Consider the following 121,896-nt stretch of genomic DNA (forward strand, 5'->3'; position numbering starts at 1 on the left):
GCATTGGCAGGCGGATTCTTAACCACTGCGTCACCAGGGAAGTCCTAATTGATGATAAGATTTTAATCAAGCTTTTTTCAGCTTTATTGAGGTATAATTGACAAATAAAAAGTGTAAGATACTTAAAGTGTACATCCAAGTTTTAAAATTTGAACATTTTTGTTTCATACTGTTCATGGGGCTATGCATACTTGGGCAATATTTTGTTGATTGCAGTGTAACATTAGGAGCCAAATCAATTAGAGCAATTGATTATGTGGTTCTAACTAGATACAAGTCATAAACAAGTAATGCTTTTGCAAAACTAGCTATACCGAAACATTATCAAAAGATAAATTACAACATTATAACACTGTTTAAACTGTAATTATCAAACTATAATTGCTGAATGGGAAGACAGTGAAACAACAATGCACTCAAAGAGAAATGAGTATAAGTAGTTGAAAACACTCTACAACTGATCTGTAACATCTTGGACCTCAGATGCGGAGATAATCTATGGCCATTATCATGCTTGTTCTGGGCAAAGCACTTTCTAGTTTGTTCTCTTTTTATGCTCATTCCCCAAAATCTATCTACCCCCATACACACACAGGCAAGTATTTAAATGAATTTATAATGTATCCTTTATGCACAGGGAGAGATATATAAACATACATTATACATAACATACATGTATAATGTGTGTATAACACATTCAAATGTGTTTAACATATACACATGTATAACATACATTTTGCATACATGTCTCGCAAAACATGTATTTATGTTTTGTGTATTTTTTTATTGAAGAATAGTTGATTTACAATATTGTGTTAGTTTCAGGTTTTGGCAGTGATTCAGTTATATATATTTTTTCAGATTGTTTTTCATTATAGGTTATTATAAGCTATTGATAGTTCCCTGAGCTATACAGAAAATATAGTTCCCTGTGCTATACAGAAATCTTTGTTTCTTATCTATTTTATGTAGAGTAGTCTGTATCTGTTAATCCCATATTCTTAATTTATTAAGAGTTTTTTAAATTATTATTTTGTTTTAGACCTCATTCTGTTTCTCATATTTTTGACCCAGCACTCTGTTATTAATATTATATTCGTGTTGCTTGGGCACATCCAGTCTCTTGCTTCTACATGCTACACTGGATGGGTATGTCCAGTGCATTTTACTTATCCAACTCCCCAGAAATCAACATTAGATTGCCTCCAAATCCCTGCAAAGAGCATTGAAATCTCCAGATCTGCCCCCCCACCTTATGAGTTTGTGTGAGAATTCTTTTGTGATATATATGCAGAGTAGGATTACTAAGCCACAGATTATATTATTACCCTCTAGAATGTCCTTATTAGCCTACACCAGGGGTCAGCAAACTAAAGTCCATGCTTCATATTTGTCCAGCACCATTTTTTTAATTTTTAAAATTTTTTCCCAACACCATTTTTTTTGTAAAAAAAAAAAAGTTACTGGAACACACCGACTCACTTATCTATGGCTATTTTTGTGCTACAACTGCAGAGTTGAGTAGTTAAGACCGATACCGTCTGGCCTGCAAAGACAAAAATATTTAGTACTATCTGGTCCTTTACAGAAAATAGTCTGTGTGATATTGATTCTATGGAATTTTTAAAGATTTACTTTGTTGTCTAGTATATAGTAAATTTTTATAAATATTACACATATACTAAAAAAGAATACATTCTCTGTTTAGTGTAGAGTTTGACATAAATTTATCAGCTAGATATTAATGATATTCAGATTTTCCATATCTCTAATTTTTTGCTTGCTGGTCTATCAACTTGTAGTTAAAATCTCTGATGATAATTGGTAATCTATTTCTCTCAGTGTTCTGTCAGTTGTTATTTTATATATTTTGAGGCTATGTTGCTGCATACATGTTCATGATGGCTATATGTCCTTGTCCTGTGGTTCCTTTTCCCAGCATACGATGATAATCTTTGTCTGTTATTATTATATTTGTCTAGGAATCCACTGATATTTCATGAGACACAAAGATTGCTACCCAACTTTCTTTTTGTTTATTCCTTTTAATGACGTCTATTTCTTTATTGATATTATTAAATAACCTCTTTTGGGGGCTTCCCTGGTGGCACAGTGGTTAAGAATCCGCCTGCCAATGCAGGGGACACGGGTTCGATCCGTGCTCCGGGAAGTTCCCACATGCCGTGGAGCAACTAAGCCTGTGCTCCACAACTACTGAGCCTGCACTCTAGAGCCCACGAGCCACAACTACTGGGCCCGCGTGCCACAACTACTGAAGCCCACACGCCTAGAGTCTGTGCTCCGCAGCAAGAGAAGCCACTGCAGTGAGAAGCCCACGCACCTCAAAGAAGAGTAGCCCTCGCTCACCGCAACTAGAGAAAGCCCGCGGGCAGCAATGAAGACCCAATGCAGTCAAAAAGAAAATAAATACAAATTTTAAAACAACCTCTTTTATTTTTCAGTCCTCTTTCCTCATTTCTTCTCTCTCTCTCCTTAAGAATAATAACTTGATTTTCATGTGACGTCACCACAACTTTTTAAATGCTGTAAGACAGTGAAGAATCAGGAAAACCTCAAGGAAAATAAACATGACATTTTACTCCAAGCCGAACTGTCATTCAAGTACATAGGTAACAGATAAACAGCTTCGAACATAAAAGAATTCTGAGAATTCCTATGAGTTCAAATGGAAGATTCTATTGGAGTATAAACTTGGGCCTACCAAGGGATGATGGAAAAGCTGCAACAAAAGAACTGGCAGAGAGCATTGGATGTATATTGCTATAGACCAAGACAAAACACATGCAGTGAATATGGCTGAAGAGCAGATGATCTAACTCACAAAAGTTCAGATGAAAAGGGGACACAAAGGTAGGATAAAGTATAAATACATTGCAGCATAAATGTGTTTCTTCATCTTTAATAGCTTGGGCTACAGAGCTGCCAAGTCAAGTGAGAGAATTATATTTAACAATACAAAATTTAACTCTATGAAAATAAAACTATCAATTAAAATTAGGAGGGGGGAGGAGAGTAGAGGAAATGGGAAGGAAGTAGAAATATGCTAATTTCACCATTGCTCATAGTGAGGAATTAATAGACTATTTAGAAAAATAGAAAATTAAGATAGTAATATAAATACAAAAAACACAAGAAATAAATGTTGGCAAGAATGTGCAGTAAACGGAATCCTTGGGCACCGTTGATGGGAATGTAAACTGGTGCAGCCACTATGGAAAACTGTATGGAGCTGGAGGTTCCTCAAAAAATTAAAAATAGAACTGCTGTATGATCCAGCAACTGCACTTCTGGGTATATATCTGAAGGAAATGAAATCACTATCTTGAAGAGTTATCTGCACCCCCATGTTCTACTGCAGCATTATTCACAATAGCCAAGACATGGAAACAACCTAAGTGTCATTGATGAATGAATGGATAAAGAAATGTTATATACATGTATACAAAAAATGATAATTATGTGAGGTGGTAAATATGTTAACTAACTTTATTGTGGTAATCATTTTTGCAGTATATACGTGTATCAAATCATCATGTCGTACACCTTAAACTTACACAGTGTTATATGTCAGTGATATTTCAATAAAGCTGGGGGGAAAAAAGAACCAAACCAACCAACAAAACCAACCAATGGTGAGCACCTAATATGGTAATATAACCTGATCAGACCAGCCAGCCATGTGGTGGCAGATTGATTTTACTGGATCTCTGCCAGGGTATTTATACTAGAATAGTCATTTATTCTAAACATGGATTTGCCTTTCTTACTTATCATGCTTCTGCTACAAACACCATCCTTGAAATTACTGGATGCCTTATTCCTGGTCATGGTATTCTGCACAACATTGTTTCTAGCTAGCAGAGAAGGCAATGGGCTAATACATACAGAAATTGGTGGTCTTGTCATGTGCCTCATCATCCAGAAATAACTGAACGTATAGAATGGTTAACTGTCCGATTAAAACTCAGTCAGTGAACTGGCTGGCAAAAAACTGGGGCAGTCAGGGGAAAGGGGTGGGTGCAATACATGCTCTGAACTAGTAACTAATATACAGTGCTCTTTCCCATACAGTCAGAATACATGGATCTGAGAGCCAAAGGGATGAAAGTGGCAGTGTTACTTTTCAATATTAAATCTAAATGTTTGCTTCTTGTTCCTTCAATTTTTGGTCCTATTCGTTAAGAGGTCTTTGTACCCAAGGAATTAGTGTTTCCACCATTGGACAAAACAAGGGTTCCACTGAACTGAAAGTTGAAACTGTCACCTGACCATTTTGTGCTCCTTATGCACCTGGATTAACAGGACAAAAAGGAGGTTACTGTTTGGCTGGGGATTACCAAAGGGAAATACTTTTATCAAAGAGAAATAGGAACACTGCCACAACATTGAGTGAGAGAAGAATATGTCTGGAACACAAATGATCCTCTGGAACACTTCCTAACAATGACATATGCTGTAATAAAAGTCAATGGAAGATTACAGCAACCCTATATGGGAACCCCTCATATAGAGTCCCTATATGAGGTCACCCTCATATAGGGTGACCCTATATGGGGTGACCCAAAAGGCAGTGAGATTTCAATTAATATTGGGGGAAAGGAAAGTAGTAGCTCATGGAACTCAGTGGAGAAACAGAAAATGTCTATGGGTAGTAGGTGCCTAGAATGCAGTCCAGAGCATGGGCACCTGAACAAAGTAGTCCTAGTGGCCGGGATGGATACTATGTATGAACTCAACAATATGGACTTCCCTTCACTAGATTTGATCTGATTTGAAGGAAATGAGATCACTATCGAAAAGATGTCTGCATCTCCATGTTCATTGCAGCATTATTCACAATAGCCAAGACATGCAAACAACCTAAGTGTCCATCAACAGATGAATGGATAAAGATACACACAATGGAAAGAAGAAATCCTGCCACTTGCTGCAACATGAATGGACCTTGAGGTCTTTATGTGAAATGAAATCAGACAGAGAGAAGGACAAATACTGTATGATCTCACTTATATGTGGAATCTAAAAAAACTGAATTTGGTAGTTCCCTGGTGGCCTAGTGGTTAGGATTCCAGGCTTTCACTGCTGTGGCCCAGGTTCAATCCCTGGTCAGAGAAATGAGATCCTGAAAGCTGTGCGGTGCAGCCAAAAAAATAAATTAATTGGGACTTCCCTGGTGGCGCAGTGGTTGGGAGTCCGCCTGCCAATGCGGGTTTGAGCTCTGGTCGGGGAAGATCCCACATGCCACGGAGCTACTGGGCCATGTGCCACAACTACTGAGCCTGCGCTCTAGAGCCTGCGAGCCACAACTACTGAGCCCGCAAGCCACAACTACTGAGGCCTGTGCGCCTAGAGCCCGTGTTCCGTAACAAGAGAAGCCACCGCAATGAGAGACCTGTGCACTGCAACGAGGAATGACCGCAGCTGGGGGAAGCCCTTGCACAGCAACGAAGACTCAAGGCAGCCAAAAATAAATAAATAAATTTATATTAAAAAAAAAGAGCCCTTTAAAAATAAAATAAAATAATTAATTTTAAAAAATAAAAATAAAGCAAATTTTTAAAAACTGAATTCATATTTACAGAGAAAAAATTGATGGTTGCCAGAGGCAGGTGTAGGGCTGTGGGATGGGTGAAGGTGGTCAAAAGGTATAAACTTCCAGTTACAAGTCATGGGGATGTAATGTAGAGCATGGTGACCACAGTTAACAACACTGTATTGTATGTATATTTGAAAGTTGCTAAGAGAATAGGTCTTAAAAGTTCTCATCTCAAGAAAAAAGTTTTGGACTTCCCTGGTGGCACAGTGGTTAAGAATCCGCCTGCCAATACAGGGTACACGGGTTCGAGCCCTGGTCTGGGAAGATCCCACATGCCGCGGAGCAACTAAGCCCGTGCGCCACAGCTACTGAGCCTGCGCTCTAGAGCCTGCAAGCCACAACTACTGAGCCCACGTGCCACAACTACTGAAGCCTGTGCGCCTAGAACCCATGCTCCGCAACAAAAGAAGCCACCACAATGAAGAGTAGCCCCCGCTCACTGCAACTAGAGGAAGCCTGCGCGCAGCAACGAAGACCCAACGCAGCCAAAAATAAATAAGTAAATAAATTAATTAATTAAAAAAAAAAAAAGAAAAAAGTTTTGTAACTGTGTGGGGTGATGGATGTTAACTAAATTTATTCTAATAATCATTTTGCAATATATACATATATCAAACCATTATGCTGTACACCTAAAACTCAGACAACATTACATGTCAATTAATATCAATTTTTAAAAGATAGTTACTTAAAATTACAAAGCTAAAAACTAGAATAAAAATGTTTAGTTTCCAAATTATTAGAAGGAACACACACTCAAACAACTGAGGAAAGCTGAATAAGATTGGTGGTTGTATCAGTGACAATATCCTGGTTGTGATATTGTACTAGAGTTTGGAGAACATTACCATTGAGGGAAACTGGATAAGGGGTACATGAGATTTCTCTGTATTATTTCAAGTGCATGTGAATCTACAATTATCTCAGTTAAAATTGCAATGAAAAAGAAAACAAAGCAAACAGAGCAAAATATTTTTAAAGCTAAAAAGCACTGAAGACTAAAATATTACAGAAACAAAGCAAAACACAACATATTAATTAACATAAATGAGCAAAATTTAGGTATTAAGACAAAAAGACTTTCAGGTTGGCTTACCAAGCAAAAGCCAACTGTATGCTATATTCTAGAGACACACCTAAAACAAATTAATATTTTTATACTTCTTCCCATTCCCTGACTTTTAGTACATGTTATTTTATTTTCCATTGTCAAGGTTTATAACGTATACATTTCATTTGGTAACCTTAGTTTTTTGTGTTTATTTCTATCTCTATGTTTAAATTAGTACTGCAAATAACACTTCCAAACATTTCTCTAGTTCTTATTTTGATTCTCTTCTTGATTCTATTTCTATCATTAGCATATTTTTTCAACAGCAGTATATAATAGCAACAACAACAACAACAATAGCAGTGCAAAACATTTTAACATTGGTTCAGCCCTCGCTTTGTGCTGAGAACTGTACCCAGACACTTTCTTTTTTAATTGGAGTATAGTTGCTTTACAATGCTGTGTTAGTTTCTTGCTGTACAGCAAAGTAAATCAGTCATACATACACATATATTCTCTCTTTTTATTATTTATTAATTTTTAATATTTATTTATTTATTTGGCTGCATCGGGTCTTAGTTGAGGCAAGTGGGATCTTCGTTGTGGCATGCAGGCTCTTCCTTGTGGTGCGTGGGCTTCTCTAGTTGTGGTGCGTGGGCTTCTCTATTTGCAGTGCGGGGGCTTCTCTCTAGTTGTGGTGCATGGGCCCTAGAGTGCGTGGGCTTAGTTGCCCTGCTGCATGTGGGATGTTATTTCCCCAACTAGGGATCAAACCTGCATCCCCTGCATTGGAGGCAGATTCTTAACAACTGGACCACCAGGGAAGTCCCTATCCACTCTTTTTTAGATTTCCTTCCCATTTAGGTCACCACAGAGCATTGAGTAGAGTTCCCTGTGCTATACAGTAGGTTTTCTTAGTTATCTATTTTATACATAGTAGTGTATATATGTCAGTCCCAATCTCCCAATTCATCCCCCCACCCTTGGTAACCATGTTTGTTCTCTACATCTGTGACTCTATTTCTGCTTTGCAAATAAGTTCATCTCTACCATTTTTCTAGATTCCACATATAAGCGATATTATTACCCAAACACTTTATATTATCTCATTTAGCCCTCAAAACAATCCTATGTCTTGAAATTATTATTTCTATTTTATAGTTCCTTATTCTGTAAACACAGTAATTTTTTTCTCTTCTAGCCTCTGTATCTAAAACTGCATATCTAGGACTTCCCTGTTGGTCCAGTGGTTAAGACTCTGTGCTTCCAATGCAGGGGACACCGGTTCAATTCCTGGTCGGGGAAGTTCTGCATGCCACGTGGCGTGGCCAAAAAAAAAAAACCAGAAAAAAAATAAAATTGCATACCTATACCCCTCCCAGCATTTACATTCTATCCTCAAGAATGTAGAAGTATATATGTATATTCTTATTATACTAAGGATGATGACTTCATTTGAACCTAGCAAACAAAAGACCCCATCATCTTTAGAGGGCAGTGGGGGATTAAAAAATAATAGGAAAATTTTGTTCTACCACATTTGAGAGTTCTACAAAATAAGCCTTGAAAATTTGACTTTGGGGACCCTCCATTTACTGAGGAGTGAAAGAAGAAGTTGAGGAGGTAGCTCAGGGCTGGGAGCAAAGTATGTTCTCACATGGGTAGAATGTTAAGTGCAGCCAAAGGAAGAATCACACCAGAGCTTTAAAGTACTCAAGGCTGTGTGAGACATGGACAAGAAGCACTGCTTTATCTGACGTTAGAATTCTGAAGGAAAATGCTGAAAAAATATTGTTTTAGAAGTTATAGGCTTTTGGATTCATCCTTAAATCCTGGAGGCTATATACTTCCCCAATTGTGGTAGTGAAGAAAAAGGGACAAATATGTGTAGATACCATATTCTTAATTAATTGCGTACTTATGTACTACTTCTTGAGTATTTGAAGATTGAATAATTACTTTCTCCTTTTCCTTTCCTTTAAAATATTATTTATGGCAAATTTCTTCCTCTTACTCATTCCTACCTCTCACTATTCTAAGTGGGTGCGTAGGCAGTAGTTAAATTTATCATTCATTTCATAGGTCAAAGAATCCTGGAATTATGATAGACTAGATGAGGAATGGGCATCACCTGGAAATTGCAATCTCCAAGATTAACTAGCAGCTCTGAAAATGAAAACAGTAGAACATGGTAGTTAAGAACAATGGACTTGGGAGCCACATGCTTGGGTTCAAATACTCGCTCTGCCATACGACATGTGTGCCCTGTGAGGACTACATGAATAAAATACTTAGAAAAATGCCTGACACACAATATGTGTTCGGGAAAAGAATTTAATAGTCCCATGCTTTCGTCTCAAGGTGTTGAATGTGATTTTGTATTGGTTCCTGGGGTGTATTTTGTGTTATCCAATTAGTAGTGTGGAGCAGAGAGTTAAAATATTATTATGCTGCTTCCAAAATTCAAGGCTGTCTTTGAAACATTGGTCTTCTTCTCAGTGATGAGGCACAAGGTGAAGCAACTTGTCTTTCATTTTGGACGGAATATCCCAAAATAACCCAGATTTCTGCACATTCCATCCAACCAAGAATTTCTCTAAAGTAAAAGACTTCTGTATTTTCACAGGATTTATCCCTTTGCTTTGCTCTCTTCACACAAATCTTACCAAAATACCCAGTGTACTTGTGGCTTCTAGTTCTCCAGAGCCTTTAGCATGACACCATCATTCTTGCAAAGCAGCATGCTGTCCTTTGGGATGGAGATGGAGTCAGGGACACTGCAGTGTTCCAGAGTCCCACTTGGTTGTGGGTTCTCCCAGACTCTGTTCCTGACTCATCAGCCACCTAACTCATCAGCCTCTGGTTTAATTTTTCTGTTCGTAAGATTGAGCAAAATTGGTATGGAGAAGGGGGACAAGAAAATGGATAGGGAAAGACCTGGAATGAGTGGAGAATCATACCATCTAGGATATCCAGTGGTGGCAAAGAATGACAAAAGTCTTGGATGACAGCTGCAGCACAAACAGAGTCCATCCTGTACTTAAAAACCGGTGTTCCCACCAGAATGAATCTGTTTTCATTCCATTTTAAAGAGTGGCAGTGGGGGTGGGGGTGGTAAGGAACAACCAGGCTAAAAAAGAAACCATCTTATTCCTTTTTTTATGCAGCTTCTGGAAGCCACTCAAGTGGTAAGACATCCTATTCCAAGGAAGAGAAATGCTTTTCATTACTTGGCAATAAGCTGGATTGGCAATTTATTAGCATCTATTTCAACATCCGAGGCATCTCATATATTGACAGGAGAGGCTGATCAACATTTAGGGGAAACATTTAAGAACTTACATAAATTTATGTTTCCTGTACAGAGCACTGACAATCCGGAGATGCAATGATGATTTTGAAATCTGGGTTTAGGAATTCCTTTGAAATTGGTCCAGGCTTGTCAGTGCCTTTGAAAAACATATGGCTAAAGGCAGCAATGATAATAAAAACCCAAGGAGGCACAACTCAATCACTCAGTTGCTTTTTTCCCCCTTGCTGCCTTTGCTATCCATCCATTATATGCTCTCTGGGTCATTGGCAGGAAATCTGTAAATGTCAATGTGAGGAGTTTCCAGTGCATTATTATAGCAGGCAACATTATTTTTTTTTTCTCCTTTCAAAAATATTTTGGCAAGATACCTGAGACTCTGGAATGGGCCGCCAAATCTCAGTAGGATTCCAGATGGTTGAGATTCCGGCTCCTGATGCCCTGATGTCTCCCCCTCCCTCCTCTCTTAGATATTTTCATTTGTGTTCTCCTCAAAGATAAATATTTTTATATCAACCAGCCTCAATAGTGGTCATTATTGAACATTTCTGGATTAACTTTGAGGTGAATGAGCTTAATGATATATACTTGTGAAGTTCAGCCTTCATATCACCCCTTTCCACTCCTCTTGCCCCTTTCAGCATCCTCCTCCCCTCCCTCTCCCACTGAGATATCCTGTGCACACCTGACCTACTAATGCTCCCTCTTTCTGCAATTTAACTGGCTGGTCCCTAATAGGTGCTCAAGTATTCACAGAGTGATGTGTGAGCTTCTCTGTGATCCTCCCCTGACCCCAGCAATCAGGGTGACTGCCTTTTCCTGGGCTCTTGTAGCACCCGTGTTGTCCTCTATTGTAGGAACATCATGTAGTGATTGCACACAGAGACTTTAATCAGAACTCAGTGTGACTCCAGGCTCTGCCTCATGCTATTTGCGTGGACTTGGGCAAGCTCTTAACCTCTTTAAGCCTCAGCTCCCTCATCTGAAAACTGGGAATACTAAAATTACCTTAGTGTGATTGTTGTGAAGACTAAACAAGATAAAACATGTAATGTGGTCAGCATAATACCTATACAGAGTAATTGTTCCATGGACATTTAGCTATTGTCATTGTTATTATTATAGAACTTTATTTCATTTAGGTGGGTGTCTGTCTCCCATTCTGGATTGTAAGCTCCTTGAGAGCAGGGACTACATCTTTGTCATCTCTGATTCCCAATCCCTAACACAGTAGGTGTTAATATATTCTGCTCAAAGGGTAATTTGTACATTTAAATGGGGCTGTTCTAAGGATTGTGCCCTAAATGAAGTGTCACTTTTGTTTCCCAAAAGGGGAAACTTCAGTTATATGTAAAACAAGGATATTTCTACTATTTTACTCCTATGTCCATTTTTGCCCTTAAGGGAGGGAATACCACATTATTAGTCATTTCTGAGGGAGGAGGAGTTGCCCAAAGCCCAGGGCATTCCTGAGCCATGTTTTACCGGTGGGCAGAGTGACTGCATTTTGTAACAGGTGCAAGTTTGGGCTCTACTCTTTCTTCCACTCCCTGCCTTCATGCAGTGAGAGAGCAGGTTTGGCTGTCCTTCTGGTCAACCATCCTGTTCTGTCTTGTCTGCCTGGATCTGTGGGAAGGAGGGGAGTGTGTAGGCTCTGCAGGTTCAATTTTTCTCAGTTTAGAAGAGAGGGCATAAGAAGCCCCTCCTAGGTTTTCAGAACTAAGCCCTGTTTCTTACAGGTGACATCTACTTGTGCACTATTACTCATGTGATTCTGTGTTTCCCACTTCCACGTGTAGCTGAGGGAATCCCAGGATGGATAAGGGACATGTGCTATGATCCGGACTCTAAAATCCCACCCCAAATTGAAGTAGGGAACATGTGGGATGAACCTCAATATTTTCACAAACATTTCAAGAGTCCATGACCCATGCCAGGGACCATGGAAAGGTGGCAACACTAATCCAGACACTCTTGAGACATTCTGAGAGGACTCTTGAGATGGATGAGAGCAGAAGAGTTTGACATATTACTTTCTATCCTTCTGTTCTAATGGAATCACTTATGATGAGCCCATATGGCTTCTATAGTAATAAAGAGGTGATTGAAAGAAAACAGAGGCATTAACCTGGCTCGACAGCAGGGAAGAGGAGCCAGGCAGGGAAACCCCTCCTCTTTTCTTCTCCTTTGAGCCATACTTCAACTCCTTCCTACTACATTTTGCTTCCCCTCATTGAGCCACTCTATTTCTCCCCAGAACCCTCTACATTTGTGAGTAAACAGCCTGTGGCTGGAAGTCAGGTGACCTGGATTCTCACCCAGTTCTGCCCCTAACTCACCAGCCTTGGGACTTTGAGTCCTTAACTCTTCCAAGAGTCAATTTCTCATCTGGAAAGTAGATATAAATACGTAGTTCTTAGCAGATTGTCTGGTCCTGGCCAGATAATATATTTAAAAGCTCTTTCCGAAGTACACAGTGCTAGGGACTTCCCTGGTCCTCCAGTGGTTAAGACTTTGCCTTCCAATGCTGGGGGCGCAGATTCGATTCCTGGTCAGAGAGCTAAGATCCCACATGCCTTGTGGACAAAAAACCAAAACATAAAATAGAAGCAATATTGTAACAAATCCAATAAAGACTGTAGAAATGGTCCACATCAAAAACAAAACAAAACACAAAGTATACAGTGTTATAAACAATGTCCCCACAGGTTTGGGAAGGTCTTGAAACACTTAGTCCAACCTCAAATCCCACATAGTCCCAAACCTACATAGCCCAACCCCAAAGAGTCAAGAGGAGAGCAGAGCTAAAGAGTCAAAGACAGTGAGCACATTCAAGTCTCAAGCAATAAAACTGGAATCCCAGATTGGGGGCAGGGAAAGGCAGGTTTAGTTCCCGATTTCTTCATGCTATGACCCCAAGTAAGTCTCAAAATCTTTAATTTCACAATTTAGAGTGAGAAGTCTTGAAGTTTATTTATTCCTGCCACCTCATTTTTGTTTTTGTTTTTATTTTATGTGCAGGTTAATATTTTATTTCTTCCTCTGGTTGCTGGTTACATTGTTGTACCACCTTGCTTTATAGAGGTAGAAATTAAGGCTCAGAAAGTCTAGCAACCTCTCCTGGTTCTCAGTCCAGTGCTCTTCACACTACACACACCTTTTTGTAAAATGAGCCTTCAATTCTCAGCACCTGTGATTTGATAAAATTGTGACTCAAAGAAACTACGTGAATTTCCCAGGGTTACATAACTTGGTAGCTGTAGACCAGAAGGAGTCTGATCTCTTGCTCTTGGTTCCCACTGGGACACAAATGGGAAATCCAAACTCTAGTCCCCACATCCTCAGCTGAGCCCAGGCTTACAGGGTGTTCAGACTTGATAGGGGCTGTTTTGCTAAAAGCTATGACTTTTGTGTTAAGTCATTTCTGTGGGGAGAATCCACCTACATATAATCCCTTAATTTCCATTTCCCTTTCAGCCCTTTCTTAGCCCCAGTTGCCTAGAAAACAACCCAGAGGCAAAGCTTATGTGCTAGTGTTTTACTGAGAGAGACAAGCCCAGGGCACCAAGAGTGAGGGAAAATGGGAAGCAAGGCAGGTAAGGAGGGGAGCAAACCCAAGCTGCTGCACTAGCAAGCTGGCCACAGCTTCACAGGAAACATGGCTGGTTGCTCAGCCATACAGGATATCTTCCAGGTAGGCCATGTGGAAAAATCCTGCCTCAGAGTATTCCTTTGTGGGAAAGAGAACAATGAAGTGTGTTTTAACAAGACCTTTGGGCGATTCTATCCACATTCAAGGTTGAGAACCACTGCTCCATTGAAACAGTCACTCAGCTACAGACAAAACCTCCATCAGTTACAGTCACTTTAAGAACTAAGTACCATATAGGCAGCTAAAAGCCTGTCACCTGGGTCATAAAATTAAAAAACGAGCTGCAGAAAAAGTCCTTCCTCCTTTAACAAACCTCCATAACTAGAGTACAAGAAAAACCACACATCTTGGCCCACCCAAACCTTTTCCATATGAATATTTTGTTCCTCCACATCCACTCTTAGGTTGTTTCTAAATGTTTCTGGCCAATGTATCAGATGCCCAAGTTTCTGAGATTGCACATTCCAAAACTGAAGGCTCATCCAGGGGCAAGGCCCATTCCCATATAACTTTTGTCATGAGAAATAGCATTGAAGAACACATGACCTTTCTGCTGGCAGCTGACTGCCATGAGGGGAAAAAGCTGGAGCAAAACAGGTACTCAGATTATTCTACCCAGCTTTATTGATCAGAGAAGTCATTTCATTTTCCTTGGTCAAAGGTTAGGAATTACACTAATGAATCCACACAAGTCCTGAGATCTGCCTCCAGACTTCTTGATATGTAAACGTTTGTTTGGGTTAAATTTTATATTCCAGAAAAAGATATGTTGGAGTCCTAACTCCCAATACCTCAGATTGTGACCTTCTTTGGGTCTTTACAGAGGTAATCAAGTTAAAATGAGGTCATCTGGGTGAGCCCTAATCCAATATGACAATTGTCCTTATAAAAAGGGAAAATTTGAACACAAAGACAGACACGCACAGAGGGAATACAATGTGAAGAGACACAAGGAGAAAACAGCCAACTACAAGCCAAGGGATGCCTGAGGCTATCAGAAGCCGGGAGAAAACCTGATCAAATCCTTACTTAGCTCCTTCAGAGGGAGGATAGCCCCACTGACACTTTGATTTTAGACTTCTGGCCTCCAGACTGGTGAGACAGCAACTTTATGTTGTTCTGAGCCACCCGGGTTGTGGGACATTATTAAGGCAGCTCTAGGAAACTCATACCTCTAAATGTCCTCAAGATTTACTGTGGTCAGGCATTCTGTTAATTGCTGCCAAAAACGTTCCTAGTTGATACATCTTAAATGTATATACATATGTACTTAGGTGTATAACAAATCACCCCAAAACTTAGCAGCTGGAAACAAACAACAAAAAACATTATCTCACACAGTTTCTATGGCTCAGGAGTTCAGGGGTAGCTTAAGTAGGTGGTTCTGGCTCTGGTGAAAGTCTCGGGCGGTTAAAGTCAAGATGTTGGCCTGGGGACTTCCCTGGTGGTCCAGTGGCTAAAAGACTCTGCGCTCCCAATGCAGGGGGCCCGGGTTCGATCCCTGGTCAGGGAAGTGGATCCCACATGCTGCAACTAAGAGTTCACATGCCGCAACTAAAAAGGACCCCGCACACTGCAAGTAAAAAAGATCCCACATGCCGCAATGAAGAACGTGCATGGGGCAACAAAGATCCCGCATGCGGCAACTAAGACCTGGCGCAGCTAAATAAATAAATAAAAAGATGTTGGCCTGAAAGCCTGACTGAGGCTGAAGGATCCATTTACCTCTAGAACATCACCACTGATGTGACTTGGCTCTAGGGACTCCCATTCCATGTGTCTCTCTGTTTCACGTTACAGATCCTATCAGAAGATAAGATACAATTGGCCCAACCTGGACCTGTTCTCCTCTGGGCCAATCACCTACGTCGGGGAAGATTTAAAGAACACAGATCTGGTTGCTGGGCCATGCTGCTATGATTTGGGGGCAGCTCTCAGACAAGGAGCAATTGTGGGCTGGGTACCACCTACAGAGCTCCCTACCACAGGGCCCATCGTAAGCCATATCCACTAGCACAACATCTTAGAAGAGCTCTGGCTTGCAGGAACCAACCCAAACCTTTGCCCATGCTTATGATCTTCCTTATGTCACCCTGTTCTTATGTCCTTCAATGTCTTGACCAGAAAGAAACAATCTTTCTTGTGGCCAGCCATGATGACACAAAGAACCCAGAGAATGACAAACATGTCCTTACTTTTTCCTTAATACAGCCCTTCAGTGCAGACTGAATCAGCCTTAGGTGGGAAGTCCCAAGGCCCTTCTTTCCCTGGCTCCCTCCCTCTTCTCTTTCTGCTCCTCTGTTCCCACCTATCCCACCCCACCCCCACCCTCACCCTACCCACAGGCTTCAGGCTCCAGTTCCACTCTGACAGAGCCCCTTGTGGTCAATGTCTTAGAGACTGCATTCTCTTGGTGGCAGATGGAGCCTCCTTATAGCACTTCAAGTCTAGATAACTTTAGGTCTTGCAGATTCTTCAGAGTAAAACATCTATAAGACAAACAGGGCTTTATCCTGCTAATTCAAATCATCTCCCAGAATTCATTTTTTTACTTGAGGTATAGTTGATTGACAATATTATATTAGTTTCAGGTGTACAACATAGTGATTCACAATTTTTAAATGTTATACTCCATTTACAGTTATTATAAAATATTGACTATATTCCCTGTGCTGTACAATATATCCTTGTAGCTTATTTATTTTACACATAGTAGTTTGTACCTCTTAATCCCCTGCTCCCATCTTGTCCCTCCCCCATTACCTCTCCCTACTGGTAACCATTAGTTTGTTTTCTATACCTCAGAATTCATTTTTCTTCTAAGAGACCCTCTCCCCAAGAAGGGTTCCACAACATGTATCATTCTTTTTATCCCCTCTTCAAGTCTGGGTGTGCGCCTTATGACTCCTACTTGGTGTCTGTACCTGTGAAACATGATACTAACTCAGTGCTGGGAGGAGTGACTAATGGCAGTATGTGTCACTCCATGCAGCAGCCTCTAAATTCTCTACATTATGAGCCTAGATGGAGACTGTCACTCAGGAGCCATTATGCCCCATGGCAGAGGCTGAGGGAAAAACACTAATCGGTATTGGAGAGGAGGTGGGCAGGGAGTGTGGGGTGGGGATCTCTTAGTCAGCGGTCCTGGTCCTATCCTAGAGAGAAGAATTTCTGGAATATGACAAAAGAAGTTATATCCAAATTAGTGGGTGATGGCTTCAAGATGAATAATATCTCAGCTATATTTGAGCTCCTGTTAAACATAGAAAATTATCCTACAAGAAGTAGCATTTAATCTGAGCTTTATTCTCTGCCAAGTGAGGCCATTTAAGGATATTTTAAAATGTTAAGCCTGCTAAAGTAGATTTGCCCTATTGGTGGCAATGGGAACAGATGAGAAAGTAATATGGCAAGGCAGGTCCCTGACTCCAAACCTGATCTGAGTGTAGCATGGAAAGTCACCTTGGGTGAGGGGAGGTGAAGGCATGGGATGGAGGACTGCACAGTCAGATGTGGAGTACTGCCAAGGGCCAGGTTTTGTTTTGAGTAGTGAGTTTATGGGTGCTTATTACATTATTAAAATTAACTAAATAAAAAATTAACTAAATTAAATATAAAGGAGGATGAGGGGTAGGGCGGAAGAGTCAGCCTTTAGCAACTCCATGTTCCTATCTTTTAAATGGGATTTTTTTTAATGTTTAGAAAATACTAGATTGATAAAAGAGTAAACATCTCTATAATCCTATTTTGTGTTGGATGTGAAAATTATAAACATTTCTCCCACCACCCCTCCAAATCCTGAAGGGGACCACAGTGGGGTTGGGGTGGGCATTTCCTAACTTAGAAAATGGCAATATAGTAGGCAGATCTTCTGCTTCATCAGCTCCCTCAGTCCATTTGGTTAAAATATCCCTTTAAATATCTTCAAAAGTGTTTCCACACAAATTGTTGCCATGATGTGAGTCTCAGTAATGAGCAAAGTGAGGTGAATGGACCCAGATCCTAGAACTCTCATGAGCTTGCTATTTAGGAATGATTAGGAAAGACTGGAACACCAGTTATTAAATGACTACATGAATGTAAAGAAGGGTGCTTTCACTCCATTCAAGCAAGAAAAAAGTAAAGGGCATTTGATGAGTGACAAGTAAACTGTGGGGCCAAGAATAACCTGCACCCCTCTGGCAAGTCACCTGGACAAACGTGCATTGCGTCTAAGGTGTGCCAGGCCCAGGCTGGGTGCTGAAAAGGTTGCAAACATGAATAAGGAGCGGTGCCTGCCCTCAAGGAGTTTGGAGTCTCACTGGGGAGATAGGTGTCTACACAGATAGCTGTTTTATACAAAAACACAGGAATTAAAAACTGGGGGGTGGGGGGGTGGGGAGAGGGGGGAGGACAATGAATGCACAGTGAGAAGGTGAAGGACTAGTTTGGAAATTTGAGTCACTTTATGCTGGGGCCCGGAGGAAAAGCCAGGGAGAGCCTCATTGGAGAAGTCCATGAGTGAGGGGCTTGGAGAAGAGAGACAGGGATACCATATGCTTGAAGGCTTAGAAAGGGTGGATGAGAAGCAACGAAAACAAGGGGCATGAGGAAGGGCAGCCTCTAAATCTGAATCACACTCTGGGCTTTCCAGAAGGCCCAAGGGTCCCTAAGAATGAAGCTAACATGGCCAAAATGATAGGAGGGTCGGGCATAGATGCTGGGAAAGACAAAAGGCTGCATCTGTCCTGGGACTCACCACCTGGGAGGCTGTCTGTGAAGGGGCAGCTCTGGTGCAGGGTAGGAGGCTCCCTGGTTGGAGAGGCAAATCGGGGTCTGGGTCAAGATACTGGTAGGAAGGTGCTGCTTGGGATGTGAGAAGTATAGTCATCAGACTGTAGTGGCCAGGGACATGGTCTGGAATCCAACTTCTGCATTTATGTCTCATATCTTCCACTTCCTAGCTCCTTAATCTTGGATTAAAATTTAAACTCTGTTCCTCAGATTTCTTTTCTGTAAAATGTGGACAATAATATCACCTACCTCTTAGAGCTGAGATGAGCAGGAAATGAGTTGACAAATACTAGCATACAGTTAGCCCTCATCAGTGTTAGCTAGGATTAGCCTCTAGGCATTCAGCCTCAGTGCCCCACACCTGCCCGTCATCTCTCTATCCCCACATTCCATTTAATCCAGGGACAATTCATTCAGTTGGTCAAAACGTGTACTACTGAGGCAGTGGGTTGGGGCTCTGTCTCTCTATGGGTCCACTAACACTTCTGGGTTCTACATCAGAGATGAAGCACACCTCCAGCACAGACCCCACCCTGGTGGGGAGCAGATAGCCACTGGAAAACAGGTTCCCTTGGTCTTGGGGGGGGGGGCCCTATAGGAAAGCAGCGGTGGGCAGGGGTCTCATCCCCCATTGAACCCCACCACCACACCCACCATTCTTTAATTTTCTAAAAGAAGGAGACAGTCTAAATATTTCCAATCACATTTTCAATATTTTCTTCTTCCCAATCAAGTAATTGATTTTTTATGGTCTCTGTGCAGTCAAACCTCTCTGCTAATGATAATCTGTATTTGCAGCCGCTCCCCATGCTAGCATCACTGCCTCAGCTCCACCTCAGATTATCAGGCATTAGATTCTCATAAGGAGTGCGCAACCTAGATCCCTCTCATGTGCAGTTCACAGTAGGGTTGGTGCTCCTATGAGAATCTAATGCCGTTGCTGATCTGACAGGAGGCGGCGCTCAGGCAGTAATGCGAGAAATGGGGAGCAGCTGTAAATATAGACAAAGCTTCACTCGCTTGCCCACTGCTCACCTCCTTCTGTGCGGCCTGGTTCCTAACAGGCCACGGACCAGTACCGGTCCATGGCCTGGGGGTTGGGGACTCCTGTTCTAATTCTACCTTCTCTTTGTTATTTTCCTTTACCTTCACATCCTATGCATTAAACTTTATTCTTTAGAAAACTATTTGCTTCTATACTTTAGGCTTTCTATTTAAAAAAATTAATCTTGTAAAAATCTACCCTTTCTTTTCTTTTCTTGTATATTCCTTTAAAATGTTACTTGTTTAGATATTTTCAGACTTAATACTTTCTGTTGAATTTAATTTTAGCTTAACCTTTTATTCTTAAGGATTAATAAGAAAAGCAACTTTGTTATTAACTGTATCAGTTATGTTTCAGAGCAGGAATGTGGCAGATTGTACTTCCTAAAAATGGCCACAATACTTCCATCCCACATGCTCTTCTAGAACTTTGCCACTCTTCCATCAAGAGGTTGTATCTAAGTCTCCTCCCCTTGAACCTGAGAGGGTTGAACCTGGGTGGATCTTTGTGACTGTCTTGACTACTACAGTATGGCAGAAGTGATGCTACAGACTTCTGAAGGTAAGTAATAAAGATGATCTCACACACACACACACTCATCCTTGGAACCCAACCACTGTGCTGTGAGGAGAGGCCCACGGGTATAGGAAGAGGCAACTCAGCTGACAGCCAGCACCAATTTGCCCTCTATATGAGTGAGCCCTCTTGAAAGTGCATAGTTAGCCTTCAGTAGAGCCCCTCCAATGAGCTTTCCTTGCCAAGCCCTGCCCAAATCACAGATTTGTGAGCAAAATAAATGATTGTTGCTGCTTTAACAATTTTTTAAAATATATTTATTTATTTATTTGGCTGTGTCGGGTCTTAGTTGCAGCATGCAGGATCTTCGTTGTGGCACACAGGATCTTTCACTGTGGTGAGCAGGATCTCTAGTTGTGGTGCATGGAGATGTAGAAGTGTAGCTGTTGAATCAAAGGAAATTCTTACTGTTTTTCTTGATTTTTAAAGCCATTTTTAATGTTTAAAAATTCAAACAAGGAGTTATATAAAGTAAAATGTAGAAATCCCTCCACAACACTTCCCCAGAGTTAAATACTCTTAACAGTTTGATGTGGGTCCTTCAAGGCCTTCCTGTATGAATATGCAAACACACACACCAGAAACACATACACATAAATTGTTTTTCAAAAATGGGATCATTTTATGTATATATTGTTCTGTGTTGCTTTTAAACTTAACAATATTTTAAAAACTTAAATGTATAATAATAAGCATTATCACAAATAACTCTCTCTGTTTAGATACACTTCATTTTTTTTTAATGCCAATGTGAATATTATTAACCTCTTAAGCTTTTGCTTGTCTGAAGGGTAAAAATCTTCATCTCTTACATCTCTGTTTGATTTTCATTTATCTTATTAACAATGAGGTTGAACATCTTTTATCTCTTTATCATTTGTATTTTTCCTTCTTTAAGTTGCCTGTCATATCCTCTGGCTATCTTTCTACGGGGTTGTCTTTTTAAATTTATTTGTAGGTATTAAGCCATGTCTATTAAATATATAGAGAGATTTTTTTTCTCCAAGACTGTCCTTTGTTTTAAATTTTATGAAGGCTATTGTCAAACATTTAAAATTTTCACATAGACAAACTTGCCAATTTTTTTCTTCCAAGTTTTATTTCATGCTTGCAAAGACCTTCCTCATGCCAAGATTATAAAAATATTCTCCCATACAATTTTCTTTTGCCATTTTATAGTTTTAGGTTTCTTATATTTTTTAATATGTCTGTAATTTACTTTGAATATCTTATAAAATATGTATTCTACTTTTTCCTCTACAGGTCTACCCTGTTCTCTCAATGCCATTTAGTCAATAATCAAATTTCTGTCATTACTGTGACAATTTGTCTTTTATCATATTCTAAATTCCATATATATGTGGGTTGGTTTCTTAACTATTCCACTGATTTATTTGGGTATCCCTTGTTCAAACACTACATTATTTTAATAGGTTTTGATATTTAATAGAGCATTAGTCATAATTTTTAAAATTCTCTTGATTATTCTCTCATTTTCTTCCAAACATACTTCAGAATTAATTTGTTAAATTGCACCCCAATTCCTAAAAAACCCCACACCTTATTGGCATTTTTTGTGTGTGTGTGTATTCATGGATACATTCCCCTACTACTTATGATAATACTACACCATTTACTCTAGATTTATAATATGTTCTGATATTAAGCAGCATGACCCACCCATCCTTATTCTTTTCAAAGAGCATCTTAACTGCTCTTGGTTCTTTGCATTTTCATAAATACCTCATGATCAACTTATCAAGAACTCAAAAAAACATTATTTTGTTTGTTTTCACTATCAATGAATTTGGGAAAGTCTGTTATCTTAAAATTTCTTAATTTTCAATACATGAAAATGATAGATTGCCCCGCTTAATTTAAGCTTTGTATAATGTCTCTCAATAAAATGTTAACAATTTCTTTATATTTTACTTTTTTGTTATATTTATACTTCAGTACTTCATATTTTTGTTTTTGGAAAATGATTCAATTTTTAAAATTCTGCTTTGTTTTCTTATCCTGTTACATTTCATTTTCTAACTCATTCTTGCTGATATATAGAAAAATAGATATTTATATGTTGACTTTGTAACAAGAAACTTATATAAAGTCTCATAATTTCTCATAATTCATCTGTTTATTCCTTTGGATTTTTTCCTGTACATAATCATGTCATCTTTGCATTTTTTATTGGAACTGCATTAAATTTACAGATTAATTTGGGGAGAACTAACTGTGGCAGCTATGGAGGTGTGCCCCTTAAGTTTTGCTTCAGGAAAGAACGTGCTGTACAGCTGCATGGAGTGCAGATATAGCTGAGCCTCCAGCCGTTAGCACCTTTAAGGTTCACCTCAGCTTTCAAGCCAAGGCCATGCCTTTTCCAGGAAGGCTCCCACCAGTGACTGAGTACAGAGGGGGTATCGGGGAACTGGCCACGTCTTCCCAGGGCAAGACTCTTGTAATGCGCATTTTTTCGCTCTGGAACTCATCACTGGGTTGACTGAAACCCTGTCAGATATGCATTGCAGGCTGAGGCTCTCCTGCCTCTCTTTTATCTGTCACATATGTTACTCCCAAATAAACCCTGTGTACTCCTAACTCCATCTCAATGTCTGCTTCACAGAGAACCCACTGACACTGACACATTGACATATTTATAATATTGAGTCTTTCCATCCAAAAAAACATATCTCCCCACTTATTCTATTTTTTAATGTCCTTTAGGAAATTTTTATAGTTTTCTTCATATTCATCTTACACATTCTTGAGTTTATTACTAAATTTTTACAAAATTTCTTTTTTTTTTTTTTTGCTGAAGTAAATGAGATCTTTTATTCATAGTTTTATTTATATATTTTGATGCTATATAGTAGAGCATAAGAGTTTATAACTGTTATATATATATATTTTTAATTTATTTTTGACTGCACTGGGTCTTTGTTGCTGTGCTCGGGCTTTCTCTAGTTGCAGCGAGCGGGGGCTACTCTTCATTGTGGTGCATGGGTTTCTCATTGCGGTGGCTTCCCTTGTTGCAGATCAGGGCCTCTAGGTGTGCGGGCTTCAGTAGTTGTGGCACACGGGCTCAGTAGTTGTGGCGCATGGCTTAGTTGCTCCAAGGCATGTGGGATCTTCCTGGATCAGGGCTTGAACCCGTGTCCCCTGTGTTGGTAGGCGGATTCTTAACCACTGTGTCACCAGGGAAGCCCCTGTTACATCTTTTCATTGTCATTCATTTCTAAATCATTTTCCTTTTGGATTCCTCAAAACAAACAAACATAAAAGCAAACAATAACAACAACAAAAACCTACTTCCATCAGTAGGAGAATGGATAAACAAACTGTGGTATGTTCAAACAATGGCATATTAGTCAGTGATTACCAAAAAAATGAATAAACTATTGAAACATGCAAAACATGGAGTGGATAACTTTAACAGACATTGTGTTGAGAAAAAGAAGTCAGACACAAAACAGTATTTACTGAATTATTCCATGTATACGAAGTTCAAGAGCAGGCAAAACTAATCTATTGGGATAGAATTGAGAAAAGTGGTTACCCTGATTGGAAAGGGGCACAAGGGAACTTTCTGGGGGATATAAATGTTCTATATCTTGATGTGGGTATAGAGTCATTAAACTGTACACTTAAGAGTTGCTCCTTTTACTGTATGTGAATTATAGCTCCATAAATAAAACACTTTTGTTTGGTTGGAGGACTCTGCTTTTCTTGCTGATTTTCCACCTAAATAAATGACTACCTCATTGTCAAACCCAGAACCCAAGAGTCAACCCTGATTCCTTCCTCTCCCTTCTGCCCCATGTGTAGCTAATCACCCACATATGTCCATTATAGACTAGCTCCTAAATGGCTGTTGATTCTGAAAGCTTCTCCTTTCCTGTTGCTACCAGGGTTCAGGCCTCATGCACTTCTCTCACCTGAATTACTACAGCAGCCTCCTTCCTAACTGACCTCCCCTCCAGGTCACCTTCCATACAGGAGGCAGATTGATTTTTCTAAAATAAAACCTGCATCTCCTACACAGCTTAAACCTCTTCAAAGGCATCTTATGGCCCTAGGGATAGAGTCCAGATGCTAAACATGCTTTAAAAGGTCCCCTAGAGAGAGATTGGTTCAAGATGGCGGAGTAGAAGGACGTGCTCTCACTCCCTCTTGCGAGAGCACTGGAGTCACAACTAACTGCTGAACAATCATTGACAGGAAGACACTGGAACTCACCAAAAAAGATACCCCACATCCAAAGACAAAGGAGAAGCCACAATGAGATGGTAGGAGGCACGCAGTCACAATAAACTCAAATCCCGTAACAGCTGGGTGGGTGACTCACAAACTGGAGAACACTTATACCACAGAAGTCCAGCCACTGGAGTGAAGGTTCTGAGCCCCACATCAGGCTTCCCAACCTGGGGGTCCGGCAACAGGAGGAGGAATTCCTAGAGAATCAGACTTTGAAGGCTAGCGGGATTTGATTGCAGGACTTCGACAGGACTGGGGGAAACACAGACTCCACCCTTGGAGGGCACACACAAAGTAGTGTGCGCACTGGGACCCAGGGGAAGGAGCAGTGACCCCATAGGAGACTGAACCAGACCTACCTGCTAGTGTTGGAGGGTCTCCTGCAGAGGCGGGGGGTGGCTGTGTCTCACCGTGAGGACAAGGACACTGGCAGCAGAAGTTATGGGAAGTATTCCTTGGTGTGAGCCCTCCCAGAGTCCGCCATTAGCCCCACCAAAGAGCCCAGGTAGGCTCCAGTGTTGGGTTGCCTCAGGCCAAACAACCAACAGGGAGGGAACCCAGCCCCACCCATCAGCAGACAAGCAGATTAAAGTTTTACTGAGCTCTGCCCACCAGAGCAACAGCCAGCTCTACCCACCACCAGTCCCTTCCATCAGGAAACTTGCACAAGCCTCTTAGAACTACAATCCTGCAGCCTGTGGAACAAAAACCACGTTCACAGAAAGATAGACAAGATGAAAAGGCAGAGGGCTATGTACCAGATGAAGGAACAAGATAAAACAACTAAATGAAGTGGAGATAGGCAACCTTCCAGAAAAAGAAATCAGAATAATGATAGTGAAGATGATCCAGGACATCGGAAAAAGAATGGAGGCAAAGATCAAGAAGATGTAAGAAATGTTTAACAAAGACCTAGAAGAATTAAAGAACAAACAAACAGAGTGAACAATACAATAACTGAAATGAAAAATACACTAGAAGGAATCAAGAGCAGAATAACTGAGGCAGAAGAACAGATAAGTGACCTGGAAGACAGAATGGTAGAATTCACTGCTGCGGAACAGAATAAAGAAAAAAGAATGAAAAGAAATGAAGACAGCCTAAGAGACCTCTGGGACAACATTAAACGTGACAACATTTGCATTATAGGTCTCAGAAGGAGAAGAGAGAGAGAAAGGACCCGAGAAAATATTTGAAGAGATTATAGTCGAAAACTTCCCTAACATGGGAAAGGAAATAGCCACCCAATCCAGGAAGCGCAGAGAGTCCCATACAGCATAAACCCAAGGAGAAACACACTGAGACACACAGTAATCAATTTGGCAAAAATTAAAGACAAAGAAAAAGTATTGAAAGCAGCAAGGGGAAAACGACAAATAACATACAAGGGAACTCCCATAAGGTTAACAGCTGATTTCTCAGCAGAAACTCTACAAGCCAGAAGGGAGTAAATGACATATTTAAATGCCATATTTAAAGTGATGAAAGGGAAGAACGTACAAACAAGATTACTCTACCCGGCAAGGATCTCATTCAGATTTGATGGAGAAATCAAAAGCTTTACAGACAAGCAAAAGCTAAGTGAATTCAGCACCACCAAACCAGCTTTACAACAAATGCTAAAGGAACTTCTCTACGTGGGAAACATAACAGAAGAAAAGGACCTACAAAAACAAACCCCAAACAATAAAGAAAATGGTAATAGGAACATACATATCAATATCAATTACCTTAAACATGAATGGATTAAATGCTCCAACCAAAAGACACAGGCTCACTGAATGGACACAAAAACAAGACCCATATATATGCTGTCTACAAGAGACCCACTTCAGGCCTAGGGACACATACAGACTGAAAGTGAGGGGATGGAAACTGACATTCCATGCAAATGGAAATCAAAAGAAAGCTGGAGTAGCAATACTCATATCAGATAAAATAGACTTTAAAATAAAGAATGTTACAAGAGACAAGGAAGGACACTACATAATGATCAAGGGATCAATCCAAGAAGAAGATATAACAATTATAAATATATATGCACCCAACATAGAAGCACCTCAATACATAAGGCAGCTGCTAACAGCTATAAAAGAGGAAATCGACAGTAACACAATAACAGTGGGGGACTTTAACACCTCACTTACACCAGTCGACAGATCATCCAAGCAGAAAATTAATAAGGAAACACAACCTTTAAATGACACAATAGACCAGAGAGATTTAATTGATATTTATACCACATTCCATCCAAAAACAGCAGATTTCACTTTCTTCTCAAGTGCGCACAGAACATTCTCCAGGATAGATCACATCTTGGGTCACAAATCAAGCCTCAGTAAATTTAAGAAAATTGAAATCATATCAAGCATCTTTTCTGACCACAACGCTATGAGATTAGAAATGAATTACAGGGGAAAAAACACAAACACATGGAAGCTAAACAGTACGTTACCAAATAACCAAGAGATCACTGAAGAAATCAAAGAGGAAATAAAAAAATACCTAGAGACAAATGACAATGAAAACACGACAATCCAAAACCTATGGGATGCAGCAAAAGCAGTTCTAAGACAGAAGTTTATAGCAATACAAGCCTACCTCAAGAAACAAGATAAATCTCAAATAAACAATCTAACCTTACACCTAAGGGAACTAGAGAAAGAAGAACAAACAAAACCCAAAGTTAGCAGAAGGAAAGAAATCATAAAGATCAGAGCAGAAGTAAATGAAATAGAAACAAAGAAAACAGTAGCAAAGATCAATAAAACTAAAAGCTGGTTCTTTGAGAAGATAAACAAAATTGATAAACCATTAGCCAGACTCATCAAGAAAAAGAGGGAGAGGACTCAAATCAATAAAATTAGAAATGAAAAAGGAGAAGTTACAACAGACACTGCAGAAATACAAAGCATCCTAAGAGACTACTACAAGCAACTCTATGCCAATAAAATGGACAACCTGGGAGAAATGGACAAATTCTTAGAAAGGTATAACCTTCCAAGACTGAACCAGGAAGAAATAGAAAATATGAACAAACCAATCACAAGTAATGAAATTGAAACTTTGATTAAAAATCTTCCAACAAACAACAGTCCAGGACCAGATGGCTTCACAGGTGAATTCTATCAAACATTTAGAGAAGAGCTAACACCCATCCTTCTCAAACTCTTCCAAAAAATTGCTGAGGAAGGAATGCTTCCAAACTCATTCTATGAGGCCACCATCACTGTGATACCAAAACCAGACAAAGACACTACAAAAAAAGAAAATTACAGACCAATATCACTGATGAATATAGATGCAAAAATCCTCAACAAAATACTAGCCAACAGAATCCAACAACACATTAAAAGGATCATACACCATGATCAAGTAGGGTCTATCCCAGGGATGCAAGGATTCTTCAATATATGCAAATCAATCAATGTGATACACCATATTAACAAATTGAAGAATAAAAACCATATGATCCTCTCAATAGATGCAGAAAAAGCTTTTGACAAAACTCAACACCTATTTATGATAAAAACTCTCCAGAAAGTGGGCATAGAGGGAACCTACCTCAACTTAATAAAGGCCATATATGAAAAATCCACAACAAACATCATTCGCAATGGTGAAAAACTGAAACCATTTCCTCTAAGATCAGGAACAAGACAAGGATGTCCACTCTCACCACTATTATTCAACATAGTTTTGGAAGTCCTAGCCATGGCAATCAGAGAAGAAAAAGAAATAAGAGGAATACAAATTGGAAAAGAAGAAGTAAAACTGTCACTGTTTGCAGATGACATGATACTATACATAGAGAATCCTAAAGATGCCATCAGAAAACTATTAGAGGTGATCAACGAATTTGGTAAAGTTGCAGGATACAAAATTAATGCCCAGAAATCTCTTCCATTCCTATACACTAATGATGAAAAATCTGAAAGTGAAATTAAGGAAACACTCCCATTTACCATGGCAACAAAAAGTATAAAATACCTAGGAATAAACCTACCAGGGAGACAAAAGACCTGTATGCAGAAAACTATAAGACACTGCTGAAAGAAATTAAAGATGATACAAATAGATGGACAGATATACCATGTTCTTGGATTGGAAGAATCAATATTGTGAAAATGACTATATCACCCAAAGCAATCTACAGATTCAATGCAATCCCTATCAAATTACCAATGGTATTTTTTACTGAACTAGAACAAAAAATCCTAAAATTTGTATGGAGACACAAAAGACCCCGAATACCCAAAGCAGTCTTGAGGGAAAAAAAACAGAGCTGAAAGAATCAGACTCCCTGACTTCAGACTATACTACAAAGCTACAGTAATCAAAACAATATGGTACTGGCACAAAAACAGAAATACAGATCAATGGAACAGGATAGAAAGCCCAGAGATAAACCCACGCACCTATGGTCAACTAATCTATGACAAAGGAGGCAAGGATATACAATGGAGAAAAGACAGTCTCTTCAATAAGTGGTGCTGGGAAAACTGGACAGCTATATGTAAAAGAATGAAATTAGAACCCTCCCTAACACCATACACAAAAATAAACTCAAAATGGATTAAAGACACTATAAAACTCTATAAAACTCTTAGAGGAACTATAAAACTCTTAGAGGAAAACATAGGAAGAACACTCTTTGACATAAATCACAGCAAGATCTTTTTTGATCCACCTCCTAGAGTAATGGAAATAAAAACAAAAATAAACAAATGGGACCTAATGAAACTTAAAAGCTTTTGCAAAGCAAAGGAAACTATAAACAAGACAAAAAGACAACTCTCAGAATGGGAGAAAATATTTGCAAATGAATCAATGGACAAAGGATTAATCTCCAAAATATATAAACAGATCATGCAGCTTAATATTAAAAAAACAAACAACCCAATCCAAAAATGGGCAGAAGACCTAAATAGACATTTCTCCAAAGAAGACATACAGATGGCCAAGAAGCACATGAAAAGCTGCTCAACATCATTAATTATTAGTGAAATGCAAATCAAAACTACAATGAGGTATCACCTCACACCAGTTAGAATGGGCATCATCAGAAAATCTACAAACAACAAATGCTGGAGAGGGTGTGGAGGAAAGGGAACCCTCTTGCACTGTTGGTGGGAATGTAAATGGATACAGCCACTATGGAGAACAGTATAGAGGTTCCTTAAAAAACTAAAAATAGAATTACCATATGACCCAGCAATCCCACTACTGGGCATATACCCTGAGAAAACCATAATCCAAAAAGACACATGCACCCCAATGTTCACTGCAGCACTATTTACAATAGCCAGGACATGGAAGCAACCTAAGTGTCCATCAACAGATGATTGGATAAAGAAGAAGTGGCACATATATACAATGGAATATTACTCAGCCATAAAAAGAAACGAAATTGAGTTATTTGTAGTGAGGTGGATGGACCTAGACACTGTCATACAGAGTGAAGTAAGTCAGAAAGAGAAAAACAAATATCGTATATTAACATATAAATGTGGAACCTAGAAAAATGGTACAGATGAACCAATTTGCAGGGCAGAAATTGAGACACAGATGTAAAGAACAAACATATGGACACCAAGGGGGGAAAGTGGCAGGGGTGAGGTGGGGTGGTGCTGTGATGAATTGGGAGATTGGGATTGACATATATACAATAATATGTATAAAATGGATAACTAATAAGAACCTGCTGTATAAAAACATAAATAAAATAAAATTCAAAAATTCAGAAAAAAAAGGTCCTCTATGATCCTGAGTCTGCCCATCTCTCCAGCCTGACCCTACTTCCCCACTTCCTAGCCTCTTTTACACCTTATGCTCCAGCCATCATGGCCTTCTGTCAGTTCCCTGAATCCTTCTCTCTCCTCCACCCCTCTTTCTCTTACCTTCTGGCCTTTTCACATGCTATCCCTTTGCCTAGAACATTCTCCCCACTCAACTTTTCCTTTTTTCTTGGCTAACTTTTTACTCAACTTTCTGGTCTCAATTAGAATGTCACTTCCTTGAGGAAGCTTCCCCCAAATTTCTTGGCTAGATAATTACCTTCTGCCTCTTTCTATGATCCCAAACCACCCTGTCCTTCCCCTAGTTTCACATGCATCACACATTTCTGTAATAATCTACTGAAGTACTGATAAGCTAAGTCCTCCATAAATATTTAGATGAATGAATAAATGAGTGAAGGAGAGCAAGGATTAGAAGAAAATAGCTAGTCATAAAATTTAGGTCATGGGTGGGATAGGGACAGTGGGAGGGAGACGCAAGAAGGGGATATGGGGATATATGTATACGTATAGCTGATTCAGTTTGTTATACAGAAGAAACTAACACAACAATGTAAAGCAATTATACTCCAATAAAGATGTTAAAAAAAAATTTAGGTCATGGTCTTCAGAGTATACTACGAAGCAACGGTCATCAAAACAGTATGGTAATGGCACAAAAACAGACATATAGATCAATGAAACAGGATAGAAAGCTTAGAAATAAACCCATGCACTTATCTATGACAAAGGAGGCAAGAAGATACAATGGAGAAAAGACAGTCTTTTCAGTAAGTGCTGCTGGGAAAACTGAACAGCTACATGTAAAATAATGAAGTTAGAACATTCTGTAACACCATATACAAAAATAAACTTGAGATGGATCAAAGACCTAAATGTAAGATCAGATACTATAAAACTCCCAGAGGAAAACATAGGCAGAACACTCTTTGACATAAATCACAGTGATATTTTTTTGGATCCATCTCCTACAGTAATGGAAATTTAAAAAAAAAAAAGGGGAGGGGGACTTAATTAAACTTAAAAACTTTTGCACAGCAAAGGAAACCATAAACGAAACAAGAAGACAATTCATGGAATGGGAGAAGATATTTGCAAATAATGCTACTGATAAGGGATTAATTTCCAAAATATACAAACAGCTCATACAGCTTAATATAAAAAAAAAACAATAAAAAAATGGGCAGAAGAGGGACTTGCCTGGCAGTCCAGTGGTTAAGACTCCATGCTTCCACTGAAGGGGGCATGGGTTCGATCCCTGGTTGGGGAACTAAAATCCCATATGCTGTGTGGCATGGTCAAAAAAAAAAAAAAAAAAGGGCAGAAGACCTAAATAGATATTTCTCCAAAGAAGACATACAGATGGCCAACAGGCACATGAAAAGATGCTCAATATCACCAATTATTAGAGAAATGCAAATCAAAACTACAATGAAGTATCACCTCACACCAGTCAGAATAGCCATCATTAAAAAATCTACAAATAATAAATGCTGGAGAGAGTGTGGAGGAAAAGGAACCCTCCTACAATGTTGATAGGAATGTAAATTGGTGCAGCCACTATGGAGAACAGTATGGAGGTTCCTTAGAAAACTAAAAATAGAGTTGCCATTTGATCCTGCAATAGTGCTCCTGGGCATTTATGTGGAGAAAACTCTAATTTGAAAGGATACATGCACCCCAATGTTTATAGCAGCATTATTTACAATAGCCAAGACATGGAAGCAACCTATGTGTCCACTGAGAGATAAATGCATAAAGAAGATGTGGTACATATATACAATGGAATATTACTCAGCCATAAAAAAGAATGAAATAATGCCATTTGTAGCAACATGGATGGACCTAGAGATTATCAAACTAAGTGAAGTAAGTCAGACAGAGAAAGACAAATATCATATGATACCACTTATATTTGGAATCTAAAAAAATGATACAAATGAACTTATTTACAAAACAGAAAAAGACTAACAGACATAAAAAACAAACTAATGGTTACCAAAGGGGATGAGGCAGAGATAAATTAGGAGTTTGGGATTAACATCTACACACGATTATATATAAAATAGATAAACAATAAGGATCTACTGTACAGCACAGGGAATTATGTTCAGTATCTTGTAATAACCTCTAGTGGAAAAGAATCTGAAAAAGAATATATATCTGTATATACATATATATACACGTATATGTGTGTGTGTGTGTGTGTGTGTGTGTGTGTGTGTGAACAACCTTGCTGTACACCTGAAGCCAACACAATGTTGTAAATTAACTATACTTCAATTTTTTTAATGGTTTTTTAAAAAAGCCATGTGGAGCAGAAAAATGGGCTGGCTAAGCAAGCCCTACTCAAATTCCTTACCCACAAAAATAATGAGATATAATAAAATGGATGTTGTTTTATACTGAAAAAAAAAATTCAGGTCATGGTGACCAATCCCACCCCCATATAAGGCGGTGCCCAGAAAACATAGGGAGCACATCTGGGGTTGTCAGGGTTATCCACTATTTCCTTTTTTTTTTTTTTAACATCTTTATTGGAGTAGAATTGTTTTACAATGGTGTGTTAGTTGCTGCTTTATAACAAAGTGAATCAGCTATACATATACATATATCCCCATATCTCTTCCCTCTTGTGTCTCCCTCCCTCCCATCCTCCCTATCCCACCCCTCTAGGTGGTCACAAAGCACTGAGCTGCTCTCCCTGTGCTATGCGGCTACTTCCCACTAGCTATCGATTTTACATTTGGTAGTGTATATATGTCCATGCCACTCTCTCACTTTGTCCCAGCTTACCCTTCCCCCTCCCAGTGTCCTCAAGTCCATTCTCTAGTAGGTCTGTGTCTTTATTCCCGTCCTGCCCCTAGGTTCTTCGTAACCTTTTTTTTTTTTTTAAGATTCCATATATATGTGTTAGCATACGGTATTTGTTTTTCTCTTTCTGACTTACTTCACTCTGTATGACAGACTCTAGGTCCATCCACCTCACTACAAATAACTCAATTTCGTTTCTTTTTGTGGCTGAGTAATATTCCATTGTATATATGTGCCACATCTTCTTTATCCAATCATCTATTGATGGACACTTAGGTTGCTTCCATGTCCTGTCTATTGTAAATAGAGCTGCAGTGAACATTGTGGTACATGACTCTTTTTGAATTATGGTTTTCTCAGGGTATATGCCCAGTAGTGGGATTGCTGGGTCGTATGGTAGTTCTATTTTTAGTGTTGTAAGGAATCCGCATACTGTTCTCCATAGTGGCTGTATCCATTTACATTCCCACCAACAGTGCAAGAGGGTTCCCTTTTCTCCACACCCTCTCCACCATTTATTATTTGTAGATTTTTTGATGATGGCCATTCTGACCGGTGTGAGGTGATATCTCATTGTAGTTTTGATTTGCATTCCTCTAATGGTTAATGATGTTGAGCATTCTTTCATGTGTTTGTTGGCAATCTGTATATGTTTTTTTGGAGAAATGTCTATTTAGGTCTTCTGCCCATTTTTGGATTGGGTTGTTTGTTTTTTTTTTTGATATTGACCTGTATGAGCTGCTTGTAAATTTTGGAGATTAATCCTCTGTCAGTTGCTTCGTTTGCAAATATTTTCTCCCATTCTGAGGGTTGTCTTTTCGTCTCGTTTATGGTTTCCTTTGCTGTGCAAAAGCTTTTAAGTTTCATTAGGTCCCATTTGTTTATTTTTGTTTTTATTTCCATTTCTCTAGGAGGTGGGTCAAAAAGGATCTTGCTGTGATTTATGTCATAGAGTGTTCTGCCTATGTTTTCCTTATCCACTATTTCTTAACTGGATATACTGCTTCTCACATCACCTCTCATTGCTACAGAAAGTGCTTGTGCTTCGGCTGCCTAATTTGTTAATTCTAGCTCTCAGTCCTCAGACTGTAGGTAGAGCAAATAACATACTCCCATTTTCACAGGTGAGGAAATGCAAGCACAGAAAGATTGGGAATTTGTTCAAGGTCACAGAACAAGCTAACAGCAGAGCTGAGTTGGAATCTGTTCCCCTGACTCCAGGCTGGAGGTCACTACTCTATTATGGGATTCTCTATGACCCTGCAGGCCGTGTGTGCCTAGTCTGGCCTTTATGGGGACTGGACTTAGAAGTCCTGTTGACGTTCCTTCCATTCCTTACCTCCCTGTTTCAGAAACCTGCTGTACATGATTGATAAAGCCGGTTCTGTTCTGGGCCCCAGCTTGCTGCTATCTGGGCAGCGGCCCCTGGGGCCTTCCCCCTCATGCCCTGACTGAGGAAAGGTCCCTGCTGGAGTCTTCACATGGCACACCACATGCATGTGTGGGACACACTGGTTGCCAAGCCAAATATGGCTCCAGATTATTCTAGGAAACAAATACATTGTTTCGCTTTGGATTGCAGGAATTGCTAATTAGGGCTTTTTATTTTGGGCAGTGCTCCTTGGAGCTCGCAGACAGATGGAGTACGCAACTTGCTCCAGGGGCATTGTTAAGCAGAGGGAAATATCCACTTCTGCCCCCATTATGAGAACCTGCAGAGCCCAGTGCTGCCCAGCTCCTGCCCTCAAGACCTGAGGTGGAGGCCTCTTGGGAGGCTTCCTGGCTCCCACTGGTTTCCCCTTCTCCAGGAATTGCTCTCAAAACCCAAGTGTAAGCCCCTATTGGTCTTGTCAGGTGTATTACTCTGACCCCTAGCCAGATCACTGTCCTAGGAAGGACAGCAGAGGTCTTTCCTGGGATCTCCTACCTGGAATTGAGAATGAGAACCCATTCATCACAGGAGGTGGACATGGAGAACACAGAATCTGCTAGTGGCCAGGTTTTCAGTCATCAGTGGGAGAAAAGAGGAAGAGCTGAAAGTATTTGAAAAACTCTTTGCCTCTGGTTCCACTAGCTCCTGACACCAGCTGTGTCCGTACTCCCTTGCAGGTTGGTTGTTTTGACACTCCCTTGGATTCTGTGAGCTGATAAATTCTTTTCTTTTTTTTTTTTTTTGTCTAAACTAATTCAGGTTGCATTTCTATCACTTGCAACCAGAAGCCTAGCTTAGTGGTGGACAGTGTTCAGGGACACACAGAGGACTCAGGCTATGGCTCAGTGGCCCAGCTGTAGACTAACTGCCTGAGTGTTTTGGAGTTATGTTGTCAGATCCCAGTACACTGACTAATCTACTTCAAAGCAGTTTAAGGAAAACTATTGCAAGATGGGGGAGGAGAGATGATAAAAAACAGGAGATGAGCGCAGGTGAGAGGAAGCAGGAGGAGGCCAGGGAGAAGAGAAGCACACCAGGTTGGTTTAACGGGCTTCTTTCTGATTCCGCTTCTGTTTTAGAGCTATAGGCCTCTCAGTCTACTCTCAGCCTCTTTTTCACCTTCTCAGCTCATGAATTGAAAACCAACGTTCTGAACACCATTACCTAATCAGATGAAAACACATATCAAGATCCAAGTCCATTACTGCCCACAAAGGGAGAACCAGGCTTAGAGGCAAAGGGGTGGTGGGAGGCTGATTCCAAATTCCAGGGTGGGTAGCAGCATGGAGACGTCATTCTGTCCAGCCCCCTGCCTCTGGCCTTCCTAGAACCCATTCTAGTCACACCTCGTCTGTGATCAGCTCTGTCCAGTGTTGATTTTGCCCAAGGAGGAATGTAGAATGGAAGATAAGAGAAAGAATAATCTCCCTCTCTCCTGTGGGAGAAAAGCTTAGAAGCTGCTTTGGAAGAATCTAAGAAGCTTTTCCTGAATGGTTTGCAGCTGCCTTGTTCTCCTCTCCACCTCCCCCATGACCCAAACTAGAAAAAACAAAACTAAGGAGGGTGCAGAAGCCCCTATACCCCACGTCCCCACGCCAGTCCATGTGAGAACAGCCTCAACTCTAGTGCCCAGTGCGGGGTTGTAAGGAGCATGAGGAAAGCTCCCACGCAGATGTCTTTGGGTGAGGCATTAGGCCCCTAGATCACAGAAAAGGAAATAAAGAGCAAGGCCCTGTGAAAAGTACCTTGTCTTTACTGATAATTTTTAGAATGCAAATGAAAATATCACAGGGATACCTTTTTCTGCTTACCAGTTGGCTCTCATATGCTGCTCTCTGGTCTGCAAACTGGAACAATCTTTTTAGAGGAAGGTTTGACAACATATATTGTAATTTTAAATACTTCTACCTTGACCTAGGAATTCTCCTTTTTGGAATCTATTCTATGGTTAATCTATTCTATGGTTATGGTTTGTATATTATGGTTATACAAATCCTGGCACTCTCATTAATCTTAACCTTGTGCACTCGGGCAAGTTTCTTAACCTCCTCATGCCTCGATTTCCCCATCACTATCTCCATGAAGTAGAGATAGTAATAGTACTTAGCAAGTTGTTGTGAGGATTAAATTGTGAGTATATGTAAAGCTCTCAATACCCAGTTAATAGTGCCCACAGTAAGTGGTATACAAATGTTAGCTAGCATACTGTATTATTATTACCCCTATCAGTACACCAAGTATACATAAAGGGCTATGCACAGCCTGATTCTTCATAACAGTGAAAAATAGGAACTATCGAGTTAAAAAATTAGGTACATCTACATGATGGAATACTCTGAAGCAACTGTTATTAATACTATAGTCTGTACCATGATTGGGGGGAAAAAGAAACTGTTCAAGGTACAATGTCAAGTTCGTTACAAGAGTATGTATAGTATGATACCATCGGTATCAACAATGATAACTACAGCTATGCTACAGCTGAATAGATGAATGTTGAATGAATACGCATGAAGAAAAATCTATAGGAATCAACCTAAAACTTTTAAGCTTTATATATCTGGGTAGAGAAGGGAAAGATATTTCCACTTTTTGCATTATAAATTTTAACATGTTTGTCTTTTTCCAGCGAGCCTATATTACTTGTGTGGTCATTAAGAAAAATAATAATAGTGAGAACCCAAACCACAAACCAACAACTGAACATGGTCAGGGAAGAGGGAGGGGACAGAGAAGGACCCTGATGATGGGTACCTTGCCTCAGGGACAGATATTGGACTCCTTCTGGCCTCGTGGTCAGTGAAGCCTAGGGGCACCGCAGGGCCTTGGGGACAGGAGCTGTGTACTGCAGAAGTTGCAGCTCGAGGCAAACTTCATCTCTGCTATAGCCTCAATGGCCTTATTCCGTGTTAGTCGGATGTCTGGATCTTGCCTCTGCCCATGCTTTTAAATAGATCCTTTAGGGAGAGAAAATGAGAGGCAGTGGAAGGGGGTATGGGAGAGAAGAAGAAAGGAGAGGAAGAGGGGCCAGAGGAGAGAGGAGAGGAAGAGAGGAAAGAGAAATGCTATGTGCTTGCATCTCCATGGCCCCAGGAAGTGGGACGTGGAGCTGCTCTTCAGCATTCTGTGCCAGGAGTCGCCATGGAGACTGAGCGCTGGCCTCTTCATGATTAATACTCTGAGGCAGCTGTCTTCTTGGAGTCTTTTAAAATATACACTATTATTTGAACACAATGATATTTAGAGCAGAAAGATCAAAGTGGGGAGTGGGGGAGGAGACAGTTGCATTACCAGAATGATGACAGGGGCTGGGCCCTTCCCAGGAGACAGAAAAGGGAGGCTTACTTCTCTGATCCCTCTCCCTCCGCCCTCCCTGGATCCAGAGCTTCCAGTCTCATCCACTGCGACATGAGCGTCAGCACCCAAAGGGCCCATGCAGCGCCCCTGGCACAGGGCTGTATTCAATGAACATCTGATGAGTGAATTTGTTCATTCATTAATTCATTCAGTAATTGTCTATTCAGTGCTTGTCTAGAAAGTAAACTCTCCTTCCATCACCTTTTCCCATGGAAATCCAAAACTTCCTCTCAGCCTCCCCAGAGTCACATACACACCATCACCACCACCACCTTTCACAATGGCTCCTAAGAACCTGGCATGCTCTCCTCCTCAGCATGTGTCTGATGTGACCCACAGTGTTCCTAATGGCAGTCACTCCGGAGAATTCTTGCAGGGATGGAAACCAGCCAGATGGAGTTTGCACATTTGAAAAGCTAGAGGAAGATTCTCCACCTAAAGCCATCTTAAAGTTAAACTTTTTGTAAAATGAATGATCTTTTCCTAAATTATCTTGTGGAGTAGGCTAGCCTGGGCTTGACTCTCAGTTCCACCACTGAATAGAAGTATAGCCTTGAGTGAGTTGCTTAACCTTTTCAAGTCTGTTTCCTCATCTGTGAAATGGGTCTTCAATTCCTTATTCCACAGCTTTTGCAATGATTAAATGATATGTTTGTAGAGTGTTCAGTGTATGAGATTTCCCTCTTGTGTGTAAATTCGTGTTTTTATATTTGAAGTGTGAATTAAAGTAGAGCTCATAAATCTAAACTCCTCTCTCTTCCATGCCCGCCCAAAGACCTTTATTCTATCTGGGCCCAGAATCTTTTTTCTTTTCTTTTTTTTTTATCTTGGCCACGTCACGCAGCTTGCAGGATCTTAGTTCCCCGACCAGGGACTGAACCCCGGGCCACAGCAGTGAAAACGTGAAATCCTAACCACTAGACCACCAGGAATCTATTTTTAAGCTGTTAAAATTTGGGAGTAAGATGGACTGAGCTGGGAAGGGCTACAAAATGTCCACCCTCTTTATATTCCCTCCTCCCCCCTCAAGGAGCCAAATGTAGATGCAACTGCCCTCCAGAGGTAACCATCCCATGTGCGAGAGTATGTGTATGTGTGTCCGCTGAAGGTGAGGGGCACAGGGGTAGGAATGTGGGCCAGCCCACACCCGGAGCACAAGCTGTGTCCCCCATCTCCTCTCCTATTCACTCTTTCCTCCCCAGCTCTGCCTCCAGGCCTGGCCTCTAACAAGAGGAAGCTGGACCTTTGTCTTAACACAGACCTAGCCCAACTGCCCTTGGCAAAGAGCAGCAATGGCCTGGGAACTTGCCAAAGGAGTAGGAGAATTATCCATGACTAAGAAGGAGGAGGAATGCCGTGGCAGAGGGAAGAACAGCAGAGGGATGGAGAACCTGGGGCTGGCCAATCTGGCCTGACGGGGCAACCTGGCGAGCCCTGGACACCGGCCTAGCCAAACTCCTCCACTCCCCCTCCCTCCCAGGCAGCAAGATGCCAGCATGGATTTGAGACATGTGTGCCCTGTATGTCTGGTGTGGGATCACCTGGCCTTAGCAATGCATTTGGATTAGAATCAAACCCAGAGTCTGAAATAGAGTATAAAGGACATGCTGCCCGGTGTGTCTAATCCTTACAAAGTGCTGGGTTTCTGCATTTCCTAAATGGAAACACATGTGCTGCTAACATAGAACTATGTCTGTGGCATTTGTTAGGTCATGCTGCACGTGCATGATTTCCAGACACAAGAGAATAAATGCAAGTGTGTCAGCATGTATTTTGCAGGTGATTATGTGATGACATATTCTGTGAACACACTTGTAACATTGTTGTGGGGTGGTGGGTAGGGCAGCTAGGGATGGAGATGGATCTCACAGTGCAGCTAGCGACGGAGATAGGTCTCACAGTCCTTGTAGAATAAAAACCAAAATCCACCTTCTGGTCCATAGTAAGCACTTAAGGAATGAATACTGAATGAATAAACATTGAGAAGCTGAATGAATGAATGTTTGCATAATGAACACAGGGTGAAAGACCTGAGAATTTAGTGGAGTTTGGGCATTCTTGGCACTCTCCCTTGAAAAAGGAGGCTGGGCAAGGGGGCCTGGGAGATACACTGCCAGTCATGCTGTAGCCCATCACCCCTGAATGGCTTTGTGCCCATTCCTAAGAAAGTAGAGAAGTAAGAGGGAATCCCAGCCCTGCCCCTCCTACCTTCTGGCACCCAGAGTCCCAAGAATTGATGCTCTTCATAAAGAAAAACATACTATCCCATGTATATACCTAATCCCCTAATTGGTCCAGAAAGGAGTTAAGTGAACTATAACACAAAATAAAATGAAAAATTTAAAAAGATGAGAAGATAAAACAAAGGGAAAACCACAGCAGAAGAGAGATGAGATCAGGAGAGTAGGCAGGCTTCTTTGCAGGAGTTGACTAGCCTTCTGCAGCTAATAGCCACGGCTTCCATAAGGCTATGAAATATTTTTTTTAGGTTTTTCAGAAGCAGCCCAATTATTCCAGAAACTGATTCCAGGGAAATATAGCCTGTAGATTCTCTGTGTGCTCCTGGGAACAACCCTCCTAGAGTAAAGTCATTTATACACAGGTAGAAAAAAAAGTTTACTACACAAGCATCTCAAACCCTGTGGGTGAGAGAAGAGGGAGCAGGAATTGGCCCTACTTCTCTGGAGGACAATTGCCAGTTGTATCAAAATTTTACATTCTCTTTGATCCAGAGTTACACTCATTGGAATTTATCCCACAGATACATTCACATTTATTTACTCAAGGACTACAACAACGATGACAAGCAAAAGGTTGGAAACTTCCTATATGCTAATGGATAGGGGACAAACTGACCTCCCTTACAGTGGAGTACTATACAGCCTTACAAAAGAATGACCAACCTCTCTATGTTTGCACATGGAGCAATCTCTCAGCTATTGTTAGTGGGGGAAAATTCTATGGCAGGACAGTGTGTATGCTTGCAATACGCATAATTTTTTTTCTTAAAGAATACACAGGAAATTTAGACGTGGCTACCTCAGGAGGGAGGTGAGTAGAGAAAAGAGAGACTTTTACTTTTCAATTTATAATATACCCTTCTGTGCTAACTGACGTTTTCTCTCACGATATGATCCTTTTTAATTTAAATAAGTTATTTTTCCTAGAACTAAACAACAAAAAACTATTAAGAATATGAAAAACACACAGATGTGAGGAAATAATGAATAATGGCAATAATCTCTACGGTTCATTGAGTGCCCCGTGCCTAGAATTTCATATGCTCTAACCCAATTAATCTTTATAGCAAATTTATGAAGTAGACGTACGTATCTCCATTTCACAGATGAGGAAACTGACGTTTGGGGGGATGAAATGACAGAGCTAGAAGGTGGCAGAGAGAGGATTCGAACCCAAACTGTGGAATCCCTAAGCCCACTGTCTTTCCTAACCGTCCTTCGGCCTCTGCCTCCAGGAGAGACGTGCACTTACTTGACGTCCAGACCCACGCGACGCAGCGCCCCAGCCAGGCGCACCCGCGGTCCCGGCGCGCACGGGGCTCCACGCTCAGGGAGTGCGCGCGCACGCAGCGGCGCGGGCCCGTCGGCGGCTGTGGCAAAGACGTCACAGCCCGAGTTTTCCTTTTCGGGAGTCCCCGGTACACATCCTGTGTCCAAGTTTGGGCATTTACGTCACGGCGGCTGGGCCGGGGCCTCCCGAAATGGCAGTGGCCCTGGGAGTCGGAAGCCCTGAGCCAGCGCCGCCGCTGCTATATAAGTGGGGGGGCCGCGGGTTGGGGGAGCCCGGCTGCGCTTTGGACCGGCGAGGAACCGCCACCTGAGGCGAGCAAGGGCGCCTCGGCCACCACCACCCCCCAACCCTTTCCCAGAGGTGAGAGCCCGCAGCCAGGAGCCCGAGAGCCTGGGTCTGCGAGGCGCGGGGCGCCCCGACTGTCGGCCTCCCGGCCATCCGCGCGCCCCCAAGCCCAGCGGGCGAGGCCCCCGAAGCCCCGCAGCCGCAGCCGAGCCATGCTCCACCTTAGCGAGTTTTCTGGCCCCGACGCGCTCCTGGTAAAGTCCACCGAGGGCTGTTGCTCTGAACCCAGTACCGAACTGACCCGGCTGCCCGCCAGGGACCCACCCGCAGCCGCCGGCTATCCCGGAGGTAAGGAGCGCGGCCGGGGGTGCTCAGACGGCGGCGCAGCGCGGGGACGCAAGGTGCCTGAGAACAGGCAGGGACTGGGACGCTGGAGCTGTGGGGCTAGGGGCGGAAGGAGATTCGGGGTCCTGTGTGTGCGCACCCCCAATCCCACCCCCACCCGGCCTCCAGCGCCTCCGCAGGAACCTGTGCGTGTATCAAGGCGTCCTTTTGCCTTTGCACGTGTGTTTTGCGTGTGCATGTTTGTATGTGCGTCTTGGGGCGTATGCTGGCTCCGGCTGGATCAGAATGTGCAAAAGGCACTTTGTGTGTGCCAGTGCGCACCAAGGGCTTCTTGGGTAGGGGCTGCGGGCTCCGAGGCACAGTCTTTAATGTGCGCGGAGCTGATTCCTGCTCCCTCCTCAGCAGGTGACTTCTTGAGCTGGGCCTTGAGCAGCTGCGGCGCCGGGGGGGACTTAGCCGACTCCTGCTTCCTGGAGGGGCCTGCGCCCACGCCTCCTCCCGGCCTCAGCTACAGTGGTAGCTTCTTCATCCAGGCAGTACCCGAACACCCGCACGATCCGGAGGCACTCTTCAACCTCATGTCGGGCATCCTAGGCCTGGCACCTTTCCCGGGCGCTGAGGCGGCAGCATCCCGGTCTCCTCTGGACGCCTCTTTTCCCGCAGGCTCCGACGCCTTGCTGCCGGGTCCGCCAGACCTTTTCTCCCCGGATCTGGGCGCTACCGTCTTCCCAGAGGCGTTCTGGGAGGCCTCACCCTCGGCGGGCGCCCCCCCACAGTGCCTGTATGAGCCTCATCTCTCCCCACCCGACGTTAAGCCCGGCCTCCGGGCTCCTCCGGCTTCTCCTGCGCTGGACACTGCCTCGGCCTTCAAAGGTCCCTACGCTCCATGGGAGCTGCTCTCAGCCGGGGCTCCAGGGAGCTGTGGGTCACAGGGAGGCTACCAGGGCGCCCCGGAGGCCCGTTTCCCCCCGATGGGGGCCAAGATTGAAGACCTGTTGTCCATCAGCTGCCCCGCGGAGCTGCCGGCTGGCCCCTCCAGCAGACTGTACACGGCGGGGGCCTACGATGCTTTCCCGCTGGCCCCGGGTGACTTAGGGGAGGGAACCGAGAGCCTCCCGGGGCTCCTGACCCCTACTAGTGGGGAGGGAGGGAGTAGCGGCGAAGGCGGAGAGTTTCTAGATGGTACGCAGCCTGAGCTTTCCCCGCTGGGCCTCCGCAGCGCCGGGGCGGACTTCCCGAAACCTCTGGTGGCGGACCTCCCCGGGAGCAGTGGCGTGCCTGAGCCTGCAGGACCGCCGCCGGTCCCATTCCCCCAGGCCAAGGCGCGGCGCAAGGGGCGCCGGGGCGGCAAGTGCAGCGCACGCTGCTTCTGCCCTCGGCCGCACGCCAAGGCATTTGCTTGCCCGGTGGAGAGCTGTGTGCGCAGCTTTGCGCGCTCTGACGAGCTCAACCGCCACCTGCGCATCCACACGGGCCACAAGCCGTTCCAGTGCCGCATCTGCCTCCGCAACTTCAGCCGCAGCGACCACCTTACCACACACGTGCGCACCCACACAGGCGAGAAGCCCTTTGCCTGCGACGTGTGCGGCCGCCGCTTCGCGCGCAGCGATGAGAAGAAACGGCACAGCAAGGTGCACCTCAAGCAGAAGGCGCGCGCCGAGGAGCGGCTCAAGGGCCTTGGCTTTTACTCGTTGGGCCTCTCCTTCGCTGCGCTGTGAGGGTGAAATGGGTTTGCACATTGGGGCGCCGCAGTCCGGCGTGCACGAGAAAACCTGCCCACCCCTCCCCGCTCCTCTGCCCACTTTTTTCCGGCACGCCCTAGGGCGGGCCTGTGGTCCGGCTTCTAGTTCCCTTGAAGCGCCCGCCGCACACTCCCCGTACAGCACTAGCTCCATGGACAGCTCCTGCGGTCCGGGCGCTGTCTTCCGAGTCAGCCACGCTTTGGAGGGAAGTTCTCTCAGGCCACCCACTGAGTAGGCACTTCCCTGGGACTTAAGACTCTCTTTTGTAATGGCGCACGCCCCACGCCCTCTCCTAGACCCCCAGAGACGGGCAGGGGCAGAGCCGAGCTGGTCTCGCGCGGGGTTTTGTACAGCAATGTCGTTTTCAGCAGCCGTTGGTTGTAACGTTTTGCTTTGGGGTTATTTCCTTTTTTGTTGTCGTTCATTTTTGTAAAGCAGACGCTACTCTCAAGCAGTTGACAAAACTGTTTATTTTTGCAATTAAAATTATTGTGCTAAAAGCTTACTGAATCTGCCATCCAAGCTCCTGACCATTCCCGCACCCACTCCCCCAGGAGTATATGTGCCAGAAGAGAAAGGGGATCCTCATGCTCATGGCATCATTACACACCTACCGTCAGGCACCTTGGCACATGGTGGGCATTCAATAAATATGTACTGAATTAACGAATGAATTTAATCATAGCTGACCTAAGGGTTCAAGGTGTTTCTGGAACTTGAGAGTGGTTGAGAGGCTTAGGTATTAAACACTGTGCATGTATTATCCTCCTTAGTCCTCACAATCCTGAGTGCAGCATGAGGAAGCAAAGTACATAACTTGCTGGGTAACCCAGCTAGGAACACACAGGGTCAAACTCAGATCTGTCTGGCTCCAAAGCCAGTGCTTTTTTTCCCAGCCCCAGAATGGCGGCACCTCAGCTTATCAGCACTGTTTGGAAAGGCATCCTACCAAGAGGTGAAATAGATTTGGCAACTAGAGGGAGCTCCAGGCAGTAGCAACAGCAGCAAAAGACTGCAGTATTTCAGTGCTGCTTGTGAACACCCAGAGCTTTGGGTATCACAGAGGCTCCAGCCAGTGCCTATGCATCTGTATGAGAATCACATGCTGTCAGGCCCAAAAGGGACTCAGCATTCAGCTAGACCGTTGATGGGCAGAGCCAAGCCCAGTAAGGAGAGGGTGCTTGCCAGAGGCTGCTTTTCCCACAGCAGCCCATTTACCATCTAGTCAAGCACTGGCCACAGCCCCTTTTCCCTAACTCTCCTTCCAGATGAAACTTCCATGGCTTTCCGGGGCGGGGGGCAGGCGGTGGAGCTAGGAGGGTGGTGAGGAAAGTATGATCCTGTGATGGAGAAAGTGGGGAATGGGTGAAACTCCCCCCCCCCTTTACTCCCTAAACTCCCAACCCAAAAGCTCTTACTCTTTCTGGCGATCTTGGGTAGACGCTGGAGCATTAAAAGCCTGCTGTGCTCCCATCTCTCCTCCCCAACAACTCCTCTCTGCTAAGGAAAGGATAGAGCCTGTCTGGGGGCTTCTTTCTTTTCTGAGCTAAGCTATTCTTGAATTAAGAGAGTCCTACAGCCCTAGGATGCCAGAACAACCCAGCTTCTAATCCTTTGGCTACTTCATCCCTTCACTCTCAGATGTGCTCACCCTCCACCCCCACAGTCCAGTTGACCAGAGACAAAATGATCAATTCAATTATCAGTGAATTCCACCCATTTTTCTCCCTGAGTGGTAAGTGCTTTCATGTGGTTGAGTACCTTGCATCTAATAAACCAATTTGTGGTAAAGGATTCAATACTACCTCTTCTAGGAGAGTTAACATTTTAATAGAGTAGCCTATAGAGGGCAATGTTTAACCCTGTAGTGAGGCTCAAATGATGGACCATCAGGCACTGTAACAGGGAAGTGGTAGATTCATGGAGACATAAGACGATGATGACTCTCATTATCTTACTATTTAAGTGACCACACCTTTCACTTATAGGCATGGACCACCTGACTTCACTTTCCATGCAGAGTAGGGTAAGAAAGAGCATAAAGGCCCAGATTTCAAGCAACTGGTCCCAAACCACACAACCTGAACAAAGGAAGAAGGGCAGACAGGTTGTAGGTGGGTGGTGTCTAACCAGTCCACCCTTGCCCCCTTGAGCAGCATTCCATCAAGTACTATCAGCTCTGTTGTGCCCCACCTTGTCCTCATACCCACCTAGGCCTAAAATCACTGATGAGAAAATTGCACCCCAAAGAAGTGACTTAGTAGTGGTGCTGGTACCAGGGCCCAGCCTGGTTCTACAACTCCCAGCTGAGAAGTCCCTCCTATTACTCCCAAGGGAAACTGCTCCATTTACTGGAACTTCCCCTAGGGACTTTGAGGGAAAAGAATGTTAGCCCAGAGATGGAAAGAATTAAATAAAACAATCAGAAAATCGTCCCAAACCCAGGACCCAAACATAATCGGGGACTAACAGCTCATTTTCTTTACTTGCTCTTATTTTTTATCTGGTCCTCAAAATGCTGTTTTCCCAGACTTAGTTCTGAGCCCCCTCCTTCCCCATTTCCACACTCTTCTTGGAGAGCACATTAATTCCTAGGCTTTCAGCTATCACTGATGCATAGATGACTTCTAAGCCAGCCAGCCCTCATCTCTACTCCAGCTGAAGCCCATGGTTCTGACTAATGAACACCTCCATATGGGGATGTTCACCACAATTTCAAATACTATCTGTCTAAAATCAAATCATCCTTCCATATACCCAGTTTATGCTAATGGTGACTATCATTTGGTTCCCCAAAATCACCTAAATAACTACAGTTCTTCTGTGGGATTCATTTTTTACCCCTCTTTCCCCCACATCCAGGCTGTCACTCAGACTTACTGGATCTTATTGAAGTTCTAAAGGGTCTTAACTACTCTAATTCATGGTACATTGTTTCCTTTTACATACTGTAATTTTCAGTTTGTGAGCTCATCTTAAGTGGGGATTTACCTGGTCAGTAATATTCTGTAGCCTGGGTTGAGGGTATGTTTCTCCTGAGCAGTTTTGTGCTTTCTTCTGCCAGGCATTCCAGGAATATCAACTGACGAAGACCAATCTTTATGTTAATTTCTTGGCTTGGGGTTCTTGTACTATGCAGGTGTTGTGAGTTTAAACTCTAACTCAAGTAGTTATAAATTCTCAGAGGCAACTCCCCCTTCTCCACCCAGGGCCCAGGTCAGGACAGACAAGCAACATGGGAAGGTATTCCTTCCCTATACTTCCTGGGGTTAGTCACAGCACATCTTGAGCTTACATTTGTTGGTCTCAGTTCCCTTGTTTCAGTCCAAGTAGATTTTCCCTTTCTTGCAAGCTCAGCTAAGCATTTCAGATGTCCGTTATGTTTTGTGAATCAGTCCATGCATTCTTTAGCAGGCGGGACTTTGGTTTATTCCACAGTATTGCTGAAGACTAAAGCCAGAAGATATTGATTCCTCTTTTAAAATATTTCCCCCATTTATCCTCTCTGTTCCTATTGCCAGCACCTCAGTCCATTCCACCCCTTCCACATACACAAACACTTTGGCTATGACATCACATAATAGTTGGAAGGAGCTTACAAAAACATCCTGTCTGACCCCTCATTGTACAGAGTAGGAAACTGAGGCCCAAGAAGTTTGGGATTTTCTTAAGGGGACACAGATGATGAGAGACTGAAGTGGGCCTTGAACTCGGGCTTTCCAGTTCCAAGACCAGTGCATATCCATATATCCACTTGTTTCACAAGTATTACTGAGTGCCTACCATATGTTGGGCCCGTGGTTCCCAACTTTTTTCCTTTCTAGTGCAACTGAGGAGTTCGATACATGCACATTAGTAACAAAGCCTCACTCAAATCCTGACTTTCACCCTGGAGAGACAGGGAAGAGCAATAAGAATCTTGATGAGGCAGAGTTTGACAAAGCAACCCAGAGCGCTACTTCCTCCCTCTTCACCCCAACCTCTGTGCCCTGTTTGAAACAAGCCTGCACTACACCAAACTGCTTCCTGTGGTCCCTCTGCCTCCATTCTCTCTCCTTCCGTTTCACACTGCACAGCGCTACTGATGTAATTTCCCTAAACCATTATTCATAGTGTTTTATCCCAAACTGACCACAATTTCCACCTTCCTACAAAAAACACATCGCAGTTAAAGCCCTCCATATGATACAAACTTATCGTCCACCCTCCTCTGTAGTCTCTCCCTTTGCTCTGTGCTCGTTCCTCCCCACTACGTATTGTCCAAATCCTCCCACCGTTGAGCTCCTTCAAGGGCAGAGACCTTGTCTGATCATCCACATGTGTGGCCACCATATCACTAGGCCTTCTGCCCAGCACACCTTAAGTGCTTAATTATTGGGTTGATTGGTTGGCTAAAAGGAGAAGAGAAAAAGGGGAAAGAGGAAGGAAGGAAGGTGGTTGGAGAGCATGAAACTGGGAAAGGATCAGGAGGGAGATGGGAAGAAGCAAGATTGAGGCACCGATGCAATCCACAGGGTCCCATGAGTAGGACCACACTTCTGGATGGTCTGTGCCTGTCTAATTCTTCCTGAGCCCATGATTCTCTGCTTCAGGTCTGGGTCCCCAGATGTGTCTGTCATTCAGCTTTCTCTCTCCCTTTTGGCTTTTCTGGCCCACATGGAGTGGGATTCAGTTTAGCATTTTTAGAACTGTGGTTCCCATAACAACCAAGCAGGAACTGTTGTCCATAAAATGTAGCCTGGGCACACATGCACACACACATATGCACATGTGTGCACGTGTGCACATGCATACCCGAATACACACATGAAGTACATGCATGCCCACTTACATACACGTGTGCATTCGCTCATATATACACACATATGCACAAGCACACCCACGTGTACACACATGCATACATTCACACATGCATGCACTCACAATGCACACATGTGCATATGCACAGATATACACCTGTATGCACATGCATGTATGTACACATTCACGAAAACACGTGTTCATACACAAGCATGCCTCAAATTGTTTTGTTCTTTTTAAAATTTATTTATTTTTGGCTGTGTTGGGTCTTCGTTGCTGCGCGCGGGCGAGTGGGGGCTACTCTTCGTTGCGGTGTGTGGGCTTCTCACTGCGGTGGCTTCTCTTGTTGCGGAGCATGGGCTCTAGACACGTGGGCTTCAGTAGTTGTGGCATGCGGGCTCAGTAGTTGTGGCTCATGGGCTAGAGCACAGGCTCAGTAGTTGTGGCGCACGGGCTTAGTTGCTCCGCGGCATGTGGGATCTTCCAGGACCAGGGCTCGAACCCGTGTCCCCTGCATTGGCAGGTGGATTCTTAACCACTGCACCACCAGGGAAGTCCCTCAAATTGGTTTTGCACATTCATAGGAAGCACAGAGTGAGAACAAACATCACTAGAAGAAAAAACAATATATGGATATTTTTGGCAGTCTGCAAAAGCAGGTGGATTTAGAAAATCTTCATTTTGGCAGTGGAAGGCTCAGTGGGCTTAATACAGCAAAGGGGTGGCAGGAGGGCACTGTATTCAAGCACAGACTTTGGAATTTGGTGACTTGAGTTCAAATCCTGACTGTGCCCTTTTTTGAGCTCTGAACTTTAGTTTCCCAATCTGTAAAGTGGGGATAATAATAACACCTACTCAATAGGTTTGACAATTGATATGCATAAAAATGATTAGTGTAATGCCCAGCATTTGGTTAATAGGAGCTGGTATAACTTAGGTCTTAGGAGAAGTGATTTCTTATTTGCTCAATCTAAGACTTTCTTGGGGAGAAAGGAAATTCAGGAGCTAGGGGTAGGAAGAGAAGATGTGGGGGAGGAGGGAAGTTTGAACTGACTGGCTTGGGTCCTTATTAAATTTGCCTTTCTTCAAAAGCCACCTGACAACTCTACGAATTATCCCTCCAGATACTAAATGCCCAATGCCCCTGCCTTAGCAGGAATAGAATGGGGTCAAGAAAAGTCCCCATCAGCCTTGTTTATTGGACAATCCTGGGGCTATGCTGGATTTCTGTTCTGCTGCAGCTGTACTACCCCTGGTGGTCTTGGACCTCAGCCCTGCGCAAGCCAGTTTCTTTGCCGTTGTCCAAGCACTACCCCTAGCCTGAAATGCCATTTCTTCTTTTCCTCATCCAAAGCTCAGTTCATCTCAGCCCTGGGCTTAGTAGCCCCAACACCCTATCTGATTTACCCACTGCCGCCCTGTAAACTTCCTCCAAGCCCAGGACAGTCAGATTGCTCCTGCTTCAATAGCTGGATGGGCCTTAAGCCAAGGGCGGGCCCTCTAGGTGCTCCAGTCCCAGGGAGCCAGGCTTCTCCCCTAACCAAGTTTGAGGTGGGAGTGGGTGGGAAGGAACCAGGGCCGGAGCCCACTGTCCCTTTCTTCCTCCACCAGGTCCCGGATAGGATTTGTGATGGGGACACGTGCTCCTAGACGGCACCCTCAAGGGCAAGATTGGGTCCGGGACATGACGGAGTCTGACCGAAGACACTCCTAGTTCCCGTGGTTCCCTAGGGATGCCCAGAGGGGACTGACACAGGCAGTCTCCCCGGAGACTGTGTCTCGGACCCGGGGTCGCTGAGTGCACAGCCAGGCGCGCGTCCCAGGAGGCTGCATAGAGCCCGTGGTGCAGATCCCAGGAGTAATGCAGCGCGCCGGCCCTCTTCCCGACCCACAGAATCGCCCACCCCAGGATGTGCCCCGAGTGGAAGCAGGCCCAAGCCAGAGTGGAAGGGTTAGGGCGGAGAGGTTCGGATTAAAGGTGGGCAGCAGAGGTCACAACCGGAGGTCCCCGGGGCAGGGAGAGTGCACTGGGCGGTGCCGCGACCCCGGAAGACAGGGACTCAGGAGGAGCGCGGCCGGAGAGGCCCCTGCACCCCCAGGGCGGCGCCGCGGACCCCTCCCCCACCGAAGCCACCTTCAGCGGAAAACGTGGGGTCCCGGCGCAGCCGCTTCTGGCGGTATCTGCGGCTCCCCAGCTCGCAGGAGAGCCCGCCCCGGAGGAGGGGCCGGCTCCGCCCCACCTCCTTGCCACCTCCCTCCCCCTTCCCTTCCTTTCCTCGGGCCGCGCGCCCCCTCCTCCCTCCTCCATCCTTCCCCCACCCTGTTTGTGTGCCCCTCCCGCTGCGACTGGCTGGGAGGCTTGGCCGCCCCCGCCCCGGGAGGGAGGCGGGGGCGCAAGCCGCGGCGGCCACCCGAGGCTGCGGAGGGTAACGAGATCCGAGGCCCCGAGGCGGCCCTGCATCTGGCCCGGGCACGCGGGGGCTGCCTCTGCACCCCCAGCCGAGGGCCGCGGGGCCTGGCCTCGTCGCGGGGTGGAGTAGGTAAGGGCGAGTCGCGGGCGTGCTGCGGGACCGCTCCTGGAGAGAAGGCAGGGAGGACCCCAGCCGCTGCCGCCTTCTCTTGCTTCTCTCCCACAGCCCTCTGGAGGCCGGAGAGGCTCCCGGACCGGGGCGGGGGAGGGGATTTGGGCAGGCCAGGCCAGGGCAGAGGCAAGGAAGGGGTTAATTTAAGGACTTAAAATCAGAACAATTTGAGACCAGGCTTCCCATCCCCCCTCTCGCCAGTCGCTCCTCGAGCCAGGCTGGGGGGCGGGGCGGGCTCCAGATCCCACTGGGACTCTGGACCTTGGAGAGCTGGGGCCAGAGGGAGGGAGGAGGAAGAGCGCCCTCAAACCCCAGCCCTCTCCACCTGCTTCTGAAAAGGGGTGGGGGAGGGGCTTGGTGTTGCGGCCTGGCTGGGCACCTGTGCGGGTGTCTGAGGGTGGGAGGGTTTGGGTGCCCCTGTGCACGTGTGCTAAGCCTGGATGGTCTGGAGGTGTGCATGTGTGTGCACGCATGTTTATGTCTCCTCATATCCCAGTGCCTCCACCGGTGACTGTGCCCACAGTGGTCTGGATGTGTGCTCCCCACTGCATTGCTTTGCATGTGAGTGTGTGCCACGGTGCCTGTGTGCACTTGTCACAGTCTGCCTGTGAGCAGGAGTGGGGCCTGCTCTCTCCTTAGGTTGAGTCTGCAGTGAAGGGCCCAGACGGTTTTTAGGGTGTGGGATCCAGGTGCTGGAGCCATGTGTGTGTGACCTTGGGGGGTGTGTGCATGCTTGCAGGAGCCTAAGAATGAGGGGGAGCTTAGAACAGAAAAGGCAGTGTCAGAGCTGCCAAGAAGCAGCGGACTGGACACAGTGACCCCTGTGGGTCTTCACCAGGCTATAGTGACTACTCTGGGAGCTACAGATGTTGGGCCACAGCCCCAGGTGTGGAGAGCCAGAGCCTCTGCCTTCTTGGGGGATTCAGGGGGCATTCCTTTATTCCCCAACCACAGGGACACCTCCAGCTGGCTCCCCATCCTTAAAATACCTCCTCCACCTGCTGGCAGATGTCTCCTGGAAGCACTGAGCTTAGAGTTTCATTTCTTTGGCCTGTAATGCCATCTACTAATATCCAAATCTTCCTCCCCCATTTCTGTAATTTCCACCTTCTCTGCTTTCCTGCGTGTGGATTTTATATGGAAAGAGGGAGAAAGAGCTGCTGGGCCCAGAAGGCCAGGTGGGAGGGAGAGAAGATGCCAGGGGCATGGGAGGGAGAGAAGATGCCAGGGGCATGGTAGAGAGTTGGGGGCAAGGGGAATGAACATCGAAAACCAAACTCTGTGAAATTCTCAATTTTGCCTGATCTGAATTTAACAGAGAAAGAGACCGAGAGAGGGAGTTTGGTGATATCCACATACTTGTTTCTAGATTTAGGGAATATTTGTTTTTGGAATATTTGTAGTGGGAAAGGGGGTCATGGTTGTGGAAAGGTAATTGCCAACCTGCCTTTGAATTCCCTGGACTTTCCTACCTCTCTGGTAGCCCACCACACCCTTTATTCATTCATTCAACAAATGCTTATTGAGTGCTACTATGGGCCAACCTATGAATATTATAGTATTGGTATGACATTCCACTCCCAACCAGAAGGAACATAGTACTGAAACTAAGAGCATGGTTTTTGAAGTCAGTCAAATAGTACTGGGTTCAAATCCCAGCTTGTCACTGTTTCAGTTATTCACTGGTGTATAACAAACCTCTCCAGCATACAGGGGCTTAAAACTACACTGATTTATTATTTATTATGGTCTGTGGGTTGGCTGTGACTGTGGGCTCGCTTGCCTCTTCTCAGGTGCATACAGTTGAGAGAGACTGGCTGGAAAGGAACATCAAGATGGCCTTTCATCCTCCAGGGCCTTTCCACACGTGGCATCTAATCACTCAGTAGTCTAGCTCAAGTTTTCTACATGGCAGCCGGATCCCAAGAGGAAGTATTCAAAGAGGATAAGCTCTATGGATCTGCTTATCAAACCTCTGCCTGCATCAGGCTTTAATGTCCCATTGCCCAAAGTCACATGGCCAAGCTCTGAGTCAGTGTGGGAGAGGACCGCATAAGGGCAAGAATACTGGGAGGCATGGCTCATTGGGTGCCACTAAAGCAACAGTTTAAGTCACTTACTGGCCTTGGACCAGTGATTTGGCCACTCTGAGCCTCAATTTCCTCATCCTAAACTGGAGGTGATACTACGTACTTGGCAGCACTGTCGTGAGAGCTAAGTGAAAACCATGTTGTCTCACCAGAATAACTAGTAGGTCAATGTTCACTGCTTTGATTATTAGACTGCAAGCACCTTGAGAGCATTACTGTCTTAGTCATCTTTGTGTCCTCAGTGCCTGGCATGGGCCTTTGTGTTTGACATCTTTTTGTTGGGTGGATAAAATAGAATGAAGCAGACAAGTCCTAAGCCTTGGAGCTCTGCTAGAGAGACAGTGTTGAGAAGACACAGCAAGTTCTTACCTTCCAGTGGGTGACTTGCAGAGCTGGGGAAGCAAATGTTATTCAAGGTGATTCTCGGATTGATTTAATTGTAACCAAATTCACCCAGTTCCATGACGATGAGTGGTGGAAATCACTTTGGTTACATAAATCAATCAATTCATCCTCCATTATTCATTGTGATTCCTCTAAGAATATACTGAGGTCTACTGTGTGTGTGGAAGGTGTGAGGATGAGTCAGTTGCATTGCCCCTGCCCTCCAATGTATGTGAAGGGTAGGATCTGATGTGCAAACAGGTCCATGACCATCCAGTATGTGATACTTGTTACCATGTGTGAAGAGCTATGGTGAGGACTGATTCATGTTGTGATGTGACTTGAGCTGGAGGAGGGGGTAGAAGGCTTCATGGAAAGGGTAGCATCTGAGCTGGGCCTGCAGAATTCACCGATTAGAGGAGGTAGTCCCAGGAAGAGGGACCAGCATGAGCCAAGACTCAAGGATATGACATCACATGGCACTTCTCAGTGAAGCTAAGCCCCATAGGGCTCACTAAGGATGCACGTGGGAAGCGTAAGCTAGGGCCGACAAGGCTGAGTGGTGGTCACATTCCAGTCAGCCTTGAGGTCAGGCAAGGCAGGGTGGACTTGAATTCTTAGAAGATGACCTGCCTTCAGAGATGTTTTATAAGAAGAAGAGTGACATGACTGGATCTCTTTTTGAGGAAACCATGAGAGTTCAAAGCTGGAGGAGTTAGAGACTCCAGTTAGAAACAGTATCAGTGTCCAGATAGAAGAGGATAATAGGAAAAGGGCTATAGGAAAAGCAACAAATAGAGTCAAATATTTAGAAGATAGTGTTGACAAAAATCAGCAACTGATGAGATCTGAGGGGGACTTTGAGAATTCAGAGATGCGTTGGGGGTTGCACGCAGGGTGCCAAGTAGACAATGAGCATGTTGGTCAAGATGGGAAACAGGAGGAAGAAGCAGGTTTCAGGGTGAGCATTGTGGTATCATGAGTTCACTATTGGTCATATTAAGCTCTCAGCCACCTACATTGAAATATCATCCATTTCGTCTTCCCTACTTGCTGCTTCTAAGAAACACTTTTAAAAAAAGAATTGCTATAAATTACAGGTCTGAGGCATTGAGTTATCCATGCCTCAGCCTAGCGGAAGTGATGGTATAGATTAAAATTAGGTTTTCTCTAAGAAGCATTTAAATATGTTCAGGTGTCTTTCATTTTCAATACTGTCTCTGATTCTCCCATGCAGCCTCCTTCCCTTCACAGCTGAGCTTCCTGCGTCTACTCACATCCTCACCTCACTCTCTTCTCAACCCACAGCAGCCAGGCTCATCAAAGTGGCCCTCTCTAAAGTCACTAGTGGACCTTTTCCACCTCTGCTCTGACCTGAGTTGTCAACTCCTGTTGTTTACACTGTTTTCTATACTCCTTCCCACTCCTTCCATCCATGACATCCTCTCTTCCCTAAGGTTTCCTGCCAGAATAACAATTTCTGCTGCTGGTTCTTAGGAACTTCTTGGTTCTTCTCCCTCCTCTGTCTCTCTGAGGGTCCACCTTTCCCCCCCCTGCTCTCCTCTCTCTGCACCCTCTCCGTGGTCCTGTTCATCCACTTTTGTTTTTATGCTTAAATTGCCAAAAATGTATTTTCAGCTCCATATTGCATATTGCAAACTATGTACCAAATATCTCTATTTCCAAGGCCCACTGGAACCTCAAACTCATGGAATCTACAACCAAACTCACTCTCTCTCCCCCAAACCTGCCCTCATTCATTTTCCCTCCTTACTGAGCCTCATCCCCATCTACATAGAAGCTCAAACTCCAAACCTGAGCCTGAGCCTTGACTCCTCCCTTTCGTACCCACCGCAGTCATTCTGTCACCAAGCCTTCTCCCCTCTCCTTTCTTAATTGTTCCCAGATCCATCCTTCTCCCAATTTGCACTCCTGCTACCTTGGCTAACAATTTCCGTGTTGTGTTCCTGTAGCCTTCTTCCTGACATTGGCCCTCTGTAGTCCATTCTCTAAACTACATCTGATTAAGTCCTTGCCATCCCTTCATTCCACAAACATTTACTGAGCACTTAGCGGGCACTGTTGTTAAGTGCTGGGGAAATAGCAGTGATCGAGAAAGACAATGTCTCTACCCTCATGGAGTTTACATTTTCCTTCCCTGTGAGAGGTATACTCTTTCTCAGTTCCTTGCCTTTGTATGTGCTCTTTCTGCTGCTCAGGATTGTTTCTTCCCCTCCCCAACCTTATAATTGCCCTTCCTCACCTGACAACTCTATTTTGCTCTTCAAGAGTCAGCCTGCAGTGGAGGCTAACACAACATCGTAAAGCAACCATACTCCAATAAAAATTAATAATAAAGAAAGAGTCAGCCTAGATGCTACTACATCTAGGGGTTCCCCAACCCCCCCCAGTTCCTCAAGCTAAGTGTAGAATTCTGTGCCAGTCTCTGGCATAACATTTATCTCATGACTACACCATCCAATCCCTTAGTCTGCCCCAGATCACAGGCTGCTTGAAGGCCAGGATTGGATCTTGTAGGTCTGTGTGTCCTCAACATCCCTAGCACAGCACCTGGTATAGTTCATGGCACAGAGCAGGTACTCAGTAAATGTACGTTGAATGAATTCATGTTGGAATAGTGTTTAGGAGAGAATTCTAGGTTTGAAATACAGATTTATAAGGGTATTAGTTAAGACTTTTGATTGCAAATGACAGAAATCCAACCCAACCCAAATTATTTTAAGCAAAAAAAGGATATGTACCAATTCATATAACTGGAAAAAAGAGGGATGAGTGGATCTTGGGCATAACTGTACGCAGGTTTTCAAAAGTGGGTGAAGGACTTCCCTGGTGGTGCAGTGGTTAAGAGTCCACCTGCCAATGCAGGTTCAAGCCCTGGTCTGGGAAGATCCCACATGCCACGAAGCAGCTAAGCCCATGCGCCACAACTACTGAGCCTGCGCTCTAGAGCCCGCAGGCCACAACTACTGAGCCCGCGTGCCACAACTACTGAAAACCTGCATGCCTAGAGCCCGTGCTCCGCAACAAGAGAAGCCACCGCAATGAGAAGCCCATGCACTGCAACAAAGAGTAGCCTCTGCTCACTGCAACTAGAGAAAGCCCATGTGCCGCAACGAAGACCCAATGTAGCCAAATAAATAAATAAATAAATAAGAAAAATATTTTTTAAAAAAAAGTGGGTGAAGACTCTCTAACTCTTGACTCAGCTTCATTCTGAGTGTTGCCACGTTTTCTCCCCACCAGTCATGGGTTTTCTCCATGTGATGGGTGGAGGTTGCAAAAGGCCATAGACAGCTTCATCATCCCTAGCATGTGATCCCAGAGAGTCAAGAGGACTCCTCAGTCTTTCATATAAATTCTCAGTGAAGGATTCAGTTGGCTCAGCCTGAGGAATCATGACGGCCAAGAAGATGGGGGTACAGTGATTGGTCAGGTCTGGGTCCACCCTACTGGGATTGGCAGCCCTGTCAGAACCACATGGAGTGGGGAGGGGCAGCTCACCAAAGAGAAGATGAGATGTTGCTATTACCAGAAGGTGAAGAAGACTTGTTGAGCAGATAAAAATAATAATGTTCACTGCAGGAACTCCCAGTGACTACATGTTAGTGGAGGCCATGAAAATGCAAGACTATCTGTGTTTCTGGCAGAGTCAACATGTGAAAATGTGACAGTAGACAGGAGCCAGAGAAGACACACATCTTGACATGGTTGGTCTTATTTGAGGAGATGAAACTCACACACTGGAAAGCCTTAAAAAAAAAAAAAAAAAAAAAAAAAAAGCTAATGCTTCTGATTGAGTCTTCTACCCAAAGAAAACAACCTTGGGCTGGACTTAAAAAAAAGCAGACTTGGACTTCGCTAGTGGCTCAGTGGTTAAGAATCCCCCTGCCAATGCAGGGGACACAGGTTCCAGCCCTGGTCCGGGAAGATCCCACATGCCGCAGAGCAGCTAAGCCCGTGTGCCACAACTACTGAGCCTGCACTCTAGAGCCGCGAACCACAACTACTGAGCCCACATGCCACAACTACTGAAGCCCGTGTGCCTAGAGCCCATGCTCTGCAACAAGAGAAGCCACCACAATGAGAAGCCTGCGCACCCCAACGAAGAGTGGCTCCCACTCACCGCAACTAGAGAAAGCCCGCGCATAGCGACAAAGACCCAACGCAGCCAAAAACAAATAAATTAATAAATTAAAAAAAAATTAGGTAGTAATAGTATTGACTGGGGACTGGAGTCCCTGGAATCCCCCTAGATTTAAAAAAAAAAAAAAGAAAGTAGACTTGAGATAGACGTCTGAAATGGGGGAAGGAGATAACAAGTTCTGAGGATGGCAAGGAGGCAGGGCCAGGCTGAAAAAGGAGGCAGGTCTTAGGTCTGCAGAGGTTGCTGATTTGGGGAGACTAGAATGCAAAGGAAAATCTCTGACTGTTCTGTCAAGGTGATCACAGTACAGGATTGTGATGGAATTTGAATAGACAACACTTCTATTTTGCCCATTCCTTCTCTCCCCTCCTCCCTCCATCACCTTCTTGCTTGCGTTCAGGCAAAGCTTCATGCTCATGCTGAGGAGGTGGGTAGATCTAGGCAGAAATATTCCTAAGAATGATTCATAGCCATTCCTCAGCTCCAGCAGATGGAGGGAAACTGTGGGGTGGGCTGGCCTCAGGTGAAGAGCCACCTGGATCCCAGAAGCCCCTTCCTTCCTCTAGCTTGCACATCCACACTCAGGCCTATACCCCCACGCCTCCCCCTTCCCCTGCTCTTCTAGAAGCCTGGCTAGCAAGGTGCTGTGTAGGCAAGATTGCCCCACAGGAAGGACCAGCGCTTAGCTGAGATGGACAGGCACACACAGGCGCTCAGAAAGCCGGCTGAACACGCATGAAGAATAACCCTGTTCCTGAACAGTTGTGTGTGTGTGAACCAAGTTCTCCTTATAATATACACCTGGTCACTTTGCCAACTTCCTCAGTTTTATCTATAGCCATTAGTCTATTCAGGTTTTTTATTTCTTCTTGAGTCAATTTTGATAATTCATATTTTCCTAGAAAAGCATTCAGTTCATCCAGATTTTCAAAAATTTGGGCCAGGGGTTGTAACTGGTAGCATTTCAGTAATTTAAAAGAAATCTCTGTGTCAGTGGTTATATCCCTCTTTTCATTATAGTGTTATGTATTTGTTTTCTTTCTTTTTCTCTTTGAATAGATTTGCCAGAGGGCGATTTATTTTGTTGGTCTTTTCAGAGAACCATCTTTTGGATTTACCCCTCAAGGCAACTGTTTGAGGGGTTTTTTTTCCTCTCGCTTTTTTTTTTTTAAATTTTTATTGGCGTATAGTTGCGTTATGATATTGTGTTTCTTTTTTTTTTTAACGTTTTTTTAAAATAAATTTATTTATTTTTGGCTGCATTGGGTCTGTTGCTGCGCGCAGGCTTTCTCTAGTTGTGGCGAGCAGGGGCTGCTCTTTGTTGTGGTGCATGGACTTCTCATTGAGGTGGCTTCTCTTGTTGCGGAGCACAGGCTCTAGGCGCGCGGGCTTCAGTAGTTGTGGCACACAGGCTCAGTAGTTGTGGCTCGCGGGCTCTAGAGCGCAGGCTCAGTAGTTGTGGCGCACGGGCTTAGTTGCTCCGTGGCATGTGGGATCTTCCCGGAACAGGGCTCGAACCCGTGTCCCCTGCCTTGGCAGGCGGATTCTTAACCACTGCACCACCAGGGAAGTCCCCGATACTGTGTTTCTACTGTACAGCAAAGTATATCGACTATATGTATACATGTATCCCCTCTTTTTTTGGATTTCCTTCCCATTTAGCTCACCACAGAACATTGAGTAGAGTTCCCTGAGCTATACAGTAGGTTCTCATTAGTTATCTATTTTATACATAGTATCAATAGTGTATATATGTCAGTTCCAATCTCCCAATTCATCCCACCCTCCCCTTTCCCCATTGGTATCCATACGTTTGTTGTGTATGTCTATGTCTCTATTTCTGCTTTGTAAATAAGATCGTCTATACCAACTTTTTCAGATTCTTGAGTGTTAATATACCTAAAAGATGGTGATGTTAGAACAATGACTAATATTTAGTTTTTAAAAAGAAATTTAAGTCCCTATCTTATACATACTAATGTACTTTTAGATGAAATGATACAATAACTTGGATTTGCTCAAAATTATCCAGTGGTGGAGGTGGAGGAGGTGTGAAGCCGGAGGACAGTGTACAGATGAAAAAAACTGGCCACGAGTTGATAATTTCTGAAGCTAGATGATGGGTACATAGGAGTTCATCATCATATTCTCTCTATTTTGGAATATGTGTGAAAATCTCCATAACAAAAAAGCTGGGTTTTTTAAAATCCTTGTCTCACCATGCATACCAAAAATTTCTAGATGGATGAAAAGTCCAGTGTATAAAGGAAACCACACAGCCTGAAATATTTGCATGCTATCAGTCATTGTCAGTTATAATATTATGGTTATTTGTTTAAAGCCCTTAATTTAAAAAACGTTCTGGACTTTTTTAAAAAGGGAGCTCACAAAGTACTAAAAGTTTATATAATCCTTGGATAGGGATGGACTTCCTAAGCATGACAACAAAATGAGAAATCCTAAAGATTTTACTGAAGGAAACTTTAAAGCTTTAGTATATCAATAAAGACTGTAAACAAAAGTAAAAGCTAATCAACACACTCGAGAAAAATATTTGTAGTATATAAATGACAAAAGATCAATATTATAAATAAGACTTCAAAAATCAACAAGAAAAGATGTATGTTCAGTATAAAAATGAGCAAAGTAGTACATAGTCAAGGCACCAAAGAGATATAAATGACTGATAAATTGTGAAAAAATGTCCAGCCATTAGTCATCAAAAAAATGCAAGTGAAACAGCCAGGACATTTTTCAAATTGGCAAGAGTACATCAAGGCCAAAGCAGGAAGCTCTGGAGTTTGGCTGCAGCTGACAGGTGATCGGCATCATTGAAGGATCACGAGCAGGAGTTATCTCCAGTCAGAGGCATCTGGTGCCTTATATAGGATGGTAGAGAGCTGTAAGACCAAAGGCTGCACTAGCAGTCCAGGGGTGGGGGGAACCACAAAGCATGAGACGAGAACAGTTGCGTTGAGAGAATTCAAAGGAAAAATCAGCTGGTCTTGATGGCTAGCAGACAGCAAAATCAAGATGGCCAGGGCTGTGGGGTGCCTGGGAGGACAGTGGCACTGTTGAGGGAAACGGGGATGCTGGAGAGTGGGTCAGGGAAGTCCAAGGTTTGTTTTTTGACGCTGTGGGTCATTGTGGTAGTTTAGAGCCTCATTACTGGCAACCAATTCAAATGATTTAATCTCCAAAAAAATTTGCCGCCTCACACAGTTGACAAGTCCTGGGTTAACATTTTTGGCACATCTGGATCTGGGTGCTCAAGGGATGTCATGAGGAGTCTTTTTCTTCTTCTTACCCAGAGAGAGGACAGAAAGGGCCACCAGCAGCTCCAGCCTCACACTGTGCCGGCTGAGCACAGGTCTAGAGTGGCTGTATTGGCCTGGCCTAGGAAATTCGCCCAGTACAGAGAGATAACTGTGACTGATGAACAGGCCAAGGTCAAATGAGCTCCCCTGGAGCCTGGGGGGTGGGGTCAGCCCTACCCAAACAACATCAGCTCAGAGTGGGGGGCGGGGAACGGTTCTCCAAGGGAAAACTGGGGTGTCTACCTACAAAGGGGGACTGGAGTTGAACAGCAAAACCAATAAATGTCCACTACCTTCCACCTCTGTCCAAGATCTAGACAGATCCCCCTTCTCGTATAATTTAAAAATTTTCTCTGTTTATCATAATGCAACTGTCCCTCACAAAACTTAAAACACACTTGTCCCACCTCCGGAAGGAGATGTTCCAAGTTCTCACCACTTACCATGCCCAGCCCCAATTCAAGATCGTATCTGTCGTGGTACTGAGCTAGCCCCTCATGGTCTTTCAATTTATGGCCAAACTACAATGATGGAAGAAAAATTGGATAACTGAAAGAACAAAACCCTCCCAGTTGAAGAGGGGAGGTGAGGGAGAACACTCAGGGGTCACAAGTCCATAGCCCAGTCCACATGCTTGACCAGTCGGCGTGGATGAGGTTCCCTGGCCCACCTATCGGCTGCTCTGGTTCTGCTGTCTCGGAGAGCATCCCTTATCCTTCATGCTCTGTGGCCATGTGCAAAAGGGGCTTTGAGGGGTCACTTCCCATTGGTGCAGGTTTGGGGGTGGGAAACTTTAAGGGCTGAGTAATCCCTGGCCTTTGTTTTCCAGGTTTGTGGGGTTTTCCTGGCAATACAATCCCTTTAATGATTAGAAAGCTCTCAGTCAGTTCGTATTCAGCCATCCCCAGAGCTATTAACCAAACTAGAGACCCATTGAAAGTTATAATTCTTGAATCAAGTCCCTGGTGATGGTGCTGGGGGAGGAGGAGCAGTTGTCTCTTAGCAACAGGGCTTGGTGCTCTGCCTGTCCCAGGAGCCCGTGGTTCTGTGGCTCTAGCTAGGCCTCTGCCGCAGGGCAATGCAAACTCCTAGTCTATGATGAGAGGCAGAGTTCGTTTGCCCCTTCTCCCTGAAGCTGCATCCCACTGGAAGGCTGCTTGTATTGGAAGCAACGGTTGCCTCTGTTGAGCTGGGAGGGCACAGCAGGAGGGGTTCAAGAGGGCCTGAGGAGTCAAGAGCCTATCAGGCCCCAGGTTTGTCTCCCTCTGTGTTTCCAGCCTGCCTGTCTTTGCTTGAGCTGACTTTAGCTAGAAGCGGAGAACTGGCTCTTAATTATCTGACTCTCAGCCATATTGAATTACTGGCCTCAGGCAGAAAGGGCCTCTCTGGGCAAAGGAGCATTTTCTTCCTCTCTGCTTTCAGATGGGCCCCTTTTAGCCAGAGTGTGTCTCTTTCTTGTTGGACATTTTTCTACAAGTCCGCTAAAGTTCCAGCCTTGGTAGGAACATCTGAGCTCTAGAGGCCGTGGGAGAGTTTAATCAGCTGCTTTGCTGCTGTGTAGCAGGCTTCACCAACTTCTGAGCAGGGGAAGCGGTACTGTCCCTCTTAGTTCAGCTAATTCCTTCTAAAATTTTTTCCCAAAAAATTTGACTTCTGATTCTAATTTCTGAGTTTGGAATTTTTTCTGGTGCAGATAACACAGACCCAACTCCAGCTGGCTAAAGCAAAAGGAATTGATTGGCTCACACAATTGAACAGACCAGGATCTCAAACAGTGTGAGGAATCTTTCTCCATCTTACTTCTACCTGTCTGTGTTGCCTTCATTCCCAGGTGGTTCCTCCCAAAGGAGGCAAAGATGGCCCTCACAGCTCTGGCCCTCCCCATCAGCTTTGAAACCTGAGCCCAAAGAGGATGCTTTCCCCAGTAATGCCAGAGAAGTCCCGGAGAAATGACTCATTGACTCAAGTTGGGTGATCTGTGCCCATCTCAGGACTCTGATTGGCCAGGCCTATATCACATTCTTACCCATGGAGCAAGGGTGAACCATCAACCGCCACCCAGACCACATGGACTGAGAAAGTGGGGAAGGAAGGATGGTTCCCCAAGGTCAAAGCAGGGTGCTGTTGCCAGGGGGACGACTGGGTGCTGGGCTGGCAAAGGGAACAGGCATCCACCCATACATCCATGTGGAAAGCCAGAAGGCAAACGGAACTCAAGAGTAGGTCAGGATGGAGAGGTAGAGCTGAGAGTCAAGGCTTAAAGATGTGAGTAAACCAGACTGTGGGAGTGAACCAGATAGAGGCAAAGGGGGCTTGAAGGCAGACCTCCAATCAGGAGATAGGAAGATTAGGAAGACAGCAAGAAGAAAAGGTCAGAGAACCCAAACGGGGCAGCTTCATGGCAGCCTATGAACATGGAGCAGTCAGTAGTATTATCCAAGGGACGAAGTAGGTGAGGACCTTTGATGACAACTACATTGTCTGATTAGCTGGTGGTCTGTGACTTGGAAGAGCACAGTGATAGCAGAGGTGGTTGAAGCCTGGTCACAGCCAGTTAGGAAGAGGAGGGCAGTGAAGAATAGGGTAGGGATCCCACAAGGCAGGGGAAGGGTGACCGGAAGCCAGAGATGAGGGGGGATGGGCAGCAGGCGTTCAGGGTGACCAGGAGTGGGATGCCAGGAAGGGTGGTGACTTGTGCCAGAAGGAACCTGGAGAAGACAGGTATCATGGCCCTTGAAGCAAAGGGCAGAGCAGGGATGGGAGGGAGTGGGACAGAAGCAGGAACGGGAACAGTGACATACATAGGTATCATCAGGTGAGGTGACATCTTGGTCACTGCAACATGGTACCTATATAGTCCAGCTGGTCTAATGAGTGTGGTTTGCAAGACACGAAATAAGCATTTTTTTTTTGAGATGTAACAAGCTAGTACATATAGTACACTAATCGCAAGTGTACATATGTATAAACTGTATAACCTTACATATACACCTGTATAACCACCACTCATATCAAGATAGAGAACATTTTCAGCATTACATGAAGTTCCCTCCTGCCCCTTCCCAGTCTGTATAGGCCCCAGGGGTAAACTCTATTCTGACTTCTATCATCATCAATTTAGTCTGTTCTTGAACTCCATATGTGTGGAATCCAGCAGTATGCAATCTAGTCTGGCTTCTTTCATGCAGCATAATATTAAATGGATTCACCCATGTTGTTGCATGTACCAGTGGTTCCTTTTCTTATTGCTGGGTAACATCCCATTATGAATATAACACAATTTATCCATTCTACTGGTGATGGGCACTTCGGTTATGTCCAGGTTGTAACTATTATAAATAAAACTAATGCTTTTTTTTTTTTTTCTTTCTTAGAGAATTCTCATTCTTTCTCACTCTCATACATGCCCAGCCCTCACACAGGTACTGGAGCAGGCCAGTCCCCTCTGGGAGGTCTGGCCATTGGTCTCCCCTCGCCTCTCTCTTCTGGGCACGTGTTTTCTGGGGAAGTCAATTTTGTCATGGGTGGGGGATATGGGTTGGAGGTGGGGACGGATACCACCCTCCTAAGGCTTGCTCCCTCTCTTCTAGCCTCCTTGCCCCTGGCCGCCAGCGCCCTGAGTCTGCCTGACCCCTCAGGGGGGCTCGCCCGCGGCCCCCCATGAGCGCGCCCGGCTGACCCGCAGGGCGGCCGCGGTGGAGCCCGGGCGCAGCGGGTACGGCGGGACCATGGCCTCGCTGGACCTGCCCTACCGCTGCCCCCGCTGCGGGGAGCACAAGCGCTTCCGGAGCCTGTCGTCGCTGCGCGCGCACCTGGAGTACAGCCACACGTACGAGACGCTCTACATCCTCTCCAAGACCAACAGCATTTGCGACGGCGCCGCGGCGGCCGCGGCTGCCGCCGCCGCCGCCGCCTCCGGTTTCCCTCTGGCGCCTGAGCCTGCCGCCCTGCTGGCCGTGCCAGGCGCCCGGCGCGAGGTCTTCGAGAGCACGTCCTTCCAGGGCAAGGAGCAGGCGGCCGGGCCGTCCCCCGCGGCGCCACACCTGCTGCACCACCATCACCACCACGCACCCCTCGCCCACTTCCCTGGCGACCTGGTGCCCGCCAGCCTGCCCTGCGAGGAGCTGGCTGAGCCGGGCCTCGTGCCCGCCGCCGCCGCGCGCTACGCGCTCCGCGAGATCGAGATCCCGCTGGGGGAGCTATTCGCCCGCAAGTCCGTGGCCTCCTCGGCGTGCTCGACGCCGCCGCCCGGGCCTGGCCCCGGGCCCGCCTCTGCCTCACCCGCGTCTCCCTCGCCCGCCGATGTGGCTTACGAAGAGGGCCTGGCTCGCCTCAAGATCCGCGCGCTGGAGAAGCTGGAGGTGGACCGACGGCTGGAGCGGCTGAGCGAGGAGGTGGAGCAGAAAATCGCGGGCCAGGTGGGCCGGCTTCAGGCCGAGCTGGAGCGCAAGGCGGCGGAGCTGGAGACTGCGCGGCAGGAGAGCGCGCGGCTGGGGCGCGAGAAGGAGGAGCTGGAGGAGCGCGCTTCCGAGCTCTCGCGCCAGGTGGACGTGAGTGTGGAGCTGCTGGCCTCGCTCAAGCAGGACCTGGTGCACAAGGAACAGGAGCTGAGCCGCAAGCAGCAGTGAGTGGCCCGAAGGGCCTTGTGGGTGGGTGTGTCCGCGAATGTTCCTGAGTAGGTGACCACGCGTGTCACTGTGCCGCCGCCACCACCGTGGGTGTGGCTATGTATGTGGCCAAATTATATGGGATCGGTGGCCACTAGCATGTAAAGGTGGTGCGCGTGTGGCCAAGAGTGTCATGAAGGTGTGTGTTTAGGACTCTGGGTCCATGGCAGTGTGACCGCGTGTGTAAAGACGGTTTCTCTTCCTTTTCTATCCTCCTACCAAGGCCAGTTCCTGATTGTGACACCAGATCGTCTTCCCTTTTGCCTACTCAAAGACATGGCTCAATTCTCCCCTCTCCCTTTGCCGCCGTCAGGTTTTCCCTATCTACTGTATCATTACTAAAAACATACAGACATACGGTCCTTTCTCCACTCTGCCTAACCCTATCTCCCCCTTAAGCTACCGCCCCTTCTCTCCTCCTTACAGAAAAACTCCTTGAAAATATTGTTTCTACTCCTCGTCTTCAATTTCTTTCCCCACTTTCTCTCTTGAACCCACTCTGATCAGTTGTCCACCTCCATCACTATCCTCCATGTCATAAATGACCTTCATGTTACCGAGGCCAAGTCATCATCTTACTTGGCCCATTGGCAGCATTTGACACAGCTGATCCTTGAAACACCTCTTTAACTTGGCTTCTAAGACACTCTCCTTGGAATTACCGTCTCTCTTTCTATTGGCTTCTTTTCAGTCTTCTTTGCTGGCTTCTCCTCATTCCTCTGGTCTTTCAGTGTAGAATTATGAAGTACACAGATGTTATTTATTCGTCCCCATTGTGATATAAGCTCCATGGGGGGGCAGGAAGTTTTCTCTGCTTTGTTCACTGCTGGACACCCCAACACCTAGAATGGTGCCTGGCGCCTAGAGGGTGCCTGTAATTGGTGAATGGATGCATGAAGAACTGTGAATGCACTCGAGAGTAAATACTCACATGACTCTTAAGTGTACTGTGTGTCCGTGCAACTCCTGGAGGTTGGTGCAACTATAAGTGTGCTTTTCTGAATCTGAGAATGTTTCTGAAAGTGTGTGTGTTTGAATGTGTTGGTAGGACTGTGCCTCAGACTGTGTGCCTGTGAATGAACGGGATATGAGTACGTGTACATGAGCGTGGGGGGCTGTCTGCTGGGCTGTGTGGACTGTAAGTGTGTACCCGTGAGTGTTTCTGGAGGGAGGAGATGGCTGTGTGTGACTGAGCACGCCTGTGAGTATCTCTGTGGGGAGCAGGGTGTCTGGTTGTGTGTTTAGGGCTGGGTTGGTGGGGTGTGCGTGTATGACTCGGAGCGTGCGCTTGCGTTTCTGTGTGTGCCGTTGTGTTGTGTGGGGCAGTGTTCCTGGGTGTGTTCTGTGTGTGCCCACGTGACCACGAGCGGACACTGCGGCCAGCTGTGCCCGTGTCTCTCCCTGCCGCTCAGGGTCTCCTCCGGAGGGTGGGTGGGCAGCCAGGCCAAGGCACTGGGGTAAAGAGACTGCTCCGGGCCCAGGGAGGTGGTGCAGATTGACCAGTTCCTGAAGGAGACGGCGGCGCGGGAGGCCAGCGCCAAGCTGCGGCTGCAGCAGTTCATCGAGGAGCTCCTCGAGCGGGCCGACCGCGCCGAGCGGCAGCTGCAGGTCATCAGCAGCAGCTGTGGCAGCACTCCCAGTGCCAGCCTGGGCCGCGGAGGTGGGGGAAGTGGTGCTGGGCCCAGTACCCGGGGCCCAGGCAGGACGGTGAGTGCCCACCTGCCTTCCCTCCTCCACCTGCACACCTGACCCCCTACAACCATGCCTCATACATGGCCTGACAACCCCCCGCCCCACGATGTTCCGTGCTTCCTTCTTTGGCTCTTCCCCATGAGCAGATTCCAGGCCTGAAGTTGGGGTCCAGGAATAGGGGAGCCCCTGTGACAGCAGAAGTGCCAGCCCTGAGGCTGTAGTGAGATACCATCCAGCAACCCCAGTCCTCAGGCAGGGGTTTGCCTCTGCCCATCCCTGCAAATGAGAGCCCAGGAGCCACAAGCCGGGGTCTGGGGTGCTTGGTGGGCGTGGGGAGGGGGCTGGTGAGCCTGCCTCTCTGGGCTGTCTATCTGTCTACTTGTCCATCTTTCCCAACTGTTCTCCTTCTTCTCTCTTCTCCACCCCCCCTTCTCTCCATCTTGTACCCTGTTTCTCCTGTTCCGTCTCATCCTCTGGCCTCCTCTGCCCCCCTGCCCTTCCCTCCCTCTCTGGGGGCCCACAGCGAGAACACCACGCGGGCCTGGCCATGCCTAGCACATACGCGGTGTCACGGCATGGCTCCTCTCCCAGCACAGGGTAAGCCGCGGGCCTGGCCCGCCCCACACAGCCCTCCCTCCCCCTGGAAAGATCCACTGGCCCGCTGGCTGGCTGGCCCATCTGGGCCGTGGCTTCTCCTCCTCCCCCCGTCCTCCTCGGGTCACCTCTGTCTGGCTTTCCACACTCAGAGGGGACTCTTGGAAAGTAAGGTGGGTGGGTTGCCCTTGGCCAGTGGTGGGGTGGCATGGGGAGTTCAGGCAGGCCTAGGACCCCTTGCTCCTCACCATCTGGTCCACCCTACCCCAGGGCCTGCAGTCGCATCCCAGCTGCATCCCAGAGCTCAGGCTGCTATGACAGTGACAGTCTGGAGCTGCCCCGGCCAGAAGAGGGGGCCCCTGAGGACAGTGGCCCCGGGGGCTTGGGCACACGGGTCCAGGCTGCCAACGGCGGCTTGGAGCGGGCCCAGCCCCCTCGCAGCTCAGGCCTGCGGCGCCAGGCCATCCAGAACTGGCAGCGCAGACCTCGCCGACACAGCACGGAGGGGGAGGAAGGTGACGTCTCGGATGTGGGCTCCCGAACCACCGAGTCAGAGGCTGAGGGCCCCTCGGATGCCCCCCGCCCTGGGCCTGCTATGGCTGGGCCGTTGAGCAGCTGCCGGCTCTCTGGTGAGTCTTGGGAGGGGGACTGAGAGGCCAGTCTTTCCATGGTGCCAGACGCTCTCAGGGGACACAGGGCAGAGGCAGTAAATCTCCTGGGCTCCTGCACCGCCTTTCGCCTGGCCCCAGACTTCCCACAATGAGAATGACAAACTCCCTCCCACGCAGGGCCCAGCAAGTTTGGAGCAGGAGCTGCTGGGACAGGGCGCTGCTGTAGCACGGGGGCACTCAGGTTGGGTATTGCACAAGGATGCCACAGCTCAGGGGGTCCCTTCACATGACATTCACAGGAGAGGAGTTGAGTGTTCAAACTGAAGCCTGGGGACAGCAGGGCGAACCCTCTCCTGTATCCACACAAAGCCATGTGCATATGTGAGTGGGTCGGGGTCAGGAGGCTGGAGAGTTCGGGTCAGGGTGCATGGCTGTGCCCCGGTGGCTGCTCTGGGCAACCTCTCACCTGCATTCTGTTCACAGATGCAGGGTTTCTATCCAAGCCCCTTCCTTCTCCAGCCTTGACTCAGCCACCTCATCTAGGGGATGACTTTGGACTGTGTGATGATATATGACCTTAAAAAGAAAGTTCCCTTGAGGAAGGGCCACCTTTTTCTAATTTGCAAAACTAGGAATGAGGGTGATGCAGAGGAGGGGGAAGCAGAGGCCCTTTGTCCCTCCTCCCAAGTTGCTGGTCCCCTGGCATGGTTCTGTCACGCCCATTCCTCCTGCAGCTCCTACCCTACCCCAGCTCCCCACCCATACCCCACACTGACCTTTGACCCCGTGATATTGTGCAGCCCGCCCTGAGGGAGGCAGTGGGCGGGGTCGGCGAGCCGAGAGGGGCAGCCCCTCACGCTCCAATGAGGTCATCAGCCCGGAGATCCTCAAGATGCGAGCCGCCCTGTTCTGCATCTTCACCTACCTGGACACGCGCACACTGCTACATGCCGCCGAGGTCTGCCGGGACTGGCGCTTTGTGGCCCGCCACCCTGCCGTCTGGACACGGGTGCTGCTTGAGAACGCCCGCGTCTGTTCCAAGGTGCCTGTCCCTGCCTGCCGCCCTGCCCTCCCAATCACCCATGCTGTGAACCCTCCTTTTCCCTGGCAGAGTCTGGCCCCGCAAGGTCTGGTCCTTGCAGCCTTTTACAGCACCCCAGCTCCAACCTGACTCCCCGAAATGCTCTCGTGAGGCCTCCTATCCTGGGGCTGGTCCACTTCCAGCCAACCAAACCCAGATCCCCTCATCCCCAGGTAACCCCTCTCTCCCTGCAGTTCTTGGCAATGCTGGCTCAGTGGTGCACCCAGGCCCACTCGCTGACACTGCAGAACCTGAAGCCCCGGCAGCGGGGCAAGAAGGAGAGCAAAGAAGAGTATGCCCGGAGTACCCGGTGAGGCCACGGTGGGTGGGTGGGGGTTGCTTCTGAGCTGCAGACCCAGAGTGGTGTCGGGAAGCTTCCCAGAGGAGGAGCTGGCCACAAACAGTGCCCTGACCTCTTGGCTATCCCCAGGGGCTGTCTGGAAGCAGGGCTAGAGTCTCTGCTGAAGGCGGCTGGGGGGAATCTGCTGATCCTGCGCATCTCCCACTGTCCCAACATCCTCACTGACCGTTCGCTCTGGCTGGCCAGCTGCTACTGCCGCGCCCTGCAGGCTGTCACCTACAGGTGGGTCCACACTGCAAGAAGCAAGGCCTCGGGCCCCAGGGATCCCTGGGCTCTCAGGCAAAGGGACCCAAGAGCTCTGTGGCCCAAGGGAAAGGAGCAGAGGCCACCAGAGTTGGTGGCCCCAGCTTTGTCTTTTCAACAGAAGCGCCACAGACCCGGTGGGCCACGAGGTCATTTGGGCCCTGGGCGCAGGCTGCAGAGAGATTGTCTCCCTCCAGGTGGCGCCACTTCACCCCTGGTGAGCCCAGGCAGGGGTGCGGAAGGGCAGGGTTGGGGCTGGGTGTGGGGCTGAGGACTGAGCAGATCTGGGCCCATTCCATATGCAGTTTGGGGTGACAGATTCACATTCATCAGTCTGTGTCTTCAGGCAGTAGGAGCAGGGCTTCAGAATCAGACTTGGGATCATGTCCTGGGCGGCTAGCAGTGTGACTTTGGGCTACCCAGTCGTGCCTTAGTTTCTCAACTGTAACGTGAAGGGGGTATTAGATCTGTCGATCTTATTAGGACTATAGCTGGCTCAAATGAGATGTGTGCATAAAGGCTGCAGAGGCCACAGTGGGCTATTTACCACACTAGCTGGAAATAGCCAGGTTTGTTTGGCACATGAAAGGCAGTTCAGGGAGGTCATTGTATAATGTACAAAAGAGCTGGTTTTCCGAGAATCCAGGGTGTGAGATCATTCATCGCTTTACTTGGAAGTCCTCAAACATACCAGGCTTTTTCACTCCCTGCACCTGCCCTGCAAGCCCCTCTCCACATGACACCTCCTTCCGGGTGCCCCAGTGTCCTGTCACTAACACCCTGGTAGAATTTGTCACTGCTCCCCTGTCTCCATTCCTCTTGCACCTTGTCCTGGCCCCTGCTGTAGTCCATTTTGCAAAAATTTCTCTATATTTCAGTCTACACCAGACTCATGTTTCTCAGGGCAGAGGCTGTGAATGTCCATTTCTGTATCCCTGGTACTGAGCACATGGCAGAGGCTGGGCGATTATTAAGTGATGAAGTGTTCAGTGAAGGAGAAAGTGTGGTGTGAGTGGTGGGCAGGGCCCAGCGAGCAATGAGTGTGGAAAGGAAGGTTTGGGCCAAGGTCAGAAGGCTTTGCCTAAGGGGTTTTAGATGTTTGCATTTTGTCTAGAAAGCACTGGGAAGCCACTGGGGGATTTTAGATCTTAAAAAACGGGATTACATCAGACTAGGAATGTTCTGTGTCATCCTCCCCACTGCCCACCTCTTGGAGGCAGGGACCATGTCTCTATGTCACCACTGTGTCCCCAGGGCCCAGCTCAATTGTTCTTGCTCATGACAGGCACTTGAGAAGCTTTTGTTGAATGACTGAGTGAAAGGATATGGGAGTGAGGGGCTGGCTGTCAGCAGCCGCTGGATGAACTGGCAGGGAGACTAGCTGTATAATCAGATGAATATGGATGGTGGTCTGAACTGTGGGTTGAAAGTTATTCAGGAATCAGAATCTGCAGGTCTTGGCAGGAGGTGAGGGAGGAGGAGTCAGGGAAGATCCCAGGTTTCTGACTTGAACAGCTGGGTGGTTGGTGGGGCCTCGCCTTTGAGAGGCAGGTCCTGACAGAGAAGCAGGCTTAGGGTATCATGCAGCCAGGGGCTTCCCTGACAGCCCTCCCTCCACCCTGTTCTCCAGCCAGCAGCCCACGCGCTTCAGTAACCGCTGCCTACAGATGATCGGTCGCTGTTGGCCCCACCTCCGGGCCCTGGGCGTCGGGGGTGCCGGCTGTGGGGTGCAGGGCCTGGCATCACTCGGTGAGTCTTTCCCTGGGACTGGGGTAGGGGGTGATGGGAAGCAGGCGTGGATGCAACACTGAAATCCCAGAGGGACTCGGGGCTGCAGCCTGGGTGGTGGCAGGAGGTGACCTGGGGTGTTTGTCAGCAGGACCTTGCCTCTTCTTCCCTCTTCCTAGCGAGAAACTGCATGCGACTGCAGGTCCTGGAGCTGGACCACGTGTCGGAGATCACCCAAGAGGTGGCGGCTGAGGTCTGCCGGGAAGGCCTGAAGGGACTGGAGATGTTGGTGCTCACGGCCACCCCTGTCACCCCCAAGGCCCTGCTGCATTTCAACAGTGAGTGATGGGGAGCGTGGGGTGGGGTCCCACTGTTGCCTCTTACCATGTCTTGTCAGCAAGTAGCATAACCGACTCCCTCTCGCTCCTAGTCAGCAAACACCAGCACTGGGGTCAGATTGACCAGCGTTCTAGTCCTGGCTTTGCCACCAGTGCCTTCTGAGGCCAGTGTGGCATTTAAGGCCTGCCAGCATCTGACCCAAATGGTTCAGTTCAGTGGATATGTATTGCCTTGTGCTCTGTCCACGTTGGAGGCAGGAGCTGTTCAGCACCATCTACCATCTACCCCCACACGAGCCTCCAGCCAAGGGCAAAGGCAGAATGGATGGGTTCTGGAACTGGCTGACCTAGGTCTCAGTTCTGGCTCTACTGATTATTAGCTGTGTGACTTTGGGCAAATTACTGTACTTCTCTTGGGTTCTGTATCCCCATCTTTTAAGCTGACTTCTAAACCGAATGAGTGGGAAGATTAATGAGATAATGTGTGTGAGCCCCCTAGAACACTTCTCAGGGGGCTCACACACACGCCTCCGCTGGCCCCTGCCTCCCTCCAGCCCCCGCTCCCCTCCCAGTCATTCCTCCACCTTCATTAAGGACACAGGTGCCCAGCTGGGGCTGCACACGCGCAAGGGTAGACCATCATCCGGGACCATTTGGCCCCTGGCAGGACCTCACGTCCTGAGCACTGAAGGTTCCTCGACCTTCTTGTCATCTCCAGGATCCTCTTCTTCCCCCACTTCAGCCTCAGGGCCCCACCCTGGACTGACCACCAGAACTAACTGCTTGGCCTCCAAAATCATAACCTTTAGAATCCTCTCAGCCTCCTGACCTTCTTGCTCCTCCTCCCCTGACCTCATGGCAACGTCCAGTCCCTTAAGCCCTCTGCTCCCCGCTTATTTGTTCCCTGCCTCCCCGCCTCCAGTGCTCCAGCCGAGATCCGTCAGCCTAACCTCAGCCACTCCGTCCTTGTAACTCATTTCCACATGCCCAGACCAGAGCACAGCGGTCCCCTCTGCCAGGGAAGGTGCTAGAGCCCCTGCGCAGCTGGCTGTCGTCCACTCGTCCTCCCAGAGTCCCCCACAGCCACTGCTCTTTGACCTCACCCTCCACCTTCTCCCCTTGCCCAGTTGAGCCCGGGGCAGCGTGGATCTGCTCCCAGTGCCTGGCACACGACTGTCTCTCAGAGGGTTCTGATTCTGTTAGTTAGTAAGAGGAGGGAAGACAGCCCCATTGCCCAGATCAGACATGGGCCCCCACCTTACCTTTTCCCAGGCATCTGCCGGAACCTCAAGTCCATTGTGGTCCAGGTTGGGATTGCCGATTATTTCAAAGAGCCCAGCAGCCCTGAGGCCCAGAAGCTGTTTGAGGACATGGTGACAAAACTCCAGGTGAGCAGCTGTCTCTGAGGCTGCCCAAGACCCCCAGTGGCATCCCTAGGTTGGGGTTGGTGACCTGGGTGTTTGAAGGGAGGGTTCCACCTGTCTGCCCTGAGGGGAACTAACGCAGGTTTGGTCTGCAGGCCCTACGGCGGAGGCCCGGCTTCTCTAAGATCCTGCACATCAAGGTGGAAGGCGGCTGCTAACCCGGGTGGGGGGCGGCAGGGCCCCTGCCAGCCCCACACCAGGGCACTCTCTTTGGACCTCCAGAGGGACCCTGATTTGTACTAGACCTTTGGAGGCCTAGTGTTATCCCTGGCTTCTGGGGAGGGGTTGTCAGTCTCCTGTCCTGCTGGGACAGTGGAGCAACAGGCCTGGCCCTGAGCACTGCCTCTCCAGGGCAGGGGCTTGGACAGCTGTCCCCCGACTCCCACCCCAACCCCAGCTGGAGCAGCCTTCTGGGCCCAGTCAGCGAAGAGCTGAGTCCCACCAGCACTTGGTGTCATCGCCCTGAGGATCTGCAATAACCACCAGTGGCGCCTCGGCCGCTCGGGCTGCTGGGGCAGGTCTCCCCTTTGTGAGGCCCAGCCTCCTGGTCGGGAGCCTCTGTTAAGCTCCATGCCAGTGGGTTGCTCCACAAGGCAGCTCAGACTTGGCAAGGAGGGCTCTTCTCTTCCCCCTGCCCTGTCCCAGCCTTCTGTGGGGCACCCCCTCCAGGCAGCCCGCCGGGGCTCTGGGTCCGTATTTTCCAGGGATAACCCTAGCGGTCTGGGGATGTGGCCAGCCGAAAGTGAGAGGTAGGGGTGCAGCGAGGTAGTGGGGTGGGCGTGGAAGGGCAAGACGTTCGTCCAGAACTTCTCCCCAGGACATCGAGACCACCCCTCCCAAGGTAGAGAAAACTTCGAGTTTTTATTGCTGTAGAAAAGACAAGATCCCTCCCAGCCATCACATACCCACGACACACCAGAACTAAATTCAGAGCTAAAAGGTGCATGTTTCTATAACTTCCACCAATCCCGAGCCTCTGGGAAACGGTGTCAGCAGTGAGAAGCAGTTCCTGTCCTCAAGGAATGTACTTCTAATCCGGGTGCTTGGGCAGGAATCTGATGGTCTTTGGGTCCCCAAGGCTACGTGAGAGGGAATCACTAGGCTGCCCTCTGTGCTAGGGCCTGGAGGAGTCCGGAAGGAGGGTGGTTTAGTTTGCTTCCTCGTCTGGCTAGCTTGCTTGAAGATGTGGCTTTGGTAGGGAGCCAGACCCATGGGGCCAAGAATGAGGAAGAGCCCCCCCCCTCATTGGACTTTTCCCCTTCCTCAATCTCCACTGGCCCCACAGGCTGAGGGCTGTGTTGGGGGTCTTCTGCCGGAGGCAGTGCTGGGACCTGAGCCAGAACCACTGGCTTAAAATGCAAATGGGGGCTTTCACCGACCCTTGCACGGTTCCCAGAGGGCTAGCTCCTGGCACTATGGCTCTAAAGACTCAGGTCTCCCCAGTTCCGCCTCTCAGGACTCCCACAGTGGCGCAAAGGCCGTGGGTCCTGCCAACCTTCATTTGGAAAGTTCTTTCAAACATTGATCTAGGTCCATCTTAGGGTTTCCTTCTCTCCTGTTACAGGGTGGGCTCTCAGTCCTAATCATTAGGCCACTGGTTCTGGCTGGGGCTGGGCTCCTCTAGTTTCTCAATCCTTTCCAGGAACCCAACTTTCTGCCGCAACCTGGCACGGACATCAGCCCCGCTCTGGGTTACCCTGCAAGGAGGCCTCCAGAGCTGGGACCCCCATAGGATCAGAAGTGTACCCAGCTCTCCTGGCTCCCCACTCAGCTGTGTCCTGGCTGTTTTCATTGTTGATTTTCCTCCCGTGGCTTGTTCTGGCCCTGCCCTTTGAAGACCCCAAATACCAAGGGTGGCACGTTGGCAACTCCCTGTCCAGTCCTGCACGAAGCCTTGGCTGTGTGGCATCCCCACCCCAGAGCAGCTGGTTCCATTGGCTCTTACCTCTCCAGCCCTGTCCCCAGGAGCCACGAAGGAGAAGCACAACTTTCCTCTGTCTGGGGCCTGGAAGGGAGGTGGAGGTCCACTCGGCCTGGTTGCCCTGGGTGTGTCTGTTCTGCTTTGCCAACTGCATCCTCCCTCCATAGCCCCTGCTCCCTGTGACCCTCTGTCTCCTGGACAAAGCACAAAGGGATGCCCTGCTTGGCCTGAGCCTGTCCTACTGAAGGGCTTTTTCTGCCCTAGGTAGCCTCCATCCCTGAGTACAAGGCTTTGGGCAATTTCTCCCTGGGAAGATGCCCGCTGTAATGCCTGGCATCAGTTCTGGGAGAGGTCAGGGTGCACAGGCAGCAGGCTTGAGTGGGAGAAAGGTGGTGCTGAAAGGCCTGACGGTTGTCGTAGCTTCCTTCTGTGCAGTAGCGCCGAGCACCGCCAGCACTGGGGCAGCAGAGTGAACAAGACTCCCCTCTCCTGCTGGCGGGAAGTTTGCCTCTCAACAAGTTTGGCTGTTGCCAGGAAACCCGCCAAGCCCCCCGCCCTGTATTTTCCAGCTGAGTGTGTGAGGGATGTGTGGGGTGCATATTGCACGGGTCCAAGCCTCTGCCCATGGGAACGATGGGTCACAGCCTGTACCGCTGCACACCTGGGGCTGACAGACTTGTGTGCCCTGGCCTTCATATCTGCCCTGAGAACTGGCGGGTTTGCAGGCTCCCCACCAGCTTGATGCTATTTTTGCCTCTCCCCAGGGGGATGAGCCCTGCTGCTGAGTGGAGAGCTTTTGTTTACTTGGTCACTTCTCTGGCAAGCACACAGCTAGGGCTGAGGATGGCGAACAGGGATGGAGGGCCTGGCCATCCCTAGGAGCACCTTATCCTTCACTCACCCACAGGAGAGCCCTCTTCCACATCTCACACCTGATGATGAGATGCAAAAGAGGAGTATCTGTGAGAGCAAACCAACACAGGCCCTGCTCCAGGGGTCCCAGCATGTGTAGAGGCCCCATGGGTGATGGCCACTTGGTGTCCTTACCACCTCTCCTTGCCAGCCCAGCACCTGGGAGGCTTGGGGTACTTGGCTTGAGTATATCATGCTTTATTCAGGCTGCCTCCCCACAGCACTGGCAGAGAACAAAGGAGATGCTGTATCTATCTGCATCCCTGAGGGACAGAAAGTGGGCTGCCCAGAACCATGGCTTTTCACTGGCCAGGAGACCACCTAAGGACCAAGGCAGCTCATGTTTTCCTAGTCCCATGAGAGTGGAGTTTGAGCCAGTCCCTCAGCAGTTGCTGGGGAAAAAAAAAAAAAAAAAAAAAAAAAAGCGCCACCTCCTTCCCAAGGCGTGCTGCTCCAAGGTTTGACTCTGTCCTTTGCCTTTGGGTCCCGCCTGTCCGCCTGGTCCTGGTCTCTAGTCCTCTGGGCTGCCGGTGGGGAGCTGCCCATGCCCCAGTCCCTCTTGGGCGCTAAGTTGAAGATCTTTCCAGAGGGACTATTGGTGCCAAAGACCCAGTTCCTGGTGGACTTGGGGTGAAAACGGGAGAGACAGTGACTGGGTGCAGGGCCCAAGTGCCCAGAGGAGTTAACTCATACCAATGGGATGTGTCCCTGATGAGTGTAACTTCCCTCCCCCAGGGGCCTGGCACTTCTCTTTTTACCCCTGGTGGCTGTGCTTTCTCACCCAGCCTTGTCCCAGGCCCCATTTCTGTATATATTGCTGTGTATCGTGTGTGTATTTATTCCCAGACAAGTGTGTTCATCTACAGCCTTGCCTGAGGATAAGGTTTAGGATTGGGTGAAGATCAGAATACCAGGGCCAACTAAGGCAACCAGCTCCTAGTCTGACCCCAACCCCTTGGGACCCTGGCCAGTCCCAAGACTGCCCCGACAATCAGGCAGGCTTCCCCGCCACAAGTCCGAGCCTTGTCTGCCACTGCTGGCAGGGCCCCAGGCCTCAGCTTTGCCCTGGCAGGGGTCTTGCATGCAGGGGCAGACTCGCCTCATGGCTGGTGCCAGTAGGCCTGGCTCTAGCGAGCCCTGCTGGCGGGGACCTCCACAACTGGCCCCAGGCCCTGCCTTCCCTGCACAGCCAGGCTGCAGTGGGCCTGAGCTGTGAGAAGGGAGCTTCCCTCACCCCAAGCACATCAGGCAGAGGGGTGGAGAGCAGTTTTTGGTTTTGTTTCTGAAGTGGCGCCAGTACCTCCAGCCCCCAGGGGGCCTTCCCTGGCCCCACTCTTCTGCCCCACCCAGGCATCACCATCCCAGCACTTTGCTCCACATCACCCATAGATGCCCTTTGCTTAATGTACCCGAGCGTATGTATTTAAAAGGACTCAAATGGGCATCAGAATTTGTGGCTCTGTATCCAATAAAAGATGGTGAAACTGGAATCATATCTGCCTCAGGGAAGTAAATGGCAGGTGGCCACATCTGCCAGTCACCAAACATTCCTTCAGCTGAAATGCATTGAGGTAGGAAGGAGGTGGATGATCTGAACGGCATCAGTGAGGTGAACTGCAGCATTAGGAAGACCTGTCTCAGGACAGTAGACATCATTGCTGGAGGAAGGCCATGCAGGTTACTGACCGTGCCATAGCTTTCAATGTGTGCAGGCAGATAAAGAGCCTCAGGGTGTCCTTTCTGACTCTCAGCCAGGAGAAGCCATCTTTAAGGGCAACCCCAGCACAAATATAGCAGGAACAGCACACACTTGCCCATCCCCTCACTGGCTTGGTAACCTTAGGATGCTCTGGACAGCCAATCCAACTTTGGCCTGATGGAGACCAGTTCCCCATCACGGTCTGGCTCAACTTTCCCATTTTACAAAATGGGGTTGCCCCACAGATTTGATTACTCAGGTCTTGAAATATTTAAAATCACAAAAAAGAACAGGTGTTTAGGCTTAAACTGTGTGTGGCTCTAGCATCAAACAAGTAGACGAGCACTTATCCCCACAAGGCTTGAGTCAGCTATTACCGTTTTACAGGTAGAACAGCTGAAAAAAATTTACTTACAGACCATCAAGTTAGGAGGGATGCCAAACTCCGAAGTCTGGACCTGCCACCACCCCCATTCTGCTTTTGAGTTCATCTGACTTGGCTGGAACTCAGATTTTTTAAAAAAATCACTTCCCAGATTTAGGGAGCAGAAGCTTCCTATTAATTACAGGTAGCTGCAGGCCAACTCTCAGAACTAGCAATAAACAAGGAGGCAGTTAGACTGCTGATTTTATCTGTGCTGGCCGTTCTAAACTTCCACTGGTCAGAAGAAAGCAGAAAGGACCACTGGTGGCTGAACTGAGAAGACCAGGGTGGCTCCTTCAGCCTCCTCCTCAATGGACTTACTTCTAAGAAGTCACAAGAGTTTAGAAAGGATCTGTCCTCTCTGAAAGATTCCTCCAAAAGCCCTCCACCTCAAGATCTTGAAAAAGAGGGATGAAAAGACTGAGCCAAAAGAATACGGAAGTAGAAGGGGTAGACAAGGTAACGTAATGCATTTAACTCAAACCTAGAGAAACCCTGGGAGCAGAGCCAGGCGAGGCCAGGGCTAAATAAGGTGATGTCAGAAGAAAGGAAGCAACTCCACACCTCCCAGCCACTGCTAGGACTGAGAAAGCAACCAAAGCTAAACTTCCAGACAGGGGCCACTCAGGTGGAGCTCCTCCCCTGGCAGAGTGGACCTACACTCTGCCTAACAATGACTAGAGGCTGTGAAGCACTCAGCCCAAGAAGGATGATGATTTTCTCTTTTCTACCTGTTCGGTGAGTACATATAAACCTACAATTCTGAGCTGCAGTCAAGACATTTATGAGTAAAACTCCTGTGCCCAAATAATTTGCAAAATGAATTCTAAGTCTTTTAAGTTTTATTTAAATAACCTCCAGTGAGAACAGAGTGGGCCAAATACTACCCCTTCCTCGTAATACCATTTCACCAAGACAGAGTAAGCACAGCCTGCCAGCCACTCCTGTGAGAGCTGGGGTGCCTCTCAATGGGGGTGGCCACGACCTCGGCCCCGGCCAGCAGCTGGGGGGACATCCACTGTTGAGCGAGGGTTCTTGATGGTTTCATCTACGGACACGATAAGGCACGCAGCCTCAGAGGCTGCAGTCAGGGCATTGATCCGCACCATAGCTGGCTCCCACACGAACGCCTCAAAGTTGTCAGCTATGTCCTCATTGTTGATGTCCACACCGTACCACATGCCCCCCTGAAAGAGCAGAAAAAGAGGGAAAGTGACGTGGAACTGCTCTCAAATTTCTTCTTGCACACCCTCTGAACGACTCGGATTGTTAGGAATCTTCAGGCTCTCTGAACCCGCTGGCATCTCCCTGAGGAAGGTGGCATCACAACAGGAGCCTGGAAGCCTCTTCCCGCCCCTCCCCCACCCCCAACCTGAGAAGTGCTGACCACAGAAGACCTCCGGGCCCTCTCCCAGGCAAGCTGCTGGCTTTTAGGGAGGCCCCATCCTCAGGTCACCTGAGGACTGCGTATGTCAAACCAGGCTTCTCAAGAGGAACACTTTCCAATCCCTTATCTCATTTCATCATCTCACTGCTTCCATTAGTCCCGATTTTACAGACAAGGAAATAGACAAAGTGACTTACTTAAAGTTCTAACACAAGTCAGAAATTAAGTCACTCACTAAATGCTGCTGTCACCACACTGAGCATTTAACAGACAGCATTTAAGAAACATCTCTAAATGAGTATTTGCTAAACAGCAGATGAACAAATTAAATTCTCAGAGAGATCACAACTTGGAGGTGGTAGAGCCATGGCCGGACTGCTGTCAGCAGGGCCCTGGAGTGCTTCACCACCAAGGAACCCAGTACACATGGTATGTGCTTCCAGGCAGGAGGCCACAGGGTTCCTTTGGTTCCTCTCACTGCACCGTGAGGAGTGATCAGACTCTTGGAAGAAGCACTGAACAAACCCTGGAACCACCAGTCCCAGCACTGGTCTTTCCTTCTGACCTCAGAGGAGGCAGGCAGTTGGTACTGAGTTTGGTTCCAGCACTATCACCTGGGCTGACCACACAGAGCTTGAGTAAGCACAACACACACTCAGAGTCTAGCCCCGTCCACCCAGTCCCTGGACACGGAGCAGAGGAATAACCCACCTGGGCGTGCCGAGCCCGCAGCTTGTTGAGGATGTTTGTGGCATCAAAGCCAGCGTTGTCACACAGCTGGCGTGGGATAATTTCCAACGCCTTGGCATAGGCCCCAATCAATAGCTGCTGTTTTCCTGGAATGGTCCTTGAGTAATCTCGCAGGTACTTGGAGAGCTCCATCTCAATGGCACCGCCACCAGCCACCACTGAATCATTCTGCAGAGACCAGACCCACCACTAAATGCAAGGGGTCCCCCGGTCTAAGCTCCAGCCATGGCCAAATTGGGCCGTTCAGTCAATAGGCCCTCTAGCCCAGAAAGAGGGCTGGTTCCACATTCCCTCCCTCAGCCCAAGCCCCAGGAAGCCCAGACATGGACCGTGTCTAGCACATCCCAACTTCAATCTGGTGAAGCTTATGGTTTCTGACCATCTTCAAGGTCACCTGTAGCTTGAGGGCACTGGCACAATCCCTGGGATGGCTGACTCCATCAGCTCCACAGCTGCTCACAAGAACAAGTCTTAGCGTTTAAGGCAGCATGACTTATTTTGAGAGACTGAGGCTGTTTCTTTATCATCTGTGAGACAAATCAGGGCCCACATGCCCCACATGGAAGGACAGGTTATACAGGGAAGGAATCACCACACAAATCCAGGGTCTCATCAGCTCAAGAGGCAGAGTGAGCTGTGCAGGCTGGAAGCTCCCAGCCTAGTACCTTGATGGCCCTTCTGACAATCATGATGGCGTCGTGCAGGGACCGCTCTGTCTCCTCCATAAACTGCTCAGCGCCACCACGGAGGATGATAGTACAAGTCTTGGCCTTGGGGCAGCCTTTGAAGAAATTGTACCTACACCCAGGGTCAAATCATACTTGTGAACTCCTTTCTGCTGCCAACCCGCTGTGTTCTAACCTCACCAAGTCCTCCCAACACTCAGCAGCTGCTCTTCTGTTCCTCACTAAGGTTCTCCAAGCCCACCCTTAAAGACATGTTCTTGGGAAGGTCTAGGGCTGTACCACAGGGGCATAAAAGATTGTGGAATCAGACTTCAGACCCAACTTGATCTTCTTCCCTCCCAAATCACTCTATATATCTGAGCTCTTTATGCCCCAAGAGATATAAGACCTCAGAAGAGAAGAGCATGTGCTATACATACACCACACCCCAAAGACGGCAGAAGGCCATCAGGCAAGTCTCGTAAGCTAGGCACACAGGGAGCCCAGGCCTACTGCTCACCTCTCGCCTCCAATCTGGGTCTCTTCAAAGACCTGGCAGCGGCCCAGAACATCTGATGACAGAGCGTTCACACTGGTCTGGATGGAGCCTCCGCAAGCCTGAAGAACACAAGACAACATCATCTAGCAGTGAAGGCTCACACGAGGCCAGAAGTGAGCTTCCTGACCCTTAGTCTTAAAGCCAATTCCCATGTTAGACTGCCATGGTGCCCCGGAGCTCTCCTCACTGGATGACCCACTCTCACCCTTGACCTCCAGGCTCCCTCTGGAAGAGGAGAAAACAAAACAGAACTAAGACACACGAAGGGCAAACAAGCCTGGTTAAAAGGAGATGGTGACCCTTTGTTTCACCCAATACCCCCTCCCCTAAACTAGGGTGCTTTGGGCCCAGCGACTGAAGCCAGGATCAGTGCTTTAGACCTGAAGCATCTTTGGTGAGATGCTCAAGAAGAAAGGGAGGAAACCTGGCCGGAAGCATCCAGACTGGAGTTTAGCCAGCTAATCATAGCCCTACTGCTAGGTTTCCTTACAAATTAGCTTTCCTGACTTGTTTGGTTAGATTAACTCTTGTATACTGAGCATATACACACTGGAACTGGAGTGTTTCATGGCAAAAAGAGTTAAGAAGACAGGTCTAGATTCACATACCAACCACTCCGGTACACCAGGGGTAAGTGAAAACCCCCCTGGGGCCACAAAGACCAAGAAGCAGCCTGTGAAAGTTTGGTTACCATCATTGTCCTCTTCAGGTCCTCCTCCGGCACTCGGCCAGCACAGAACATGTCCCTGTCAGCAAAGTACTGGGTGGCCACGTCCCCAATGGGGAGTTTGGACAAGACGACTTTGGCTCCGGAGTGATGGATCCTCTCTAACTTGTCATAAAGAATGTTCCATTCAGCATCAACAATTGCCTGATAATCCTGAAGAGACACAGAAAAGGATGAGGATGCTTTGGGGTGGAGGTTAGCCTATATGGTATGTTAAAACATAACACACCCCCGCCAAATAAAATATACTGATTTATTTGGGAATTAACAGGGGTAAACAGAATAGCCTCCTCTCAGTCCAAATATACAAGGACCCTATAAGGTAACTTAGGAATCACCTAAAACTTTCAAACACAAAGGCAGAAAGTAACCCCAGGACTGGGAGCTACTCCAGAGCTAGCACTTGCTACGGTGTGAGACATACTTTAGCCCGGCTAAGTTCTAGCTCCTCTGAGGCACTGCACCCATGGAGTTACCAATGACAAGACCCTTTCCCCCAAAGGCCATTCTGTGTTGGGGACACATTTTCCAAGAATACTTGCTTACAGATGGGTGACACTGCTACCTCCAGAGACAGCCTTGGTGATATCAATGTTGGGAGCACACCTGTCCTTGCAACACGGGACCCAGTATAGAAGGGGCAGAGTTCACATCTGCTCAAATAAGAGGAATCAAAATACTGGGCTCACTATATAGCTGAGAGGCCCCTGCAAGCCCCTTCCCTGGGGCCAGAGGATAATATTTCAGCATGTTTGCCCTATCCAAACCTCCTCAGGTCCAGGTCACTGAGAGAGAGAGAGCATAGAGTGAGAAAAGAAGTGGGCCCAGTATTTAGACATTAATATTTAGGGGGATAGGAGGAGAAAGGAGCCCATAAGGTACCTGAGAAACAAAGATAAGCCCAAGATGGCCACAAAGGCCCGAGGCTGTGGCCCAGAATGTTGCCCATCTCCATGCCACTGCCAGCTGGTAGGGCCTACCTCAACCGTGTGGACTCTGATTTCCGCATTATCCTTCTCAGCTTTCAGCTCGAGCTCAACATTTAAAAGGGCAATCATTGGATTATGGTACTTTTTGGGTTGCATTTCAAACCCAGCATAAGAGAAAGTCTTCTTGAATGCAACACCAGCTACAAGTTGGGACTCCTGTTTAAAAGAACAAACAGTTCAACAGTTCAGTACTGCCATGAAATGAAATCAAGTTAGTGGTGTGCTGGACTAATAATGTATGTCCATTTCTGTGAACCTGAAGGAGTTAACCATGTTTATGTTTTATTTCACTGTTGTAACAAAGTTTTTCCATCATCCTAAAAGCTAGGAAAAATACAGAACATATTTTGGTTGTGCCTTCCGTATAAGGAAAACCAGTTTGCTTGCAGAGACTAAGCATGGTAAAGGCCTGTTTGGGCTGTTCTCTAAGACTGACTTCCAAAGCAGGTGCCAAGGGATGCACTTTGATCCCAACTCCCCACCTCCCAGTCTTCTACACATACGTACACATACCCCTCCCTACCTGTACTGCACACGAGCACACACATACCTGTGTGCTGTAGCCTAGGTGCTTCCTCTTTCCAGATGAAAACAAAAGATCCTAAGCGTCAGAAATTTCCTGCGGTTCCCAAGCTATCATTGTGGCTACTCCCATCTTGATCCCTCAAAATATGAACTACTACCACTTGTTCCATAACAGAGCTTGCTGTGGGGCGAATTTAACAGCAGGGCATAATAGAAAGCATGCTACACTTGGGAGTGGCTTCAGTAGTATCAGAAGGCAGGTTCAAATCTCAGATCTCTTTCTTACTAAAAAACCTAGTCATTTCCCACTCCGTAAAGAAGGGTGTATTCAGTAAGTGAAGTAAGTCAGAAAGAGAAAGACAAATACCATACGATATCACTTACATGTGGAATCTAAAATATGACACAAACGAACTCATCTATGAAACAGAAACACTCACAGAAACAGACTTGTGGCTGCCAAGGGATGGGGGCGATGGACTGGGAATTTGGGATTAGCAGATGCAAACTATTATATATATAGTGGATAAACAACAAGGTCCTACTATATAGCACAGGAAACTATATCCAGTATCCCGTGGTAAACCATAACGGAAAAGAGTATGAAAAAGAATATATACATATATATGTATAACTGAATCACTTTGTTGTACAGCAGAAATTAACACAACACTGTAAATCAACTATACGTCAAAAAAATAAATCTTTTAAAATAGTGTATTCAGTTCAACGACCTATATGTTCTCTGCCACTGCTAATCTACAATCCTAGCCTATAATACTGTAGCCTATCAGTGAAACAAATTCCTACATCATTCAAATCCACAGCCTCCTAAAGGGGGTGATGCCTGAGCTGACTCAAGATGGATGAGCAGAAATTAGTCAAACAGAAAAAAGAAAGAGATGTTCCCAAGAGACAGAGGCAGTGTGGTGCAATCAGGGGATGAAAAGCTACCTGCAGTTGCTGGAATACAAAACAAGAGGGCAGGGACCAGTTTAGGAGAATCTTAAAGGCTCTGCTAAGGCCTGACTCTTATCCTGTACGCAATGTGGAACCCCAATATGCTTTACACACAGAGTGTAAACTGGGGAACTTCACGCTGCAACAAAAAATAGAATGGACTTAGGGGATGCAAGACTGGAGGAAGAGTGACCACTACCAGGACAATGGTCTAGTAAAAGAGACAGACTTAAGAAACAACAAATTGGTAGGTAAAATGAAACAACAGTGATCAACAGGTTGTGGGGAATTGGAAATATTTTTAAGGATGACCCTAGGCTTCTGGGTTGAGTGACTGAATAGTGGTGGTGATACCAGCTATGTCAAGGAATACAGAAAATATTACAGGTCTGGAGGACAACATAATGAGTGCAGTAGCAGTGAGATCCAGGAATGTGAAGCTCGAGAGAGCTAAGGGCTGAAGATATAGATCAGGAAGTTTTCAGTTAATCCTGAGAGTAAGTAAATAATTACTACCACCATTTACTGAATTGTGTGTGTCAAGTATTGTGTTAAGGGTTTTACATGCATTTAAGAGATGTGGGACAGTCTGAAGAACATATGTGTGGCCTGGAGCCCCTGGCTCTCTCGCCAGATAAGATTATTAGTTCTGATCCCTAGTTTAGTGAATGCCAATCTAATCTCAAGGGTTTACGGAAGTAGGAAGGCCCAGGAGAAAGTGGAATGTTGCTACCAAAGCAGTGTGTAAAGACAAAGTCGGCAAGCCATGATGCAAAGAATGGGCGGAAACATGAGTGGTAGTGGGGGCTGAAGATGGGGAATAGCTCAGATGACCTCCAGATTCCTCACAGCTTTATTATATAAAAAGAACCTCATCCCACTGACATGTGCCATGACAGGAGGAAGAGGAGGGAGGTGGACAGAATGAAAATGCAATTTGGAGGGGTAGAAGTCCCTCCAAAGACTTCAAAGAACAAGGGCCAGGAAATAATATTTCAAGCAGGTCTTGTCCTGTCCAAATCACCTCAGGCTGAGGTCACCCAGGAAGAGTAAAGTAAGAAGTAGAGCAGGCCAAAGACTAGAAAAGGTCCAACATGGAGACACCAACATCAAAGAAGGTTTCCAGACAGATACTTGTGTGTTAAAAAAGAACAAAGTTATAGTTATGCTGTGCAATATAGTGGCCACTAGCCAACATGTCTCTATTTAAATTTAAATAAGTGAAAAAATATGTTAAGTAGACAAAAGCAAGTTGCAGAACACTATGTATTACAACTGAGCATTTGTTTAAGAAAACAGTATTTACATTTGCACTTATAGATGCAGAGTACTTCTGGAAGGACGGGGACACACACACACACACACACACACACACACACACACACAACAGTGGCTGTATCCGGGGCAGGAGTGGTGTAGGGAACATTTGTTTTTTCCTTTAGGAATTCTATACAGTTTGAATTATGTATTATCTATTCAAAATAAATGAATAAAAGAAGGGAGAGGTTGGCCGTATCACTTGGAGAAGAATGGACTGAAATGTACTTCTCATATTTATTGAGGGTTTTAGATGATTTATCAGAGCTAGTCCTATCCCCCTCCCACATTAACAATGAGATTCTTAAAATCAGCCAGTTCAATCTTCCATTCTGCCGACAAGTAAATATAGGTCTGCAGAGGTTACAAAATGCACCTACAGGAGAAGCCTGTAGCAGCAGTATGGGGAACAGCTCCAGTCTGCCTTCCAGCCCAACATGCATTCTCTCTGTTCCTGTACCGTGTGCTCTCCTCCTACACCAAGCTGTCTGAAGGGTCAATGCGAAAGCAAGAGCCTCCTAGGGAGGCCACGGCAGGCTCACCTCTAGGGCTCCACCCTGAACCTTCTTGATTCCAATCATCTTAAGCTGCAGCAAGTCATCGAGCATCATCACCGCATCCACCACCATCTTAGCGAAGAAGGCTTTCTGCTGGGAGATCAGCTTGGAGCTCAGAGCAGTCACGGCACATTTCTCTAGCAGCTTCCTCTGCTCCCTGGGACACAAGGGTGGGACTTGCATCAGGCCTTGAAAGCCCCTCTTACCTGACTCTACTGCAATGTGGAGACAGTTTCTGTTCTAGTCTCTAAACTCAGCCCTCAACAATTTCACCTTCTGTATCTTTAGGGCAGATTATCAGTGACAGGCGGTGACTGCAATCAAAGACGTTATGAGTGATAGCTTTTAAACTACAACCTACAGCCTCTCTTGTAATGCATGGGCTGGGGCACAGCCAGAGGTCTAGCAAGAGCCAAACAGCCCCAGGCCATGCAGGGATTCCACATGCTTCTGCATTCAATTTGGTCAGGGGAAGTCAAGGTTCTGACAAAGCTCACTGCAAACTTACACTTTATCTTCCTTCTTCACAGTCACAGCGATCTCTTTGATCTTGTTAACTGCCTGCCAAGAACAGAAGCTGGGTGAGTATCTCAGGCTAAAAACAAACCGGAGAAGTGGATCCCAATAGCTCCTGCTAGCCCCTAATCCGTTTGCTCCCAAATCTCAAGCATTTCTACTCTACAGCTGAAACAACATTTCTAAGTCTTGTAGCTGCCCAGAAAAATATAAATCTCTATAGTTTAGAAAATGCCCAAAGTTAGAAATGTAGAGTAGGTATAGTTCTGAAGAATCATCAGGGTACATCAGGATTCAGCTCTGGATCTGCAGGTAACACACTAAAACAAATGAATGGAAACACACTATGACACTAAATTAGGCCAAATTTTCTGGCTTACAAACAGCACCTGTGACAACTTCTAGCACTTTATATGTTAATTAGGTATGTTATATAATATACGATACACATATTTGTATGTTAAACATGGTATCTTTTCAAAGCCACCTTTTTCAAAAGATATCCGTTCATACTTACTTCTCATGTATGATTTCATTTTAATGCCACCACCCCAAAACAGAGATAGTAAAGAGACAAAGTAAGGCACAGAGGAACTGACTTACCCCAGGTTACAGAATGAAAGTCAAAGGTCAATAAAAGCAAGGTCTCAAGATGTGCCATGATGAAGTACTTGATAAAAACAAAAATAGCTCTCACCAAGAGCTTATTATCATAGTCTATCAGGAAAACTGAGGCTTAAAGAGATTAAGTAATATACCTAGTCAAAAGCTACTGAATGGTAGAACTGAGATTCCTAGGCAGTAGAATTCAGAAAATGTCCAAAGAACCTTGTTCCCAGTCCCTCCACACCCCAATAAAGATAGTATCCTAAGAGAAATACAAAGGTGCACAAAGTGCCCAAGTTCACCAGCACTCCCATACCAACTGAGTGGCAGTGCGGAAAGCTCGGATGATGATCTGTGGGTGCAAACCTTCCTCCACATAGGGTTTCACCTGCTTCAGAAACTCTGCAGCCAGCAGGGTCACTGAGGTGGTGCCATCACCGACCTGGAAGAGGATGACAGTAAATTCACGTTTTCTCACGTTCAGGGATAAAGCCCCAAAACTCCACTTTTTAAGCAATCTACCCATTTAAACTGGGGACTGTTTAAATGGATATTAAGCCTTTTCTGGGAAGCACAGCTTTTTGCAACAAGTAGAAGAAAGGTGTTGGTGGATAGGTATTCACCCCATCTAATGGTCCTGGGCCACAAAATTAATTCCCCAGCCAGGCCATTCTCCAAAGAGGGCTGATTTGGACAAATTTCCCCAGACTATGAAATCATATATGTATATTAGCCAAGAACTTATTTATTACGGACAAGGTACTATGATAAGTAAGACAGTTCCAGAGATGCTTATAATACAATGCTCACATGTCACAAATAACCACAGTAGCAAGAGATATGAGATAAATATTCTTTAAGGAGCACAAAATACTACAGGAGTTTACAAAACAAACCTCTAAGGACCAGCTAAGGTCCTTTTTATTTTAAACACTATTCGGAATTAGCAGATCACTAGTCTGCTAATCTTTCTTACATGGCTATTTTCTATGATAGGATCTAAACCTTATTTTTAATGAAGGAGAAAAAGAATAAGAGCTTTCTCTCTCTCTCTCTTTTTTTTAAGAATAAGAGCTTTTAAAAAAACTGGCTAAACTCTGATTTAGAAGATACTTATTTTTTACTCACTTATGTCCACTGTATAATATAAGGGACTTCAGGGAGAAAAAAAGGTTACTGTGGCGAAGGGTTTAAGCTGCCAAATTCCTGGACAGAAAGGTATTCCTTTGTTGAAAATATTAACCAATCAAATCTAGACTCTTCTCACTTTAATTTTATATAAGCCATACTGTTTTATAGGCTACTGGGTCCTAACAGACCTTTTGATATAACTTCAGGACATATCTGTAATACTCTGATATGCAAACTTGTCTCTCTCAACATTTATTATCAAGACTCCAGTGTCAGAAATGGTCTTTAAAAAGGCAGACGAGTTAATGTCACTGACTTGCACACATTAAGATGGTAAATTTTATGCTAAGTATATTTTACCATCATAAAAAAATTTTCTTTTAAAAAGAAAGGTAAACTGGAAACAGTCTCCAGCCCCATCTTATACGGCAACCAACAGATGAGAGGTTAAATTATTTACCGAGCAATTCAAATGAATGACAGCACACAGGCCTGATCTTAAGATCTCAGCCACACAGTGGAAGAGCAGGAATATTAAAAGACTATTAATTCCACCTAAATATTTTCCCAAGCAATTACTTGTGAAATTATAATTTTAGACATAAAATCAAAATTTTTAAAGAAAGGACAGCAAAGGAGCAAGCAGGCATGTGTTTCACTGAAACACATAGGCTTGATTTTCCTACCTCAGCATCTTGGGATTTGGCAATGTCCACTAAAGTCTTTGCTGCAGGATGGACAACATCAAGGAGTTTCAGAATTGTGGCCCCATCATTAGAAATTGTTGCTTTGCCTTAAAAGGAACAAACACAAAGTAAAAATGTAAAGCCCTTTTCTTAAATTCTGTCTTCTAGTTGGACTTGGAGCCCATATACACATTATTGGGATGGGACAGAGGGGCTCATGGTGGGAATGAACTGATCTTTTTACAGAGTTAGCTCTGTGCGAAAAGGGCCACCTAAAATCACACATTCCAAAGACCATGAACTCCTGATTTTCCTTGAAATGAAAAAATGAGCAAATGTGCAAAGAGCACACCTCTACTGGATGTAGAAAACATTTTTAAAAATAAGAATAAATAATCATTTAGATATTCTTAACAGTTGATACCCTAGTATTTCACTTGTAAATTAATACACTAAAACATAAGGGGGAATTTGTCTTGGCAACATGATACAATGGAAGTGACCACAGGCAACTCCGGAAGGTTCTATAGTGTTTCTAGGCTAAATCTCTCTACAAAGCAACAGGCTCCTGAGCCGGGATTCTCCCATATATTCCCAGGGGGCTCAGCATTCAGGACAATGTCTGAAAAGAAACTGCTTCACAGTGAGCAATCCTTCAGAGATCTTCAGAGCACTGAGATTTCTAATGCCAACCTCTGCTAGCCCCAAACACTCTGGGGGAGCCTCCTCTTCTGCAACTGGCCTGAGGAACTCTGCAGACTTACCTCGGCCATCCACAATGAGCTTGTCCATACCACGGGGGCCCAGGGTAGTTCTCACAGCCTCAGCAATCACCTGGCAGGCACTGATGTTACTTACAAGCTGGGGGATGCCTTGGGAGCTATCAGTCCCCTCTTTCAACAGGATAACTGGTGTGGGCTAGAGAAGAAAGAGCAATTGAATGTTTTTTTTTTTGTTTTTGAAAAATAATCATTCATTACATAAGACTTAAGGAGGGAGAGGAAAAATGCTCTCATCTCCCCAGTAACAGAAATACCTGGAGGCCCTTTTAAACCACATTCCTCCAATGTCCATCCACTATATCCATTCCTTAAACTGCCTCTACCTCCAGAGATAGCATACTTGCAGGTGTGCCAGAAAATGGTTTGAGAAGCACTGATTTAGTCAAAAAGAACAAATCAAAGAATGTGTTCTCCAGTGCCCAAATGCATAAGCATAGCCCTTTCAACTGCTGACCTTATTCCCTGTTTTAAGGAATTAGGCCACGCTCAGTGTTCACCCTCCAGCAAACATCCATTTATCTGCATTAGAGCTTAATCGTAGAGAAGTATATGGGGCACTGATGCAAAACATAAGGTGCTAACAGCTTCAGATGTTGTCCTGGAGATGCCCAGGCAGACAGCTTTACCAATGATGTATAGCTGGAGTGTAGAGAAATGGCTAGGCAGAGAAACAAATGGCACCTTTGTCCGCCTCACAAAATGACAACAAATCTAATTTGCACAGCAATGTTTCCCTCTCTCATGCTGGTTCCATAAAGCCTCCTTGTGACTAATCTCCAACCAGATACCCTAAACAAGTTTTTCTCTATTTTACATTGGTCTCCAGAACAGTCACTGTTCTCGCAGAGGCTTAATCTGTGGAACTGCTTTAGAAACTCTGGGAAGACAGGGATATCTGCTTATTTTAAAGCGCCTGCTGAGGTACCTTTGCTCCAGTGACCATTAGCAGACAGTAATTCCTTACCTTAGCACACAAAACTGCTTCCTCTCTGCATCCAAGGCTGTGCCTTCAGAGATGAGCTCATGAACCAGGCCCAGTCTTCCCTGCATTTGTGACTTATTTTATGTGTGTAAAACAAATTAAGGATAAATACCGTTGCAACATTTTTGCTATGTTAGTTACGCGTGTGCTATTACGCTATGCTTTGAAATTTATTTTTTCCTGTGGATTGCAATATAAAGTTTGAAAATCACTGCCCATGTCCACTCCTAGGGGGTACTTCAGGTGTCCGAGCAGGGAAGGCATAGGAAAGCACAGGGCTTTCTCAGCCCAACAAAAAGGAACCAGGAATTCACACCCTACAAAGTCGAGCAACCCATGAGGCTGACTCCACATTAACTGAGCAGTTTCTTTAAAAATTCGACTCCTTTGGCCAGTGTAGCTGGAGGGTAGTGAGTAAGTGGAAGACTGGAATGAGGCTGAAGAAGCAGGCAGGAACCAGGTCACTACTCACTTACAGACTATCGTTAAGTTTAGATTTTAGTCCTACAAAGAAGGGAAGCCCTGGAAAGGCTTTTAGCAGAGGAATGGCATAGTCTAATTTACATTGGGAAAAACCCAAAAAACAACTATAGAAAATGGGTAAGAAGAGGCAAGATATAATGTGCAAATGCATAAAAACAGGCTGGAAAAATGTACAACAAACTCTAATGAGTAAGAGTGGTAAGTAAAAAAGTTTTGACACTTGGATATTTTGTTTTGTTTCAACTTTTTCTAACAAACATATCACACATTACTTTTTTTTTAAAGAATACTGGAAGGAAAATTCCTTCCTTTTCATGGTAGTATCCCAGGTTTAGTGGCAAGAAATGGCTTCTCCATACTCTCAGCCTTCCTTCAGGTTCCTCACAAGGAAAGCTGTGTCCCCCAAAAGGCCCCACCTTCTCCCAGTCCTGCTAAATCATTCCTCAGGGCAACCTCAAGTCACCTCTGGTCCAACCCTGCCCCGGATGAAGCCTTAGGTTTTAAATCAAAAACCAACTTGAGTCTTAATCCCTTCCTATTTCCTTCGACAGATTCTTTCACCTCTCCAAGGCTAACTTATCCAATGTTTTTATAAACTTTTTCTCCCTCTACCTCCAAATTGTAACCCCACCAACAAGAGCCACACTGCCCCGTTCTACCAAAACCACTTTCTTTCCACTAGGCCAGCAACTCCTCAGAGCCTCCATTCTTCCAAGTTTTCTCAACAGCCGTTAACATGAGCATTGGGAACAGGGGATCCCAACACTCTCTCTGCTCCTTCTTGAGCATAATGTTTATATTGCCATCCATCTTAAAGTACAAGCTTCCCAAAGGTAAGGAGTACACTAATCTCAATGTGCAGAATGCCTAGATTTGGTCACATACAAAGCAATATACAGAAGCTTTTGGTGCTGAAAATTCAACTGTTACATATCAACTGACCCTTGAAGAGCATGGGTTTGAACTGTGTGGCTCCATTTATACCTGGATGTTTTTTCAATAGTAAATACTACAGTGTTACACTATCTGAGGTTGGTTGAATCCTCGGATACAGAGGAACCCCGGATATGGAGGGCTGACTAAATCATATGCAAATTTTCAACTGAGCGGCGTCAGGTCCCCTAACCCTCGAGCTCTTCAAGGGTCAACTACACTTGAAAATGCTTTATACAAGCTGTGAAATAAGGTAGCAGTCAGTTATTTTTGGAAAAGCATCGGCAGCATGGTGATACTAAATTCACTGAAAATTCTTAAGTACAAAGCAAAGAGGCCTTGGAAGCAGCTCACCACGTTTTCCCCAAGTTCCCTATGCTTTAAAGGCCCTACAGAAATGGCAGGCTGGGTACAGAGATCATTTAAGGAGGGAAAGGTGGCAGGGCTGGATTGAGCCAAGCCAGGTCAATCAGGATGGGTCCTCTTCTATCCGTTTCAGGGGGGCAAGCACTACTATGGAAAGCCCAGCTTCTGTCCCTAAGTTACTTTCCAACCGCATTTTTACTCAAGTAAAGAAACAACAGCAGAATCCAGTAATCTGCCAAGGGTATCATGGAAGGCTTGGTAATTTCAGCTTAATAGTCTTCTTCTTCATCCTCCTTAAAAACTTTTATTAAGCATTATTAAGCTTGATGCTCTATAAAACAACAGGTGTTCATATGCTAAGGCATGTAGTTCTCAATACCACAAAGGCAAGCATACATTCTGTACGGCTGTACCAAAGACTGAGCTTTCTGGGGAACCCTTTTACCTCTCTTTCAACCACAGAAGGCTTCCAGAATATCAGGTACCAATTCAATAACAGCAAGGAGAATTCTTGGTGACTGAAGTTTCACACACCAAAAGGAGAGCTATAAATGGTCAATACAGCAAAGAAACAGAACAGACGTCAGTTCAGGAAAAACCCAAGGTGGTGGTCTGGAGCCTCTTGGTGAAGGGTTTTATCACCAGTCAGAAGAATCTTGGTTCTGATCCCCAGTTCTTTAAAGGCCAACCAAAACTCTTATGGTAGCCTTGGCAGGAAGGTGGATTACAAGGACGAAAGGGCAAGCAACCACCTAGCAGACTAGCTAACATGCTGAGTGTTACTACCTGATGGGCACTTCATACGTATTCATTCATTTAATCCTCTTTAACAGACTGAGGGCCAGAAATGTAACACCATGCTCAAAGTCACACACCTAGTAAGTGGCAGAGCTAGTTACGAACCTAGGCATTCAGTGTAGCTCCAGAGCCCTTACTCTCCACTGCTCTACTATGCTGCCTCTGCACACAAGATGAAGATGACTTCAGGAATAGTAACGTTGAAGATGGACTGAAAAAGGCAGTACTGGAGGTATGAAAGGGAGAGGGAATACAGATTAGTGCCAGGTTCCTTCTATCTTGGGTACAGGCGGGATTCACAGGGCATGTGGCCATAATGAACACCTCATAAGTGTCAGTTTGACATCTACTAGGTCAGCGATAAGCTGAGGAAGCAGGAAAAGAACAGAGAACTGAGTTGGACTGGTAGGCCAGAATGAACGAGTGAACTGCCAAGTGCACAGGGAGCAGTATCTTAGGGTTTTGCTTCAAACACTTAAAAGCTGACCCTGTTCAACAGCAACTCAGGAGATGCCACCGAGGTGCTTTGGGACCCACGTAAGGTTTCTGCAGCTCTGAGATGGAAAAAGGGACGCCGTGGAAGCGGGGAGGGGAGGAGGGCTACAGAGACACTCCAGGATTCACCAACCTCCCTAACTTAAGAAAACGAGAACCAGAGTTAGGTGGCCAACTAGAAAAGCCGCCTAATGTCACATCTGGAGGCGCAGACAGGGTCGGAGTCAGAGGCCGGGTCTTCCCACCTCTGATGCAGTGTCCCCATCTGCCCTACCTATTCTCCTGGCTGAAGAGTTGGACCTCCGACAACCAGCGGAGCCTGGTACATTCAGGTACATTATTTAAATGTAATAAATATGTGTTTACTTTATGAATGAGTGAGTTAATTAAAGTACGAGCGAAGAGGTCTGTTTCCATTTACGCAGCAAGTGAGCGACCATAGTTGAGACCTTGGGCTCGGCCCAACATAAGGTCCCCATGCTGCCTCTGCAGGTTCTAGGAAGCACCCGCTTCACATCCGCATTTTCCAGGGCAGCCAGAGCTTCCAAGTCTGGCCCTCGACCGCGTATGCACGCTCAACCCGCAGTCATTTAACCCATGTCATGATTATGGGGGCTCAGAAAACCGGGTGGCCGATGCGGGTTCGCGGCCCCGAAGCACCCTGGGATTCGTAATCCCCAGCCGGCCAGACCAGAGCCTCCTCTTGAACCCCACACAACCCTCGCCGAGGGCCCCTGCTCCGTGCCCGGGCCCACCAGGCGGCGGCGGGCCGGGATCACCCACAGACAGGGCTCGGGGGAAGGACCGAGGCAGTAGGCTGGCGGCGGGTGGGGGGGGGTGGGGGGGTCCTACTGTACCGGCCCCGGCCAGGCGGCGCCAGCTACCGACCAGATGGCAGCGGATGGAGCCAGATGCGCAAGACACCACTCACCATCATCTTGGAAGCCTATTCAGCGGCCCGGTACTGCTCTTCTCTGCGCCCGGGCCGCCCAGCAACCCCACAATGCTCCGCGCCAGAGAAACCCCCAGAAGCTTCGCCAAGTCTTTGGACCGGGAGAGGAAGGGGATGGGCCACTTCCGCCACTCTATGGTTCGCTACCACAGAGTCGGCGTGGCTAGAAGGGCCAGAGGCTGGGCCTCCGCTGGCGCTCTTACGATAAGCAGTGGTTAAGGAACAGTCGCCGGTTTTCGATGGTGCCATTCTTTTTGAGCATGTAGGATCCTTGCTTGGCCCGCGTCACCCACTAACTCTAATTCCATTTCCCTTCTCCCCTCAAACGCCAGCCCAAGGAATGCAATAAACGCAAGTATTTATTGAACGCTGACTGCGAAACAGGCTTTTGCTAAGTAAGCATTTGACGTGAGCTCATTTAACCCTCACAACGCTATCGCGATGGTACTGAAATCATGACCAATTTACAGATGAGAGAACTGAGGCTGTGAGGTTAGGTGTCCAAAATCACAGTTGTACAGTAAATGGTAGGTAAACAGGCGCGGGCACCTGGCCCCAATGCTCGTTTTCTGGCTGGGCACTGGGCAGAGCTTCGAGGGTCGTGTACATCAGTCTATGTCCCCAGAGCCTACTGACTATGAGAGCGCAAGCGCGGGTGGAACTAGGCGGGGATCGCCGGAGACCACCTGGGCGCTAGACGAATGCCTTCCCAAAGAGGGGATGGGAAGGAGGAAAGCACAACTAGGGGAAGGTAAATCGTCGTCTTGCGAAGCGGCCACAGGAAGGATCCGGCCGAGACCGCACGAGCTGATTGGCCAAGACTTTCGGCGGCTGAGGCGAGTCCTGCGGATCTCCCACCTGCAGTTCTCCCGCCCCGCCAGCCAGCGAGGTCCTACGGAGTCGCATCCAATCTGAGAAATGCTGGGGCGGGGACGGCAGTTGCAGTTAAGAGTTTAAACAAATCATTCCTCGGCCCCATTTCGCTCCACCAATAGGAAGTGGGCGGGCACAGGGGCGGAAAATGTGGCTACACGAGCAGGCGTCAGAACCAATCAGCCCTGGGCCTCGTTCCGGTGCGCCAACCGGCGGCGTGAGCGGGTCTGGGGGCGGTAGTCCAGAGCAGCTGTCAGGCCGAAGTCCGGCGAGCTACGCGCTGCAGGGCGGCTGGAGGAAGCGCGGCGCCGGGCCGGGCCCTGGAGATGGTCGCCGGCGCCGCGGGCTGGTGTTGTCTCGTGCTCTGGCTCCCCGCGTGCGTCGCGGCCCACGGTGAGCAGCAACGGGCGGGGCTGCGCTTCAGGGCGGGGCTGGCGGTCCAGCTTAAGCCCGTCTCGGGCCGGGGGCCACGGGTCACCTTGGGGACCCCGGGAATTCGGAGCAGGGCAGGTTCAGAGACGGGCGCCTGGAGTGGGTGGGTAGTGGTTCCCCAGGGACATGAACTGGGTGCGGTCTGAGGCTGGGCTGTGAGTCCTCAGCCCCCCACGTCGAAGTAAGACTCCCCCTACCCCCACTAGCGCTGACTTAGGTGGCGAAGGGGGCGAGCAACAAGGAGCAACTAGCGATACTACAAGCTGGAGATAACGTGAGCACTCACATACATAAACGGGGCCACACGTTGCTACACGTGGGTTCACAGGCACTAGCACATACGTACACACCCAACTTGTTTGCACCTACACGAGAACATAAACATACACCCATATACGTACGTGAGCACATGTGTATACCTACGCTTGATTTATACAGATCAGCAGATGCAAAGGCCAGGCAAAGATGTGTGTGGGGAGGAGGGGAAGTTTAGTGCTAATCCAGGAAAGCTTCCTTGGGAGTGTATCTGTACCCGATGGGAAGTCTCCACTCCCGGGATAAAAGGCCATATATGTAGCCCAGTGCCAAGCCAGTGGAGCTCTACCTGGCGGCTGATTTTGGACAGTAGAAAAGGACAGCTAAAGCCACAATCCATCCCAACGCTCTGGCACACAGTAGCGACTTGATAGTTTGTTGATTGACTAACAGACCTGTGGCAGCAACTTCCACCCTTTCACATTCCTCAGTCTCTCTGGGCTAAGGAAACCAGGGACTTAAGTTCAGGTAAAACATTACACTTTGGTGCTGAAGAGATCCACACCCCAGAAATATCTGGTTATTCTGGCAATTCCCTTCCTCAAAGCAGTGGAGCTGGAAATAGTTGTTCATTCATTCAACAACCTTTTTGAGTACCAACTGTATCCTAGCCACTATGTTAGATAGTGTGGATACAGTATTGAATGAAGTTACAAACTTAGGTCCTTGTCCTAGTGCAGGAGATAGACAATAAACAAAAAATTATAAATACTGTATAATTACAAATGATGTTAGAAATGTTACTGGAGAAAAAGTACATTTTGAATGGGCATAAGGGGAGAGCAGTCACAGGGCAGGTTTCTCTGAGAAAGTGACATTTAAGCTATGACCTGGTGGATGAATAGAAGTGAGCCATATAAAGGGGTAGAGGTGGGGATAGGGTGAGGGAACTTGCAAGAAGCCTTGGAGATGTGAAGAAACTGAAAGGAGGGCAGTGTAGCTTGAACATAGGAAGAGATGAGGTTGGAGGGCCAGATCAAGCAGGGCCTTGCAGACCAGAGTTAAGTTTAGATTTTAAGTGCAAAGGGAAGTCATTGAAGGGTACTGAAGTGGTGACATGATATTTGCTTTAAGATGTTTTAAGAAAATCCCTGGCAGTTATTGGGTGAATGGACCGTAGGGAGCAAAAATGGAGGCTAAGATAGACCAGTTAAAAAGCTGCAACAGCCAGGACAAGAAATGATAGTGGCTGGACTAGGGGGATGGCAGTGGAACCAGAGTCAACTTTTAAGTTTTGGTGACAGCTTGTTTGTACGCAGGCTACCACATCTCCATCTTGAAATTCCCAAGTCTGCTTCAGAGCAAAGATCAATGAATTAACCCTCAGAGAGGTTAACACTGGAGTTCTGTCTTCCTGGCTCACCTGTGTAAGCAGCAGCAGCAATAGCTGTAAATCTCTGGGGTTACTAACTCTGTCTGCATCAACTCTATCCTCTCCAGGGTAGAGACCATCTATCCTACCCACCTGGAAGACCCAACTGGATGAAGCTGGGTCTCTGGGCCCAGACCTTAACCAGCCCCGTTGAAGGCATGGGGTCCATGATCTGAACCTGAACCAGCTTTTTTCCCTGGAGCCTTCTCACCTGTACATTTTACCTTTCAGGCTTACGCATCCATGATTATTTGTACTTTCAAGTGCTGAGTCCTGGGGACATTCGATACATCTTCACAGCCACACCTGCCAAGGACTTTGGTGGTATCTTTGTAAGTTCAGGGAGGCCCCCTCATCTCTGATCCTGTCTCCACATTCCCCACACTAAGTTGAGGTGACCCTCATCGCTTCAACCCATACCTGAGTGCTGGGACAGAGAAGGGGGCAGAATCCAGCTCTGTCTTCCAGGGGCTACAGAGCCAGGAAGGGCTTCCAGCTATTCCTCTGGGTATAATACAGACCTGGGCACCACAGAGGGAAAAGCTGTTTTCTTAGGGACACGAAGTAGTGAAAAATCAAGGGCTCTGCTAGCTCCACCTCTGAACAACATGACTCAAGGCAAGTTACTTCCCCTCTCTGGGTCCATACCAACTTCCCTACCTATGTCTGGGAAAGGCAGGGTGGGATAGGACTAGACAGACCTTTGTGAGAATTAAGTAAAAATGCTCAAGTGTCCAGTACACAGAAATCGTTCCTCATTTCCCTCACACTTTGTGAGAAGCTGATAACATGGGATGGTCAGCCCAGTCCTAAAGCAGGTGTGTCTCCCCACACTCTCACCTGTCTAAATGTCTTTCAGCATACAAGGTATGAGCAGATTCACCTTGTCCCTGCTGAACCTTCAGAGGCCTGCGGGGAACTCAGCAACGGTTTCTTCATCCAGGACCAGATCGCTCTGGTGGAGAGGGGGTAAGGAGCGGACAGGCATGGGCACAAGGGGAAGGCAGGCATAGGGTAGATTCTGAGATCAATGTTGGTGGTGATGCTTTGAAATAGCTGCTTTTAAATAATTCATCTTTTTAAGGGTCTTTAAGAAACATCTTAAGATTATCCAAGCCTTTGGCCATTTACTTGTGAGCCTTTATAGAAAAGCCTCCAGGGCCCTCCTTTCATCTTCCCAGGGTGGTGGTCTGGGGAACAGAGAGCTAGGACCCCGCCTTTCCTTTGGTCTCATCACCACCTCTTCCAGGGGCTGCTCCTTCCTCTCCAAGACCCGGGTGGTGCAGGAGCACGGTGGGCGGGCAGTGATCATCTCTGACAACGCAGTTGACAATGACAGCTTCTACGTGGAGATGATCCAAGACAGTACCCAGCGCACAGCTGACATCCCTGCCCTCTTCCTGCTTGGCCGAGATGGGTGAGGGCTCTTTGTCTCTGGCTGTATCAGCACCAAGCTGGGTGCCATGACTCGGGGAGGTCAAGGGCAATCACCAGTCCCTACCCACAGGCCTCATCTTGGGATGCCCTGGTTGGAGGGCCAAAAAAGTCCTCAGGCTCTGGAACTCCCAGAGTGATGGGGACAGTGGGGCAGGATGGGGTGCCAGGAAAGTGACCATCACCACCTCTCTTCATGCTCTCCCAGCTACATGATCCGCCGCTCCCTGGAACAGCATGGGCTGCCATGGGCCATCATTTCCATCCCAGTCAATGTCACCAGCATCCCCACCTTTGAGCTGCTGCAACCGCCCTGGACCTTCTGGTAGAAGAGTTGGTCCTACATTCCAGCCATAAGCAACTCTGGGCTGGGAAGGGGAAAATCCAGGAATTCTGCTGTTTGGGACTTGGGGATAGCATCTGGGGACTGGGGGAGCCAGATAGAGGAAAAGGGCTTGGGCCTTGGCTAAGTTGAAGGAAGCCACACCACTGGCCTTCCCTCCCCTGGGCTCCTAAGTTGTCTCATGCTATGGGAAGAGGCAAGAGCCAGGCCCCAGGTCTTATGGGCTAGGGTCTGGAACTAAAGGGGCCAACAGCAGGTGGTCTGAGAGCCATCTGAGACCTGTCACATCCCACCTGGCTTCAGCCTCCCCACCCAGGGTCTTTCACAGCAGTTGCTGGAATGGTATAAGGAGCTGGTGTTTGAGGACTACATAATAAACCCTCACTGACTTTTTAGCAATAAAGCCTCTCATCAGGGTTGTAACTGTGTCCTAGAGTAAAAGCACACAGGGGTGGGAGGGGCCTTCAAACACTTATCTGGTCCCATGCTCTTGTTTTGAAGGGAGGAAATTGAGGCCCAGAGAGGATACATGACTTGCCCAAGGCCCTTTAGGACCAGTGCTCAGATTGCTAATCTTGGATCACAACAGCCTCCTGCTCAAAAACTTGGGAAGCTGTAGTTCAGTCCCTGAGCAAAAGCCCCATCTTGTAGCCTGGTACTGAGGACCCACACTGGGCCTCAGAGGAGCCCTGCTCTTGGACTTTAGAAACATTTGCACAGCAGAGTATAGGCAAGACCAGGGATGACCCCAAACTGGGGAGCTGGAGCTCCCATCTCCTGCCGTCACCTGCTCTATCCTATGCACTTTTGCACCACCTGTGTGACTGCTGCCTTCCTGGAGCAGCTTGTCAAGCCATTCTCCACAAAGCATTCCTGCAAAGGCCTGTCACCACTCATATTTTATTGAGAACAGTGGGCAGGTGGGGAGGAGGGGGTGCTGGCTGCTGTGAAGGATTAAGAACCCAATAGGCTAGACAGGCAGATTCCACCTGGCTCATGATGCAGGAAAGGGCCTGTGGGGCGGCACCTGCCCTCCCTGGGATCCCTCAGCAGGGGCATGTGGCAGGCCCCTCAGGAAAGGTAGGCAGAAAGGAATTGCAGGTGATGGGTTATAACTTCCACAGCTTCCAACCCAAGAGTAAGGGGCAGTGCTAATCTGGGGAGGAGAGGGACACAGTCAGGGCTAATCTGAGTATCTAGCCTAGCTCTCCTAGATTTCTGGAAGACTTCAATGTTCCTCTGCAGGGATCCTAAAGACGGAGATTGAGACTAGGAGAGCCCCTTACTGACCCATGCTCTAGAAGACTCTATGACATCCTAAATTAAGGAGCACCGGCCTTTCATCCCCCAGAGCTCAGCCATGCTGCTAGAGTCCTCAGTGGGAGGAGGGGGGAGGAAGGGGTGATGATGTCCCTCCCAAGGGAGGCAGAGACCTCTTCCATACCCTGTGAGGCCAGCCACTGTGCTAGGGCCTGAGAGGCAAGGCATAAGGACAGAGTCTGTTGTCTGGGGAGACTCTCTACTCCCCAGATGTGGAAATGGTGGGTGTGGGGAGGTGAGCAGAGGGAGGTAATCCCCCTGGTTCGGTGTTGCCCCGCAGAAAGCCTTAGGGAAGGTACTCTGGAGGCCCAGTTCCTCCCTCCTGCCTCTCCCAGCTGTGCGAGTGGGGAAGAGGCTAAGGGTGTCTAACCCCCTCTCTTCTTCAGTGGAGTCAGGCTGTTCTCAGGCTGCCACTTTGTGACCCAACCGCCCCCCCACCAACAGTGAGTTGGGGAGGGTGAAGCCTCAGGTGGATGAGTAAGCGGGGCCATGGGGCCAAGGGGAAGAAACACTGTTAGGCCGTGACCTTGGTTCCAGCCACTTACCCCCGTACCTCAGGGGGAGGCCAGTTCTGAGAGGCTCAGTGACAACGCAGAGCCTGAGCCGCTCAGCAGCAGTGTCCTGGGCATGAGGTCTGGCGGGAGATGGAGGGCCTAGGGTCCAGCCTGTCTTACCCTCTGGAAGAAACAGAGCTGGCATGGGGGGAAAGCAGGCAACAGGAGTGGGAGTTCCTTCCAAGCCTCTGCTCTGGGGCAAGGCCCCCTCTTCTGGCAGGGTCTGGGGTAGGACCACTTCTAGGCAGGGTGACATCACACATCAGTCATCTCATCCCCCAGCTCAGCATCTTCCGGCTCTCCTTCCTCGTCCTCTTCCTCGTCCTCCTCCTCAGAGGTCATGTTGGGTTCATCAGCCTCTGCCAGACATTTGGGGCAGGAACAGACGAACAGATAGTTCTCCCTGCAGAGGGTTGGGGGGGTTGATGGTGAGGGTACAAAGTTAGGCAGCCACCAGCACGGAGAAGCCCAGAGCCCGGCAGCCCAGCACACCCCCAGCTGGCACCTGAGGATCTTGTGGCGGCTGTGGCGGCTGCGCTCCCGCTGACAGCAGTCTAAGTAGCTGATGCAGATTTCCTAACGGGCAGAAGAGAGGTGGGCTCTGACAGTCTGTGCTTTCTAACAGATGGCATTAGGGCCTCCCCAGCCTCTGCCCTATGTCCAACCATTGCCCCATCCCCAGGAGCCAGAGCTGCCCTTCAGCGAAGGAGCAGGCCACCCTGATCCACTCCCCTGTGCTCACAGCAGAGGCCACTATGAGGCTTTCACAATCTGTGTCTGAGACAGGGGGCTATGGTTGGCCTCGGGCCATGGCCAAGGTCTGTGGCTGGGGCAGACGTTATCTTGGTGTGAAGCTACTTGCCCTGAAAGAAGTTTCAGCCAGGCTCCGTGCACAGCTCTAAGAGCCAGGGCCCCAAACCCACACTAGCACCCCACAGTCCAAGCTACAAAGGGCCGTGTCTTGCTTCCTTAGATGCTGCAGATTCCTTGATCAAAAGATAGCTGGGGACAAGAACTTAGGCACACAGCTGTCTCTGAAACACTGCTCTGAGGCTTTCTGGAGTTATTTTTTGAAGTGGGGTGGGGTTAGAGTATACTCATGGGGAAGACTCATGTCCTGGAGCATGTGGGGATTCAACCCAACAGCCTGAACTTGGGACTGTAGCCACTGCTGCTCCCAATTCCTGGAGAGAACTTGCAAGGCCCACTGCCCACCCACCCCGACAGCTACTGGCCCCCTCACCTCTCCTGGCTTAATATCCTCCAGGGCGGTGACATGCAAAAGGAAGTTGTTTTCTGGGAAGGAGGTCTCTGCATTGGGGACACAGCTGTGGTTGCCTGGGTCATGAGAGGCAGGTAATGAGGACTGTTGACTAATAAAAATAACAGCCTTAACTGTGCAGAGCACTGGGTCCCATCTTTCCTTGTTCTCTGATCCCTGCTAGGGCTAGGCAGGTCTTGGGACCCCAGTTTCCTATATCCCTGTCCAGTGCTCTTTCCGGAAGAGCACAGGCACTAATGCACTCCCGCATCGCTCCCCTCCCCTCCTGCCATGACTGCCCCTTCTCTCCTCACTGGTCAACTTGATCCTCAGATGCATTCCCAGTGTCTCACAAAGGGAGGGACAGGGCTGTGAAAGGGATGCCCGTGCCAGGCCACTTAACTCAGTCCTGTCTGTTATTGGATGTCTGGTAACAGCTGAGCCAGGCCCTCTGAGAGCCTAGTTTGGGAGGAGTAGTGTCCCCAGAGCCTGGGAGGAAGGTTTTGCAGTGAGGAGAGCAGAGGGTGGGAGGCTGGGATCTGGAAAAGACAACAGTCTGAGCTGGCTCTGCCCCCTCCATCAGGTGCTGATGAGACTGCCTTCCAGCCTGAGCTCCTCCCGGGCTATCACAACACTCTCCTACCAAAGCTCACAGGGCAGTGGTGGGGCAAAACCCAGGCTCCCCTTTGCAAGAATCAGAGCTCTGTGCCCTGCCTTAGCACTGGGCCTAGCCCACTGGAAGGTTTTATATCAAGGCACAAGAGTCCAATAAATGAATGAAAAAATAATGGAAGGAGAAGGCTGAGGGGAAATCCCCAAGGAAGCTCAGCCCTAACCCCACTCCCAGACTCAACTCTACCAGCCCAGAAGGGGCCAAGAGAGATGAACTGCAGCTGTGACGCTACCCCTTCTCAATGCCGGGACTCACAGCAGCTCTGCAGCACAAAGAGGCCAGATCCTTCACAGTTAAGAAACTCACCAGTTGCTGTAAGACAGTAATATGCAGATGTTATTGCATCCACGTTATAGGTGGGAAAAGGGAACTAGGCTTATAAGGACAGGCAGTGGCTCCACTGTCTTGCCACCCAATCACTACTATTTTACCTGAAATTGCTTCTCTGAGGCGCAAGCCTTGCTTTCCTATAAATGGTACCACCTTACTGTCCGGCCCTCCCCCACCCCCAGCATCAAGCCTCTGCACAGATCGCGGAGCCATTTCTCCTGTATGTCCCGCAGACAGATCTGAAGCTTCCCATAGGCACACAGGGATTACCTTCCCCAACCACGAACTCAGAGCTGCCTGGGGGAAGACTGTGTCCACTGCCTAACTGATGGATGTCTCCAAAGTTGGGTGAGGCCAAGGCTCCATCTCACCAACCTGCCTCGATGTCCTTGTACAGCTGGTCAATGAAGGCGTCCAGCTGCTCACGGTCCTGAGGCTTCAGCTCCAGAGCGTCACAGGCATGGACCCACTGGCTCAGGGAGCTGGGGGTCCCAGGCAGCCATGGTTGGAGAGGAAGAGGCCCAGCTCACAGGGCTCTCCCACTCCAAGCAAGTTAAGTCCATTTCTTTCTCCGGGGGGAGGGTGGGGGTGGGTGGGTGTGTCCTTCCCCAACAGACCAAATGCTCCCAAGACTCAGTCTTTCTGACCTCCACCACTGAGTTTAGTCCAGCATTCTGGCCAGAGTCACACCCTGCCCCACCCTAGTCTTGAAAAGAGATGTGGCTACCTTCCTCAGTCCATCTCCCACCCCAGCCCTGAGGGACAAGTCCAACAGCTCTGGAACATTCCCTCCTAACCTGGTCCCAATTCCTTGGCCATTGGTCCCAACAAGAGCAAAGAGAGACCGGAATCCATCTGGAGTGAACCACTGTGGGGAGAAAGGGAGAAGAGCACTCGGGTTACAGCCACTAGCTTTTCTTCCTGTTGTGGAAGTCTGCTGTGAGTCAGTCCCATCCCAACTCCAGAAGACCAGGTCTGCTCTGGCTTAGCTGTCCCAGTAGGAGACGCTGACCTGGTTGCTCCTGGAGAGCTGGAGTGACTGGGAGGCCACTGGTCCCACCTTCCCCACACTCACCTGGCTGAGTGCTTCCTCATAAAGGGCCTCTGTGAAGAGTCTCCGCAGAAGCTCCAGCTGGCCCTGGTTTAGGGGAAGCAGGGAGAGACTTGCATCCCTGGGGATTTCCCATTAGCACCCAGGCAGGGCCCAGAAGACCACGTAAGGGAAGGAAGAGGGCGAGCTCTGTAGACCGAGCTTTCCCTGGGGGCAAAGGAAAGCCACAGAATCCTTATCTCCAAGAGACTTGGCAGTCTCTGGCCTGTTCCAACCCAGGGTAGCGAACCCCAAACTCCTCCCTATTTTCTAGCCCTTGTACCAGCAGGGCGGAGGCAGCCTGGCTTAGAATTTCTGTCCTCACCACCACCCTCCAGGCTCCCTGCCCCAGCCTCCAGACCAGCTTGACCCTCCCCCTCCTTTCCCCAGATTCAGTGCAGGAAGGCCCACCCCAGATGCCCTTTCACACACCTACCTCCACCTTCAGGCAGCTCCTGCATGGAAGTCTGCTATTCTCAGGGAGAATGTGTAACTCTGATTTGAAGCAAGTGCTCAGTACATTGGCAACTAAAATTGTTTCACACCGCTCCCTGACCCTGTGGAACCCCCAGCCCTCCATTTTCCATTACACTTGATTCGCCCACTGTGAATCCTATCATGGGGTCCTGCCTTCCCACATCAGGGCACCCAGCCCTTCCATCCTCTGTCATCACCCCACTTCCCAATTTTAAGTCCACATTAGGTCATGAAGTTAAATAGCGGCAGGAATACAAGTCTCTGAACAGATTTTTGGACCCAGGCTCTAACTTCTTCCTGTGGCTGGGAAGGCAGCAAATGTGGAGCTTCCCTTAGGTAGCCACGGACATCCCCAGGCTACTGGGGGGCGGTGGGAGGGTCATGTGGGGAGACCAACCTTGAATTTGTCCCCCAGGAGTTTGTGGACAATTTCCTCCTCCTCATTGGCCGTTTTATTACAGAACTGGGAGAAGAGCCTGATCCAACGATCCTTATCCTTCGCCTGCAGTGAACAAATATACTTCAGGGTCAGGTTCACACATGCTCACGCATGCCTGTGCACACATGGACTCACGGATACCCTCCTCTTTACTGCCACTCCTGCCCGTGTGGGAGGAGTAAGCTGTCATTCTAAAGCCCCTGCCCTCAGAGAAACACCATCACACATGAGCTTCTAAGTAGACCCTTCCTCCACACCCTGCCCACACCCAACCATCTTCCGCAGCTGGTGCCAACCTAGCCAGTTCACGACACTTGGGAAAACAGAATGAGGCTGAGGAGCAACAATACTAAAGGGGTCAGAGTGGCTTCTCTCGCTTTATCTAAGAGACACAATCCTGAAAAGGTGGTGCTTATATATGAATTGCTGCTGCACAGGAAGTCACCCATAGGTCACAGACCACAGGCAAGATGAGCCCCCACTTCCCCTGCTAGATCTATGGTTAGCTACTCCTAAGGTTTACACAGAAAGCAGCTCTCCTTTGGGAAGCCCAGAAGGAACTCTGTATCCAAGCCAGAGTGTTAAGGTGAGAAGAAAACTGAGGCCAAGGGTTGAATGAGGCCGGAGTCAGCTTCCCTGAGAAGATCAGGTGGGCTCACCTGTTTCACCGTGGCCACCATCCGGGCCATCAACATGATGCTTGCAGTCTCAGGGGGGTAGTGAACACTCCTGGGGAGAAAGAAAAAGGCTTGGCCTAGAAATTCCCTCCCCAGTAGCTGAATTCAGGGACGCCCAGTCTGATTACTACAGAGAATCTTTCCTACCAATCTCATCTATAACCAAAGAGAGAAAGTCATTGGCAAGGACTTGGGCAGGATTTTATACCCCTATGGGCTTAATGGGGCTCTTTCTGGGAGTGCGTAAAATGCTGAGAATGGTGGGACTGGCGGCTCAGATTTAAGGCAGGGGGAATGGGTGATAGTTCAGCCCTAAGAATGGAGGAAAAATCTAGGGGGTGGTAACTTAACAAAGATGGCTGCATCCACTAAGCACGGGGAAGGCAGGCAGGGAGGGAAGGATAAAGGAAAGAAGAGAGGAAATGCTACCTACCTCCATGCCTCCTGCAGCTTATTGAGAGGATGCAGGGGGTCATCCTGGGAGGGGCCTGGGCACAGGACCTGATGGTATTGCTCAGCTGCGGCTAGTAGACATTCTGTACTGCAGTACGTCACCTGTTAGGGGAGGTGGAGGTCAGCACCCTAGGATCTGGCAGTGGGGTGAGGCACAGACACCCATGTGGTCTCACCTCCTCTAACTGCACTCCTTCCACAAATACCCCCTAAGCAGTAGTCAGTGGTATTATGAGATGAAAAAGCACACAGTGCTCTGGGGGCATGTGAGAGGGGCACCTGACCCAGGCTTGTAAAACCATGGGAAGGAGAGACTGCTTCTCAGGTACAGGGAAGGGCCCCTGCCAGGCTCCTAGGAAGAGGGCAAGCTCCCACCAAGCCTATTTTCTACACAATGGGACTGGAACAGAGAGGACGAAACTGGAACAGTAATGTCTTTTTAATGTCTTTCCCTACATTCGGGCTCTCAAGGGCCATGACCAAGTCTGTCCTCACTCCTGTCTCCCCAGAGAGGACTTCAGCTTAGCCCCCAGGGATATTCACCTGGCAGTGGGGACAATTCTGGTGCAGGTCCTTGCGCACAGTGCACAGCTCAGGGTGAGGCAAAACCTGGCCTGGTTTCCCAGTCAGTCTCTGGGCGTTCTCCTCTGCCTTCTCCAGTGCCCGAAGGCAGTGGTCACAGGCTGGGGGAGAGAGCCAGACATGACAATTAAGTGTCTTGAGAGCAGGGGCCGCATTTGCCCTTTTCACAGCAATATCCCCAGGGCTAATATAGCACCTAGCTCAGAGAAGGTGTTCAATAAAAGTCTGAGCAGTGAGTGAATGAATGACTATGTTAAATGAATGAATTTCACACGCATTATAGATGATGCCTTCTTCCCTCCCCGGAGTCCCCACCCATCCCGGCAGACTCCCTCTGCTTCTTGATGGGACTTAGTCTACGGGGCTCCCCACCCAGCCCCCAAACTGGGCTTTCCCCACATTCTGGAGCCGAGTGACCCTCCTTTCACAGATTTTTCTCTAGCCCAAGAAAAGTGTGAAAAAAGCACGTGACTGGCAAAGCTAAGAGCGTCCTATTTGTCTCCGACCCCTAACAGCCTTTTTTAACCAAGGGGCATGGGGTCTCCTCTTCGTAGGGGGCTCCACTTTGGCACAGACCCCTTCAGCACGACATCTAGTACCTTACAGTATAGGCCACACTGAGTTCCACCTGAGTGACAATCCTCCCCCAGGGAGCACTTTGGAAGAACCTCTCTGCAGCAGGCTTACAGCCGCAAATGGCCTGAGATTAGACAGAGGCATGGTTCTCAGGTGCAGCTCTCCAAGGGAAGTCGCACTTTCCTCCCAACACCTGGAGTCCTAGAGACGTCAGCTGGTAGGGATGTACGTACTCTCTTCCATGCGCAAACGCTGCTGGGCCCAACAGCCCTCAGGAGTAGGTGAGATGTGCTCACCTCGGTAGCGATAAAGTGCATTCCAGAGAAACTGTGCAGCCACCAGGGGCCGTTCGATGAATATGGTCTCCCCCTTCTGGATCAGCTGTGTGGCAAACAACCCCTTTCCCTAAGAGGGCAGAGAAGGAATAGGATGGCCATAAGAAGAGACAGAGGACATAGCTTCAGGGGCTCCTCACCCCCACGTGCTTCCCTCCTGTCAGAAGCCTCTGCCTCAGGAGGGTTCATGGAGCGTGGTCGGCACCCTCCGTGACTGCCTCCTCTGGAAATGCAGCTCTGCCCAGTTTCAGTCGCACTTCTACCAGCCTGTCCAGGAGGGGGAGCAGCAGAGGGCCTGGGATGGGAAGAGAGCCACCACATCAGCCGTATCAGACTAATGAGAGGAGAATTTTTAGGATGGCCAGAGCAGGGCCAAGGTTCACAGCAGGCTGGAGCCTCCAGTACCAGGAACTGGTACAGGGCGGCCTCCTCTGAGTCACCCACGTGCCCCTCCAGGATCCTGGTCGTGAAGCTGCTCCTCAGGGTTGCAGAGAAATCCTACACCACGGGAGGGAGAGGCCTATGCGGGAGAATATGCCCTTCTTCCCTGGTCAGCTGGGTACTCACAGCACCTAGCATACATAGTACCTGGTACCCAACAAGTTCTCAGGTGTTACACTGAAAGGAATGACTAATCCTAGCGCCAGTCCTAATGCTAACTTGCTGTGAAACTTTGAGCCAGTTGCTTCACTTTTTTACCATGTGAAAAGCGGGTATTATAATAATACCTACCAGGTAGTTTCCAGGATGCAATGATATAGCACAGGTGAAGGAATTTCATGAACTCTAGCTCCTTACTACCCAAAGTGAAGTGATGGACTGGGCAGCATGGGTATTGCCTGGGAGATGTTAGAAATGCAGAATCTCAGGCCCCACTCCACACGTGCTGAATCAGAATCTGCATTGTTAAAATCAGCTGCAGATGCCCACGTGATTCATATGCACATTAAATGAGAAGTACTGGTCTAAAGCACTGTAGATATGTACGGGATGAAGGATGAGAAAACAACTGTTGAATTGCCATCTCTCCCATGTGCAAAGGGACTCAGGAGACAGCTTCAGAACCTAGGCAGTTACTGGCCCAGCTGGGCACTTTCTCCCACTATACAGAGTGGTGCCCCTGCCAACAGTGAACTGTCATGAAAAGAGAGAGAAAGGAAATGATTGACACAGCAGTGAAGTGTCCTGTCATGTGGCCTCCTGGGTAGCTCCCGGTTTCCTTCTGCACTGGCACTCTGGATAGACAGGGGCACCTCCCAAAATCAGAGCAGCAGGATGTATAGACCTGGACAGGCCCTGAGCACCCCGTGAGCCACAAATCTCAATCCTGTGAATAACTCTGGGAGCTCTAATATGGTACAGTGGGACAGCTGGAACAAAACCACTGGCAAAGCCGTGGATGCAGCCTGGTTGTCTTTCTACAAGCCCACCTCCATGCCTAGTAGCCCCTGGGACCCACCCAGCAAAATGAAAACCTGGCCTTCCTCTGTGGGACAACAAGATATAGACAGGTATCCACATTACTTCTGACAATCTCAAATCTCAATATTGAATAAATATTGATCTCTTTCTCCCTCTTTCTGGAGGACCAAATGTAGGAAATATTTAGTAAAGCAAAGGAAAGAATCAGAGCTGTTCCTCTATGAAACCACTTATCCCCCAAACATATAAAGTATTTCAAGAAAAACAACTCTAATTCATATTACCAAGAAGATTGGAGAGAACGGAACCTGAATGGAAAGGGTACAAACTATGCAAAGTTATCTCCAATTTGAAAAGTTTAAGTTTAAAAAAAAAAAAAGATTGTACCAAAAAATCTAAGACTATGTAGTAAATTAATTCTTTATTAAATTATTTTCCAGAAAAATATTAAGTGCCAAAAGTGAATTCAAAAGGAAGAAAGCCAAGACAGACTTGCAATGCCAATACCTGCCTGATGTGCATTAGTACAGCATCCCGGTTGACATCTACCATATTTGGTCAGGTTTCTGTTCTGACTGGTCATGTCCCTGGCATAGCAATTGGTAAAATTTTGGAAATCACTCCTGCCAATATCCATAGAAGCAATAGAGAAAGTGGTCAAAAACTACCCCCATGTGACGCCCCTATATGGTTTCATGAGCCAGCTGTCTCAAACCAAATAAGTAATTCTTGTGCTATTTAAACTATTCAATAACAGAGAAAAAATGGAAAGCTTCTCTATTAAAAAAACAAAAACAAAAACAAAAAACAAACAAGCATAATTTTGATGTGGTAACCTAAGGAAGATACCATAAAGGAAAAAAAAAAATCACAAACCAATCTCACTTGATGAATGTAGAGGCAAAAAGCCCAGGATAAGCCATCTTGTCACCAGGTCTGGGTATGTGATTCTTCTGCAGCAGCAGATCAGTTGTAGGCATGGAGAGGGAAGCCAGCTCATTCTTCCAGAGCTGGGATTTTGATAGAAGGCTAGGACAGGACAATTGGGCAAGGAGAGTGGCTGAAGTGATGAAGTAAGAGGGAAGAAGTAAAAAAAGGAGGGGCCTGAGAGATAGGGGTGAAGTGAAAGTAAAGGTGAATATCTCTGCAGGCTAGGAGCGATGGAACTGAGACACCATCAAACTGTGAGCCAATGACGAGCACTGGAGGCCTTGGGGTGGAGATGGAGTTGTGGGCAGCTGAGGAGGCCAAGGATATGGGAGGTGATTTATCACGGAAAGAGAGGAATGCTCCAGGTACCGCTGGAGTGAAAAGAGGACAGTGGAAGGTTAGGTTCGGGAACTGGATGAGTACGATGATGTTGAGAGCAGGAGACAGATGACTAGAAGGCTGACATCTACGGCAAGGACCAAGGATACACACAGCCACTACACATGACAAAGTGTTCAACCTCATTAGTAAACAAATATAAATGAGAACAAAGCGATATCATTTTGCACATATCAACCAGCAAAGATAACCAAGAAAGAAAATACTCAGTGCTGGTGAGAACAAAAGGATGTGTGCACAGTCACTGAGCTCCAATATCTTTGACCTCAGGATTGAAAAACAAGATACAACATAAGGGTCCATAAATGAGCAGTTGTTGAATGAACAGTGGTCCTCCCATAAAACAGACTATTACTCAACTCTTAAAAATTAATATGTAGCATTATTGATATTGAAATATTTACTGCTGCATCAAAAAGCAGTTTCTAGAAATACCGTTTTAATATGCACATATTTGCACAAATATAAGATTCTGAGTGTTTTACCTTCTCTTTCCTTACATGCGCTTTTTTTTCTACAATGAACTTCTAAAACACGATAATAAAACAACAAAATGTCACCCTCTTGATTTAAACCCTTCAGTGCTACTACGGGCTTCAGTCCAAACTCCTTAACACTCCAAGACCCTTCGTGAAGTGTCCTGGCCTTTTCCCTCAACCCCCACCCAAATCTCACTCAGAAAGTTCCCTGAGGACCCACGCGTTTTTGTACTGCAGCTCCCCCTGCCCAGCACGTCCCGCCCACAGCTCCCAGGACCCAGAAGTAACGTCCCCCGGCCTGGCGCTCCCCGGCCCCACTGGCGGAAAGGCCCGGTTCCACGGGGGCAGGGGACGTGCACGGAAACTCAGCGGGCTCGGGCCCACCGCATGACCGCCCCGGAACCCTGCGCGCGGGGACAGAGAGGCCCCGGGCCCCGAGCCGGGAACGGGCCGCAGCGTCCGAGCGGCAGAGGAGCCTCTAGATTCCAGGCGTGGGGTCCGGTGGGGCTGTCTCCAACGCCGGGCGGGGTGGGGGACCCCGGCACGGTCCGTCGCGGCCTCACCTTGGCGCTGCTCACGAAGCGCACCTCCACGGCGACCCGGGCTCGGCCCGCCACGCCCACGCAGAAGGAGAACACGTCGCACATGGAGGCCGCCATCTTGGGCGTACCTCCGCCTGCTGACCCTTGACCCCGCCTCGACCCGGGAGGCCCCGCCCCTCACCGGCCCCGACCCCAGCGTGAGTGTCCCCGAGGCTGCGAGGGTTTGCGCGCTAGCCGGTCTTAATTTGGATCTTTTTGGTTTCTGTATCTGTAGGTTAAGTAGTTCGTTTACTGGGTGTAGCTGGGCCTGCCTTTGCGCAGTTTTGCCTCTGTCTCTATCTTCGTGGCCAGTACCAGAGCTTGCGTGTGCGTGTAGTTTTGATCTGTGTACCTGTATCCGAGTTCACGTTTGTGTCTGTTGTCTCTGCCACCCAGTGGTCCGTCTTGAGTAAAGCGCTCTCTGGACCCAGTCATGGGGTGGGACAGCAACGGGCTGACTTACTGCTATCCTCTCTGACCCTCAACCTGAAGGGAAGAACTAGCTTACTCCACCTATCCATCCTACAAAGTACGGCGCAAGATTTCCTATTTCCTTAGGCAGTCTGGCAGCGGGGCAGACTGTCCTACGACAGATCAAGCTGGACGTGTGTCTTCCTCAGACTCTTCAGGGCGTAGGGACCTTGTAGCCTGGGGGTGCTGGAGGGTCTAAGGACCCGTGAAATTGTATGCAGAAGTGAGTCCGCAGATGCACATTGTCCTGACAACCGGAGAGGGACCTATTCTCTTGTTCAGGACTGACCTGAACATTTGTCCCCACAGCCAAGCCTGACCACCATGTCTCAGTTTGTTCCCTCGTGCTCCAATTGATTCTGTGCTACTTGAAAAGGGACCTGTGTCTGCATCTGCTGCGGTCTCATGGTGACATTTAGGGATTTGATAGAGCCCAGTAACTGCTGAATAGGTCACTGCTGGTGATTTAAAAAAAAAAAAAAAGTGAGCCAGTGGTTCCTGGAAGAGGCAGATGTAGCTGTGTTCCTTTAATAGAGCTGACTGGGTCCAGCATTAGGAAGGAATTCCCGGAAGACAGGAACAGGAGGGTTCTTGAAGCTGGACCCTGGCCTCCCTCCAGCTGCAGCTTGGTCCTGGAGACGATGGTCAACTGCCTTGGCGGCAGGTGGTTTTTCCAAGGCCACCCCTGCTCCCTGCCTTTCCTTCCTCAGAAAACTCTGGAGAGCAGTGTGGACCATGCCCTCTTTCACCACTAGGTGGCAGGGCAGTCCTCCTTCCACCAGTTCATCTCAACACCCAGAAGTCATTATGTGTTTTAAATGAATACCCTCAACGGAAGCCCGCCAGGGAATGTGGAGTGCTAGAGAAATTAGCTCTGGAAATGTTGGTGGCAGGTTTCACAAGAGTAGGCTATCAGCAACGCTTCTTGGAAAGAAGCTGAGTAGATTCCTGGGAAGGAATGGGAGCCATGAGAACTGGTTGTGAAGCAGGGGAATAATAATACAGCAGAGTTTATGACAAAATGCCAGTTTTGGCAAAGGCAGAGTTAAATCTCTCTACTCTGTATGAAGATGGATAGGGGGTCAAGTCAAGTAGCTAGACGGAAAAAGATGGTGTTCAGGGTAGCATGTCTGCTCCAAGGAGGCAGCTGGGCCTGAGCTCCTTCTGAGAGTGTTAACGGTTCAGAAAAAATAAGAAAACTCTGGGAAATTCTGCGAGAGGAAGTGGGCTAAATGGTCTGCCCCTCCTTCTTTGCTCTCAACTCCACCATCTCCAATGGGGAAGAGTCTTCTTGGCCCAGATACTGATTCAAGGAGGCCCTCTCTCGTCTACAGCCAGGCCAGGCAAAGATTAATCCCTGGAGAAGCCAGAGGTGAGGTATTACTCCCACAGGTGAAGGGGACCTATAAGCCTTAATAGTTACTGCACACTTAGTACTGAGCCTGGCACACTATAAGTGTTTTACAGACATCATCTCAGCCCTGGGAGGTCTACGTTATCAACATACCCATTATACAGGTGGGGAAAAAAAACTTCAGAAGTTCGGTAACTTAGCCAAGGACATAGCTGAAGGCCAAAGTCTGTACCCATGATCATTTGCATTATTACAGCTCCCAGGGGTAGATATAGAAAAGGGGGGCCCCTGCTTGACAGTTCAGATTCCCCTGATGCCCTTTGACCTGACAAGCTCTTCATTAAGAATTGGAACAGGGAGGTCCAGTTGGTGCCCTCAGGAAGAACTAGCCCAAACAGCTTGGGTTGAGCCTCCGTCCCAGTCCTCAGCTGTCCACTCCTGACTCTGCGTCTTCTCTCTGGATGGTGGTGTTGGAGCTGCTGGAGGGCTCGTCCGGGGAGGCAGCCATGGCAGATGCAGCTGGCAGTCTCAGCCTTTGCTGCTTCTGATACTTAACCCTGCGGTTTTGGAACCAGACCCTCACCTGTAATTGAGGCAGTGAGAAGAGATCAGAATGTGACCAGCAGTTCCCACTGCTTCCCCCATTCCCACAGTGCCCACTCCTCTCTGGCCAAAATTTACTCTTCATTCTAAGGGAAGCACACCCTTCCCTCTAATTCCAGTCACCACTCATTCACTCAACAAATATTTATTGGGCTCCTGATATGAACTAGGCATCACCCTAGGTGATGGTGATAATAGTGAGCAGTAGAGGCATGGTCTCTGCCCTCATGGAGCTCATAGTCCAGTGGAGGGAGACTAATAACAAACATGGAGACAAATGTATAAACACAAATGGGGGTATGAACAGGGGTTTGAGCCTCCCTGAAGAACCAGCACTTAAGCTGAGGCTCAGAGGATGAGAGGCCAGCCCGATGGGGACAGAGAAAAAAGCAAGCCAGGGCAGGGGAACCAAGCTTGGAGCGTCTGAGGACCAAAAAGCAGGAGAGCATGGCAGACACATCTGAGAGAGGGGAAAGCAACGGAAGGGAAACTGTGAAGGCCATGGGTTAGAAGTGTCAACTTCGAGCTTTTAAGTGGGATGCAACACAGTCCTATTTACATGTCAAGTAAATTGCACATCTGGCAGTTGTGTGAAGAATGGATATAAACAGATTTGGGGAGACAGCTGGGGAGACTATTGCAGGGATCCAGCGAGAGCTGGGTCTGCAGGCTCCCTTCCCTGTGTGATGAGAAAAACAGTCCCATTTGGAACTGGGGGCAATGGAGAGAAATGAAATGATTCCAGTTGTATTTTGGAGGTAGAAGTGAAAAGGCTGGCTGATGGATTGGAAGTGGGAGAGAAAGAGGAATCTAGGATGACTAAGTATTTTGAGCAACTGGGTGGACAGTGGTGCCATGTGTGGGAAAAGGAAGAGATTTGGGGAGAAAAATAAAATCAAGAATTGAGGTTCTGACTGAAGTTTAAAATGGCTACCCACAAGACATCCAAGTGGAGGCCTCAAGAAGGTAGGTAGATGTACAAGTCAGGAAAGAGAGGTGGGCTGAAGATAAAAATTAGGGAGTCATTGGCTTACAGATAGTATTTAAAACCCATGGGGATAGATTAAATCAGCTAGCGAGGAAAAAAATTTGAGGTCACTTAGAGAAGAGTTGCCTACAAAGGCAACCAAGAAGAAAGGACCAAAAAGCCAGAAGAAAAACCAAGAGAGTGTGGTGTCTTGGTGTGGAAGCCAAGAGAAGAGTGTATTTCATAAGAGAAGGAGTGGTTGACTGTACTGAGTGGTGGGGTAAGATGAGGAAAGGAAAGCATCTGTTGACTTTGGCAACATGGAGGACATTAGAGACCTTGATGAGAAGGTTCAATGAAATGGTAGGGAAAGAATTCACATTGCAATGAGTTAAGGAGTAGATGGGAGGTGAGGACATAGAGAGAACATAGCCAGTTCTTGATAGGTTTGCCTCTGAAAAGAGCAGAGAGATGATGCAGTAGCCAGAGGGGAATATGGGGTCAAGGGAATGTTTATTATTTTTAATATTTAGTCCCTTGAATACCTACTTAATTTCACTGTCAGCTCCTTACTTAGCATGGAAACATTACGTTATTAAGTTCTAGATTAACACCATGTGTTGTTTCCATAATGTGATTTCAAATAGGACTATTTTTCTCATCATACAGGGAAGGGAGTGTGCCAGTGGTTAGGGCCTGTCTCCCCCATCGGCCTGGCACAGAGGATGAAGGCCCATAAATTCCTCCCAGCCCCCACTCAGGGTCTTTGAGAGAGTAGTATCTGTCCCTAGGTGCAGCCCGGGCCCCACAGGAGTCCCTGCTCTCACCTGGTTCTCTGTAAGGTTGAGCTGGGCTGCCAGCTGGGCTCTCTTCTTCCCCACTAGGTTGTGCTGTTTTGCAAACACTTTCTCCAACTCTTCCAACTGCTCCAAGTTAAACATGGTTCGAACCCTCTTTTGGGATCTCTCAGTGTCCTGAAGGTCCTGAGTTTGGGCCCAGTCTCGAGGACCCCAGAGGCCTAGGCAGTGAGCCAGCTCCAAGCCTGAAGAGCAATTAGCAGGAGGAGAGGTTAGCCGGTAACCCCCTAGCTTGTCATCTTAGAGGAGAGAGGACAAGCTCACAGCTCCACTGCCCTGTCTTACCCTTGGCCAGGTAACACAGCAAGAAGACAGGGTGGGAAGAGACTGCGCAGAAGTAAAACAAATGAGAAAGAAGGGACAGTGTTGTGAGACCGCTTCGGCCTCCATTATTCTTCAAGTGAGTGGCATAATCTTTGGCCCTAAGAGGAGATGCCAAACCTCCATCTCTCCTTTCCTTTCCTTGGCTACTTCAGGAAAACCCTATGGGATGAGCAGAGAAGAGACCTGCTTCTCAACAAAGAGTGAGAGTTCATCCTTTTCGTTCATTCAACTTTTTGAATGTCTACTATGTTTCAGGCATGGTTCCAGGACAAAACAGAAAATCCCTAACAGTAAAAAAGGCAAATAAGTAAAATATTGAGTATGTCAGAAAGGGATTAGCGCCAGTGAGAAGAATAAAGCAGGGAAGGACAGGGTTAAATGTGTGGGAGGGGGAGGGGGGATAGTTTGTATCTTTAGAAAGGTAGGCACCTCACTAAGTTGACACTTGAACAGGGCCACTATGTATAGCTTATGCCCTGCACACAGGTACCCAGCTGAGAGGGTAAGTGGAGTCTGAAATTCTGCCCACTCTCCACAGGCCAATTCTTCCTGCCTGACAAGGTGTTGTGCCAGCTTGAAGTTAGGGGGTGACCTTTTCTAATGCACACAAGGGTGCTTTTCAGCTCATAGAGCTGTGGGCCAGCAGAGATGGAGATTGGTCTGCCAAGGGGCAGTACCTGAGTCATAACTCCAAAGGAGTGAGGAAGTGAGCCCTTGGGCTAGCTTGGAGGGAAGTGTTCCAGACAGAGGCCTGGCAAGCGCAGTGCTAGCTCCCACTAGCCTTGGGGAGGCTCCAGGGCTGGCAAACGAAACTGCCCCAGTGAAGGGAGTGAGGCCTGGCTGCCCAAGACCCAAACCACTGGGCTCACCTGGCTTACCATAAACATAAGCATTAATAGCAAACTATGAAAAATAATCAATGGGGCCAGATTTAAAATATGGTACAGCCTTACAATGGACCATTCTGTGGCAAAGAAGCTCTGCATGGACTTACAAGGAAAAAATCTCTGATACATGGTCAAGTGAAAAGAGTAAGGTGCAGAGCAGTGTGTCTAGTATGGGGGTTAGAAGAATGTGTGTGTGTGTGTGTATGTATGTATATATGTATTTATTTTCACACATATATACATGTGTGCAGGTATTAAATATGTATAAAATACCACTGGAAGGATAAAGAAACTGGTGTCTGGCTGCCTGTGGGGTGGGGAGAACCAGGTGGCTGGGGGACAGGAGTGGTAGAGGAAACTCTCCTCCATACTATATCTTAGTTAACATTTTGAAGTTTGAACTGTGTGGATGTAACACCCATGCAAAAACTAACTTGAAAATGAGACAACCATATACAAAGTAGTAAACTGCAATTCAAACCTCAGGTGTGTGGGGATGTTAGAAAAAGGTGGCTTGGAGTGAGGGCTGTGGCTCTCATTCAGCGGCACGAATCTGGATGGGGTTGGGAGACCAGTGTTTCTCTCCCACATGGTTAGGAGAAATGCCAGCCGAAGGGAGTTGAGGAGATGCAGGATGGGGGGAACCCAGGAAGTAGGAACCAGGTAAGATTGTCTTACAAGGATGTTGGTATGGGTCAATAAGGCTTGCACTAACTTCGCTTCTGTTTTCCTTCATGGGAACCACGCGGATACATGAACCAGATAGCCAAAAACGGCAGAAACTCGTGTAGATGGATGTTAATGCTAGAGGAGAAAGTTACCTCAATGGTTACAGTCTCGCTGGGATTTAAGTGACTGCGCTCCAGGGCCCAGAGCCCCAAGGTACCACTCTAGGAGCTATAAGCAAGCAGGCGCAGAGCAGTGAAGTGCGGAACCTAAGCTCCCACAGAGGTGAGCAGCAGAGGCCGTAAGCGGGTCGGCTAACTCCCTACGGCTCCTCGCTGGAGGGTACCAGCGGCAGCATCCGCTTCTCCCGTCTAAGACCGGGCCCTGGGTTCGCGACGAGAGCCGCTTTGGGCAAGAGCCTCCGCCACCAAGCGTTATCCAAAGCGGGTGTGGGAGACAGCAAGGGCCTCTACCAATCCCTCGTCCAGGGACGCGGGGCTGGGCCCCCTGCAACCCTGCGCTGGCCCTGGTTGTCTGCCGAGCCCCCTCTGGCCCGCCCTCACCTCTCGCTCCGCACCCGCCTCACCACACACACCTTCTCCCACCTCAGCGGCGGGCCGGGCAGCCTCCCACCCGGTGTCTCTCTCCGCCCAGTATCAACGGCAGGCTCAAGGGTCATAGCGTTTCCACCCACTCTAACCGTGTGTGGCTCTCAACCTCGGGGACTTCTCCTCTACCCTGTGCCCACCGTCGCGGCCGTCCGCCACCTCGTACCTGGGACGCCGAGGCCCTGGAGGCCGCAGAAGTGGGCGGCGCGCAGCCGCAGCACCGGGAGCCGGGGGCACGGCTGGTCGAGCCCCGCGCTCAGGTAGGCGGGCAGCCACGTCGCCGGGCACGCGCCGGGCAGAACCGGAGCGGGAGGCCGGGAGGGCGCGGTCCAGAGGCCCCCGGCGGCGCCGGCGGAGACAGACAGAGGGGAGACGGCGGGCGCACGGTGGTCGGGTCTGGCCAGGATGGCCTCGACGGAGAAGGAGGACTCGAGGCGTCCGGTTGCACGGGGTGGGCCTGGGCCTGCCGAGCGGCGCGGCAGCGCGGGGGACGCGGGCGCGGGGGACGCGGGCGCGGGAGAGCAGATGGAGCGCGGGCGCTGGACCCGGGCGCCCGAGGTAGCGGGCGGCCGGCAGCCTCGCTGCCCGGGGCTGGGCATGGCGCGGCCCTTGCCCGGACGGGCGCAGAAAGGGGAGCCGGGGGCCTCTGGGCTGTGTGGGCAGCGCGAGAAGCGAGTGAGGACACCTGCTTTAAATAAGGGAGCGAGCCTTGCTGTCCAGGAACGGCCGCAGCTGCCGGCGAGGGCTCTTAAATTGGACAGGGCGGGGCCGGACTGGCCGGGCCTTTTCTTCCCGCAGCCCAGGCGCCGCCTCCCGGGCGCAGCCGACCCCGCGAAGTTCCAAAGTTCGGTGTGCCCCAGCGCCCTCCCTCCTTATGCATTAAAAAAAATCCCACCCCCAACCCCGGCCCGTGCTGTCGGGTAAAGGACCCTGAGCTCGCTGTGACTTGCTGGTGATCCCGGGCGAGCCACCCTGCCAGTGTAGATGGATGTTAAGCTTTGCCTTCAAGCTTTGGCTCATCCCCTCACTGTCTGTGAAGCAGAAGCCCTGGCCACACTCACCTGTGACTGCGCAAGCCCTTAAATTTTTAAAAAAATTTAATTTAAATATCTTGTTTAACCACTGTGAAGTGTTAATTTCCCACCTTTCCCTGACTGGAGACACTGCTGTAGTTACCAATTTCTTTTGGGTCTTTCCAGGAACTTTCTGCACCCACATTACTTAGGCCCCACTGGAAAAATCTCTCCTGTATACAAAAAAGTAGAAGGGTAAAAACATTAATGGTTCCAGATTAAGAAATACTAATTTATTGCAAATGCATGAGAGTTGACGTCCTACAAAACCTGAATTATGTAGGTGTAAGGCAGGCATTTGTATCCCGTTTTACAGTTGGATAATCAGTATTTACCCATGTCCTTGGGCAAGTTACAAGTGACTGTTTGAATTTCTTCACCTGTAAAATGGATAACGATGGTAGGTACCTCATGGAGTTGCTGTGTGATTACATGAGTTAATGCATGTAAATCATTTAGAATTGGCCGGTGAGCACTATGCTGTGATTGCAGAGTTCTGAGGGATTCCTGCCTTCCAGCCTCCCATAGCATTCTGCCTCCCCCAATCAATGCCTAACATTGAAACCACTCTACCAGGTCGAGTTGCAGTTCAGTGGCATTGTCCATAGGTGTCAGCTGTTTGGAACACCAACATGCCCTGTCTGCTCTGCAAAGTAAGGGCTGGAGGAACCTTGCTGGGTTCCTGCCCTCCCCCACTTCCCACTTCAGCAACTACCGGCCCTGCCTTCTGAGCAACCCCCCAGGCAGCCTGGAATGTGAGATTGTGGGCAAAACGATGCGCAAGCGTCCAGTCTGATCCCAGGTCTAGGCTTACTGTGTTCTGACCAGAGTACGCAGGGTCAGAGATGAGGATACAGGAATGAGAGCCCTAGGGATGGGGCATGGGTGGGAAGGACTCTCTCTTACGTGAGGTCAGACCCACTGGGATTTGGAAAGTTCTAGATGCTCCCCGGCCCCC

The 121,896-nt window shown here is 47.6% G+C and overlaps 6 protein-coding genes and 1 long non-coding RNA gene across 16 annotated transcripts; 3 read left to right on the forward strand and 4 right to left on the reverse strand.

Moving 5' to 3' along the window:
- The first annotated feature begins 41,444 nt into the window (after positions 1-41,444).
- On the forward strand, positions 41,445-44,082 carry EGR4 (early growth response 4). 2 transcript variants are annotated; one of them, XM_082356359.1, is made up of 2 exons: positions 41,445-41,843; positions 42,246-44,082. In XM_082356359.1, exons 1-2 carry the CDS (start codon positions 41,708-41,710, stop codon positions 43,556-43,558), a joined length of 1,449 nt encoding a protein of 482 aa, XP_082212485.1. In that variant the 5' UTR covers positions 41,445-41,707; the 3' UTR covers positions 43,559-44,082. The 2 variants fall into 2 exon arrangements, with proteins under 2 accessions (XP_082212485.1, XP_082212484.1); XM_082356358.1 differs by having other exon boundaries at positions 41,503-41,843; positions 42,243-44,082.
- Positions 44,083-50,642: 6,560 nt separating this feature from the next.
- FBXO41 (F-box protein 41) lies at positions 50,643-77,982 on the forward strand. 6 transcript variants are annotated; one of them, XM_082356331.1, is made up of 14 exons: positions 50,643-50,922; positions 64,295-64,342; positions 64,511-65,544; positions 67,069-67,294; positions 67,803-67,876; positions 68,144-68,502; positions 69,285-69,526; positions 69,760-69,875; positions 69,996-70,148; positions 70,291-70,386; positions 71,800-71,918; positions 72,077-72,235; positions 73,508-73,623; positions 75,302-77,982. In XM_082356331.1, exons 3-14 carry the CDS (start codon positions 64,649-64,651, stop codon positions 75,389-75,391), a joined length of 2,646 nt encoding a protein of 881 aa, XP_082212457.1. In that variant the 5' UTR covers positions 50,643-50,922; positions 64,295-64,342; positions 64,511-64,648; the 3' UTR covers positions 75,392-77,982. The 6 variants fall into 6 exon arrangements, with proteins under 6 accessions (XP_082212457.1, XP_082212454.1, XP_082212455.1 ...); XM_082356328.1 differs by having other exon boundaries at positions 62,614-65,544; XM_082356329.1 differs by having other exon boundaries at positions 64,295-65,544.
- Positions 77,983-79,439: 1,457 nt separating this feature from the next.
- CCT7 (chaperonin containing TCP1 subunit 7) lies at positions 79,440-95,918 on the reverse strand. The gene is made up of 12 exons (XM_082356372.1): positions 95,761-95,918; positions 90,755-90,908; positions 89,991-90,097; positions 88,490-88,615; positions 87,560-87,612; positions 87,037-87,208; positions 83,684-83,848; positions 82,668-82,856; positions 81,938-82,035; positions 81,418-81,550; positions 80,714-80,920; positions 79,440-79,802 (listed from the first exon to the last, which is right to left on the reverse strand). The coding sequence occupies exons 1-12, from the start codon at positions 95,764-95,766 to the stop codon at positions 79,581-79,583; spliced, it is 1,632 nt and encodes a 543-aa protein (XP_082212498.1). The 5' UTR covers positions 95,767-95,918; the 3' UTR covers positions 79,440-79,580.
- On the reverse strand, positions 92,437-95,754 carry LOC309611684. The gene is made up of 2 exons (XR_014234672.1): positions 94,440-95,754; positions 92,437-94,081 (listed from the first exon to the last, which is right to left on the reverse strand). It is a non-coding gene; the product is annotated as an uncharacterized lncRNA (long non-coding RNA).
- Positions 95,919-96,865: 947 nt separating the features above from the next.
- Positions 96,866-100,953, forward strand: PRADC1 (protease associated domain containing 1). 2 transcript variants are annotated; one of them, XM_082356429.1, is made up of 5 exons: positions 96,874-97,047; positions 99,005-99,105; positions 99,633-99,742; positions 100,023-100,190; positions 100,416-100,953. In XM_082356429.1, the coding sequence occupies exons 1-5, from the start codon at positions 96,981-96,983 to the stop codon at positions 100,534-100,536; spliced, it is 567 nt and encodes a 188-aa protein (XP_082212555.1). In that variant the 5' UTR covers positions 96,874-96,980; the 3' UTR covers positions 100,537-100,953. The 2 variants fall into 2 exon arrangements, with proteins under 2 accessions (XP_082212556.1, XP_082212555.1); XM_082356430.1 differs by lacking the exon at positions 100,023-100,190 and having other exon boundaries at positions 96,866-97,047.
- Positions 100,954-101,431: 478 nt separating this feature from the next.
- On the reverse strand, positions 101,432-113,263 carry SMYD5 (SMYD family member 5). 3 transcript variants are annotated; one of them, XM_082356385.1, is made up of 13 exons: positions 113,111-113,262; positions 109,279-109,387; positions 108,368-108,507; positions 107,805-107,926; positions 107,354-107,423; positions 106,653-106,757; positions 105,764-105,826; positions 105,486-105,556; positions 105,064-105,170; positions 104,614-104,670; positions 103,668-103,762; positions 102,930-103,000; positions 101,432-102,827 (listed from the first exon to the last, which is right to left on the reverse strand). In XM_082356385.1, exons 1-13 carry the CDS (start codon positions 113,204-113,206, stop codon positions 102,680-102,682), a joined length of 1,254 nt encoding a protein of 417 aa, XP_082212511.1. In that variant the 5' UTR covers positions 113,207-113,262; the 3' UTR covers positions 101,432-102,679. The 3 variants fall into 3 exon arrangements, 2 of the variants coding, with proteins under 2 accessions (XP_082212511.1, XP_082212512.1); XM_082356386.1 differs by lacking the exon at positions 104,614-104,670; XR_014234646.1 differs by lacking the exons at positions 101,432-102,827; positions 102,930-103,000 and adding an exon at positions 104,089-104,224 and having other exon boundaries at positions 113,111-113,263.
- Positions 113,264-113,304: 41 nt separating this feature from the next.
- Positions 113,305-120,636, reverse strand: NOTO (notochord homeobox). Its single transcript, XM_082356413.1, has 3 exons — positions 120,032-120,636; positions 117,351-117,565; positions 113,305-115,536 (listed from the first exon to the last, which is right to left on the reverse strand). Exons 1-3 carry the CDS (start codon positions 120,462-120,464, stop codon positions 115,378-115,380), a joined length of 807 nt encoding a protein of 268 aa, XP_082212539.1. The 5' UTR covers positions 120,465-120,636; the 3' UTR covers positions 113,305-115,377.
- Between the last annotated feature and the right edge of the window lie 1,260 nt (positions 120,637-121,896).

The sequence above is a fragment of the Balaenoptera borealis genome, assembly GCF_965194805.1.
Source record: "Balaenoptera borealis genome assembly, chromosome: 15".
Classification (NCBI taxonomy): domain Eukaryota; kingdom Metazoa; phylum Chordata; class Mammalia; order Artiodactyla; family Balaenopteridae; genus Balaenoptera; species Balaenoptera borealis.

What these genes read in the sequence shown, in the direction of transcription:
- FBXO41 (XM_082356328.1), top strand. Translation starts at nt 64,649, where the DNA reads ATGGCCTCGCTGGACCTGCCCTACCGCTGCCCCCGCTGCGGGGAGCAC. An exon ending in GAGCAGCTGCCGGCTCTCTG is followed by an intron (nt 68,503 to 69,284) that starts GTGAGTCTTGGG and finishes GATATTGTGCAG; the next exon opens with CCCGCCCTGAGGGAGGCAGT. An exon ending in GAGTATGCCCGGAGTACCCG is followed by an intron (nt 69,876 to 69,995) that starts GTGAGGCCACGG and finishes GGCTATCCCCAG; the next exon opens with GGGCTGTCTGGAAGCAGGGC.
- SMYD5 (XM_082356385.1), bottom strand. Translation starts at nt 113,206, where the DNA reads ATGGCGGCCTCCATGTGCGACGTGTTCTCCTTCTGCGTGGGCGTGGCG. An exon ending in TCCTGGGGGACAAATTCAAG is followed by an intron (nt 105,827 to 106,652) that starts GTTGGTCTCCCC and finishes CCCCTAAACCAG; the next exon opens with GGCCAGCTGGAGCTTCTGCG. An exon ending in CTTTGTGCTGCAGAGCTGCT is followed by an intron (nt 103,763 to 104,613) that starts GTGAGTCCCGGC and finishes CTCATGACCCAG; the next exon opens with GCAACCACAGCTGTGTCCCC.
- NOTO (XM_082356413.1), bottom strand. Translation starts at nt 120,464, where the DNA reads ATGCCCAGCCCCGGGCAGCGAGGCTGCCGGCCGCCCGCTACCTCGGGC. An exon ending in CCAGGGCCTCGGCGTCCCAG is followed by an intron (nt 117,566 to 120,031) that starts GTACGAGGTGGC and finishes ATTGCTCTTCAG; the next exon opens with GCTTGGAGCTGGCTCACTGC. An exon ending in TCAACCTTACAGAGAACCAG is followed by an intron (nt 115,537 to 117,350) that starts GTGAGAGCAGGG and finishes CCTCAATTACAG; the next exon opens with GTGAGGGTCTGGTTCCAAAA.
- EGR4 (XM_082356358.1), top strand. Translation starts at nt 41,708, where the DNA reads ATGCTCCACCTTAGCGAGTTTTCTGGCCCCGACGCGCTCCTGGTAAAG. An exon ending in AGCCGCCGGCTATCCCGGAG is followed by an intron (nt 41,844 to 42,242) that starts GTAAGGAGCGCG and finishes CTCCCTCCTCAG; the next exon opens with CAGGTGACTTCTTGAGCTGG.
- PRADC1 (XM_082356429.1), top strand. Translation starts at nt 96,981, where the DNA reads ATGGTCGCCGGCGCCGCGGGCTGGTGTTGTCTCGTGCTCTGGCTCCCC. An exon ending in ATCGCTCTGGTGGAGAGGGG is followed by an intron (nt 99,743 to 100,022) that starts GTAAGGAGCGGA and finishes CACCTCTTCCAG; the next exon opens with GGGCTGCTCCTTCCTCTCCA. An exon ending in TTCCTGCTTGGCCGAGATGG is followed by an intron (nt 100,191 to 100,415) that starts GTGAGGGCTCTT and finishes ATGCTCTCCCAG; the next exon opens with CTACATGATCCGCCGCTCCC.
- CCT7 (XM_082356372.1), bottom strand. An exon ending in TCCGCACTGCCACTCAGTTG is followed by an intron (nt 87,613 to 88,489) that starts GTATGGGAGTGC and finishes TGTTCTTGGCAG; the next exon opens with GCAGTTAACAAGATCAAAGA. An exon ending in GTGAAGAAGGAAGATAAAGT is followed by an intron (nt 87,209 to 87,559) that starts GTAAGTTTGCAG and finishes CTTGTGTCCCAG; the next exon opens with GGAGCAGAGGAAGCTGCTAG.